Here is a 121,896-nt window from a genome sequence, read left to right as displayed (position 1 = left end):
AGAGAGAGAGAGATAAGACCGTACAAAATTAACGAAAATTATATACACCTCCGTTAAATGAAGGTACAAAATCGCACTCGCTCGTTACGGCATTTGATGGTAGTACCGTGTCGTATCTGACAGACTAACTAATCATAAATATTCACTCAAATTCAGAGAGTCGCAAGTCAAAGGTCCTTTCTGCCAACAGACATTTTTTGAGGGCCATCAACTAAGTCTCCTACCACGTGCTTACTATTTCATACAGTAATATTAGATGATACTTAATTTTGACACTCGTAAAATTAATAACGCTTTTTCAAGAGATTAGTAACACTTCTTCACTAATATATAAATACTTTTGATTATAAATTTTTCATTTTTAAAAATTACCAATGCTTTTACATAATAGAAAAGTGTGTATTTTTTAAAAATTATAAACACTTTTTAACACATCAAAAAATATTTATAACTTTTAAAAATAATTATTAGTAATTCAAGAAAAAATATTGTTAATTCTGTAAACGTCGAAATTGAATGATACCCTAACATTACTGTTACATCATATTGTATCTCAATCATTATATTCTACTAAAGCCTAGAACGCATGCCTTGTGTTTTCTAGTGCATTTTTTCATTGCTAATGTTTTTAATCTTAAGGGGTAAGCATTAGTAGCAATGATAAAAGACTTCTCTCCAATGTGATTGGAAGCTCATGGGATCAAGTTACAGAAACCTTTTTTTTTTTTTGAAAAGTTAATGGAAAAGATACGTTCAAATATAACCATCCAGCCTTCAAAAAGCGGGGACTCATGCATGGGATGCTCAAGAGTTTTTAGAGAAGAGAAAATTGTAATAACTACCTTTAAAGTTTGACATAATTGCAAAATTCACCTATCATATTTCAAAAATAACAATAACAGTCACTATCGTTCAATAAATGAACAAAATAACTAGTTTACTCTTCATTCTCTCTCATTTGTCTTTCTCTTTCTCTCTTGTATTTTACAAAAAATAAAAATCATAAAAGAAACAACTAGTAATCATCAATAACCATAGAGTACTTAGGTTCAACAGAGAACCTAAATAGTGTCCAATCCATATTTTATGGGTTCACCGTCGAATCCAAGTGGATCTCGAACTCATATCTAGGCTCAAGATGAATAATAAACCTAGAGAGAAAAGATGAATGAAAATTAAATCGGGTTTATTGCAAAGACGAACACAATTTAGTCCACATTCATTATGTGAAAAAGAGAGAGTGCGAGAATGAAAAATGAGAAACGAGGAGAAAATATTTAAATATAAAGATTTTTTTCATTCTTAACATTCAACTGGGATTAACTAATAATAGAGAAAAATTGTAACAGGACATTAACTTCAAGAGTATCTACTATATTTTTTTCAAATATCAGAGCTAATTCTTGCACTTATCATAAAACTCAGGGCCACCACGTGTAATTTTCCTCAGTTTTTAATCTCAGCTACTGAAAAGGAAAAATCAGAAGGCAAAAGCGATGTACACAAGTTATGAGAGTGACATAGGTGAAAACTGGTCACAAATAGGATGTGCCTACTCACCAACCAAAAGCATGCAAACCAAGCTAATTGGTAAACACAAAGTTAACAGCCAAATGTATAAAGTTTGTTGTTCTCACCTACCATGTGCTTTCTGATGTACGCTTTGAATCCTAAGAGAAAAGTGGTAGTTTCTGCTCGCCCGAAGCATAAGAGATGATGTTTCTTTTCAGCGGCGATATATACTGAGCCCCGTGAAATGCAGCAGCACGTAGTACATTAAGAGGTCCAAAATCAACAGAGTATGCCTTCTGAAAACCATCCAGGATTGCCATCATGGCAAGGTTTGCCGGTTTCCTATCTGTTTCATATTTCTTCAGCATAGTTACCTGTGCAGATGAGCAGCACAACTCGTCAAAGCAACGATTGCATGGTAAGTTACATGCAGCTTGATCATGCTTACAAATTATTTCAAACTCTTTCCAAAGATTTTATGGGAATTGGAACATTTAACATTGAGATTTCGACACTTGGGGCAAACAGAACAATTTGGTTAGGCACACTTGAGGCGAATTCCAAAACAATTCTACGTGGGAAAATTAGTTTGACCAGGAAACGGGACATATTCTCTCTCTCCAATCTTAAGATTGGCTGAATTTGCTACTTTGCTGCTTCTTGATTATCATGGGACTTGAAATCGATGCATTAATGACGTCGAATCACAGATCAAAACATGCATTTTATGTCAGTGTATCAATGACGTATTCCTTAGCAGATTTCAAAGACACTTAATGCACATCAACAACTATTAAGGCCAGAGATAGGCAGTAGATTTGGATAACAATAGAATATGGAATCAGACAATACGAGAATCACAGGAACAATCAGAAATTCTCCGTAGGTAGAAGTATGAACTATATTGGCACGGATTTAGGTAGTGTGTGCTTCAATGATGTGCAGGTTCAATGAATTGCCCAAATAAGGAAACGATAACTTTACCTCACCAATGTCAGACCCCACAGCAACACTCTCAGCAATGACCCGAGAAAGAGCAGATGCGTCCCCAAACCCCAAATTAACACCTTGACCAGCCAAGGGATGGACAGTGTGCGCAGCATCACCAATAAGAGCTACATGCTTCGACACATATTGATTAGCATGCATCAAAGATAATGGAAACGCCATTCTTTCTGAAGCCAGCTTGACGACTTTTGGGGGAACTTCAAAACGCTCACTAGCAGATGATGTAATGTCTGCTCTAAGCCAAGAAAAAATGGTTCCACCACCTAATAACTGTGACTGAGGATGAGGGCCATATCCATAATCCAAAGCATGATTTACAGCATTGACAAAATCATCCTCACTCATTGACTTGCGGTCTGATGCCTCTTTGGGGTCCATAGTCCAAACAATATTGCTGAACTTATCACCCATTGGCAAAAGTGCAATTGGACCAGCAGGTAGAAACCGTTGCCATGCACAATGGTTTTGAACCAGGTGTTCCACTGTACAGATGATGGCACTCTGTGAATACTTCCATCCAGTTGTTTTCAACCCTGCCAACTCCCTGACACGAGACTTAGACCCATCTGCTCCAACCTGACAGAAGCACCACCAAAATTCAAAATATTCATATTTGTATAGACATGATCCATAAGAGGCAATATATAGCATATATTATTCTTTTCCCTTGTAACAGACAAGTTAGCTTCATAGACGTCCAAGTTGAAATTACCACCAACTTTGCATAGAGGGTACTGCCATCACAAAGTTCCAGCTTTGCTAAATCTCCACGAGGGGACCTTGTTGTCCTTGAAGATGAGCCGTCAAGCGCTACAGATGACAAGCTTGGAGATAAGGTCATCGAAGTTAGCCTGGAAGGGTAGATTCTCTTCTGAAAATCTGCCTTCTCCTAAAGTTCAATAAACCAGTCTTAAAATAACATCCAGATTCCCATAATTAAATTCAAACAGCATTCTGAATATTATGGTATACTTCTTAATTCATCAGTATTAAAAGAAAGGAAAAGGCATTAAGAGAAACTGAATGCGAGAACAAAAGCAGTTGTATGGCATTGAAATGCAAATGAAAAATCTAGCCAAAACAACTTGGAGGTGGTAAATGTACAAGGAGAAGAACAAAAGAAAAAACATTTGTCAATAAGTTTCAAAATATATAGATATGTAAATGGCAACAGTAAGAACCTGTATGCATGATAAAAGAGATCTATGAAGTACTTTATTCTCAACCACACACCTGAAGCAAAAACACAAACCAGTGTCACCAGCCACTAATAATTGCATGGTTACCAAGATTATCCAGCTAAGATGTTCTTACCCTAGTACTTCCTTGTCTACATCTCTTGCGTTGTATCTTGTGTATCCTAGGCCAGTATAATCCCAAACCTACAAGGAATTATCCAGTTATAGGTTAATAACAACATTATCCATTGATGAAACATCAGTTTCTTGACAAACAAACCAACCATTTAGAGGCAGAGATTCCATAAACACTACCAGTTCTATATCAGTTCAAAGGAGGGCATGCTTTGAGAAAATGAAACCTGTAAGATTTTGGCATGCTATGAGAAAATGAAACCTGTAAGGTTTCGATGATCTTCCATATGGGAAAAACAAACTTTCTTGGTACCATATTTCTGGAAAAGGACCGGCTAAAAGGATTTATCTAAAAAATTGTTGAAGGCAATAAAAAAAGCACATGAACTAATTAACAGACAAACAAATAAAAAATATTACCTGCATCTTGTCAAAATAAGCATGTCGATGCTGTTGAAGATAATGCCAAGCTCCAACTTCTGTAAAGTAGGGTCACCATTAGATGAAAAAAGGAGGTACATACAACATTTATCCTCGTCTTCTCCAGTTCTATACTTCTATCATATATGATGGGCACAAAGGTCATCATGTATAGATACATAAAAAACTGCACCGAACAAAACCAAAAAATAAATTGTGTAAAGATATCTAAATGTCTATGCTTTGGAGGAGGTACTTACACCATAGTTGCTAACTTACTTCAAGTGGCTTCCAAGTTTTGGTCGACAGTATTTCCTTTCTTAAAGGAACAATAATTTGTGATTGTTTAAGAGGTTTCTCTACTGAGCCAAAAAAGACATCTCTCTGGTTCATTTAATCTATTTAATTAATGCACTTTTTGGAAATTCTATAGGTGAAGTGTGTAATGTAGAGTTTCATGAATATTTGTTGTTGGTTTGTTGCAAATATTATATCAATCTTATAAATAATATATTCTATTTTTTGTCTCTTCTCAGTTTGTCAATTGCAAAATCTTTTTTCTTGTCTAAGGTGATGATTAATTAATGAAAAAATCACTTCATTTTCTCTTCTAAAAGTTTCTATTTGAACATATTTACCCATTTAGAAAGTAATCTCGTGATTAGACTTTGTAAAACACATGCAAAGTAACATGACTAATTTAATTAAATACAAGGAACAAGAAAAAGGCATAGATCTGTACCTTTGAAAAAGGAAATTGATGCAGGGGTGACTGTACTGACCCTTGGATCTGGAGGATCATCTTTCTTGATGCAGTCATTCCTCCCCAAAGCAGGATTGCTGTCTATGATGGCAATGGACAACTGTTTTGTCAACGGTGTGCTCGCTGCAAGCATATGGCAATTAGATTACATCTGCATAAGTTCGCAGCAAATAATTACAATATGCTGTATGAAAACGGAAATTCTCCAAAATTCAAAATGTAAAACAGTATTGAAATGCTCTCATGCTGCTCCATGACAATCCATTCCATGGTCCATCACTGCAGAATCAGAGGTGAGGTCGGGATCCTCTCTTCAATAAATGAATACAGGAAACAAGCAGTAGGGCTAACAGAACCTTCCCTTGGAAAGTCTGGTAGGTTTACCGCCTATATAAGCAATTCACAGGAACATATCACATTGGCTAATGGCAACAGAGAATGGATCAAAAAAATTAGGCCAATAGAGAAAACATCCTTTTGGCTAACAAGTCTGCACCCCATGTTTGAATCTGGGTTCACAAACCAACCCACAAACAATGTAAATCTATATCTAGATACTAGGACAGACTTATTTTTTGTGGGAATACATTGTTGTATGTGAATAAGAATGAGAATGTGGTAATACCATATGTTTTAACAATAGTAGAAGAGGGCATCTAGTAGAATCCAAGATACTCCTTTTCTTTTGAACAAATATATATATATATATATATATACAACAACAACAACATATCCGGCCGTTATCCCACTATGTGGGGTTGGCTACATGAATTCTAGACTTCTATGTGGGTTACATCCCAACAGATAGTTTGTCTAGAATTCATATTTAGATCCGACTAGGTTTTACGCTGACTATCGGCTACCTAACGCAATCCTCCTCCTTTATCCGGGCTTGGGACCGGCAGTGGATAATATCCCCTGGCGGAGTAATGATGAAATGAAGTTTCAACACCATCTTCATATGGAGAAGTTTCATGAGATGATGGTGAATGAAGATAATTGATATAGTTGTGTTCCATATATATGACAAAATAATCTAATCTGGCCTATTGTTTCTTCAAATTAATGGTATAAAACAAGTTTTTTGAAATATGAAGATCAATTTTATTGTCTCCTGCCAAAGCTCTGCTATATATAATTTTTCATCATGAAATTTTTATCTTTTTTCCTTGCCAATAAAACATTTAGGAGAATAAATACCAAAAAGAAAAAGTGATAGCAAGGCTCTAACGTTAACCATTTTGGAACAAGTGTCCCACGTCTTGTAACATGCATACCACTTCATAATTTGATAAAGTACTGGCATTTTCTCATTACATTGGCAAACATAACAAGGCAAAGGTATCTTAATTCTCAAGAAACACCTAGAACAACAAATGTAACAAACACAAATATAAATATAATACAGATATTGTCTCATTCCTTATCAATTGAATTAAACTAAATTTTCAGTATCACAAGCCAAAATTTAACTATAATATACTAGAAATATTTTGAAATTGTAAACTCAGAGTACAATATGCTACAACAAATACAAATTATTTTCAGCTACCTAGGGAACAAGCTAGAGCAACTCCAACCATTCCCCCTCCAACAATAGCAATGTCATACTGGGGAATGTTATCTGTCAACCCATGCCTGCTCTCTAGCTCCTGTAAAGTTATAGAACATGAATTACTTGAACAGGTGACCTGAAGAAGTAATAACTTGGAACATAACAGAGTAACTAATAGGAAATGGAACTACACACATTAGTGACTGTTATTTGATAACTAATCAATATATCTCTTGAAATGATAAACCATGGGATTGGACGAAAAATGTCAGATACAAGCAGAATATATTAATCCCTGCCTAGTAGGGTTGAGGCTTGTGACTAGGGTGGGGGGCATTAGTCAAGTTCAACATGGTATAGCACATGAGAGAAGAAGTTTCCTAGTCATTCCCTTTCACAATGCTAATCAAGCAATTAAAAGAAGTATTGACAATCACCACCCAGTACATCTAAGAGATGAATCTTCAAGTGGGAAGAAGAGCTAATTGTACCAAAAGGAAATGGAAAAGTTATCCTAATATTCAAGGTGATGACTATTTGTTTAACATAATTGATTTTTAATCCTTCTGTCCAACATAGAAGATAAACTTGGTATGGCCCTCATAACTTTGACAATTTTAATTCCCCTAATGTCATGCTTTAGCAACATAAACATGTGGGACTACGAAAAGGCAAGTTATACATCAATCTTGTGACAAAGAAGACTTGCAATCTCACAGTCGAAGTTGGAGATTCTGAAGAACGCATAGCGGCATAAAAGAATAAAATTACCTGTTAATTCTCACTAAAAAGGAAAACATTAAATAAGATAACAAATAACAAAACTATACTTATATGAATTGAAGAGAAAGGGCATCGAACATAGAGTGAATAATGTGGTGGTATAAAGAATTTACATTGCTTATTTGGGAGCCAGATAGTTCGCCAGCTGCATCATTACAAAAAGTCTTCCTTGCAACTCTGGAACTACAGGCATTTGAAGTAATTCTTCTTGCAATCACTCTGTTTCCAGCACATACAGCAATGCACAACAACATGATATTTATCAATATCTTCATAATGTGAAAAAAGAAAAGTACTATGAACAAAAAAATTCATATCAGTGTACATTGAAAAAATAAAAGATTCATCTATGATTAAAAGAAACAATTATCACTTTTAATGACCTTTACCCCTGTACTTGGGACAAAAAACACATAAACCAGTGAATTTATAATCTATCATACTTTGACTAAATTGAAACATGCCAAACCTGTTAATCTTACCCGCATATGTATTTTACATGTTACCCACTTCACATTCTTTTCATAGTTTTACCAAATATGTTCGGGACGATGAAGTGTGTGTGGAATTCTAAAATTCTATGATTGTGTATTCTTCATCCAAAGTAACTATACCAAATAAGAATGGAGGTTCAATGAGCTACTTAATCCAATCCCTACTTTACAGTCATCACTCCGAAAATTTGCGTTAATTTTCACAATTAACTAGTCTCCACATAAAACCTCTTACAAGCTGGGCATAGATAAATAACTTAATTCAACTAACCTCAACGAGCACTTACCCAAAAAAAAAAAACTAAACTCAACAAGTCTAGCACAATTTGACACTGACAAGCTGAAAAAATCCGAAAATTCTCTAACCTAAGCAGAAATGTCGGAATCCAAAGAACAAGTACAGAAAAGTAATTAGGGAAACAAATAGCACGGGATCTCATGATAATGAATGCTCGCTTCGGATTGATTTCGGAGAAAACACAAAATGTAAACATTTGTAAGATTAACAAGTGATGTCTATGAAATTGAACCTGTTCATCTTCGACACTGAATGTGGAGTGCGAGGGAGAGAGAGAGCAGAGCCGCATGAGAGATCCGATCCTTTTTATAGGCCCAGTTCTCTTGGGCATCATCTGATCCTTTTTGTAGGCCCAGTTCTCTTGAGCAGCCCAAAGTGACGATTTCTTAATTTCTGGAAATTATATTTTAGCCCTTATAATTTATTAAATTATAAATAAAAATAGTATAAAATGTATAAAAAAATAATTAGACCAATTCAATATGTAAAAATTATTATTTTTATGACAATTATAAAAATCATTTATTTTAATGAATTTATTATAAACACATAATTTTCATGTTATTTTTATTATATGTAAGAAAGATAATTAGTTAGTTAGGGTAGACTAGATGGGTTCGGGTCATGCTTGGCCCAATCAAACTCACGATATTTAGTATAGCCTATTTATGAGTGACCCACCAACAGACAGCCCGTTTAATACATCTAATAAATCTATTATTATTAATCATTGAAACTAAAACATTAATAGGTGGGATTAGTTAATTAATTATATCGATCCACAAATAAGTATGAAGTTTTTCTAGTGTTTATAAAAGCATAAATTAACCCCCAAAAAAAACAATATTTCCTTTCCTTTTAATCTCGTTACTTCATTCCTCAAATAAATAAATTAGTTGAGGTTAATGATAAAAGCTCAATTGTTAAAGGAAATGCTTGAAATCTCTTTTTTCGTATCCAAAAAATGTCCTTTTCCACACCCTCAACTTAGAACACAAACTGTATTCTCATATTTATTTACTTAAAAGCAATGTTATATAAAAGTACTTTATCTTGACTTAAGAGTTAAATTAATCATTATATTTAAATAGTATCAAATAAGTAATTGATTTTTATAATTAAGAGTTAAATTAGTCATTATATTTTAAAATGGTCGAATAATTCATTATATTTACACAATAGAGATCACATTAGCCATTATAAAAATTGTCATTTTAATGCTTTCCAATGACATATTAAGAACGTTAACTTCATTTCATTCAAAAGAATCACACATGATTGCGAATACCTCAAACTGAACCCTAAATCTAAATTTAAATAATCCCACAATTGTGATTATAATTTAATCATTTTTAAAATAAAGTACACAATTTGGTTCGAGTATAAAAGTTGATAGTTTAATTGCCTTTCTTTAAAATAAAGTGACCAATTTACCCCTCAAGCAATACAAATACAAATCAAATGAATCCAACAACTTAGAGAAAAATGGTAAGAAACTCCTGCAAGAGTAGAACTTGGAGACATAAGTGTTCTGAAGCTTAGAGTTCATTAATAGTCACTTTGAGTTCATTTAAGCTTAAGGAGCTTAAAGTTGCTTTATGGAGTGTATTATCACTGGAGAACCAGCACCTTTGCCTCCTGAATAGACGTGCAACATCAAGAACTCCATTTCAAAATAACTGGCTCTTAATAAACCTTGGCAACAAACCAATTTCTCACCATATCCAGTATGAACAGAAAGAAACCTAGCAGTGCAAGAAGAATTTATGGGAAGAAGCAGAATATAGAATGATCTAATTAACTGCTGCTTGCATCCACCAGCAGCCAAACAACTGTTCCATATTGGTTACAAGCATTTGGAAGAATCATACTTTCAACATTTAATAGAACTTCCAATAATCGAATCGATATAGTTCTATTGGCTCTACCTAGAATTTTCGATTTCTATTTTTCCTGTCCCAAACTTTTGCAGATTTGGCCACCTAATGGGAGAACTATCTTTGCTTGGTGTGTGTCCTGTACCTCTAATCGATAAATGATGTTCATAGAGACTCATCCAGTGCTTAGTTATTCCGACTTGTTCCTTTCTTCGATTTGTTCTTCTCCTGCACCCTCTTCTTCTTTGCTTCAGCTGTAATCCATGTGTAACCTGGAGGAATTTTGAATGTATCTTGAACGTTTTCTACCCTCGAGCTTGAACCGCCAGTGGAGGAATTTGGCCTTTGGTAGGGAGATTTTATCCACCGAAACCATGAAGAACTTGACCATTGCATCACTGATGAGCTCTCCTGGCCTGCAGCAGTTGGGCTGGAAGGAGGGGTCAAGAACTCATCCAGTGGCTGCAACTCTTCAAACTTTGTAAATGTAACCAACACTCTAATGGTGGGAACCACCGGGATAGCAACCTGAAGAACAATTAAGACTTACTCAGCAAAGGAAGAAAAGTTATAAGGCATTTGAAGCTCATGAGAAGCATCTTCTGGAAAAAGAAAATCAAAGCGAAGGGTAATAACACTTGAAGAAAGAACATAATCCCAAGCATCTACAAGAACCATAAGTCGATAGTAATAAGAATTTCCTAAATAACAGTTGATGAATTTATACTTGGAAAGATTAAAAAAGAAGCTAGAGAAACATTTGTAGTTTGTCCAATACAAAAAGTTGAAAATAGAACTTGCTAGCATTTTAAAGTTAAAATTAAAATTACTATGCCAATGACCATACACAATAATCATGGATTGGCTTAACAGCAGAACTAATCGGGTTGATTTTAAAGGTCAACCTTGAATTTGACTTTCCACAACAAACTGAGTCATTGACAGGGTAACAAATTGATCTCACTAATTTTACTTAGGGTACATTCATGAATCTAAAATACTTATAAGTGACAGTAATTTACTAGTAGAACTTGATTAAAAACAACTGTAAGGTGAAAAAAATGGGTACATTATACTGTCCAAATAAATTCCAATATGAGAAAGCAACTGTTTTGAGTTGGCTCTTAAAATATAATCAGTGATATAATACACCAAACAAGAAGGTTGCTACTGAAATTGATCTATTGCACAATAAATCAGGAGATGATGCTCTTATGAGGACAACTAATCCTTTTTTACTATAGCAGGCAACTAATCCTAATTGCCAAATCTTAGAAGTTATAAGCATCCCCCCTTTGGCAACTACTAAGAAGCTTGACACAATGGCAGGAGACTTGCAGATTAAGCACTTAGTAACAGTAACACATGACTCTCTTTTATGCTCATCATTACCTCTCTCTTGCTCTCGCTCTTTCTCTCTCTCATATTTATTGGGACAGAAACATCACGATGCATGCTGGCCAAAGAGTGAACCTACCATTATGCTTATACAGTAACCAATCAAAAATCCTACAAGTGACTCTAGCTTAGCATTTGTCTAAATTAGACTTCTTTAGTCACCGACTATATGTATGTAATATGTCGCATATATAAATATATATGTAATTCATTACATAAGCAAAATACTACCAAGTCAATTGTGCATTTGTGCAGTTTGAACTTTTCAATGTCAATATGATGCTTAAGCTAGTATTTCACTCTTCCAATATCAAACGAGGATGAACATCAGAACAAACTTTCTTTCAGTTATACTTTACTTTTTCTTTTTGTCTCTAGAGGAGCTGAGGGCCAAATAAGCAAGAGATGGACAATAATGCATCCCTTAAAAACTATAGTCAGTTGAAGGTATTTTTACAAATTACTGTTTCTAGTGGTAGAAAGTGACTTAATAGTTGAAATGTTAACTTTTAAATACCTACGCATCTTTTACTTACAGTACAGACGGGATCCAAGTAAAGCAGTATTTCAAATTTTAATCCAACTAATACCTCAGAATTTCCTCTAAAAAGTGGGTTTTTGAATAACATGTTAGACTATATGTGTAAACAATATACTCAACGTCCATCAAAATTAGAAATCTTTTAAACATGCACACACTTATCAGTCAGTGCCTCCCAATCAGAAATCTAGCTTGATGTTGACTCAGATGCTTGGGGCAACTACCAGTGATGTCTAGCAAATGAACTTTTGGACTACCATTTAACATCCTCTTTCTGAAAGCCCTGTGAAGTGATAAGAGCTTCTGAGGCCAATTAGGGCCACTGCAAACACGTTGTTGAAGAAGTTGAACACCTTTAAGCTATCCCTCGATAGATGAAAACCTTGGCAGAGTTAATATCCAACTGTTGTTACTAATTAACTGCCATAGTTCAATCCATGGCCCTTGTGTGTCCACATGAAGCACAATGACCATTCATTTTCACCATCATAATTTTCTCAAGAGATCTAATGGTTCCTTGTGCAAAAACAGAAAAAAAGATTTATTATGTCTTTATTTTCAGTTTTTGTAGTTTTATTTTTGAAGGGCATCCCTTTATGATTTTTCTTTCCCAGTTATTTAAGCTGTCTGTGATTGTGAAAGACAAAGAATTAGTCTGCCATAATATATATGAATTATGAACTAGGAAACTATACTCTCTCTTTTTGGAATATTAACTGGATTGTCACACTTGCCACTCCTCAAAAGAGGCCATAGCCCTCACAAGACCTTCCACGAGAAATATTCAGTCACCGTAAAGAAAGCATGATCACACGCACAAATTATAGTAGCATATGGATTCTGCAGTAGAAAAGGATGAATCTATCTAGAGGGGAAAAAAAATTAAGCCAACCAAGCATAGGAATGAAGCATGCATAAGAGAAAGCCAAAGAGATACAGAGTTTCAACTAAAATGATTGGAATGCAAGATACCTTAACAGGAAAGGTCCCCGTTGGAAGCTTAGTCGTTAGTAATTCCCGCAGGCGACGAATGGCCTTAACTTTGTTTGCTAGGATGTCAAGCAATGGAAGGAGTTCTTCAGTTCTAAGTGGGAAATTTGGAGAAAGCCAAAGGACAGGCCTCAAACCTTTCTTATATTCATTTTCGCGGCTTCCATCCCTGCGCCGGCTTCCATTCTCATAATTTGAGGATGAAGATGGTTTAGGATCCCTTCCTTTAGGGTGTTCACTGGCCCTCGCGGCAATCTCCACTGAATGCCTTCCCTGTTTGTTCTGACTTTGTGATGGAGACTCCCCAAGGAGATCACTAACTTTCTCCTCTACACAGAGTGAACTTCTTGGTGGCACCACCCTCTTTGGCCCTTCATGCTTACCATCCCGCTTTCTCCAGCTCCCAAACCAACCTTTATTTTCCTGCCCGGTGTCTCCATTTTGACAAGTATCCATATCCTCAATGGGAATCTCCCTTGGCTCATAACAGCTATGGCGATGTTCAATTATCCCCTCACTGTTCTCATTGTTTAAATCTGAAGAATCCAATTTGAGTGCGACTTCAAGTTGCCTTTTTTCTTCGTCTGTTAGAATATCATCAAGCTCTTCACTTTCGGTTTCATTTTCATTGCAGGCTGAGAATAACTCATCATCTGTCATAGCCCCTGGAACCTTCCTGGATTTGATGCTCACAACCACATTGTGCATGTCATATACTTTAGCCTTCCAAGGCCCCACCATTTCTGTTTTTTCTTGCCTTCTCCATGTCAGCTGTGGTAAAAGAACAGCTTCAGTTACATCAATCCCGGGTCTGAATATATTTGTCTTAGACATTGCTGTGACTTCTTGCTGCACCTCTGCCTCACTTGCTGGAGCACCGGCACCATCCAAAGCATTAATTACCTCCTTATCTTTGTGTGAGATCATGCACAGTGATCCAGGAGGAATCTTCCCATCCTCGGACCCATCGCCAAGAAAAAGAATACTCTGATCAGATCGTTGTATTCTGAAACCATCAAAACCAGCCAAAGTCATATCAGCCCTCAAATTTGCACCTCTTTTCCAAATCTTGTAAGTATCAGAAGGTGCAATCCTTGATATAAAAGGAATAACAGAACTCTCAAAATGGAACGTTATTTCCATGTAAAAATCCCGCATCCTCCTCATTGTTTGAATCAACCGCGGCAGCCTTCTACACCATTTTGCCCAAGCAAGTGGCTGGTAATGCCTAACAATGATTTGGGCAATCCCTTCTTCCTTATTACATATTGCTTCCTGGAGTGCACTCCACCCCTGATCGTTTTGCAAGCTCCAGTCTGCACCCGTGGTCATAAGCATCTGGGTTGCAGTCTCATCACGGAGCTTGACAGCCAAATGAAGAGGGGTGTCACGGTTTGGGACATCCCGTCTATCAATCACCGCAGAGATGGCATCAGCCTTTTGCTCTTCGGCCAGTGAAGCAGATTCAGTTTGAACTTCAGTTGGCTCACAAAGCCGGGGGAGCCCTGCTAGTATCTTCCTGAGACCGGCATAGTCCTTTATAGCTATAGCTCTGTGCACGGGACTATGGGCATACTTCGACAGATCGACACCTGCCATCCCAGAGAGATATGCAGGGTCGTATACACAATCAAAATTGAGGCCAAACAATCAGCACAGGGAGACTTCTTCTGAATCAACCAGTTACCACTGCCACCAATTCACATCCCAAAACGACCAATTAATTCATGAACATCACTGAATTCAACATATAAACATGCCAAGATCATAATTTCACACCAATTGAAAATAAAAGGATTTCAATCTTTGCCAGAACCGAATCATACCCACTAGCCCAGTTCTATCTACGGCCAACCAACACAAGAAAACAACACAGAGCAGACAGTTTCAACTATTAAATCAAAAGCAGGGAATTTTTCAGGACCCCCAAAAGCAAAAATAAGGGGAAAGGGTTTTAACAAATCTCACCTTCTTCTTCCTCCTGCTGCTTCTGCGACCCCTCAAATAGACCAAGATAGCTGCCAAAAAGAACTCATTCAGTGAACCCCACCACCTCCATGCCTCTCAGCTCTGCGAATTCAGGGGAAAAAAAGAACAAAATAAATCCCTGTGATCCAATCCAGATCAGACAAACCGAAGAACATGCATGTGGGGAAGCCAAAAACCCCACCACCCACGCCAACAGCAAAAGTGTCTATTTGAAAAGGGAATAACCCAAAAATAAGCAGAATCGCAGAAAGAAACGCAGAATAGTTTTCATACTTCTAGAGAGAGCAAGAAAAGAATTCTACTAGACAAAGACAGATAGAGAGAGATTCGGATTACCCATGAAATGAATAAAAAGGGTACCTTTGGGGGGAGGCTGAAAGTTGAGGAGGAAGAGCAAAGTTTCCATTTTTTTTTTTACTTTTCCTTTTTTAACAGACTGTGAGAACTGAGAACATGGAGAGAGAGAGAGAGAGAGAGAGGGGTGCACCGAGCCAAAAAAAGGAGAGATGGCCGGATTACTTTAATTGGTCAAAATGGTACATTTTATATAGTTTTTTGAAAGACAATTAGCAAACCATGTGATCTCAAGAGTAGTTAATTAGCCAGGCAAGCATAGATTAGGCCAATAGCTTGTCAGACAGACCTGTTCATTGGTTACATCTGACCCGACCCTTTGACCCGACTTCACAGACTTTAATCTTTTAGGGTTTCTCATCCAAATAATAAGTTATCTTCGCGTACCGGTTGTTAGAATAAATAAAATAAAATTATATTAAAATAAATTTAAAATATTTTCCTTATCAATATATGAAACAGTCAAAATAAAATTAAAAAATATTTTAAATTTTTTATTAATTTTTTTTAATACACTGACAATTTCACTTTTTTTATATGGAAACGTATAAGTTATTTTTTTTTATTTATAAAATTTTAAATAAATTTATCTTTTTTATTTAAATAAATTTATTTATAAAATTTAAACTAAGAAGTCATGTAATTTTTTTAATAAATTATTAAATAAATTTAATAAATACAGTAAAAATCATTTTATTTTTAATATTTTTAAATTTTATTTTTTCTACACACACCTTCCTTAACAAATATTATCTTAATAAATAATCAGATATTATATTTTAACATACCCATTATCTCTTTAGTATAATTCTCATTTGACTTTTAATGGAAATAAATCTTCTTTTCTACAATCTAGATGATATATATATTATATGTGACCTTGTCTTCGGCATGCCAAAGGTGACTTCTACTTTATTCCATTTTCCACCAAATTTATTTATTAATTTCATTACCATCTCAACCCTTTGATTGGACTTTGAATTTACACCTCTTTCAAACCTTATTTTAGGGTTTCTCTAGCTTTGTCACCAATATTTATTTTTATTTTTGTTAAAAATAGAAACACAACATTACTAATGACAATATATATTTATAAAATTTTAAGATAAAAACTCGAAACGATGTTTTATGAAAAAAATATATAATTATTATATAGTTAAATAAGTATAAAAAATTATTTATGTTAACAAAATATCCATGTCTCGTAAAAAAAAATGATAGGTTAAAAAATGATCCAAATGTCATTTTCATTTTTTTTTAAACAGAGTAAAGGTAATAATAAAAAACTAAATACCTAAAAATAGTATTTGCGTAACTTGACACTTGAAACGACACTCGTATATTCATGCATTTTATTATTTATCATATCGATACAAATATACAGCACGTTAATGCATATTGTCACTCAAATATTAAAGTTTAGTACCAAAAAATATTTTTGATTTATAATTTACGTTATTTTTTCTAAAAATGATAAATGAATAAACCAAGACAAAAATTATATTAACTAATATCAAAGTTAAGTATCCAAAAAATATTTTGATTATTTTGGTTCTATTCGGTCTCTATATTGAAAAAAAAACTTAAATAACTAAACTAATCAAAGTGTCAAAAATAACATTATTTTTTTTTTAAGTCTTGAATTTTTTTTATTTTTTTCTTGGTCGATTTGATTTTTTGGGTTTTTTATTTTGTTAGATTTGGGCATTTATTCAATCGATTCATTTTGATTTTTGACACATATTTGATCTATTAAGTTACTTTAATCCTCCAAATATTTCAATTAAAGGAAGAAAATCACAATATTCTCTCTTGTTTGGTATGGTTAGGTAACAATAAATATATTTTTATTTTTAGTTAAAATATATTTATTATATCTTATTCTAAATAATTATATTAATTAATTAACGGGCAGTTTAAAAAATTAAATGGTATTTTAATATGTTGTTGTAGTTACAAAATTTAATTAATCTCCTATTTAATTTTATGCCTTAAAATTAAATCCGATTTTATTGCCATAAATATTGAGCATGAGTATGAATAATAAATATGGATATCTTCTTCTTTCCTAATAATCTTTACATATCTACTGGTTAATGATCATTTTTAATACCTTTTGTATGCCTATTTTATAACCGTCCCAGCCCATTTAATAATTTTACATAAGCATATTCTCTGAGGGTGTGTTTGGTAATATTTAATTAAGAAATAAAATATTTTTTAAACTAATATGAAAAACAAAAATCACCTTCCATTAGATAGAATTTTTCATAAAAAATAGACTAAAACATGCTTTAATGGTTGTACCACTTAATTCAATTTCATGAAAAATATAATATATTAAAGAATAAAAATATAATTTAATTCTTTAAATATGACATTTTTCATGAAATTTTTATATTATCAAACACATCCTAAAATCTTTTCTATTTGGTGGGGGCGTGAGATGGTCAATTTGGAGAGTTTGTTAAATTTTTTCCGAATCAAATCTTAAATGATGGTTTGTTTGTTTCTCAAATTCTAATTAAATTATCTATTTCAAATCACTTAAATCATAATTTAGTGATTTGAGCATTTGAAAAATATAAAAAAAACGTAAACATGGTGTTTAAGGATGAGTACACATCCAATAAAATTAAAGCGGTCTCATGAGATATCAAAAAGTATAAGAAAAAAAAACATAAGTTTTAAAAAATACAATCATATGGTAATGCATCCAAACTGTCACAACTACTTAAACTCTTGGTCGTAGGAATTTTTTAAACTTCAATTAAAGAGTGATTGGTAAGGTTATAAATGAGTCAAGCCGTTTAAGCTCGGATAGATTATTGATTTAATAAAAAGTCGTTCAAGTTCGTTTATTAAGATAAATAAGTCGAGATTGAGCTTAATTTTGAATATCAATTTGTAAATAAATCGAACTTGAACTCAGTAAATATTAACTCGTTAACTAGCAAGTTGACTCAATTAAAGACTCATAAATAAACCCGATTAGAAATTTGTGATTAACTTGTAAAAACATACTCGTTTGTAAATAATTTATAAATATATTATTTAATATAATTATATATACATATAATTATTATTATTATACCTATGTATAATATATATGATATGTATTTGCTCGGCCAGGTGATTGATTTAGTGGGCAAGGTTTCAAAAAAAACTCTCTTCTTTTTCTCTCCTTATTTCCACTAATCTCTTATTTCCTTAGCTTATTCCTCATCTTATTCTTCTTTCCCCAACAAGTGTAGCATAGCAGCAGACAACATTCTTCTTCTTCTTCCAACCTAGGGACCACCGACGACTTTTCCTCTTCCTCGCTGGTTGTGACGACCAATAGTATAACGCCCTATTTTTCGAGCGTGTTATAGTTTAAAACAATTATGGAATAATAAATTTTTTTCTTAAAAACTATTGCTAAACCATATCATTTCTCATATTTATCTCAAAATTTTCATACATCTATCTCGAAAGAGAATTATCATAAATATCAAATGCGAAAACTATAATCAAATCTCAACATACCTCAATCAATAATAACATTACATGATCATCTCAACATAATTAATAATACAAGATTATGCATCATCGTAACAAAAGTCTTTCCAACATAACTTGCAACATGATATAAGTTTTTCAGCATGACTAGTACATAATAGGATCCTCATACAAAAACTAAATGCAGAAAAATATTTTATTTGCACCCGCAGTGCCCTAGGTAAATCACTTCTCATTCCACTTCTATACCTTCGTTACAAACTTGATCTGGAACGTTTGAATGTTTCAAGAGCAAGGCCCATATTAGATGATGAATTATTTAAGTAATAGTACATCATATAATGCATATGAATGAATGCAGTGCACATAACATTATAACTTTCATATTTGGGTCGACTGCACCTTAAGATTACTCGCCATTTTTACAGTTCCTCTGTTAGACTGTGGTGTATGGGTGCACCATTGGCAAAGCAACGGCGTCAGTACCTAATTCCAAAACCCATGCAATATATGACCATGAATCTCATTGTACTCATATGCATATATCATCATCAGAAAATATAAATGCAACCTACGTTCATTATGTATAGCATACCATGACATGTCAACATGATAACTAAAGCTTTTATGAACTGGGTTTTGTATTGAAAAATGTTTCAAAGTCGTTTTCATAAATTAAGTCAAATTGAGTAGTACCACTTATCTTGCAACAAGACAAATTTGCCCATAGCATAATTTTACCTCAAAATTCGCGTTGGACTTCCAATCATACTCAATTATGAATCTTGACGTACTATGGGCATCATAATTACTTAAGAAAATCAGATTTATAATTTTTTCTAATTTTCCTAATTTCTCTCATTTCCTAATATTATTTTCTTAAGATTATGAAATAAATAATTTCTCATAAAATTTTTTCAATTTCTCTTTACAATAATTCCTAAAATAATATTCTTAAATTCTAAAAATTCTCTCATAATTTACAGAATCCATGTTCTATTTATTTCTCATTTTCTCTTTGATTTTCAAGTATCTATTGTCTTAGAAATCCATAATAAATACCAATCATGTATTTCTCTTCTAATTTCATCATAAAAAATTCTAAAATATCATTCTCATATTTTTAAAATTTTTGAAGAAATTTTCAAAAATAACTCACATTTTAGTGGAGCGATTCGATATTCTTCTATACTGTGACGAAGTATCGGTTTGCATGTTCAACAATGTCTTTTGCCACAAATTTTCACACAAACTACTAAACCAGTCTATAAGATTTTTTTAAGAATTTTTTGATATTTTTCTCTATATTTTTTTCCTATTTCTTTATTTATCTTTTTCAAATCTCCCTCTCACTCTCAAATTTTTCTTTCTTACAACCTTTCTCTTTCTAATTTAAATCATACAACCTTTCAAGTTTTCTCCATTTATAGAAGATTAAATTAAGTTTAACGTAATTATAGTTACTCACTATTTTTAATTATTTTGTCATATCTATTAATTATTTTTCACTAAATCTCATCCATAATCTTTAATTATTTGTCCATACCCTATTTTATCTCTCATATTTCTCAATTATTTCACCCATTATCTTTGATTATTTGTCCACACCTTACTTTATCTCCCAAATTTCTCAATTATTTCACCAATTATCTTTAATTATTTTGTCACATTTCTTAATTATTTTTCACTAAATCTCACCCATAATGTTTAATTATTTATCTACATCCTACTTTGTCTTCCACATTTCTCAATTATTTCACCCACTATCTTTAATCATTTTGTTACCTTAATTATTTTTCACTAAATATTATTTTGAATAGATTATTTTTTCATTTAGTCCATTAATTTTAAGCTCACTTTCTTAACCCACTAACTCTAAGCCTATTTACTTAGTTTTTATTTTTTTTCAACTTATCCAACTAACTCTAAACCTATTTACTTAGTCTTTCATTTATCAACTTAGCCCATTAACTCTAAATCCATTTACTTAACATTTTATTTTTCAACTTAGCCCATTAATTTTAAGTCGATTAATTTTCTCAATTATAATCTCTAATGGATGTTAACAAACATTTTAAATACACAAAAATTAATTATTATTATTCTCAAAATACTAAGATATTACAAATAGGCCATTGTCCATCTTTTTTGACCAAATGACGTGCAACCTCCTAGCGATTCACCATCTTCTTTGGCCGCCGAATGCCTGCAACATTGACCCATTCGCTGCCTATAACTCCGAGCCTTTGCTGAGTTTATTGATAAGCCAAGCCCAACTCGAGCTCTAGCTAGACTTTAAGACTCGAGCCAAGATTGAGCCCATATAGTTACTCATCGAGTCAAGACTGAGCTCACCAAAGCTCGACTCGATTGCAGCTCTAATAGTTGATTTTATATATCGGTTCACTAAACTATGAAATTAAAATTGATTATCATAATCAATTTTTCCAATCATCCAAACTACTATCAATCACCTAAATAAAAAAAAAATCATTATTTGTGGGTTTGAGTGACTTCGATGTGGACTTGTTCGATGAATGATCCCTGGCATGTTGCCAAACAGCACAACCATAAAAAAATACAAAGGAATATGCCAATTCTTTACTAAATTAGGTGCCTGACACCCAAAATTCCTTTCGTTTGCCATACTTTTATTACAAAACATTATTTCAAACGCGAATAATAAAGTGGAGCATACAAACCCAATCCGACACAGAAGCATATAAAATTGAAGAAAAGCCCATATAAATTAGCCTATGGGATATGGGCCAAGCGAGCTCGATTAAGCACCCACGCTATGGAGAACCACGGTCTCGACGGTGAGCCCAGGCCCAAACCCGAAGAGCACACCCCACTCTAGCCCCTCGCCAGTGGTCTTGAGCCCCTCCTCAGTAGACTTCCTCCTCATCTCGTCGAGTATGAACAACACGCATGCACTTGACATGTTTCCGTATTCACTTAACACGTGCCTGGTGGCCCGTAGCTTCTCGGGCTTTAGGGCCAACTTCTCTTCGACTTGGTCCAGAATAGCAGGGCCACCGGGGTGGGCTATCCAGAAAATGGAGTTCCAGTCTGAGATGCCTATGGGCTTGAATGCCTCAACTAAGCTCTTTTCTATGTTCTTGGAGATGAGGCCTGGAACATCCTTGAGCAAGTGGAATGTAAGGCCCACTTCACGAAGGTGGCCATCGATGGCCCCGTCACTATCTGGGAGAATGGTTTGGGCAGCGGAGACTAGCTCGAACAAGGGCTTCTCGACCCCCGGCACCGGGTCTGACCCAACAATTATGGCCGCAGCCCCATCGCCAAACAGTGCCTGACCGACAAGACTGTCTAAGTGGGTGTCACTAGGCCCACGAAAAGTGACGGCGGTGATCTCCGAGCAGACGACGAGCACCCTGGCACCCTTGTTGTTCTCAGCCAGGTCCTTGGCCAAGCGGAGCACCGTGCCGCCGGCGAAGCAACCCTGTTGGTACATCATGAGCCGCTTCACCGAAGGACGGAGCCCCAGGAGCTTGGTAAGCTGGTAGTCGGCGCCGGGCATGTCGACACCGCTGGTGGTGCAGAAGACCAGATGGGTGATCTTGGATTTGGGCTGGCCCCATTCTTTGATGGCCTTGGTAGCAGCCTCTTTGCCTAACTTGGGCACCTCAACCACAACCATATCTTGCCTGGCGTCCAGGGAAGTTGCCATGTAGGCACACAAATTCGGGTTTTCTTTCAAAATTTCCTCTGTCAAGTGCATGTAACGCTTCTTAATCATGGATTTGTCACCTGAATTAAGAAAAGGACATTGATCAAATGCACACCAACTAGAAAATTCTCTCACAATAAATTATTGACACATATCTATGGCCTTCTAATTATAGATTGGCCTGCTTGATGTGATAGTGACGACGACAAATAGTAATAAATAATGGACTTCATGATTTAGAATTGCTTTTTCAATTGGCTTCCTAAAAATTTAACTAATTGTACTTGAAGAGAAAACAAACAAGGCATATAATCAAGAGCACATTGGACTCTAGACGAGTAGAAATAGAAATGGACACTGTTTCAAGTAATCTGATCTTCTATTCCAAGAGGACGAATCTCCAAAGAAACCAAGTCTTAATATCATGTGGATTCTTAGAATTTTGGCCTATTTTGGACCGAAAGATTCGTAAAGCAAAGCATGTTAACACAGCTAAGAAAATATACTTGTTCTGTGTCGGTGATACTATTTCTCTTTTACATCTTATCCTTCTACGTTCCATAACCGATCTTTCTTTACATCTATTCAAATGTTTAGACACTGGTTCTAATTCATTTGTTTAATTCTACTTTTGAATTATGTGGTTTCTAATCTCCGATTCAATCTACAAAACAATCTCTTCGACAATTTAAACTTCCAGATAAAACAGGATTAATTAGAAGATTAGGATTCTGACAGAGCATGCAGTACGTACAGAAGCTCATTTTTCATCAACACCACCACAAATCCATCCATAACTTTCTAAAACCCTTTTGATGTTCCTACTTGATGCATTACGATAAAATTTCGCCAATTCCTCCCACTAGACATCAACTACACGACGCACCAGAATTTCCGATCATAGGAATGTAAATACGAGCGCAAAAGGAGAAACGAAAACGGGAACGAATGAAAACAAAACTTGAAAAAACCGAATTCTTACACATGCGCTGGAACTTCTCCTTGAGCTCCGTCTTGTGCTCGCTGTTGGTGATCCGGAAGTAGTAATCCGGATAGGTACTCTGATCGACGCAGTTCGGCGGAGTCGCCGTGCCGATGGCCATCACCGTGGCCGGACCTTCGGCCCGCTGCCCCTTGCGGACGTCCTCGACCGTCACCATCGTCGTCGTCGTAGTCGTCGCCGGTGAAGGTTGCGCTAGCTGCTAGAAGTAGGAGCACTGGTGGGTAGCTAGCGCGTTCGAGGTAGGCAGTTGCAGAGAGATGGGAAGGGACGGGAGGGTATAAATATGGGGCGAGAGGGTAATGTGGTAGCTGAGGGTCACGTGGGTGAGCAAACGGGAGGACTCGTTGGCATGTGAATTAGACCCATCTATCTACGACGCTCGCTCTTGGCTATGGTTCCTCCACATGGTCTGCCCCTGCCGTTGGCGCCACCTACTTCGCTTTGGCATCGACCGGCGGTTCTGAATTCTGTTAGGTAAAACCAACGGTCCTGATGGCTTCGCTTCCCGTGATCCATGCGTCCGCACTAGCGTAGCCTGGCCTTGTAGCTTCCTGCGGCAAATATACCATCACGTGGAAAACTGGCTTACTTATTTGGCATGAGAAAATATTTAATTTAATTATTATTCTATTAAAGCAGTATAACTTAATAGGAAAATGCTAACCCAAATGTGGTTGAGCCAAAAGTAACAAATACTTCCCTTTCATGACCAGGGCCGGTCCTGATTCTTTTAGGGCATGGGGGAAAAGTAAAAATTAAGCCCTCATATATATATATATATATATTTAAACATAATAATAAACTCGTATTTATTTTTCAATCAAGATCTAATATGTCCAAATTAATTAAAAATTTAACATTCAAGCCAAATAAATTGTATCGATTCAAACTTCAATATATTCAAATTTAGAATAAAAGGCTACAATATATAAACAAGATAAATACTTATAACAATTCAATAAGTTCTTTTTCATCCAGCAAAATAAATTCTCTTTCATCTAGCAAAAAAAAAAAAAATCTCTACATGTTGAATAACTAAAGCAAAACAACATCAATACATTTGAAATCTCTTTGCATCTTTAGCGTTAGCAACTAGCAAAACAAAAATATCTTTATATCTTCAATAGCCAAAACAAACTGCAGCAGCTTACTTGAATCTCTTTGAATCCTCAGCAATCAGCAAAATATCATCACCACTTGCAAAATAAGGTGAAAAACAACAAAATCACAACTAAAAAAGTATTATTTAAATGATTTTCTTCTTGCATTTTGAGAAGCAAAATCCTCAATAATGCTTTCAAATTCAAGTTTTTCTAACATCTCTTTTTCAATGGATAATATTGCTAGCCCATTTAGCCTTTCTTGTGACATGGTAGACCTCAAGTAAGATTTCAATAATTTTAATTTAGAAAAACTTCTTTCTGCAGATGTTACAGTCACAGGTACAGTCAATAATATTCTATAGGCAATCAAAACATTTGGAAAATAGTCCATATCTTTTACAAACTCTACAATTTCAAGTGTTGTGTTTACTGCTGATGGTAAAAGATATTGAAGTACTTGTAACTTTGAAAATAAATCACTTGCATCAACATCAGAAGACTCACAATTTCTTAAAATAGTTTCAAGCTTCACACAACAATTTTTCAATTCCTCATCACCCAATGAAGTTAACTTCTTTGAATTAAACAAGAACCCAAAAATAGCATCATATGTTTGCATTTGTTCAAATCTACTCCTTAATGAAGAAAGAGCCATATCCACTATACAGATAAAATAATTGACTTTAAATGATTCTTCAACTGATTGTACTATCTCATCATTGGCATTCTCATCAAATTGTTTCTTTCTATGACTTTGACGCTTTTTAGGAAATTCAGGTTCAATCCCCATATCACAAGCAATAGTTTTAGCTTCAATCATAGCAAATGCAAATCTATTTTCTCTATAATTCTCAAAAAAAGAAATGAGCCCTTTCAAATTTTTTAAAGCAACATCAATACACATATCTTTAGATTGTAACTTTTTGCTGACTAAGTTAATTTTCAATAAAATATCAATGCCAAATAACCATGCCTAATAAAAACTCAAAATTTTCCAGTTTATGTGTTGCTAAACTTTCAGCTTCACTTTTTGTTTTGGCATCTTCACTAGTTTCTACTACTTTAAATAAAGCTTCTTTTATTTGAGCAGCTTGGGTTCTTATTGCTTTAACACTTTCTACACGACTTTCCCAACTTGTAGTTGACAATGTTTTGAGAGTTAAACCATCTACATGATCTTGTAAAATCTTCCAACGCTTTGTAAAATTAGCAAAAACACAATAAATGCGTTGAACCACCCCAAAAAAGGATTTCGCTTTCACACAACAATTTGCCATATCACATAGTGTTAAATTAAGAGAATGACAACCACATGGCATGAACAAAGCTCTAGGATTTATTTCAAGTAATCTTCTTTATACACCTTGATGTTTTCCTTTCATATTGGAGCCATTATCATAACCCTGACCTCTAACATTATCAATTTTAAGACCAAGGGACTCTAGGACAGATTGCAATTCATTAAAAAGTCCTAATCCTGATGTATCTTTCACAATTAAAAACTCTAAAAAGTATTCTTCTATTTTTACTGGACTGCTTGATACATCCACACATCGTATTATCAAAGTCATTTGTTTATTGTGACTTGAATCAGGAGTGCAATCAAGTATTACTGAAAAATATTTTGCTTGTTTGATTTTCTCAATGATTGCACTTCTGACTTTTGAAGCCAATAAAGCTATTAGTTCATTTTGAATCTTATGGCTAAGATAGTGATAGTGAATCTCATCATTTTGAATTCGTCGAAAATGTTCTCGCATTATTGGATCAAATTCTGCAACCATTTCCAATATACCTAAAAAATTACCATTATTTTCTTCATAAATTCTCTCTTTTGTTCCGCGAAATGCAATATTATTTTTAGCAAGACATTTAACAACAGAAATTATTCTTACCAAAACATGTTTCTAGTGTTCCTTTTCTCTCCTAATTTGTTCTTGTAAGCCTTTACCAATTGTTTCATTTTTTTTCAATCTGTTATGTAATTCAATCCAAGAACTCATGTTAGTTATGTGTTCAATGCTGTTTTCATGTTGTTTAAGTCTCTCACTAAGATGTTTCCAATCTCTAAGTCCTTTGTTTGCTAATTGGCTTCTACAACACATTGTCTTAAACAACTTACAACAAAAACAAAATACCTTATCCAATTCATTTGAGTATACTAGCCATTTTCTATCATGAGTCTCTCCATTTGATAACTTTCTCATGTAATAAGTCAAGGAAAAATGTCTAAAGTTTTCATCCATAGGAAATTTGATATTATTATCTCTTGTAGGACCTTTTTCCACAAGTAAAGCTCTTATTTTTTCATCTAGATTATCCCAAATTCTTGGATTAAAAATGTCTAAAAGAAAACTTGGTTCTATACCCTCAAGTTCAATGTCTTCATTATTACAAAGATGATCAAAATCTTCATTTTCAACATGTTCATCTTCACCTAAATCACCTACATGTGCATTAAAATCATTCTCAGTTCCTACCAATTCTTCCACATGATTTTGTTGTTCAGATTCATTGACTAAATCATTATCAATTCCTACAAATTCTTCAACATGATTTTGCTGCTCAAATTCATTAACTAAATCTTCAGTTGAGTTATCAAGTGAACTATTTGTTTTGTTTTGAAAAAATTTATCTAGAGCTCCTTTTTGAGATTGATTTAATTTTTCTTTGTCTTTTTCTTTTTTGACTTCCAGATGAGTGTTTCTTACTAAGCATTGTTACTTGAAAATAGAAACAATACAAGAAAATCCAATACAATTTTAATACTTTAAAAAATAAATAAAGAACAATATAACCTGGAATTTGAGAAACTTCCCCGCACGCCCAGCACTTTTCGAACTTTAAAAGCAGAATTAAAATCACATATCACAAAAGCAAACTTCAAAAGTGCACTTAAAATCACAAATCAGTGCACCGAAGACTCTTCAAACTTTAAACCAAAAGTGGATGACTGAAAAAGTGGAAGCGGACTTCTTCAATTTCAAAAGCGGACGTGAAGTTGCTGAAAAAAGTGTGGAAGCGGACTTCTTTCAATTTCAAAAGCGGACGTGAAGTTGCTGAAAAAAGTATAGAAGTGAACTTTTTCAATTTCAGAAGCGGACGTGAAAAGCTGAAGTGGGCGGACTTCAAGTCCGCTGATTCACTGAAGTGGACTTGAAGTCTGCTGAAAAAAGCGGACTTCAAATCCGCTTGAAGTCCGCTGAAGCGGACTTGAAGTTCAAGTCCGCTGAAAAATCCAAGTCTGCTTCAGCGGACTTCAAATCCGCTTGAGCTAAAGCGGACTTGAAGTTCAAGTCCGCTGAAGCGGACTTCAAGTCCGTCTTCTTAGGATTTGAAGTCCAGCACGCGGACTTCAAATCCTTCGGCCTTGAATTATGGGCCCCCCTTGAATAATGGGCCCGGGGCAATTGCACTGATTGCCCCCCTTCAGGGCCGGGCCTGTTCATGATCGTCTCATCTTTTCTCTCTTTTCCCTTTTCATGCCCGCCTTGCAATCTTTGCCTTGCTGCTTGTCTCTCACCGACTGCTGCTACATCGCACTGCCGCCTTGCCTTGCTTCGACCACCATTGAATGGTCTTGTCGTCTCCCTATTACCACGTGACTATTGCATCCTCACTATTGTTGCCTCGTGATGAAGCCCGATCATTTCCTCTAGGATAAAATTTGATCCGGCTTCACAGGTTTCATCGTGGACGAAGCCTAACTGAATGAAGTCCTATCAGTCACCTTATGCGTCATTCATGTTTGAGCAATGTAACAAAGTCCTAACTTAAATTACAAAAAAACATAATATTTTGTGATATTATATAAATTTAAAAGTTAAAATAGAATTTAAAAATACCAATTTCTATGCAAAACTTACTATTTAAATGTAAATAATGAACTCAAACTCATATTTTTTGAGTTAATTTAATAAATATATTTTGATGTGAACAGAGTATAATATATTTTATTATTTTTTTTACATATAAAAATATAAAGGTTAAATTGACTTAAAAATACAAATTCAAAGGTATAATCGAAATAACGAAAAATTCGGATTGTCACATAAAAAAAAAGTTAAAGTATAGAAATTAAACTGATTCAAAAATCAAATTTAAGATATATTTGAAATAACGAAAAATTTGAGTAATTATGTAAAAAAAATAAAAATATAATGATAAAAATATGAATTTGGCTAAAATATTTTGAGGGATTGAAAACATAATTTTATTAAAAATTTAAAATAAAAATTGTTACTCTTTCCTAATGACATGGCCATCTAAAAAAAATCTAAAAATAATATTATAATAATAGAATAAGCAATGTTGACAATTCTATGATGCCAGGTAGTTCTACCTTCTAGTCAATACAACTCACAAAGGTCTAAGGTTTTTGTCTGACGAAACAGTGACCCGTTTGACCACTAAATTAAAAAGAGAATGAAAAAAGAGAATAATGCCTCCAATATTCTCTAAAGTTGCTTTTTAAGTGGTGATGGAAGATAAATAAATTTATCAAAAGTTAAACACACGATAAAGGTGATCAGGGCTTTAGGTGATACATGTTTTTTTTAATAAAATTGTTATATGAAATAAATTTAAATAAATTATCACGTGACGCTATCTCTTTTTAAGTTATGAAAATATAAGTTCTAGAGTGGCTCGAAAAGTATAAGTCAAAAATTAACCAAGACTATACTCTTTAGTCATGTTACGAAAAATAATTTAATATAAATCACGCTCGAGTTATTCCAAATTAAATTATATGAGTTTAAAATTTTAAAGGTGAGATATAGCGTGCTAAAATATTAACCCACACTTATGACTATCTTCTCTCACTAATTCTTTAAAATTAGAATATTAATTTGATCATTAAAATTTATTTTAGAGGACAAGAATCCCATGCTTGTAGCAAATAACGAGCGGTGACTTGAGTCTCAATTTCGAGCAACATCAAGTAGGGGTGGCAATCAGGCCCGAACCCATAATACAATTCAAGAGCCCATTGTCTCAGGGTCCACAAATTATGTTAATTTAAGAGAGCCCATAAAATGGAGATAAAATGACTATTTTATCCTTGTGTCTAAATGATAATTTTGCCCCTGTATAAATTACTCTCCCCAATCCAAAATCTACATAATGAACTCTCTCTCTTCTCTGTGTCTAAATGAATATTTGTTTATTTTTTGCCCTTGTATCTATTTGAATATTTGTAAATCACTATTTTGCCTATGTCTAAATGAATATTTATTTATTTTTTTATAAAAAAATAAAATTTAAATGTGATTCAGAGGCCCATTTTTACATTTTGACTCAGGACCCCAAAATCTCAGGTACGACACTGGTGGCAATATTAGCAGGTCGTAATCGTGTCGTGTTGAGATACACGTATAATACATATCAAGTTAACCCGAACACGACCCGTTTAATAATCGCGTCAAATTTCTTAAACCCGAATACGACACATTTATTAAACATGTAACACGATACAACCCGTTTAACTAAACGTGTCGTGTCATCTGTTAACCTGTTTAATTTAAACGGGTCATGCTGTGTCACATATTAAACGTGTTATTTTGTGTATAATCGTGTTAACGTATTCAGATCAACTCACTAACCCTTTTAATTAAACGTGTCATTTCATATATAATCGTGTTAATGTGTTCGAGTCAACCTGTTAACACGTTTAATTAAACGTGTCATTTCGTGTCTAAACGGGTTAGACTGGTTAACCCGCTTAAGATACGAAAATAATTGTGTTATAAACCCGTATATAACCCGAACCCGATTAATCCCAACTAACTTGTTTAACTCCATGCTGTGTCATGTCATGTAATCGGGTCATGTCCAAAATTGCAAGCCCTAACATCAAGTGACAATGAGCTTGTACATGAAATATCTCACTTACAACCAATTTAGTGACATATTCCACCAGCTTAAAGATTCAAAACTACACCACCAGCTTAATAGACTCTAAATGGTGAAGTTGGGTCGATTTGTCGATAAAATTTCGTCTCTGAGTTTTGTAAGAGCACCTTTCTTTTGATTTATGTTGATCGGTGGTGTCTTAGCTATAGAAATTTAAAAGGGATGGGAGTAAATTATAAAACAACTGAGAAAGTCTTAAAAGAGAACTTTTTCCAAAAGTAATAGGTGGTCAGATATTCCATGTTTGGTTTGAATTTTTATGTGGACAAATATATAAACACGTTCTGTTAGCACCCAATACAACTATCTTCTCAAATAACAACTTTCTTGTGACCAATACAAAAAATAAATAAATAAATTAATTAAATAATATAAATGATCGCTAAACTTTACAATAAGATACAAAAAGGTCATTCAATTTCAATTTATAGGCAAAATGTCACTGAACTTGAATTTACTAAACAATTTCATAACTATCGTTAATTGTTGTTAAAAAAACCTAATGAAATACTAATATTTTTATATTTTAGTGCAAAATTTTGTAATCATTTTGTACTTTAACATAAAATTTAGTATTTTTTTTGTACTTTTGTGTAAAATTCAGTGATCATTTATATTATTTAGCGGTTTACATTGTTAATCACGTCAATATTTTACAGCTCATTTTATTAATAATTGACGATAATTATATAATTATATATTAAATTAAAATTTAGTCACCTTTTATACAAATTAAAATTCACTTCTTGTTTATGCTATTTAGCTGGATAAATTAAAGGGTCCAAAACTACAAATAAAGGAAGGGAATCTCAAATAAAGGATGCAATTAGCTTATGGTACAAGGAACTTCTTGAAAGGGGGTGGTTCTTCCGCTGGCTAACAGGCCTTAGCATTGATCTTTACTACCAGCTATTGATCATGAAGATGAGGCTGTCATGTGATCATCACATCACATGGTGGTTACCTGCTGAAATGAATTCTTAGGTAACCACATTAAAGAAGCACATCAACTAACAATTTTAATTAATGCTTTCCCCAAGATAAAGTGCGACATCATATATATTTCCCATAATTATGTTCTTCTCCTCCTTCTTGTGGTAAGTCATGGAATATATATATGTATGTATGTATATATAATATATATATTTGAACTTGTGATTCGACTAATTGTCTAGTCATATGAGTCACGCAAGGCAGCTCTATGTTTAGTTGGCGAAGGCTTGCAGTAGCTACAAGGGACAAATACTAACTGCACAAATCTTATACGGATGTCTTTGATAGCTACAAGGGACAAATACTGACTTCACAAATCTTATAGGGATGTCTTTGATAGTATTTAGTTAAAAAAAAATATATATTTTTTAATTTATATGAAAAATAAACATTCTCTCTCATTTAGATAAAATTTTTCGTGAAAAATAGGTTAAATGATGCTTTAATAGTTGTACCATAGAATTTAATTTCATAAAAAATATAGTGTGTGTTATTTCATGTAGTTATTCGAACTTTTGTTATTTCAATTACATTTTTAAACATGATTTTTGAGTTAATTTAAGTGTTGTTGCTCGATTATAGTAATTATTTTATATGATGAAAAACTGTTAATAGATGACTCGCGTGTGGTTTATTTGAGCGATAAATGACTCATTCGAGCAGTGGATAACCTCCTTAGTAAGAAAATTGGTTAGAAGTGCGAATAAGAATTTATGCGCAGACCCCTTGATATTTAAATTAGATTCCTATATAAGTGAAATGCTTGAAGGTAAGAAGTAAGTATGAATGTGAGAGTTTGCGTACCGTATGAGAAAAAAACCCCTATTTATAACAATAGAAGAGGTTGCTAGGTGTCTAGCGAGCCAATCTTCTCGACAAGAACCTCAAATAAGGTTTTGACTGGGACTCACAGGGTTTGTTTTGACTAATTCTCTCGGAGGCATTGACGTGGGGGTGCAGATATGTGAGCATCCGGGCGCAATTGTGGCACCTTGGGAGACCCTCACTCATGGGTATTAGTGGCATTGGCATGAGTGAGCGCGGGCAAACAAGGGCGCGTGTTAAGGTGCGACACCCCCAAGTTGCCCTCATTCTAGGGTGCCTTATCCCCAAGTGACCCTTACTCAACGGTGCAGTTTGGTCTTGTGTGGAGGGGGGGGAGTGGCCCCCCACCATGCTGCTGCTTGGCGAGGCCAAGCTTGGAGGGCTATACCTAGCCCACAAGTGTCGAGTAGCACTAGGGGGGGCGCCATTCTGCCATTCCTGAGTAACCCCTACTCGATGATGGCCATCACCATAGGTGACCCCCACTCGAGTCACCCATGGCTATTTTGGCCTGCCATGTGGCTCATCCTTGGGCTACTACTTGGTGTTTTTTTTTTCCTTTTGACTATATATATATATATTTTGGTTTATGTTGCTTTGATATTTTGTCAAGCATAACATTAACCATTGTGTATTGACCTTTTTTTAGTGTGACAATTTAAATTTTTTTGTTGTTTTGATTATACCTTGTATTTATATTTTTAAATCAATTTAATATCTGTAATTTTATGTGCAAAATAAAATAAAATAAAATAAAAATAAGATAACAAATTACATATCACACTTTGTTCACATCAAAGTGCATGGGTTAAATTGATTCAAAAGTACAGGTTTAAAAGTCTAATCAAAATAATAAAAAGTTTGACTCGTCACATGAAAAAAAAATCAAAATATAAGAATTAAATTAAGCTAAAGATGTTAGTTGAACGATATAATAAAAAAAATGAATATATAAAAAAACAAAAAATATATAAATAAAAATATACATCGCCATACTTTATATGATATAATTTTTTGATCATTGCTATTGACTATCATATAAACTAAGAATGTATCATATAAATTTTTATTTATATGATATGAATTTACATGTATTATCTGAATTATTTATTAGTACAACACTTCCCAAATAGATACACAAAAGACCAACTTCAAAGTTAAGGAAATCTCAACAAATAGAAGTGTTATTATTGAAATATAACAATAAATTTATTTAACTTATTTGATCGTCAAAGTCTACAAGTAAAAAAAATAATAATCAGAAGACTTGAGCATTTTGATATTTAATTCAGACATTAAAAATATAAAAAATTATAGAGCAAAACTTCCATAAGTACTATATTTTTTGAAATGGATTCCTATATATTTATAAAGAAACATGAAATAATTTGAAATAGTGTAGGATAAAAATTCTTACAATAACATTTATCTTGACTTTTTTTAATTTTGCTAGAATTATAATTCTTATAAATGACATTTATCTGGTCATTTTGGCATTAAAATTCATTTTAAATCATTGTTTATTTTTTTAAATATTCAAAACAAATTTTAAATGTTAAAATTATTTTATTTTGAGCGTTGCATGAGACCCCTCGTATTCGAGGAAATGTTCTGGTTTCGGCGCCGCCTCTAGGGCCACGCCCAGCTCCATAGAGGTCATGGCCGCGATGGGTGCACTGCGTGGCCAGCTGAGGCCGCGGGGGTGCCCATATTGCCCATACGGCCACAATGTCCCAATTAATTTATGTATCATGTTTTATTTCTTTGTAATTTTATTTTTAATTGAGAACTCTTTTAGTATCATATTTTGTAAAAAAATAAATAAATTTATATATCCAAAAAAGAAAATGACCACAGTATCCCAATTAATTTTAAATGATTACAAACAATTATATTACCAATCAATTAAAAATAAAAATATCAAAATTGTATTTAGGTGGAGGAAAGCCACATTAATAAATGATTTGAGAGGAAAATAATAAAGAAAAATTAAAAAAAAATATAACTTATAAGCCCAAAAAAGTAAGAAAATCTCAACTTTTGAAATTAGAATAATAAATATAGTATTTGAATATTCAATTAAAAACTAAATTTATAGGAAAAAAATAAAAATTTAGAGAATTACGTGCTTAAAAATTTACTAATAATTATATTTACTGACAGAAAATAATTATTTAAGATTAGTTAGGACATTATGGTCATTTTCTTTTTTGGTATGCAAATATAATTTTTTTGATTGAAAAATGATATCAAAGGGTTTTTTTTTTGTCAAAAATAAAACTAAAAAAATAAATTAAATACTTGAAATAATAAACTTTGATAGAATTTAATGAATTTTAACATTTAGTTAAGTACTAAAAAGCCCTCCTAAGACATTAATTAGGCTCAATGGCAAAGCACACCAATTAACGTCACAAAAAATCTTATCATATGATATAACAAATACTATTTATTCATAAATTAAATTTATAATGAAGTGTTTATTGTCATATTCTTTATATTTGTATATTTAAAAAAAAATATTAAAAGTAAATTACAAAAAAGTAAATATTATTAATACAGCCACATAACCAAAACAGTAGGGTAGTATGGTAATTAACTGCTACTGGGGAGCATAAAGATTTCCCGTGCGACCGCAGTCTCACCGGCTACCGCAAAATCTCCCTCACTGCGAGCAAGACAAGGGAGAAGCAAGCCGCCATGTCTTCCAACAATCCCTCTCAGCTCCTCCCGTCCGGTACTTTACTGTCTCTACATCTCTCTAAAACCCTCTTTTTCCGTTTGTTTCCCGAGAAAATGTATTGAAAGCAAGAGCAACCAAAGTCCTGTTACTTTGGTTTTCCCCTAGAATGGTTATTTTGATTTGTTGAGTTCTCAATTCCGTGATGGCGTTTTTATGTGGGTTTGATAGATTTGGGGCAGTTATGCTTTGCATCAAAATGGGTTTGAATTTGATGTTTGATTGTGGGTTTGCAGAGCTGATTGATCGTTGCATTGGGTCGAAGATATGGGTGATAATGAAAGGCGATAAGGAGCTCGTTGGGACGCTTAGAGGTTTTGATGTCTATGTCAACATGGTTCTCGAAGATGTCACTGAATAGTAATTCCTATTCTCATTACATACACGTATATTTACACACACACACACGCACGCACACACACCTCTAGTTGTGTATTTCAGTGTGTGATCTGTTGTGTAACAGTATTTCCTATTCTCGTTTCACTCTCTGTGTACATAAATTCATGTATATATAATTGTGTATTTGTCATTGTGTGTTGTGGTGTATCTGGAGGGAGACAGGGAGATAAATATAGGGCTTTTGGAAGTGGTGAGGCATTGGCTCATTTTATTAGAGGGACCATTATCTGCTTTTATCTAGGACTCTTTTGTGCAGTTTTAGATGGTTTTCTTTCTTGTGCAGGCTTCTTGTTTTCACCTTTGGAACAGGGTTTGCAATTTTCCAGTGTTTATTCAATCCATACTGTTACTAAAATGTAATCATGTGTACAATAATTGAGTGTATTTATACAGACACAGAAAGACAAACAACTTCATTCACAGGTGTTTTGAGACAGTAATTGGAATTAGGTTTTGTGTGTTTTGTTTCATTATTTGGTATGCCAAGTTGTATAAATTGTTGGTACCACAAAAAACAACCTTTCTTTGTATGAATTGACACGAAAGAGTAGCTTAACATGGTAGTGGAAGATGTGCGATAATTTGGATGCAGAATCAAAACCAAAATTTTGCCGAGAGTTGGTATTTTTCTTTTATTGTTGGGTTTTTATGGATCTATCCATGTAAGTGAGCATATACATAGTGGATGAAGACATCAATTGGAAGAGCACATCTATAGGATTGTATCCCTATCCCAATGCAAATAGTTGTGCTTTGAATCTCCTATGTCCATTGGCCATGCTAAAAAAAAAAAAGAGGTATCCTTGTACCCTTCTCTAACCCAGAGTTATATAGTCTCTTGTTAATCCCCTTCAGTTTAGAGATCCTTCTTGATTTCTCCTTTCTTTCTGTCGTTGACTGCTGCTCCTCTTTATGTCATCCAGAACACAAATGTTCTCCATTTCATTAGATTTTTGTGCAAGCATCTCAATGCATCTCTATTCCACTTTTTCATATCTGTCAGATCCCTGATTTGATTGGTGGGTTCTTCTGTAATTGAAGAAGACTCGAAGTAGGCGGGAAAGTCAAATAAGGAAAAGAGAGGGAAGGAAGAGAGAGAGAGAGAGAGGAGGGAAAAGATTAGCGGTAATTTCTTCACATGATCCCCATCCTCGGTGGTGCTCTCCTATTTATAGGAGAGGCAATTATTTACATCTTCTAGAGGAGCCAAGTGGCCATGTGCACTTGGTTCTAATCCCCTGCATACAACCTCTATACAATCGAGTAACTACCCAACTAACCATGTGACCCAATTACAAGATTACCCTTTTAGGCGGTGACAACTCTCCCTTCCTTGAAGTATTTCTTGTCCTCAAGAAATCAGAAAAGTTGGCCACTCTAGGGTACTTTTGGAGAAGATTTGGAAGGTACTCCCAAGAGGTGTTGTCGGGGTGTAGGTGTGTCCACTGCACCAAGACTTGTGTTATTGGCAGTGAGTCCTGGTAAATCACACTCATTTCTAGGACTGCTTTTGGCTCCACTTCTACTATGGAGTCTTCATTTATTTTTGGTACCTCTTGGCTGATCTCCTCTTTTGTGCCCATGGCCTTCTTCAAAAGGGAGACATGGAACACTGGATATAGCCCTACTTCTTCGAGAAGCAGTAGCCTATAAGCCACGGGACCCACCTTCTCAGTAATCTTGAAAGGCCCATAGTACTTGGGACTAATTTTAGATATAGGGCCCTTAGTGAAAAGATGTTGAAACCTTTCACTTTCAAGAAGACCTCCTCACCTACCTCAAAATTCCGATTTGTGCGGTGCTTATTTGCCATATGTTTCATCCTTTGTTGAGCTAGGGTAAGTTCTCTCTTGATCACCTGTAAGGCCTCTTGTTTGGCTTGCAAATACTGATATGTTGTAGTCTCAGCTAGGCTATAGTGCATGATAGCAGGGATGATAGGAGGTGGGTATTCGAACAAGGCTTCAAAGGGAGTCCTCTTATGGGCCGTGTGATGGTTGGTGTTGTACCACCACTGTGCCAAGGCCATCCATTTGTTCTAACTTCTTGGTTTGGTAAAACATAAGCACCTTAGGTATGTCTCTAAGCATTGATTCACCCGTTCAGCTTGGCCATTAGTTTCCGGGTGGTAAGCTGATGACAAACGCAGTCCTATTCCCAGCCTTTGGAATAAGGTTTTCTAAAATTGACTGGTAAATATCTTGTCTCTATCTAAAATCATGGCTCGTGGCAACCCGTGTAGCTTGAATACATGGTCCATTAGTCTCCTGGCCACCTCTGTAGCAGTGAAGGGGTGTGCCAATGCAATGAAATGGCCGAACTTGGATACCCAATCTACCATCACCAGAATAGTGTCAAAACCTTCCGACTTAGGTAGCCCTTCAATGAAGTCCATAGTCACCTGCTCCCATGCTTGGGATGGTATCTCTAAGGGTTGGAGGAGTCTCGGGTAAGGCACCTGCTCATGCTTACATCTTTGGTAGGTGCTGCACCTTAGAATATACTTTGTCACGTCCTTCTTGAGCTCTGGCCAGTAGAATAGTTGTCTAATTCGGTGGTAGGTTACATTCAATCTTGAGTGCCCTCCAATGGGGGAATCATGTAGAGACGGTAAGATTTGCTTCTTTAGTTGCTCATCCTCCCCAATCACCACCCTACCATTGTATCTGAGCAGTCCTCCCTTTAGTGTATACCTTGGGTCATCTTGGGGTTGCACAGATAATCGAGCTAGTACCTCTTGGATCCAATTAGTCTTTTCGTAGCTGTTTGTTATGTCTTGCACCCAATCTGGTATCAAAGCTAAAATTGCATGATAAGTCCCCTCCGTTTCCCTTCTAGACAAGGCATCTACCACCAAATTCTCTTGCCCTTTTCTATATTGGATCACATAATCAAACCTCATGAGCATAGAGATCCTCTTCCTTTGTAGTTGATTGTGAGCCCTTTGTTGTGATAGAAATTTCAGACTCTCACGGTTTGTTCTGATGGTGAAAGGCTGGTCCTCCAAGTAATACCTCCACTTCTCTACCGCCATGAGGACGACTAGTAGCTCTTTGTCGTAAATACTTAGGCCAATATGCCTTGGGGCAAGAGCCTGACTTAGATAAGCTATTGGTTTGCCTTCTTGAATTAAGACTGCCCCTACTCCTGTGTCACAGGCATTCGTCTCCAAGATGAATTCCTTAGAGAAGTTCGGTAATGCTAGAATTGGGGCTTGGGTCATGGCCTTCTTAAGGGACGCAAAAGCACTCCCAGCCTCTACTCCCTATTGGAAGTTGTTCTTTTTAAGCAGGCTGGTGAGGAGCTTACTAATCAAACCATACCCTTTTATAAACCTCCGATAGTAGCCCGTGAGTCCTAGGAACCTCTTCAACTCCTTTAGGGTCTAAAGTTAGGTTTGGGCCATTGTGTCATAGTTACAATCTTTTGGGGGTCAGTACATACCTCCTTGTCGGATATGATATGGCCAAGGTATTCCACTCTAGTATCTGCGAAAGTACACTTGGACCTTTTCACATAGAGTTGATTAGTGTTATTAAAGGCGTGCCTCAGCGCAAGGTGGACCTTTTCACATAGAGTTGATCAGTGTTATTAAAGGTGCGCCTAGGCGCAAGGCACACCAAGGAGCACCCTGGGCGCCTGAAAGCATTCTAGGTGGGCGCAAACCAAAAGGCGAGCCTAAGGCGCCCCTCAGCCCAAGGTGCCTTAGGCTAAGGCGCGCCTTGGGCTTTTTAGTTGTTTTTTAAGGTTTTTATTTCACTATTTGTTACTTTATTTAATTTTTTACTGTTTAGGGTTTAAATTTATTGGTTCAACTACAAATTTGACAATAAGTAAAAATGTTACAACTTCAAATGCTCCAATTGAATTTGAACCAGATGAAGATGGATAGGGAGAATTGAACAAATTCAAGGCATGCAATAACAAAATGCAAGATTAAGTCACCAAAACAACACCCCCATACTTGCAACCATCTTTCTTAGGCTTCTATATATCACCTATGATCTCCAGATGCAAGAAGTGGACAAAAAGGGAAAAAAAAAATTATACTTTCATAGGCCCAAGTTAAATTAGTGGCTTTTCCTTAGTTTTTCATCTTCCTTGATTGTGTTTCATTTACTTCAATAATGTTTTGTTAAAGCTATTCAAGTCTCGATTTTCTTAAGATTATATTATTCTAGTAATAAAAAGTCAAGCTACACTCAATATCCAATAATCAACATTCTATTGGCGTGATCAATATTTATAGACACCACAGAGGTTGGATTTTCATTATACAAAGAAAGATGCAAATTTAAGTCTAGTATATTACCTATAAAAAAAATGTATGAAACTATCATCACGCTTCTAAACCATAGAAATCATCCAACAAGAAGAGTAGATGACGTGGAAGAAGATATTAGAAAATATAGAAATGTTTGATCTTGATGATGAGGATGATTTTTAGATTATTTAAAATGCATAATTAGTTAATCTTGATTAACATTTAAGACCTATAAATTTTTTTAAGATTTAATTTAAGTTGACTTAAAGACTTTTAGATTACATTTTTTGGCATTTTTTATTGTTCTTTTCATTAGTATATGTTGAATTTTTTAATTTCCTTGATAACATACTTGTAAATATGTCATTAGGAGTTATGACTTATTTTATACCTTATTTTTCAAGTAGGATATATATATATATATATTTTTTTTTAGTAAGCATGCGCCTATGTTGCTATTTAGGATTGTTAACCGAAGCCAACCAAAGAGAATTCCCTCTCGAATTCTTAGAAACTTGTAGAAACAAAAACCGAATTAAAGAATCAAGCAAAATAGAAATGAAATAGAAATATAGAAAGATAAAACAAACAACAAGAGCCAAGATTTATTCTGGTTCGGAATGCCTTTGGCAAACCCCTACATCCAGCAGTCAACACCCATACCAAGCAACCTTTATTAAGATGAAAACTGATCAGTACAACAAGCTTCTAAACCCTATCTATATCCCCGAGTACAAGCACACATTCTCCCAAGAATACACAAGACTCAAACTCGCATTTCTCTTCTCAAGAACGGAAACTCCTCACTCGATCATAGACACTATCAAAAGCTCTCTCCTATGGATTATCGACTACCTACCTCGCCCTCTTATTTATAGAAAGGGCGAGTATCCCAAGGTAACTAACTACTATGGGAATATTATAATTAGGCCCCCAAATTACAAAGTAATTACACTTATATTTAAAGCCCTAATTGATCTAAACTTCCAGCCGATAGACTTCAACATAATATTGATCTTCTACCGCACCAAACTCTAGGCAAACTCAACAACCTAGTTCTATCAGGCGTGCGCCTCAGGCTCCAACACCTTTTTGTGCCTTAGTACGCCTTGAGCCTTTAATAACACTGGAGTTGATGGTGTTTGAGGATTTCAAAGGCCTTCCTCACATGGATTAGGTGCTGGTCTAGGTTAGGACTGTTGATTAAAATGTCATGAAAGAAGACCAACACAAATTTTCCGAGGTAGGGAGCAAAGATATGGTTCACGAGTGCTTGGAAGGTTGCATGTGCGTTTGTGAGGCCAAAGGGCATGACCAAGAACTCATAGTGTCCTTGGTGGGTGCGAAAAGCAGTTTTAGGGTAATCTTTAGGGTTCATTCTAATTTGGTGGCACCCTGAAGTGAGGTCCATTTTGGAAAAGACAGAGGCCTTGGACAATTCGTCTAGGAGATCCTCAATGATGGGAATGGAAAACTTATTTTTGATGGTTATGGAGTTGAGCTGCCGGTAATCCACGCAGAACCTCCATGACCCATCTTTTTTCTTTACTAATAGGACCGGGGATGCAAATGGGCTTTTGCTTGGTTGGATCAAGGATTTAGACAACATTTCCTTGATTAGTTTCTTTATTTCGGCCTTTTGGACAGGGGAGTATCGATAGGCCCTGAGGTTGATGGGTTCACTGTTTGGTTTGAGATGGATGAAATGGTCAAGGAATCTAGGAGGGAGAAGTGTGGAAGGGGTGGTAAATAAATCCTCAAACTCCATTAACAATGTGTGAATTGGGCCATTAGGGTGTACCTGAGTAGTTGTTGATGGTAAGGACTTGGCCATGTTCTATCCACCACTTCTTTGTCTTCCTGTTGCATTTTCCTCCTCTCCCTCCATCTCCATTTCTCAAGCATATAGGGAGTGTAGCTGCCCTATTGATGTGCCTCTCTGCTCCAATAATCTTTGTAATCTTTTTCCTGTTACCGCCTTGCATTCCCCTATTCCTTGGCACTCCACCAAGGTCATCTTTGGGCCTTCTCTATCAAAGGTGACTTCTAAGTTATTGAAGTCAAATACTAGGGGACTTACAGTTCGTATCCAATCGACCCCTAGTACAATGTGGCATCCCCCCTGTCATGACCCTAAGATTTAGCTAGGGTCTTAGAAGGAATTGGAAGGAATTTGGGGAAGAACAAAGAAGAAATGAAGGGAGAGATTGAACAAAATTAGGGAGAAAGTTAAGAGAAATGAGAGGGAGAATGGAGAGAAATTTAGAGAGGAAAATGAGAGTTTCATTCATCAATTCATGCATAATCATCTCCTCTTACAATGGGCCTTTTTATAGGCATAGGTAGCTCCTTAACTAATTTCTAACAGCACCCATGTGCTTCTAACAAACAACCAAATATCTCCTAACAAACTAATATATAAGCCAATTACAATATTACCCCTTTATTATATGCTTATCACAATATTACCCTTCTAATCCTCCTAGGGACATGACACCCCCAATCTTAAAATTCGCAGATCAGCAGAAAACTCGTGCCCATTTATCATCCATTTGAACCCAACACAGTTAAATTGACTCACCATCCGGCTCCCGTTAGTTATCAAGACCGATAGGGGGGTGGTCTCCTGTAAGTGGCATTGTAGAACAGTGGTTGTTTCCTCATCAAGGAAACTATAAGTGCTGCCACTGTCAATGAGGACTACCAATGTTCTCTTTCCTACTATTCCTTTCACCTTGAGCACCTTGCCTAATGCCTGGCCTTGCAATGTGTGCATGGATAATTCACCACCCTCTTCACCCTCTATAGGCTCCCCTTGTTCTTCCTCATCGGCTTCTTCCTTTTCTCCTTCTCTCGTGCCCTCCATTGTCAATAACAACCTCTTACATTGATGCCCCAAGCCATACTTCTCTCCGCACTTGAAGCAAAGCCCCAATTGCCTCTTTTTCTCTATAGGCAAAGCCTTGGTTGGGGTTGGGCTTGGGCTTGGTGGATTTCTTTCGGTTAGCCCGCTCCTTGGCTAGGGTTGGTTACTTCCTCTGTTCATCCCACTATAGGAAGTCTCCTCTCTATCACCCTTGGCTGTTAGTCGGTGCCTCTTAGCGAAGGTTTCCAATGATAGTTTGTGGAGGCGAGCTTGCTCTGTTGCTTGTTCAGCTGATGTCGGATAGAACATCTTTATGGTAGGTCGAATTAGGTCATTTAGCCCACTGATGAAGCTGGACACAAAATAGCTTTCATCCAATGAAGTCCTTTGTTTCAATTTATTGAATTCCTCAATGACATCAGTCCTGGTCTTCTCTCCGAACCTACTGTAGAGGCCTTTAACGAACTCTGACCGGCTCCATTCTGTCCTCCCTTGGCTTTTAATTTTGGAACCAGGCATCCGCTGCATCATCCAAGTAAGTGGCCGTTGTGTTAACCTTTTCCCTTTCAGCCACCCGATACTAGTAAAAGACTCTTTCACACCTCCGGATCTACCATCGGGATCTGTCCTTCTCAAACAGAGGAATGTCAATCCGTGGCCCCGGTACGGTGAAGTGATTCCCCCCGGCTCCTCTGTTCGAATTGTCTTGCTCTGTCTCCTATTTCTCCTTGATCGTTGGGTCTTCGCCCCTCCCTTAGCGTCATCAGAATTGGCGCCGATGAAGATCTGAGGGGAAAATCCTTGGGGAGGCTGGCATGAGGCTGTCGAGCAAAGATGCTCAAAGCAACACTCAACTATTGGTTGAATTGCTAGCTTAGCCCAACAACCTCCTTTCGAAGCCCATTTACTGCTCGATCCAAATTGGCTGCATACTCCGATCGGCTCCAGTTAATCTCTTCCTGCGTGTTCTTGATGCCCAATTCCAATACATCCAAATGATCCTCTGCTTGCTCTTGATACTGTCGCATCCCACCTTCCATGGCATCCAACTTGGATTCCGTTTGCTTCGCCCTTGTTCCTTCTCCATCTCCACAGTCCTCAGGTCTTCGGCTCTGATACCAATTGTTGGATTCCCAATCTGACTGGTGGGTTCTTCCGTAATTGAAGAAGAATCGAAGTAGGCGGGAAAGTCGAATAAGGAAAGGAGAGAGAGAGAGAGAGAGAGGAGGGAAAAGATAAGTGGTAATTTCCTCACATGATCCCCATTCTTGGTGGTGTTCTCTTATTTATAGGAGAGGCTGTTATTTACATCTTCTAGAGCAGCCAAGTGGCCATGTGCACTTGGTTCTAATCCCTTGCATACAACCTCTATACAATTGAGTAACTACCCAACTAATCATGTGACCCAATTACAACATTACCCTTTCGGGCGGTGACAATATCCTCCTTAAGTGTCATAACATTTTGGCCAAATTAGAATTTGATTGGTGCTGACCTCATATTTCCTTTACCAGCTGCTGACTTAATCCTAAAATTTTAGCACCTAAAGCTACTTATTTATTATTGAATTTTGAAAGAGATTTCCTCCTAATACAACAACTATCCAGCAACTATCCAGCAAGATCAGCAAGTGATCTGATACAAGTCTAGAAAGCAAGACCTATAGAGCACATCCGAGAAATGCTCCTTCCAATCCAGAGAGACCAAAGAGCAATTGATTGTTGAAATGTAGGGCCTCTAATGTTCATTACACCAAGTAAAGGAATACTGGGCCATAGTTGATTTTATTAAAGCCCTACGAAGCATGGACATTTCTAAAAGTACTTTCATCATGTTGGCGCCTGCGGTTGTTTGGACACTTTAAAATGCGTACGGACACTGGTCCAAACATGTCTTATTTTATAAACTTTATATGTATAGTAGTGGCTGCTTCAAGGGTAAGCATGTGTATAAAAATGGCCCTCTCTTGACCCATTGCAGAATAAACAGAATCTTGCTTGTCAATAATTACTTAAACAAACTAGAACTGCAGCACAAATTCGAAAGTTAAAAATCAATTGTAATATCAAAACAATGTAATTATATTTAATTCTAAAACTTTTTGCAAGTAGAGTTTTTCTAAAATATAAATATTAAGTAGTAGTTTCAATCACAATTTTTCCCCCAATTATGTAAATGGAAATTGTTTTCATGTATGTATAGGAGTAGACAACATCTATGCATTAGGCTACCTGCTTTGTGAGGGTTGTTTTTTAATATATCCCTACTCTTGCTTGCAAAGAGGGTATTTATAACTAAAACCCATGAACTATGACCTTCTATTTACAAGGGAGCAATCTTACAATTGCTTCCTAGGCTCGCCTTCCATGTATGCATACAAATACATAATTTATTGTTTGGCATGTTCCTCCATTTCAGGTGAATTTTTTTTTTTCTCTGAAAATTTTCATTTCAGCATGTTCTCGTGTTTGTGTCTATGCCCTATATCTTTATCTTTGTTTTTCAAATCAAGCCAAATAATGAATAAATCTAGCTAATTTTTGGATGTGGCTTGATGGGAGGGAACAACACAACCCTTTGAATATACGGTGTTAAAATCTCCTCTCTGGAGCCTCCCAGCTGAATGCCTGCAGAAAAATGCTCCTAGCAGAGTTCTTGTAACGAGTCATCATCTGATCAACATAATGTTGTGAAACACAAAGAAAAGGATCCATTCTCAGTCTTCCTTTCCAAATCCATCCCCCCCCCCCTCTCCCTCCTGGCGCGGCGGCGGCAGGGGGATCGATTCTCAGTCTTCCTTCCCAAATCCATCCCCTCCCCCTGCGGCGGCAGCAGCAGCCACTGCTCCCCGCTCCCAAATATGCTGTCAACCATCAAGCTAATTACCCCAAATGCTCCTAACCTCTTCCACCTCTATGTACTCCCTCTTATTCTCTTCAAAGAATATCACATCCTTCCCCCAATGCTTGTCACCTAGTGCCAATGCTTGTCCAAGCGTTTCTTATTGTTTATTGTTTTATAATCAGACATTTATTAGATACTTTAAGAATACTTGTTCTTGAAATAAGAATATGTTTGTCTTAACACCACCGCCACCAAGCCTGCATGGATTCTGACTTCATGTGTATACATCACTAAAACAAATTAGAGCGAAGACTGTACTACTGGAGGAGGGCAGGAGATTGGAGACTTATCGGTGGTTAGGATAGAGATAGAGAAGCAGTGGTAGTAGAGGCACAATAACTTAATGGTGAACAACACTGTCTCTTCTACGGGCTACTGAAGTATCCATTTGTGGGTGAACTGTGAGCATGAGCTAAATCATGAGGCTTCTATGGCTTGTCACTTGGATATGTTTGAGAAATGATCTTTGATGTTCCTATGGAGTAATGATGGTGGTGAAACCATCCCTTGTAGGGGGTTTCCAGTAGTCATTATATTAGGAAAGTGATCCTTGACATCATAGACAATAGTAATGATGTGACAGTTTCATGCTGGAGTGGTTTCTTGCTAGTGACTCTCTCTCTCCCTCTCTCTCCTGACTGGTTGGGGAAGATGCCCTCATCTGGGAAGGAGGGCATGAGCTTCCAGGGGTACCTGAGTCTCAGCTTTCCAATCCACAAGCTTCTTGCCATTGGCAAGCACCCGTGATCCTGCCTCAGCCTAGATGTAAATATTCTTGAGGAAAGCTTTTTTGCTCTGGACAGAATCAATGCTTAGACATGGTTTTACTGGTGAGCCTTATTGTGCTTCACTTGAGCTAAGTTACTGCATGTGTTGCCTCATTAGGCTGGCACACAAACACAAGCTTTGCATGTATTGCTAAAAAGAGGTAATGACATGCAGCAAGCTCTTGGGGTTAGATATCCTAAATTTTTGAGAAAAAGTGAAATGGAATTTCAGTTAAAGGACGGGTAGTCACAAATTCTTGTTATATAATCTCTCTCTTCAGACAACTTCCATGCTTCTGGTCTGCACAGTATTTGATGATGTACGCACCATTTGCACCTTCTATCTGGTTAGTTATGAGCAATCATGATTCTCGTTCCGTGTAGCAGAGTGTTGCCAGATTTTCTTGCTTTCTGATATTGACATTGGCTAGTGTAAAATGATTATGCCTGAGGAATATTTCTGTTTGGAGGTTTGAGTGCTCCAGTTTGCTGAAAATGTATCATATAAATGATAATTTACTTCCACAAAACACGCTCAAAATTACAAAAAAATTGCAACTTCCATTTCTGTACATGGATGACACCCCTTTATGAGTTTTTAATATATGCTTATTTGAAGTAAAAATGATGGCAAAACCATTCCTCCCCCCATATAAAACTTCTTCGAGCTGAGCTATTTCCAAGACTAGTAATTGGCAGTTTTGGTGTCAGGCTTTCTGTAGTGCTATCTTTCACTTGATATATCTGTTGATCTTGCTAGTGCTGCATTCTTCTTTCCCTTTTGAGTATATGATGTGATTAAACTTTTTTTGGTCCAGTGAAATCACTTCTGAAGGGCGACGGATCACAAAGCTTGATCAGATCCTGCTCAATGGCAACAACATTGCCATTGTAAGTACAACAATATGCGATTGAGTTTCCTTTCTATTTTCCTTTTTCATTTTACAAAAGTACCAACTGAGCTATCTTGTTCTCCATTGCAGTTGGTACCAGGTGGCTCTCCTGATCCAGAATGAGGCATATAACCATCTTTTCTTTGTTTCAGTATGTTCCTGGAAGACAATATTATCGTGTAGAATAGGCTTTTATAGAAATTCCAACAACCAAAACCATCCCTTTTATTAACATCCTGTAACTTGCACAAGTGATGACGAAACTTTGCAGAAAGGATGAATAGTTTCCATCTATTTCATGACTAAGAATGAGCTTATGGTATGCAATTCTATCCTCTGTTTACCATAGTCCTTTCAATGATCTTGGAAGAAGCTTATTTGGGATTATTACCATTTTATCATGAGTAAGAATGCTGGTTGAAAGGTGAAACTTCCAAATGACAAACTCTGTTTTCAATTTATAGGAAGCGAAAACTGAAAAATGCCCCTTTAATCATAAAATAGCCATTGAATAATAGGGAAAATATGCCATGAATAATTGTTTATAATGGAACAAAGGAACAAATATGGTGGGATTTCAGTATACCTTGATGCTATAAATATTTACTCTAGCAAAGCTCCTTTGAATGGAGTCTATTCTCTTTACACATTCAACTCACCAAAGGATGGAAAACTGGCCGATTTTCTTTAATTTTTCTTAGCCTCTCATCTCATCTGGTTCCCTGATTATGCCGCTTTGTCTGGAGCGCCATAGACATGTCACGAAGCCTGTTTGTTATCTCTGTGAATGATGGCCTGGCTGCTGGGTCAGGCGACCAACATTCTTCCATCAGCTTTCTCCACTCTGGATTGCAGCTTTCTGACACTGGGGGCCGCAGCGCATTACTCACAATTCCACCTTCACAGCAAACAGAAACCCGAGAAGAGAAGGTAAATATAAAACGGTATTTTTAATACACGAGGCAGCAAACCCAGCTTCTTGGTTTGCAAGGGTTGGGGGGGACAAAAAATCTTACCAATGATAGCACCACAATGCATGTCTTCATAGGGTTCCTCCCCAGTCAAGATCTCCCACATTGTGATGCCAAAAGAGAACACATCAACCTGTAGTTTCAATCCATGAAAATGAAACAAAGAGAACAAGAATTGCAGTCTTTATCATATTCATGATGAAGTAATAGGATTTTTCGATTCTTGCCTTCTCAGAAACCCGAATGCTACTTCCATTAAGTAGCTCTGGTGCCATCCATGGAAGTGTTCCTCGTACACCACCGGACACAAGCGTATTGCGTTTGATTCTTGATAAGCCGAAATCTCCAACCTGTGATGGTGGTCGCCAGCAACACGTTTACTAAAGGCAAATTGAAGATGACAGACATAATCAATTTGGGAAGTGAATGGATGCAGGTGATTTGCTCTCTCGAAAAGCTTCCATGAACTTGGAATTCCAGAGAGCAAAGCTTTTCTGTTAAGACGTATTACTAATATAAATTTTGTCGATCGCTTGGTGGTGACAAGCGTCCTTTCTTCTGTGATTACCTTGCATATCGGTCGCTGTGAATCTCCCAGATTGACAAGCAAATTGTCACATTTCAGGTCAAAATGAATGATGTTTTTCAGATGCAAGTACTCCATGCCAAAAGATGCATCCATTGCAACTATAAGCTTTTTACGCCAATCTAGCGCTTTGCTGGAACAATTACAAGACTCCATTAAACGTTTCTTAGTAAGAGTTGCGAAGGGAAGATGTAAATATGAACCAACTCACCGTTTCTTTTTCACTAGGACGTGTCGTAGCGATCCATTGGCCATGAATTCAGTAACAGTTGCCAATGTTCCTCCTGGCCCATCTGGAACTACCCCATAAAATGCCACTACATTTGGATGATGAAGATTTGATAGGATTTGAGCCTCCCTCCAAAAGTCTTTCGTCTGTTGAAGAAGCGAAATTATACATTACTGTTTAAGCAAATCAGTTGTACATGTACAATGCGTCTATGGATCAAAACGGATTATTGAATTACGCATGAAGTACAGAAATCATAATTAGTGTAGGTGCCGTAAAGGAATTTCAGTGTTTTCTGTCGTTAGGTTGGGGGAGCGCACCAACTGTTCTTGCTCTGATGATCTTCCAGCAAAACAGCTCTTTTTTATTCTCTTGATTGCAACATCGGTTCCCCTCCACTTTCCATGATAAACTGTTCCATATGTACCAGATCCCAACTCCAATAGCTCTTCAAGATCAGCATTCTTTATGATCTGGACATCAATGGATGAGGTATTCAGTTAAAAGTGCAAGCAAACTTTCTTTACTTCTTTTCTGTTCATACTCTTCTTTTTTGCCCTTCTTTTCTGAAGAAAAGAAGAGCAAGTAATAGATAAATGAATAGGAGATAACCAATTACAAATCCTCAGGTAATGTCTAAGCCATCTTAATCTCAAATGTGGTCTGTCATCCATGGAAGCATTATACAGCAACCGTAATCAAGAAATTTCTGCCACTGATACAGCAATCTAGTCCATGAATGTGATCTATGGTAGTGTTTAATAATCTTCAGCAAAGAATTAAAAAAGTTATGTTTAGTACAGTATGCCTTTGTCCATTTGCATTTTAAGAGAGTGTTGTTGATGGCTCTTGTATGGCAGTCAGTTGAAAGGGATTCAATGAAACCTATTAGGTAGAGAATTCAACTCTGGTAGAAATCAAAGGAACAAGAGACAGTGGTTATGCTTTTATTATTGATTCGAGTGTCCTTTCCTAGAGTTCAAAGAAACAAGAAACCATGGCTCAGTCTACTGCTGAAGCAGAATACTTGGAAGCAAGAGCAGCTGTGAATCAAACCATTTGAGTGAGAAAAATTCTGACAGATTTGGGATTTTGGCAGCAGGAAGGTACTGAAGTTTTTTGTGATAATAGGTCAGCAGGTGAAATAGCTAAGAATCCAGTAGTTAATCACGGCAGAACAAAGTACATCCATACCACATATCGTGTGGTCAAAGAAGCAGAAAATGGAAAGGATGTTTGTTTGACCCACCGTAGTTCAGAAGCTCAGCTTGCAGACAATTTTTACCAAAGGCTAGATTTGAGTTCCAAAGATTTCAGTCGGGTATAACCAGCAAAAGTGTCAATGAGGAGTGCTGAATGGTAATACTTTTTCTGAAACAATGAATTGTGCACCTAGGATTGTGTAATTAAATGTTTAAAAGTTTGTGTTTTTTATTAGATTTAGAGTGTATGAAAAGATTTTGAAGAGTCATGTTTACTGGAATTAAACCATTCCAGTTGAGTGAAAAAGTGTGAGGAAAATAATAATTTTTTTTTTGGTTAGAAAGTTTCTCATCCCAAAATTCAACAATCACAATCCAAAATCTTTCTAGAAGAACAAATACATAAAAAAAATGAAAATAACAAAAATGGAAAGTTTTGATCTCAGACCGGATTTTATTCTCTGAAGTCAAAGGAAGTTTGGAAAATACAATATCTGAAATTGGACTCTTTTAGGACAAAAGAAAGTTTCCTATTTTGATACCCTAAATGGTGTAATTTTCTTGAAATCAAGCATTCTCATTACTGGAGGAGTCAGCATAGTTTGTTGGGCTAATACTAGATTGACTTAAAGAATTTTAGCCCATTTTGGAGAATATAATCCAAATTACCATTTTACCCATACGCTCATTTTTTACACTGATTGGCCTTGTTCCAATCCTCCTGGCTGAAAACTCATCTTCCATGTGTCCTACATCACAAACTGTGGCACATCAGTAGTCAATGAAGCAAAAAACAGTTCATGATATCTAGGGATGGTTATGAAGTGGACCATCAGGACTCCTTTCTGGGCTCACAATACCTTGCAAGCTCTCTCTCTCTCTACACCCCCCCCCAAAAAAAAAAAAAAAAAAAAAAAATCTACATCTCATTCATAGGCTTGTTACAAAATTAAAATTCCCCAGAACCAAAAAAGAACCCATGTTAAATGTTTCTAGCATTGTGATAAGAGTTCTAATCTTCTCTATAAGTTCAACTCAAATTATTGATCTCCATGTTCAACAAACATTTCCAATTTTCCCTCTTTAAAAACCAGTTCTCTTTGAATTTTACTATTAATGCAGTGTAATGAAGAGGCTTTTCCTTCCTAAACATCCAGCAATGTCCTTAACAACTGAATCGCTTCTATTTTTGACCTCTCAGGCATGAATTCAAGTAAATTTTATGGGTGATGAGAGGGAGAAAAAAGACATACTCTTCTACCTCAATAGGAAAAATTTGTAAAACAAACATCAGTGGAGGAAGCCCAAGTGCAACATAAAATCAGGATTCAACACATTCACGTATAGGAACTAGTGCATATCTTGTCATCAACGTATTGTACGTGCCATCTTTGTGGAATTTTCTACTTTCAATGAACAATAGGTTGTTATTTTCATAAGGGCTGAGAGTAAAAATAATAATGCAAAGAGATAAAGTTACCCTTCCCTCTTTTAGCCTAAGCTTTTAGACAAGTTAGTAGTCAACAATTTAACTTGGAACTCGAGTAGGCAATCTCATTGCCTACCCGATATTTAAATAATCGGCCATGTTTGGTCTAGATACGTAGTAAAGTCTGGCAATACCAGAGGGGATGTTTTAAGAGTAAAAATAATAATGTAAAAAGATAAATTACCCTTCTCACTAAATAGCTTAAGCTTTCAGATGAGTTGGTGATAAAAAATTTAGCAGTAAGAAAACATTTTAGCATGCATCGTCACTTTATGTGATAGAGATGGATTTCATGGCACTCTAAACCTGTATACGTGTGTGTGTGTATATATATATATATATATATAAAGAGAGAGAGAGAGAGAGAGAGAGAGAGAGATTGCAATACAAAAAGGGTTTCATCATGCATAGATGGATTAGAATTTAGTTTTTGAACCTGCAAACCGTAGATGCCTGCTTCCATTTCAGCGATTGTTGCATCACTTATAGATTCCCCCTTTGCAGCATCACTCACAGATTCATTCTTTTCTTCACCTTCATCTTTAACATTCTACAAAACATAGGTAGTGATTCAAAATTCCCAATAAGACATGAACCATGATATCAAAACCCAAAACAATAAATGATGGGAAAAGATAGAAATTTTGCGAAATCCACAATCACAGGGTGGACCATCCAATTCCAATCTAAAAGGGATGCTATAGTCATGCCATAATGGATGTTGCTTGACATTTATCAAAAGGTAAATGTTGCTTGACATTTACCTTGAAATCAGATTCTGGGGCAGAACTCTCAATTTCTTTTTCCCTATGAGATGAAATTTTATCACTGGTTTCCTCTTTTACATGTGGAACTGCCGAGGATGATGGGATATCACTAGGCATATTGTTAGTTACATCTTCAATAATAGCTGCTGATTTTGATGCACTATTCTGAAGGTGGTTATCTGAGATCTTTGATTGGATAAAGGTGGCATCTCCAAATTTTAATTCTGCATAAGAGTGTCCCTCAGGGCCTAGTGTTGGAACACTACTATCCTGATGTTTCAGTGTCTCCTCCTCAAGGAGATGAATTGCTCTACCTAAACTAGCAACCGTTCCTGAATTCCAAAGGAAAAGGTCGACAGGAGGGTCATTCTCATGTAAGTTTACACTTGAACCAGATGAATCTTGTGCAATCTCAGGTATAAATGTAGGGCTTCCAAGAATGACTTCTTTTCCATTCATGCCCTGAAATGGAACAGTTTGTATTCCAGGAAATCCATCAGAACATCTTCCACTAGTTATCATCCACGTCAAAAAATCCTGCTGATCCTCTGTAGTTTTCTGGCTGGTGTTCTCAGAGACTAATAACTCTTGCTGTGGTGTGGAATTTTGATAGCAGTTAATGATGTGTTGTTCAGCCACATTAGCATGCCACTGGGGATTCCCATTTTCATCAAAATGATTACTGTCAAAACCCAAAAAAGCGTCTTGCTTGTCCATCCTTTCCAACTTATATTGATCCTGCTCCTTATTCTCATTTTTAGCAGATTGGCATTCTTGAGATGTACTGGACATAGCAAAGGAAGGTGATTTTTCCATTTTGAAATTCAATGGGTATCCTGGGATGTTCCCACGTTCCAAGTGGGAAATGGACTTCTCTTCACGCTGCAATTGTGAGTCAGAGAAGGCATGAGACAGTGGCTTCTGAGGTCCAGGATACAGATCTGTTGGATAATCAGCAGTGATGAACTTAAACTGCAAGCCCATATTCTTATGGCCCATATCACCTTGACCACAGAGTGGAGGAGGGGTAAAATCTTTACCGGGTTTGTGACTATGAAAATGTACTTCACGAGTCTGGTTGGTTTCAATCAAATGTTTATTAGGCTGATCATAGTTCACTGCCTTCAAAGGTTCAAGAGTTTGATTATGAAAATGGTCAGTTGCATCAAGACAATAGGAATTTCCATATGATGTCTGGTCCATAACATAAGGACCTTTTCTTTCATGGGCTTCAGGGAATGCACCATCATCATATAGCTGCAAGTGGGTATTTGTAGGATCTCTATGCTGACCTGGCAGAGGAGATAAAGGAGGAGATTGATTGCATGATATGTTTGCTGTGGGGAGTGTACTACGGAACTGAGTGGAAGGGCTTGAGAGAGTCAATGAAAAAGTTGGCGAGATGCCTCTATTACCCTCCAATGGATGAAAGAAAGTGGGGGGATCAATGAGGAAAGTTGGACTGCAATCTAAGGTATTTCCCCACTGGCTTGCTTGACTTGACGGACTCTGCCCACTAGAGCTCCTCCGGTGACCTGGGTCCAGCATTCCATTAACTGCTACAACATATTGGTAATCAGCATCTCTCTGTTGCACAGTAGCCTCAAAAGAGCATTGGCTTTCAGCATCAGCCAAAGATACAAGAAATAACCGTAATCTTTGAGAACCTCTCCCTAAATCATGATACTCCTCTATCATATGACCAAGATCTTCATCAGAAGAAACAGATATAAGTGCATCAAGATCTTCACCGGGAAGCTGGTACTTGATGGTGTGAGGTTGAGTGCAAATTGCAGAAGTTTTCTTCAATAGTTCATTAAAAGTCAGATTTTTCCTGATTGATATAATCCGTGTCTCCCCTCCAACATATCTGAGTTTCCCATCACCTGGCCTAGGTAATATTCTTCCTCCGAAGCTGCATAGAAATTTCACCTTGGCAGCAAAATGGCCGTTTGATGATCCTGACCTATGGCCAGATGGCTGATGTAACTGAGGAGAGCCTGACCCATGAAGGGGTAGGCCAGTTGGAGCAGCACCTGCTTGATTATAATTCATTTCATCCAAAATCTTGGCTGGCTGTTGGCCACTGGCACTGTAATCCCTGTGATAATTGCTCATGATATCTGAATAAGCCTTCTGCTCTAGTTCAGATGCATATAATTTCCCAGGAACAAAATCTAAAAGATCTGTCTGACTCTCTGGATCTTGCCTTCTTATCCCAATAGGACTAGTAAGATCCTCATACAGCAGTTGATTATTCTGAAAAAAGTTAGATCCAACTCTTGGAAGCTGTTGCTGATCCACATCAGGATATGGTTCCAATCTTGGCGAAACACGATCCCTTAGGAACTCCAACGAAAATTCCTCACCAGTCTGTATGGAAACATTATGTACACCTTTATCGACAAAAAATTCATCAATTGGCACCACCTTGCCTGTATGATTTTTGAACTGTTGGCCTGAAGTACCAGGAACTTCACTTGCCATGGTGTCACTTTAAAGCCAACAATCACTTTAACTGTGCGCATAAGCATTTCTCTTTTCGTGATCTCCAGTGAAATGAAATCTAACACGGACTAAGTTTGCCTCAGCATTATCTAGCCTTCTGATCCTTATAAATTCCCCATCAAAATGAATGCTTGGTTTGCAAATCACTGTTGGAAGAGCAACAAAAAGCGAAACACAAAAGTCCAACATATCTACAAATTCAATGCAAACTACTGTCTAGTTGAATTCCTCAATTGTCGATATTCAAATGGCCACCTTCACAGGCAGCTCAAAAATGTGCCAAGAATCAAAAAGTTTCAGACGATGTACAATATCTACTTGGAACCCGTCTCAGTTTACCCCCAACTTATAGGTAGTGATCAATCATACTCAACGAGGAATGCCTTTTTCCAATCCACAAAAATATTCAAATTTACAAACGACCTTAATCCCTAATCAAATCATGTATTCACTCCCAATTTGCTCCTCGGATTGATTTCCAGTGGAATTCCATAGACAAACGTGCAAATTCAACTGACGCAGAAATTGAGGATTATCATCAACCTATGAGTTAAAGCACAAACTAAGAAATGAACGTTCAAAGACGAATCAAGAGAACGGTGCGAAGACAAAAAAAAAAAAAAAGCACGACAAAATTAGGTAATCAAAATTACATAGGTTTGAGATGAAAAACGTACACAGATGGATGAAACTGAGGCGCATAACATTGGAGAAGGAATTGCTGAAAGGTTACCTATTTGTTCACTTTGAAATTGCGTTTTCTTCATGTGTTTTGAGCTTCGGATTTTCTAGATTCATTCAGGCAATCCTGGAAGAGACAATTGATGTCTGAAATTGGATTTTTGTTTTGAGGTACTGGCTGATGGAGAGAGAGAGAGAGAGACCGTTGCATAGAGGCCGGAGTTTCAATGAGGAAAGAGTTCCATCTGTAACTAATTTATGAATTCTCCTCTCCTCGTACAAACAAAGACAAAGACGAAATTATATGAAAATTATATCGTGATTTATTTGAATTTTGGGGGTTGAGGCGAGACTGACCTTTTTGAGAACTAATCAGGCAAAGATCAGGATACCTCAAGTTAAAAGAAAATAAAAAAAAAAGACAGAAAAATGCTGACTTGGGCCAAAGCCAAATTAGAAGTTGCCAGTTGGAGATCCTTTTATACCAAATGTTTTGGATAGAAAAATATACAAAAATATTATTCAGATTTGGTACTTTTAAGACGAGTGTTATTAATTTTTTTAAAAAATAATTATAATTCTGTGAATACCAAAATATTATTTTTAAATAATATTATTAAAAAATATATGAGATGATAAGATAAATGAGATACAATAAAAATAGTTTACTTATACAAAAATAAAAATAAATTTTTTTTTAAAGTAGTCGAGGTGGTGATCAACCCTTCGTAATTATTATGAGATTGTAAGTTTAAATCTTTTTATACATGTTAGTATGAACGTTTATCATTTTTTTTGTGTATTGAAACAAATATTAGAAAAGACTTAATAATAATCAATGAAAACTTGTTATCAAATATCCATAAATATTTTGAGTAGTCACTGTAATTTTTTTATATAAGGAATAATATTTTGTTTTTTATCCCAAATCTAAAGGGCTCTGAATGTATTTTACCAAAAATTATAGTACAATAATGGGTCCAGCCCAACCCGACTCATTACTATAATGGGTTGGGCTCGACTAGACTCACTAATTATATAAGGTTGGGTGGGCTTAGCATCTTTGGGCTTGTGGCGCAACCTGTTCAAGGGCTCAGCTCAACTTGAACTCGTGGGCTCATATGCTCGGCCTATTGGATCCAATCAAAATTTAATTATGTAAAAAATAAAATAATGAATAATTTAATTTTAAATTTGAATTATTGATATTTAATTTAATAACCCTAATATTTTAAAAATTATATAAATAATGTGACAAATTCATAATGAGAATCAATAAATTCCTAATAATTTATATCTCATACACAAAATGATATAATTATTTTAAAATATTCTAAATACATAAATAAATATATATCTCATACACAATTGTTGGAGTTCGAATTCAAAATATTAAAATAATTCAACAGTATTTTAAAAGTGAAATTATAAACTATTAAAATTTTTAATTTTCAAACTTCTAACTTCTACATTTAAAATTTTTATTTTACAAGTAGGAATTTTCATTTTAAAAATATTTTTACATTTAAGTTATTAATTAAATAAATATATTTTTAAAATTATTTTAAAAATGAGTTGGTCTTGTAGACTTTTGTTGGGCTTGGCCCATTAAGACTTTCAAGCCAGGGCCTGGCTTGGCTTACTCTAGGTGGGCTCATGGGTCGAGTAGGGCCCTATTTTGTGCTAATGGACTAAGCCTAGGCTCAGCCTGTCTTATTAGGGCTAGGGGCTGGCCCAACCCTACTAAGTTGTTTGACGCCATTAACTCCACGAAAACTGTAAAACACGCGTGGCACTCAAGTGTATCTGATATCTTGATATTTAAATACATCAAGGAGCGAGGATCATAGGGACTCAATATTTAGACATAGTAAATTCAAAGAAAATATGTTTAAAAATATGTGAGTCTTTCACTTTGAACACCCAAAACTTTTAGTTATTGATTCTTATATTTGAAAAATTGTTTCCAATCATCACTACTCTCTTTCTCCCCTTCTCCACAACTGAAAGAAGAAGAAGAGATATTTGCGTGTGTGTGTAGTGTCTGTGTTTGGGTGCTAGCTAGCTTAATTATAGCCTAAATTTATTCTAGAAAGAGCTCTACTTTCGTAGTGACTATTTCACAATGCTTTCTCTTTCTCTCCCCCCATACAATGGTGTATTTATAGGTATAAACATGACTCTAGGTTAATTACATCAATAATAACTCAATTTTGCATTATGTTACTGTTTGATAATTGAACTTTGAAATATTACCTGTTCTAATATTTTAAAAATATTACTGCTTAATCACTGAATTTTAAAATGTCACCTATTAATCATTAATATTTCAAAATAGTTTCTTACCTGTTACTCGCTAGTCATTAAACTTTAAGTTCACGAGTGACGGATGAGAAACGATTTTGAAATATTAGTGTCTAGTAGGTAATATTTTAAAGTTCAATAATTAAGTAGTAACAGTTTTGAAATATTAATGACTAACAGGTAACATTTCAAAATTCAGTCACCAAACAATAACAGAATATAAAATTGAGTGATTATTGGTGTAATTAACCTATCTTAAAATCTAAGTACATAAATTCATTCATGAATTACATTAATTACATGAACCATAATAATTAATAGACAAACAATAATTAATAAACTAACATTGAAGTTGCACACACATAAACCAAGACACATGCTTTTAGAAAATTCAAATTAATTTTCAACAAACAACACACTCACACAAGATTTATTATATAAGAAATTCAAATTAATTTTCAACAAACAACACACACACACACAAGATTTATTATATAAGAAATTCAAATTAATTTTCAACAAACAACACACACACACACACACAAGATTTATTATATAAGAAACAGTTGAAGGTATGTGCATTTAATTTAATTACTAGTTTTGGCTAGCCATCTTTGTCAAAGATGGATCTAATGATGGATCTGGGAGAGGACTAGTCTCCAAATCCAAAAATCATTTCAGCTTTCAATGGTACAAATCCCATGACAGATTTGGGTTAGGGCTGGAGTGGGCATGGGCTGTAGCCCGCGCCTACCCCCCGCGACGCGATCCGCCCTGATCTTTGTAGTATGAGGCAACAGAAAATACAGTTTGCACAATAGTGAGAACAAGTAACAGGGAAGCAGCATAGAAGGAGATAATTGTCGACGGGCTGCTGAAGTAATCCCTCTTCAATATCGCCATCCAATAGTTTTGTCGACGTTTGCAATGCGAATTCAGATCCTTGCAAACTTGGATGTAGTTGAAGTTAGCAGGAGAGATCATCAGAGACGCGTATAAATCTTTCAAAAACTTGTGAATGGCGGCATCATCAGGTAGCTCCGATAGGTTGTCAATGATCTTTTCATGGCAAAGTAATTGAACATCACTAGGGGATTTCACCAAGCTGTTCATGAACCATAGGTAGTCGCTAAGCCACTTTTGCTCATCCAAATTATTAATATTGTAGAAAAAATTATTCTCCACCTGGAGTAGCATGTTGATGGAATATGCTGTGCCATATCGGATGAGTATGCGTGGGATTTCCAATACTCCCTCTTTCGTAAACTTTATGTCGATGAAATTTTCTGTATCCACCATTTTGAACTCAACTCCAAACTCATGAAGCTCAGTTGCGGATTTCACCAAGTCCCATTTATCATCCCTATCTTCCTCATCATGGTCATTGTTGGAATTAGAATTATTATTAGCTTCGAGTCTCAACCAACTCAAACCCTCATATACTACGCTTTGGAGATCGGTAGGGGTATCGCTGACAAGTGTTTTGTCTAGTTTTTTGGTTGGAAGAATACGCTTTAGAAACTTGAAGGCCAATTCGATGAGGTCGGGGTGGTAGCCATCATGTTGACCCAATTTCTCCATAAGCCCACTTTTTTCGAACAAGATTTGGAGGACCAGGAAGGGTAGTTGGTTGTCCAATAAAAGCAAGTCTCGACATAAGGCCATCAGAAGCAATTTTGACGAAAAAAGTACATCAGAGTGTTTTTTCTTTGAGTCATTGTTTTTCAAAAACAACTCGATGATGAAGCAACCATCAAGAATGAGCATTTCCATCAACACATCATCATCAAGGTTACTCCGATTGTTGGTTAACTTAGACTCCATTATTGAAACAATGATAGCGGAGAAATTGGCCCTTAGGAATTGCTCCAAATTAATATCTGTACGCTCAAAAAAATTATACGTGTATCGGAGTTTATGGGACTCCATTACGTCTGCCTCGGCTGTGTCCCACTTATTTAGACCAATTCTGACCACCATTGGTTCATAATTACCCATAGACATATCATTGACATGTAGTCTCCTCAAAAGTATCCGAAAGGAATCATCATCATAGTATTTTTTCGCCTTTTCCAGAATACGGAGCAACACCTTATTCACGATGTCCTAAAATTAAGTTTTGACAACATTAATAAAACTCTATACTTTATGAATTCTAAACCTTCTGAAATCCTTTTGAACATGACAACAATGCATGAATATATAATAAATGGATTCATTACCCAAAAAAGAAAAAAAAAATCATGAATAATTAAAATAAATAAATATACATAATTCAATTTAAAAATATACGTTTTAATTTACATCAAATCAGAGTTTTAACCATTAAAATCCAAACAAAATATGAATAATATATACTTACAGTGCTATTATCATCGATTTTGTTTTTAGTTGTGATCCATTCTGGAATTGTTTTCTGCAACATTAAATAATTAGTATTAGTATCCTATATACTATTTCATAAAAATTAACTAAAATTCATCATGCTTGTTAAAATTGATCTATAATTTATGAATTCTAAACCTTCTGAAATCCTTTTGAATATGGCAACAATGCATGAATATATATATTAATGGTTTTATTACCAAAAAGAAATTCATGAATAATTAAAATAAATAAATATATATACATAATTCAATTTTAAAATACACGTTTCAATTTACGTCATGTAAGATCAAAATTTTAACTATGAAAATCCAATCAAAATATGAATAATAAATACTTATAGTGTTAGTATCCTATATACTATTTCATAAAAGTTAACTAAAATTCATCTTGCTTGTTATCATTTTAAGATGGGTGGATCTATCCTAATGTTTCTCTTCTAATTAAAAATTTAGGGTTTAATATATTTAAATTAATTAAGTAATGTTTAAACCATATTTGAAAATTAAAAATCAAAAATTGAAAAGATAATAACCAAAACTAAACCAAATAACCTAACCAAATTAGTTGAAATTTTTGGTTTGATTTGGAAGTGCAAATATTTCTAAGTAATGCTCACCCATAAGACCTATATACAAGGTTGTTAAAATCGAGATTTTAAGTGGGATCGAAAAAGTGTCCATAAAATCGGATCGTAAAATCGAATCGTAAAATCGTAAGATTTTGTAGAAAATGAATTAATATTTTTTAATAACCTGATTATTCCTTATTATAGTTCAAAAGATGATACTTCCAAAATATAACTCAAAAACTAACAGGTTGGTATAGGCAATTTAGAGACAAAATATAGGTAATTTAAAGGTAAAATATAGCTTAAAATTCTTTAGAGGATTCTTTCAACGTCTTCCATTAGATTTATGTTGCATTTTTTTCTTGATTTAACATTAATTAAATCAAGTAAAATCCCGATTTAGGATTTGGTGATCCATTAATTAATTACTTGTTTGTCTTGATTTATTTATGCAATCAATGTTAAATCAAGTAAAAATTATAATTTAAATAAAGTAAATTGGAACTTAGGCAATTAAGGTTAGATGCTATGTGACATTGGAACTTATGCAATCAATGTTAAATCACGTTTCAATTTAGAGGCAAAATATAACAATTTATTGCATAAGTTCCAATGTCAGATGCTATGTGACATTGAGACGTTGGAAGCATCCTCTAAATTGCAACTTAAATCAATGAAAGTTTTTGAATCGTAAAATCATTTAGGGATATCTAAAGTGTAAAATCGTAAATGTAAAATCGAGATTTTATAGGATTTTATCAAAAATTGGATTTTACATAGGATTTGAATCGTTTAAGGGTCTTCGAATCGTAAAATCGTAAAATCATACGCATAAAATCGAGATTTTAACAACAATGCCTATATATGTCTTTAGGAAAAGTTTTCTAATAATGACTTTACAAACCTTTTCCTTTATGTTGGTGATATGCTAATTGTCAAGTTTCAATTTATAATTTTAACATAAATTTGAGCAAATTTTTTGTTACGAAGGATTTGAGACTAATAAAAAAAAAAAAACCTTTGACATGAGAATCATTTTGCCAATAAGAACATAAGACTTTAGCTATCCAAGGAATCTTTTTCATCTACATCATTGTTCTTTGCTTTTGTACTCTATTTGTAGGAATATTTTATTTATTATTAATCTGTGTGTAATTTATTTATTACTACAGATTTCTCAATAATATGATATGAAGATATTAGAGTTTTATCTCATGATAAAAGTTTTAAACTTCTCTAAGAGTTGAGGTTATATAAAATTTTAAGTGTTTATCTAGTACAAATACTTATCAATTTTCTCAAATTAAGAACTCACCTCATCATTTGTTTGCTCCTCCACAGAACTCTTCTGAATTGTTTGTTTATTCTCTTTCGTAGTCTTGTCCATTGTCCTTTGTGACAACTAGAATTAAAAATGGTCAAATGGCTGCTGACCCATGAAAGCACAAGCAATCACAAGATCGATTTTTTTAAAATCAAATCGAGACATAAATTAAATTTTTAAATACTTAGTGTGTGCTGATGCACTTTGGTGTTACATGAAACCCAATAAGTTTTCAATGGCCTTTACATGAATGCATCTAGAAATGAAACCATCATATGTAAGGAGAGTTCTTCCTTTCGAAGAGGGAAATCGCTTGTGATACTTATGAAGGAAATGGCATGCTCAATTTTTTTGATGACATGCTCAGTCATCACTCATCAACAAATTTTTACTCATCAACAAATTTTTACTCGTAAGAATGTAAATTTATTGTTATTTTCTCAAAAAACTAGAATCAAATTCGCTCAATTTCAAGCAAACAAACGCTATAGATCCAGTGGTTTCCATTTGGAATCTAAGGCTACATTTTCTTTACATTTTTAATTTTTAATGTTGAGTTTTAAATTTATTTTCAATTTTCTATTTAAATAGTTTTTTTTTAAAAATTAAAAAATATTTTTTTATCATTTTAAAAAATTATTTTTTAAAATAAAAAATTAGAAGATGAGTTTATTTTATAATTTTAAAAAGAATTATTTTATAATATTTTATTCAATAAGTTTGATTATTAAATGATAAAATTAACTTTTTTATAAAATTTTACTACTAAAATAAAATAATAAATTTAATTCATAAATTGCTAACATCTAGTGATAATTTATATTAAATATTATATATAATAGACTTAATAATATATTATTATTCTATATTTTTAATTATAATATAATATACTATATTTTTAAATTTTAAATAAATATAAAATTTTATTTCTAAATTTAAGAATAAATTTTTTTCTTTTTCTTTTTTTTTTTAAAAACTAAAATATGAAAAATGAATTGTGTTTTTCATGTTTTAAACTTAGAGATTGTTTTAATTGAAAACAACCAAAACAACATTTTATTATTTTGGATTTTCTTTATAAATTTTTTTCTTATTTTTAAAAATAACAAAATAAATACATTTTCATTATTTAAAAAAATTAAAAACTAAAAATGAAATAAAAACAATAAAAATAACACAACATAACTTTTGATATTCATCTGTTTGTGTATATATAGAGATCAAAAAAAGGGCAAACAAAGGTAGCTATTTCTATAAATAACGCAAAATCTATTAATGGAAATAATAGATTTTTCCATTAGAGCTTTGCAGCAACTAGAGCTTTGATGCGTACCGACGCACTTAGCTATTACATGAAAACCCAATAAATTTATCTAATAAACAGATCAAGACAAAATTAAGCGCTGACGAGGAACTTACTTGCTCCTCCCCTCTCTTCCCCATGTTCTCCTTTCCTTCTGTCAAGAGGGTATCGAATTCTGGAGTTTAAAGGCAGTTTCCAGGGCTATGGAGGATGCAATGACTGAGGAGTGAGCTTGAGATTGAATCAAAGGAGTTATTTATAATAAAAGGAGCAGTGGGCCCTCCCCCATGCAGCAGAATTTGGTGACTGAGGCTGGGCACGTGAAATCATACGGATTGGGTGGGTGATGGCTGATGTGAGAGGGATAGCTGCCACTGTGTTATATGAAAGACTTCATAGGTGTTATATGAAAGATTTCATAGGGTCGTTTTATTATTTTAAAAATATTTATGAAATATTTTCTATTCCTATTTTAAAATTTATTTATATTTATTTTTTTAAAAAAATATCTATTTCTATATTTTCATTTCCTATAAAAAATGTTTGTCATTTCCGTGCAATATAAAATTGTCATATTAATTAATTAATTGATTGGTAAAGTTAATCATTTTTTTAACTAATGATTAATTTTTAATAAATATGTTTTTTTTAAATAAGGTGTATTATTTTTAATATTAATTAATAAAATATATTATTAAATTTTAATTATTATCTTACAATAATAATTAATATTGTTAATAATTAATTAATTAATTTCACAATAAGAACTATTTGGCGTTTATGCTTTTATCATTCAATTGCCAGTCTCGGTGTGGTTTTTTTTTATCAAAGATAAATATGTATAAATCAAAATATATAAGATATCGCTGGACATATAAAAAAAAAAAAAAAGAAGCCAATAATGAATACAATCACAGAAGTCAATAGCCTGCAAATCAAAATGTTTAGAACTAAAAATACATAAAAGCCTATATAAATATAAGAAACCTAAATTATATCAATGCTCCATTAGGCTTGAAGAACCTCCTGGAAGTGCCATAAATTAATGAGCCCCCACGTCACATCTGAAAAAGCCAAACAGTGGCAGCCATGACAGGCTGCCGCATCCCTCGGTCAAAATTCAAATAACTGCTAAGGCGGGATCCGTGAAAATTCAAATTTTGAATTTTCAAACACGGCAAATCAGCTGCGAACAAGACAAGGGAGCAACTGGGCCCCACCAATCAGAATCCCACCACCAATTAGCATGGCGCATTTTCTGTTGTACGTCGGTGGGAGGATTCAGTGAAGGAGTAGTGAGCTCAGCTAAAGGAGCGGTTCATAATAAAAGGAGCAGTGGGCCCTCCCCCGTGCGGTAGAATTTGGTCACTGAGGCTGGCTGGGCCGCTGGGCACGTGAAATCATACAGGGGATGCCCCCATCATTGTTCGCCGTTTATGCTTTTATCGTCCTTGCATGGCACGTTTTCCATGCCATAAATTTAATATTAATTTTAAGTCTCTTTAGCAAAAGACGAGCTCTTTCGTTCTTTTGTGTCCTTTTCACTAATTTGGCGCACGAAAAATAATGCTGCTTGTACGGTATTTTTTTTGAATATGAGCGAGATAAATTCATAGATAAGTTTATATGAGGGTTTAAAAATTAAAATATTTTTATTCATATATATTTTTTAATATAATATATATTTAAATATTTTTATATTTTATTAAAAAATTAAAATATCCTCACTTATATTGTAATACTTTTTTTTCATTACAATGTAGATGAGGGCATTTTAATCTTTTAATTCCCATTCTATAAGTTTGTCTATCAACTTGTCTGACTCTGTAAAAAAAACTTACAACACCATATGCACAAGGTACCAAAATTAAGTTTTAGGACATTAAAATTCTATATTTTATGAATTCTAAATTTTTTAAAATCTTTTTGAATATGGCAACAAGGCATGAATATATATAAATTGCTTTATTGTAAAAAAAAATTCATAAATAATTAAAATAAATAAATATACATACATGGTTGTTAAACTCCCGATTTTACGGGTACGATTTTATGATTTTTTGTGTATCAAAAACCCTTATGATTTTACGATTTTGAAATTGAATCGCACTTGATTTTACGATCTTACATGTCGAAAACCCTCTTACGATTTTACGATTTTAACAACCTCGTATATATATTTGAATTTAAAAATACACGTTTAAATTTAAGTTATAAAAGATCAAAAATTTAACTTTTAAAATCACATCAAAGTATGAGTAATATATACTGACAGTATTTTTAAAATTAATTTTTTTTCATTGAGATTCACAGTACCCCATACACTATTTCATAAAAAATAATTAAAATTCATCTCGCTTGTTATTATTTTAAAATGGATCATTCTATCCTAACATTTATTTTTTAATTAATAATTTAGGGTTTTATATATTTTAATTAGTTAAGTAATGTTTAACCCATTTTTCGAAAAAAAACCAAAATTTGAAAAGATAATAACAAAAAACTGAACCAAACAAGCTAACCAAATTAGTTGAAATTTTTGGTTTGATTTGGAAGTGCAAATATTTCTATTTAATGCTCACCCATAAGACCTATATATGTCTTTAGGAATAAAAGTTTTCTAATAATGACTGTACAAGTCTTTTCTCTTTTATGCAGGTGATATGCTAATTACCAAGCATGATTTTAAAACGATAATTTTAACATAAATTTGAGCAAATTCTTTGTTACGAAGGATTTGGGATTAATAAAAAAAATAAATAAATCTTTGGCATGAAAATCATCTTTGACAATAAAAAATAAAACTTTGATATTTTGCATCTAGATCATTGTTCTTTGCTTTTATACTCTATTCGTAGGGTTATCTTATTTATTATTAATTAATCTGTGTGTAATTTATATATTACTAAAGATTTCCCAATAATATGATATGAAAATATTATAGTTTCACCTTATAATTAAAGTTTTAAACTTCTGTAAGAGTTGAGGTTATACAAATATTTACATGTTTATCTAGTACAAATATTTACCAACTTCCTCAAAGAACTCACCTCATCCATTTGCTCCTCTTCGACGGTTAGTTCATTCTTTATAGTAATCTCGTCCATTGTCCTTTGTGGCAACTAGAACCAAAAACGATCAAATGGTTGTTGACCCATTAAAGCGTTAGCAATCACAAGACCAGTTTTTCTAAAACCGAATAAATTTTTAAAATTCTTGCTTGGTGCATGCTGATGCACTTGGCTAGTTTTTCTAAAACGGATCAAGACAAAATTAGGTGCTGTTCAGAAACTTACTTGCCGCCTTCTTGCTCTTCTTTTCTTGTGTCAGTCAAGAGGGTGTCGAATTCTGGAGTTTAATGGCAGTTTGTACGGCTAATGGAGGATTCAACGATTGAGTAGTGAGCTTGAGAATGCATCTAATGAGTGGTTCATAATAAAGGGATATATATATTAATATTAGAAAAGTATCAAAAGGGGCCTCCCCATGTGGTAGAATGGAGCAAATGCTTTAATAAATTCCCACTTAGAATGCATTGGATTGTTTTTTTGAAAAATATGCCTCTAATATATATATAAATATATATATATATTTATGATGACTAAATAAACTTTAATATTATTTGTAAGATATATATATATTTTTTAAAAAAGTCTTGATAACTAATAAATTTTAATATTATTTATAAAACATATATATACCCTTGAAAAGTCTCGATTCGAAGTTCCTTTTGTGCATACAAGCAAAGTATAAAAACATTACAAAGTATTCTAATTAAGCGTGTTTTCTAAATTATTCTAAGTGAAATTTATTAATGCATTTGTTCAACTAATTTCTCAAGTCAATTCCACCACATGGAGGAGGCCCCTTTTAAAAATAAACTTTAATTATTATCTTAAAATAATGATTAATGTTATTGATAATTAATTAATTAATTTCACAATAATAACTGTTTGACGTTTATCCTTTATCATTGAGTTGCCAGCCATGCGTGGCGCGTTTTCTATGGCATAAATTTAATATTAATTTTAAGTCTCTTTAGCAACAGACGAGCTCTTCTGCTCTTTGGTGTCCTTTTCGCTAATTTGACGCCACAACATCCGGGGGATGGGCTCCATCATTGTCTGCCCGTTCACAAATTTAAATCTCTTTATCAAAAGAAGAGCTCTTTTGTTCTTTTGTGGCCTTTACAATAATTTGATGTTACAAACTGATATGCTGCCCAGCCCCCTCCTCACATATAATATTCCCCCACTCACATCCAGCCCCCTCCCCACATGCACGCCACCACCATCACCCCCAATTTTCCAATTAAACCCCCGCACCCGTGAGTGAACCAACCCTTGAACCACTCCCAAATTAATCAACCCCCCCCCCCCCCCCCCCCCCCAAATTAAATCAAATTAAATCACGTAAGTGAATTGTTTTTAAATTAGTATTTTTCTATTATTATAAATTAGTGTTTTCTTTATAAACTAGTGTTTTTCCATTATTATAAACTAGTATTTTTTTTTTTTGTTAACGTACTATCACGAGCACCTCCTGCTACTCGATCTCACGATTCCAGCAGTAAATATAAATCAGGGAATCCAACAACCAATTTTGACCCCTAGCCTTTCTCTGCTGACGTGATAATAACTTGACATTTTTTAATTTTCAGAATCGTTCATGACTGCTAAGCTTTCTCTTCTGGACAAGGATCAAATACGAAATCTAAGAACCCAAAAAAATAACACCCAATAATTCTTCCTTTGCTAGTTAATCTATGCATAGAGTAATCTATGCCACTTAAACTAGTGTTTTTTCATTAGCCATTGAGTTGATGTAAGACTAGTACTTTTTTAAAATTAATTTAGTTGTTATAGATATTAATGTTGTTGGCTATACATTTTGAGTATTGTGTGATTATTTTATTAATAAAAATTATTATCTCCTAATGTAATTATTATTGAGTTTCAATTTTAATTTATATAATTTATTTAATATTTTATCAAAAATAATTCACTTACCTGATTTTATTTGAGAGGTGGTTGGTTAATTTGGGGGGGGGGGGGATAACATAAGGGAAATTCTATCGCGAACCCGAAAAATTACTCTTCATAACCCACGTCTTATCAAAATTTCTAATAATTTTAAAATACCTATTTTATCCCCCCCACAGCCCACAGCCAACCTTCTTCTTCGATCACCTCTCATCACCGACCATCATCTCGCATCTCTCTTTCCCTCCTACATCATATACACACACAAACACATACATATATATATATATATATATACAGAGCATGGCCGCAGCCATAACAGTCGTGGCCATGCAACTAGCAAGCTCACACACACACCCATATATATATATACACACAGAGCAACTCAGCACACACACACACACATATATATATACACATACTCACACACACAAAAGCATGGCCGCGGCCATGGTAGCCGCGGCCATAAAAACCTCCGCACCTCGCGGTGCGGAGGTTTTCAGCAACCCCGCACCGTGAGGTGCGGGGATTTCAGCAATCTCCGCACCTCGCGGTGCGGGGATTTCAACAATTCCCGCACCTCGCGGTGCGGGAGTTTCAGCAACCCCCGCACCGCGAGATGCGGGGATTGTTGAAATCCCCGACTGCTAGCAGTTGGGAAAGTCAGGTTTCCCCGACTGCCAACAGTTGGGAAAGCTAGGTTTTCCCGACTGCCAGCAGTCGGGAAGACTTTTTATATTTTTTTATTTTTATTTTAATTAAAATTTTTATTATAATAAAATAAAATTAAAAAATAATACAAATAAATAATTTTTAAATTTCTACATTTTAAGTAATTATAATTTAACTAATTTTAAATTTTAAATCATAGTGTTGAATTTTTAATACTTAAAAGAATTTAAAATTAATTAATTTATCTTATTAAATTACTTGAAGATACACATATCTAAAAATTTTATCATCATTTAAAATATATTTTTTTTATAATTACATATATTTAAAAAGAATATATTTTAAATGATGATAGGATTTTTAAATTTATCTTATTGAATTAGGTAAAGATATATATATATTTAAATTTATCTTATTAAATTTTTTTAAGTATTAAAAATTCAACACTTAATTACAATGATTTAAAATTTAAAATTAGTTAATTTATAATTACTTAAAATACAGATATTTAGAATTTATTTATTTATATTATTTTTTATTTTATTTTATTATAATAAACAAATTTAATTTAAATAAAATAAATAAAATAAAATAAATTTAATTAAAATAAAACAAATTTAATCAAGCCTTCCCAGCAGTTGGGGAAGGCTTGATTCCCCGCATCGCGAGGTGAGGAGATTTTATAAATCCCCGCACCTCACGGTGCGGGAGTTGCTGAAACACCCGCACCGCGAGGTGCGGGGATTTCAAAAACTCCCGCATCTCGCGGTGCGGGGATTGCAGAAACCCCCGCACCGCGAGGTGCGAGGGTTTCCATGGTCGCAGCTGTCATGGCTGCGGCCATGGAACTTGTATATATATAAGTGTGTGTGAGTGTGTATATATATATTTGTATAGGTGTGTGAGTGTATATGTGTGTGTGCTGGGTTGCATGGTCGCGGCTGCCATGGCCGCGGCTATGCTGTGTGTATATATATATATATATATAAGTGTGTGTGAGTGTGTATTTATATATTTAGGTGATGGCTGGGGATGAGAGGTGATCGGAGAAGAGAGTTTGCTATGGGTTGTGGGGGTAAAAGAGGTATATTAAAATTATTGAAAATTTTGATGGGACGTGGGTTTTAAAGAGTAAATTTTCGAGTTCTGAATAGAATTTCCCATAACATAATTGTTACCCGATGCGGGTAACGTATCAATTCTGTTTGACATTATACTTATGTGAACTTTTTATTTTGTGCATATATTAATTAGTATTCTTGAATTATTTAGAAATATAATGTTTATTTTTCAATTAAAATTTTTACATATTTTCTATGGCATAAATTTAATATTAATTTTAAGTCTCTTTAGCAAAAAACGAGCTGTTTTGTTCTTTTGTGCCCTTTTTACTAATTTGGCGCCTCTGTCATCCAGGGGATGCCCCCAAAACCGTCACAGCATGACCTTGCACTGATGGAGTGTGTGAGTTTTTTAATTTTGTCACATCATGAGACTTAGGTCTTGTTTGGCTACGTGATTTGATCGCTTATAAATTATTCATTTAGCATATAAGCTGTCAAACTTATTTTATTACCTATTTGGTATCCCTGAAAGCTTAAAAACTAAACAGTTTAAACGCTGATTTAATAGCGTTTGTAGAAAGCCATCGGCCACCAACTTTCGCAAAAACGTTGCAGAGAGCTTCTTGAGTTGACCAACACATTTACAATTTTACTCTCCTACATTTCCAATATTTACACCTCCTATCCCTCTTCTCCCATCTTCCCAGTGCCTCCTCCATTATCACCGTGCTGGATCTCCTCCTCCATAAATGATCGCCGTTGCCGCCTAGTGCCATCGCCTTCGCCGCCCAACCCAACTTCGCAAGACACTTAGCACCGTTGCCGTCGCGGCCCAGCACCGCAAGCCGCCTTGCTGCCCATCGCCACAAGCTGCCCCCTGCTACCAGATCACCGCAAGCCTCCATCGTCGCGCTGCTAACAGATCTTCGCCATCGCTATCGCCAGTGCCCATCGCGTCGCCGGCCGTCATCGCCCTAGTCTCCTCCACGTTGCTGCCATGGCCGAACTATATATATATATATATATTGAAGATTTTTATGAATTAAATCTAAATTTATACATGAAGTATAAAAAATTATATATTTTTAAATATTTTTATAATTTATTAACATATAATTGTAAATATTTTAGTAATTTATTTTTTTAAATTTTATTTGCATTATTCAGTGTTATATCCATTTTAGTCTTTTTGCAAGTTTTAATAGCTTATCAGTTTTTACAAACCAAACACATAACTTTGTACTAATAGTTTAAAAGTACGTTTATTCAAATACGTTATCAGCTTAAACACTACTCAATTTAAACGCTATAACCAACTTAAACACTATCCAGTTTTAAAGCTTTAAAAAAAAACACATAACCAAACTAGCCCTTAACTGAAATGTAAAAAATAACGTTATTTTTTTTAATTTTTATCTATTTTTGGATCCGTTCAATTTTTTTATATTTATTTAATTTTTAATTTATTCAATTTTTATATTTATCTAATCAATTTAATTTAATTTTTTTTACATAAATTTAATTTATTTGATTTCAATATTTCACTCAATTCGATAACTTAATCTAACGAGCACTCATCCCTACAAGTTTCTATATTAATCTTTTTTTTTTATTTTTTATGTACAGCCAAGCATTGGTTTTTTTTTTTTTTTAAATAATTTTAAAAGCATATTAATCTTCATAGTGGATTTGGTGAATGAGGGGATGGGAACGTGAAATCATTCGGATTGGGTCATGGCTGATGCTGAGAGATAAGGTCTGGTTTGGTGAGTCAATCGTGGACGGCTGCCATATTAATTAATTAATTGATGGGTAAAGTTAATCATTGTTTAAAAAGTAATGATTGAATTTTATTAAATATATTTTATTTTTAAATCAGATGTATTATTTTTAATATTATTTAATAAATATATTATTAGAATTTAATTATTATTGTTATCTTAATAATTTTTACAAGGTAATAAAATTTTTAATAATTTTATTTAAAATTAATAATACTTAAATACTATAAACTATTATTAATTTTGAATAAAATTGATATGAATGTTGAATGAAATTTAAAAATCAACGAATTCCCAAACTTTATGTTTTTGACACGCCATTATGTTATTATGTTGACATTTCTTTAGAAAAAAATAAAGTGAAATAAGAAATTCTAGAATTTGTAGATAAATGAGGTTAGTGTGATCTTTGGATTGAGGAAAAGGAATTTGTATGTAGGCTTGTATTAATAAATGAATTTAATAAATAATTTTTATAAGTTAATAAAATTCTTAATAATTATTTTTAAAATTAATAATACTTGGTTATTATAAATTATAATTAATTTTAAATAAAATTATTATAAATTTTAATTATTAAAAAGTTATCGTATGTATTAAATCTTAATTTAACTATTTTTGATAGTTGTAAATAATTTTTATAAATTTAATATTAATTTAATATTTTTGGATGATGATCTAATCTGGTCTAGTCTGATGACTCAATTGCCAACCATGCATACCGCCTTGTATGTGGCTTAAATTTAATATTAATTTAAGTCTCCTTGGCAAAGGATAAATTGACTCCGCTCTTTTGTTCTTTTGTACCCTTTTTACTAAATTTGGAGACACGTCATTCAGGTGACGCCCCCATCGTTCTCACAGCATGACGTCACAAATTATAAATTATAACGCTTGATTATTATAAATTATAATTAATTTCAAATAAAATTATTATAAATTTTATGTGTTACTTTAGTTGGTAAAAGATGTTTGTCAACTTATACCATTTCTAGGTAAATATATATAAATAGGTAATATTAATTATTATCTTAACATGATGGTCAAAGGATAATAAAATAAGTGTATATTGTGTGCAGATAATATATATTTATTACATCTTATTTAAAATATTTTAATATGTTATATTAAATATATTAAAATATAATATATTTATCCGTTCCTATGTTGTTTGGTCAATGGCAATAATTATTTTTGTGTGTAACATTAAAAATTATAGTATGAAGGAAAATAAATAGTAAAAAGTAAATTATTTTTATATCATTTGAAATTATTCTTGTAAAAAAAATAATTCTCAAAACTAAAACACAATATCGATGTTTCTAAAACTGAATCGATACGTTAAGTTTTAGATACTTAGTGCCGGCTGATACACTTTTTCAAGTGTTATATGAAATTTGATAAATTTATTCAATGTATAGATAAAGACAAAATTAGGTATTAATTAATCAGGAAATTGTTGCTTCTCGTGACAAAATTAGGGATGTGATGGCAGGTTGTATTATTGTATGTCTGTGGGAGGATTCAATGATTTTGAGTAGGGAGCTAATAAAAGGAGCGGTTCATAATAAAAGGAGCAGTGGGCCCTCCCCCATGTCGTAGAATTTGGACTGAGGCTGGCTGGGCCCGTGAAATCATACGGATTGGGTCATGGCTGATGCCTTTATCATTCAGTCGCCAGCCTTGCATGGCGCGTTTTCCATGCCATAGATTTAATATTAATTTTTAGTCAAAAGACGAGCTCTTTTGTTCTTTTGTGCGAGTGCGATTTTGTTCACCCCCTTAACGGGGTGAACGTAACCCCCGTCAGGGAGTTAAAAAAATAAATTTTTTTAAAAAAATAATATTTTACTCTTATGATGGAAATTATAAAAACTAATCATGGTTTAAAAAATTTTTATTTTTAGTTATTTTTAAAAAAAATTACTTTCAGCCACTCAAATAAATTAATTATTAAAAATAGTCACTTTTCAATTTTGACTCAATTTTAACCTTTTCAATTATTTTTGTAATTTTATTATTTTTTTATAAGTTTTAATTCATTCAATTTTGATCTCACATTTTCAGTTAAGTTTTAAAAATAATTTTTTTTAAAAACATAATTAATTTTTACAATTTCCACCATAAAATTAAAATATTATTTTTTTTAAAAAAATTATTTTTTTAACACCTGACGGGTTACGTTCACCCCATTAAAGGGGTGAACAAAATCGCACTTCTTTTGTGCCCTTTCCACTAATTTAGCGTCACGTCATCCAGGGGATGCCCCCATCTTCGTCACAGCATGACGTTACACTGACGTAGCGGGTGAGTTTTTTAATTTTGTCACATCATGAGCTTAGTGTGATCTTTGGGTTGGGAAAAGGAATTTGTAAGTAAGTTTATATTCATAAATATTTTTTATAAGTTAATAAAATTTGTAATAATTTTTTAAAAATTAATAATACTCTATTGTTATAAATTATTATTAACTTTAAATAAAATTATTATAAATTTTATATATCACATCAATTTGTGAGAATTGTTTGTAAGTAAATAAATATAAATGAGGAATATTAATTATTATCTTAAAAGTAATGGTTAAACTGGTAATAAGCATATATTATTTATAGACAAAGTACATTTATTATTTTTTATTTTTAGTACTTCAAAATTTTTTAATATGTTATTTAAATATTTTAAAATATAAAACATTTATCATTAATCAATCAAATTAATTGAAGGAGCAACATATGATCGGGTTTGAGTTTTCTCTTACACTACAATAAAAATGATTTGTTAAATTATATTTTTTAAGGTACTTTTTAAAAAGTATCATTTAAAATATCTTTTTAAGGCACAATATAAAAAAATATTTCAATACAATAATTTTAATGAGGCACAATAATTAAGTATTCTATAAAATATTATTTTAAAACACAATTTAAAGAAATACCCCAATAAAACAATGATAAATTTTAATCGTGGTTGGTAGTTAGGGCACACGAAATTTGATACACATGACCACAAAATGAGAACATACTATACATACATCATTAAAAACATAACAACCAAGCTATAGAAAAGATAGAAGTGTGTGAATATGAAACCAGAAAGTCTAGGACTCTGAAGGCGGTGGCGGAGATGATGACGATGTAGGTGGTGCCAGACGGGAGAGGATCACCTCTAGTAGCTGATACACTTGGTGTTTTATATGAAATCCAATAAATTTATTCAGTCCGAAATTAAGTATTAATCAGGAAATTCTTGCTTCTCCTGCCTCTCAGTCTCCCCCTCGTCCTTATTTGCGTGTTTCAAGAGAGTGTCCCAAGCGGTAATCCCAAGAGAGTCTCCAATTCAGGGATGTAATGGCAGGTTGTATAATTGTATCTCTGTGGGGAAGATTCAATGAATCAGTAGTAAGTTAAGGGGGGTCGTTCATGATAAAAGGAGCAGTGGGCCCTCCCCCATGCGGTAGAATTTGGTGACTGAGGCTGACTGGGCACGTGAAATCATACGGATTGGGTCATGACTGATGCTGAGAGACAACGTCTGTCTCAGAGTCTCCCTTTCGTTCTTCTTTCCTCGTTTCAAGGGAGTGTCAAATTCAGGGATGTGATGGCTGGTTCTATAATTAATTGTACGTCTGTGGGAGGATTCAATTAGTGAGCTAAAGGAGTGGTTAGTAAAAGGAGCAGTGGGCCCTCGCCATGTGGTAGAGTTTGGTGACTGAGGCTGACTGGGCACGTGAAATCATACGGATTGGTCATGGCTGATGCCGAGAGAGATGGCTGCCATATTAATTAATATATTAAAAACACTAAATTTTAATAAAATTTGAAAACCAACGAATTCCCAAACTTTATGTTTTTGTCACGCCATCACGCTACTATATGTTGACATTTCTTTAGAAAAAAAATAAAATGAAGTAAGAAATTCTAGCATTTGTAGACAACTGAGCTTAGTGTGATCTTTAGGTTGAGGAAAAGGAATTTGTAAGTAAATTTATATGTACAAATAAATTTAATTAATAATTCTTTTAACTTAATAAAATTTGCAATAAATTTTTAAAGATTAATAATACTTGGTTGTTATAAATAAGTGGTAAAAAGTAAATTATTTTTAGATAGTTTGAAATTATTCTTGTGAAACATATTTTTAAAAAATGATTCTTATAATAACACAAAATGTATCGAAATATTATTTATTTCAAGTTTTCAATATAAAATAGGTCAAGTTTGAAAAATGAAATATAAAAATGAGAAAATAATATTTTTTTAAAAAAAATAAAAAATAGAAGTGCAAGAAAACATGTAAATAAAAAAATATAGAGACCCTTTTATAAATGTAATTTGTAATATAAAAATTATAAAAAATAATTATTCAATTTAAAAATAAACATAAATTTTATAATATAATCAAACAAATATAAATATAAGTTTTATTATTCGTAAACCATCACTTACTAATTAAAAATAAAAATAAATTTTAAAAAATAATCAAACATAATATAAAAAGTTCTTCCACTTTATCATAATAAAATTTTTAAACTTAAAAATTAAAAATTTTAAGTTAAAGATATTAGTGATGGATTTTTTTTTCCATCTCTAATCTCATCAGAACGCATTTCTAATATTATAAAATAGTTTCAAAACATTTTTAAAATTGTAAAAATAATCTAAAAACGTTTTCTTGATGTTTCTTAATGTTTTGGAATAAAAATTATTTCAGAAACACTAAAATGACACACTTGAAGTGTTTCCATATATCATGGAAGAGAAGCGTAAAGAATAAAAAAGAATAGAGAAACTTGATAAAACAATGTGGTTTTAGTTAAAATGGAGTCATTTTGATAAAAAGGAGAAGATTGCAAAATAATATCGTTTTGATAAGTCTGGATTACAACTCCTTTTATAATCTGATATGATTTAACTATCCCAAAAGAGAAATGAAGTCTTATTCTATTAGAATTTTTTCTGATATACGTACAAAAAGCCACCACAATATGTTCTCATGCCACAAAACGAAATATAGTAATAATAAATAATAATTAAATTAAACGGATCGTGACCCTGAATCCAGTGCTTTAAATTATTTATTTATTGTTCCAGCCCAGACCAACCCAACCCAACATGGATCATGGTAAGTCATGTAGTTGGACTTGGGGCGGGGAGCGCAGTTGTGAGCCGACCCGTTGGGAATGGTCGGCCCATTTGACGCCTCTTAAAAAGTCGGTGGAGTTCAAAGACAACTAGCAGTGAAGTGAAGAGTACGGGAAAGAATTAAAAATATAAAAAATTATAAATAAAATTAAATCAAAATTACCAAACAACCAATTAAGTTTTAATTATTTTAAGGACAAATTGAGAATAGATATTCTCTTTTGATTTAGTGATTTTTCATATAAATTGCCTACGATATGCTCTTATCTTGGCTTGTACCAAAACATTTAGGATGCGTTTGATTGCAAACATGAAATTTGAGTGGAAAGAAAATATTTTTTAGGAAATTGAATTACCTAGAATTAAATTTCAGGAAAAATGTTAATTGAAAGTGTTTGATTGGCTTCATTTTTTACCTAAAAATTGTTATATTTTTTCAACTCTTGGTGTTTAATTTTTATTATTTTTCATGAAAATAGTTATTTTTTCTAACTTTTGGCGTTTCATTATCATTATTTTCCCTAGAAAATAAACATTTTTCATGAAAAGAATACATTTTTTACCTTAAAATTTGTTCAAATATAATATGTTCAAAAATATGCAATCATCAATATATTTATCATTTCCACAAATTTTGCAATCATAAAAAAAATATGAAGACGACTACATGTATATGATGAAAATACATCAATATATCTATCACTTCAATCAAATCTGCAATCACGATGTAGCCAATAGCTCTTGAAATTAAACACATATTTGAGAGAAGCGCCTTCCTGATGAAGCCCAACTACTGCCCTTTCAATGGCGATTCTTGAAATTAAACACATATTTGTTTTCGTATTGAAAGAAACAAAAATAACCAAACCTATCGAAATGTCATTTTTTAATTTTTTTTGTTTATTCTTAGTTACGATAGTTGATTATTTTTGGTTTTTTCTATTTTTTCAATCAGTTTTTTTTTTTTTAGTTTGTTCGATTTTTGTATTTGTTCGACCAGTTCAATTTGATTTTTAAAACACATTTAGTTATTTTGATTTAAAATCTTGATTTGTTCGATAATCGAACCGACGGAGTGCTCACTTCTAAAACTCTCTATATTAACTTTTTTTTTTTTGTGTACAGGTACAGCATTGGGTTTTTTTTTTCAAAAATAATTTAGAAAGCATACTTAATTTGCGAAATTAAATGGTGATTAATCTTCAGGGTTCACGTGAAATCATACGAATTGGGTCATAGCTGACGCTGAGACAGAAGGTCGAGTGCGATTTTGTGCACCTACTTTAATGTAGGTGCACATCACCTCCGTTAAATTGGAGGGCAGTTTTGTAATTTTGCCCTCCAAAGGGTCTGGTTTGGATAGTTAATTAAGTACTTGATGGGGTAAAGTTAGTCATCTTTACGAAAGTAATGATTAGTTTTTAATAAATATATTTATTTTTAAATAAGGTGTATTATTTTTAATGTTAATTAATAAAATATATTATTGAATTTTAATTATTATCTTGAAATAATTATTAATATTATCAATAATTAATTAATTAATTAATTACTTTCACAATGATGGTTGTTTGGCATTTATGCTTTGCCATTCAATTGTGAACCATGCAAATAAAACTACACGAACTTGGTGATTTAGTAAAGTGTTGCAGTGGGGTTCTAGTATTGCCAACATCAATGTCTTATCTCTAAACCTTCTTACACGTTATGGTTTTATATTGACCTAATAAAACTGTAGATCTAGTGGTTTCTATTTGGAATCTAAACATTTGGCAACATGAATTTGCTCCTCTACGTGTAGATAACTATTATTTGTACATTCAAAAAGAGTTTGTCAAAAGCAATCGCCTAAACTAGGGTGCATTCGGAGGAAGACTAAGGAAAAAGGCAAACAAAGGCAGCTCTTTCTTGCGGCAATTGCGATTTGATAAGAAATAATAATAAATTTATTTTATTAAAAATATCAATTCTAAACCGTCTAAATCTGCATGAAAGAAAATAGTCTGAGGGCATGGGGAGATTCCTTGCAAACACTGTGATACTTAAGTTAGCTACTAAAAATGATAAGGCCATATTGAAATTAGTATCAAAAGAGTATTCATTTAAAAATGAGTGTCTGTTTATTTATACATGAAGAAGATGAAGATGCGTCTGTGGTCTAAAACTTGAAATCGAATATGGTCTTCTGCGGAGATTGTGACGAAAACGAAGTTAGAGCTGGTCTTTTGAGGAGATGGCAACGAAGCCCAAGTTGAAGATGGATGGCGGTGGATGGCAAGTCACAGGAAGTTGGAGATGGTCTTCTTCGGCCGTGGATGGCGATTCATAGGAAGTCAGAGATGGCGACGAAGCACAAGTAGGGGCTCGACTTCGATAGTGGATGGCAACGAAGATGAAGGGGACGAAGCCAGCTCGAATGAGAGAGGAAAACCCTAGAGAAATTGAGGTGGAGAGAAGCGGGAGGTGCTGTGCGCGGTGAGTGGATGGCGACGAAAAAGAAGGGGACATACGAAGCTGGCTCGAATGGGAGAGGAAAACCCTAGAGAAATTGAGGTGGAGAGAAGCAGGAGGTGCTATGCGCGGTGAGTGAATTCTCTGAAAATGTAAAACAACCCCCCCCCTCCCCCCAAGAAAACCATTTCTAGCAAAAAGCGAGAAAAGAGCCTTATGTAACCGAAAATAAGAACTTAATTTTTTTGAAAAATAAGTGCAATTAAACACTACAAAAGTTAAAATTTAGATAAAAAATAATCATTTTTTATGAAAAATAAATATAATCAAACAGGCCCTAGTATTGTATTTAAGAAAATAAGCCCAAGCTCGAGGAAGTCCAAAGAGGAAAGGCCGAGAGACATATAATTTCTGGAAGACTCTCGTGGAGGCAACTCTCGGGTACTCCCAAGAGACCTTCCCGGGGGCCTCTTCTCAGGTACCTCTTCCCGCAGGCAACTCTCACTTACAATCACTTGCTGTAAATTTGTACTGTTGATGCAACTTATAAATTACAAACAATTGACAAATGAGAGCACTTGCTGGAAGTTACAATCAGTCTACAAATGACAATCAATAATCATTCCAACGGCCACCTTGCCCCTCTTCCATCAATATTTAGAGTTTTCGAAGGTGAGGGAGAAGGAACATTTCAGCTGCTTCCCTTGAAATATCTACATTCTTCATAGCGTCATAGTTCAATAATAATCAGTTTGCACTCATAATTGCCCCTCTGACTGTAAATTCATATAATAATATTATATCGTTTATAAAAAATATAAGAGTGTTGGCTATGCATTATTCCTTTCCTAAAAGGACTTAAGTTATCGCCACCAATAACTAATTAATATCAGATCTCGAAGGTAATTAAGGTTGTTTATGGTGTGACTAGTATTTTTTTGTCTTGTCATTTAAAATTAATATAATTTTAATTAATATATATTTAAATAACTTATATGATAAAATCCAACAAATTAAAAAACCAGCAATAAAAACCAGAATTTAACTTTTGTATTATGAAACCAAAAGTAATACCCCATCCTAATGCAGACACAAAGGTAATAGCTAACAGTTGAAACCAAATTCAAGTTTCCATATTATGGAATTGAACAAACCACCGCATCCTAATGGAGTTGAAAAATTAAGAAGAACATTTCTATCATGTTTGAATTAGAGACATATTTTCATGCTGTTAAATGTGGAAATTTTATTTAAATCCACGTTTAATTTTAAAAAAATACTGTACTTACATTGAGAGATGACGATATTTAAGCCCTTTTGTATCAATGTGTGTGATTTGGATTTTCAGTAGGTTTTAATTCTCCGACGTCTTATCTTCTTCGAATCCAACGACGTCACAATTGAAATGAAAATCGAAACAGAGAGAGAGAGAGAGAGAGAGAGAATGGATTTGGAACACAAGCAATCAATTAACCATCTCCACAGCTTTCAATCACTTCCTAATTGTGTCTTTCACAAAACGCTTTCATTTTAAACGTAGCTTCAACACGGCAATTGTATTATAATTTTACCGAAAATTATAATACAATAATGGTAATGCAAATTGTACTTAACCAATAAAAATATCCACTAAACGAACTTTGAAGCAAAAAAATCTACTAAACAACTTTCCTTCCCCCCCCCCCCCAATAATTGAGTTTGGTATATAAAATGTGATTTATATTCTTAATAATTTAATGGGGGGGGGGGGGGGGGGGGGGGAAGCGATATATGTTGTTAATAAAAAAATACTTATCATAAATATATATATTATTTGGAAGTGATAACAATATAAATATATAACCAACAATAACAACACAAGAATATATGATGGTTCAGTGTTTCCAATACCTACTCAACTTTCTCAAGGTCAACCCGACACCCGAGGTTTCACTATAACCATACCTAAGTTTTCCAACAAGTTCACCTAGAAAACTTTTACACAACACTGAGATTTTCCCTTAACTCATCTCGGAAACTAATACAACACACTTAGATTACAACAGGCTCTAGAATGCCATTCACAATCCATAATTAATACAAATAAATCATATATCCAAACAACCTTAGACTAATATAGATATAAGTACAATAAAAAATATACAAGGCAAATGAACAAATATAATGATACAATTTTTACCACACTTGGAGAGAATATCTCCTTTATCTTAGGCTCCAAGGATTTGACTTTAAACTTGTGTTTGGATTGCTTTGAATGAGTTCTTGAGAGTTTGGGTGTGCTTTAGAATAATAGATCTTGATAGTGCATTAGCCTTCTCCAAAAAACTCTTCTTGATATATATATTTGAGCTTCCAATGGATCTGTAACGGTTAAAAAAATTTAACCGTTGGACCTGCGGAGTCGACTTCCATTTTAAGTGATAGTCGACTTTAGTTATACAAGAGTCGACTTCTCTACTGTTAGAGTCGACTCTTCAAAATACATCAATGTTTTCAGGTCGACTCTGCATAACATGCTCTCGATTGACTCGACTCTAACTTTACAAGAGTTGACTTTAGCTTAAGGGAATTCGACTCCATTGAACGGGTCAACTTATGAAGTCAATTTTACAAAAAATAAATTTTATATATATAACAATTACTTGAAAATATAATCCATAGCATATATACGTTATAACATATTTACATTTATTTAGTTTAAGTAAATGTCCAGTTTTTTATTAATTTATATTTTATCTTCTATTTACTTTAATACATAAATGTACATAAGAAAATACTTCTATTTTGATTCAATAAAAATATCTAAAAAAATCAAAAATCTACAACAAAAAGAAAAAAGAATTTTGGTTTTAATACAAACTCGTGATTTAGCGATTTTATCACCCTCAAAATACATACATTCTATTTCTTGAAAAAAATTATTAAAAATATTTTAACAACAATGAATATTAACTATCAAAATACCGAGATATACTTTTTCAAATGAAAATATTTTTTTATATGTCCCCTTATAATGGGCTAATTTTTCAGACTAAGAAAAATAGCATTTTTTGGTTTATTTTGAAACACAAAATATTGTAATACTTAAAAATATGTTTTCCAACATAAGACATATCAAAATTCCATTAGGGAATTTAAATATACCAAAAATAGTTTTACTAAAATTATATTTTTTTAAATATCAAAATACATAATAGGTTAATCAGAACAATTTGGTTGAGCAATGATGGTTGTGAAGCACCAAACAGCGTCGTTGGAATTAGCTGAATGGAGGGCCACGTATAGCAACCGCAGGCTGTCAAGTGCCGCCTGCTGGATGGAAACATGCGGCAACCATCCACTGCTCCTTGATGGCGTCTGATTGTTCGTCACCCGATTGCCTTCTCACCCTTTTGCATTCTCTGCCCAACTGCCATTTCTGTTAGAATAATCATCATGCTTGCACGATTTGATCCCAGCCATCCATCAATGCTTTATGAGTTGCAATCCCAGCCATCCATCATTGCTTTTAATCTCACTCATCGGGATGTGAACGGTCAAATAAAAGAGACAAAAAGAAAGGAAGAAAAAGTGAGATCGATGGTGTTTTTGCTGGCTTCGGGCTAGGGTTTTGCTAGTGGGTTTTTTTCTTCTCATTCTCTGTAAATGCTCTATATAGGTTCTTTTGTTCTATGATTCGATATGTCTTGCCTTTTATTTGTTTTAGTGATTATTGGGCATTTTTGTTAAGCGAACCATCATTTATACAGAGAGATTGTGAGGGCTTATGAGGGTGTAATCTCCAATTCTTTATTTAGTGGAGCGAGCTCTTCTTTACTTAGTTTTGACCATGCTCCAATATATTTACCTTAACAACAGCAGGATTGAAACCTTTTTTTTTTTTACCCTATGTTGTCTTCTTCAATTCAAAGTCTAACTATCAGTTTTTCAAGGTTCATTTCCTTTCGCTTATGCTTAGGTAGTTCTTGAGCTCTTTCCAACCAAAAGGCAACTTTTCAATGACAATGGCCACTTGGAAAGATTCACTTAGGATAATCCCGTTAGCATGGATTTCATGTAAAATTACCTGAAGTTCTTGCACTTGATTGATCACAGTTTGGGAATCCACCATTTTAAAATCAAGGAATCGCCCAACTATGAACTTTTTAGTTCCAGCATCATTAGATTTATATTTTCGATCTAGAGATTCCCATAGCTCCTTGGCAGTGTTCATTGTAAAGTAGGCATTATATAACGAATCATGCAGACCATTTAACACATAGTTTTTGCATAAGAAATTAGAATGGTTCCAAGCCTCAACTGCGTTGACGACTTGCATGTTTGTTTCATCCTCCTTTAATATAGGAGCCACCTCAGTCAAGAATCTCGCAAGATTCAAGGTAATAAGGTAAAACATCATCTTTTGCTGCCACCCTTTAAAATTCAATCCATTGAATTTTTCAAACTTTTCGCCATGACCCATAGGTACAATAATAGGCATATGGACCGTAGGGGCAGATCCTTGCACTTTGTTATTAGATGTTCCAGCAAAATTCATGGGAGTATCCATTGCGAGAGACGAATTTGTTTTAAGATTGTTAGAAACTCGATAATAAATTATTGCTGGATAAATATAAATGATAGTGCAATAATTAAATAATAAAATCAAAAACACCAAAATAACATAGAGGTAGCAAATCAAGGCTTGTGTTAGATACAGTGCCCTTCAAATAGATTCGCCGTCTCACCGAGGATACTTGAGGTTGGTTAGCATTTATTTCTTAGGGTACAATGGTTAACAACTAAAAAATTAGCACTAATTTCAAAGCCTTTTAGCGAACTAGAACAACAGTGAATACTATGTAAATTGGACAGGATCTGACAGTAGTATTTGAAGAATAGAAGTGAGAGCTTTCTATTTGTGTTGCTCGTATCCCTCTTAAAGGACGAAGAACTCAACTTATAGGAAGCTGCAGGCACAAGCTTCCTGAAATTGGGACCGAAGATTCGGAGTGACTTTGGCCACTGTACAACATGTGCGCCTGAAATTCAAAAAGAGATAGAGCCACACATTCTAAGGAAGAAATTCATTGGTAGTCGCAATAGCACACTTGCAGAAATCAGGAAGAAGAGAGACAAGAATGAAGAAGCCCATGCATTAAAGAAAAAGCTATCAGCCTTATCTTTAGTATTTAATATAATATATAAATACATTATATATATATATGCATCATCATGGCCGTAGCCTCTGGCCCCTCATTTCAATCTATCCATCCCATTCAAATTCCACTTCTCCCAAAAATCCAGGCCTTTTGCTCTCTACGTCAATATATTATAACGTGCAAAGGCACTAACCTCTTGCTCCCTCAATCAATCATCCACTCACGTAGTTTATCCACTTCTCTTAAAAAATTCATATCACATTTCATGGCTTTGGGAATATTTTAAGTATTAATTTTTTCATTCATTTATTTAATCTTTTTGATTATATGGATATATCAAAATTTTCAACATCCCTCTCTCTTTCCCTTGCTCTCTCTTCCTTGTGTCAAGAGGGGTGTTGAATTCTGGTGTTTAATGGCAGTTTGTATGTATATGGGAGGATTCAATGATTGAGTAGTGAGTTTGATGAGACTGCATCACAAGGATTGGTTCATAATAAAAGGAGCAGTGGGGAGAAGCTTGCAATTTATATATTAATATTAGAAAAAGTATCAAAAGTGCCCTCCATGTGGTAGACAAAGTCAAGGAATATTCAACGTTTTGTTTTGTTTTGTTTTTGTTTTATCTTATCGCGATTTATGATTATGTTGACTATTGATTTTCTCTGGTCAATTTATCTTGCTTCTCGTTGATTTCATCTGGCGATCTTACGATTTTGAACAGATTTGTATTTTTTTTCTGTTGTCTACTAAAATTTTATTTTTTTATGGCATCGATTTCATCAGAGAAAAAAAAATTGGTTCATGATCTCATTCAAAATTAAGAAACGAAACAAGAAGTCAGAATTACAAAAGAAAATTTCATAAGCAATTCCAAATTAAGAAAGAATGTTGAGTGCTATTATTGGTGTCACATGAAGAATTGGGTAAAGAAAGATTACTACTAGTGGAAAGTTTTTCAGAAGAAAAAGATGACGAGAATGCAGGAAACAGTGAAAAAGAGACGGTTGAATTAACTTTTGAAGGGGCTATTATTTTCAGTGACGGGAACTTGATATCCTTCACATCCATTAGTCAGATTATAAGATCATTGATAATTGTGCATCCATCCATCCATCCTTGTTACTACTTCAAAGATGAAATTCTTGTCATCTTACTGAGTGGGAGATTTTGGGGTTAGAATAGGAAATGATGGTGTTTTTAAAATTGTGACCTAAGAGATATTTGCTCCAATTTTATGTTAATATGTGTTTGATTGTATTATCTATAATTTAATTTTAGATAATTTTGACTAAAAAATAAAAATCGTCTCATCTTCTTAGAAAATAAATTTTAAATACTTATACCATATATATTTTTTTATAAAAAAATTAAGAGTATTTAATTACTTCTATAGAAAATATTGTAATAATTATATATTTTTTATGATAAATATATACAATCAAACACGCTCTTAGTGTTTAAAAATATTAGACCTATATACCAGATATTTTGCTAAATTTAATTTCTGCTGGGAAGTTTGATGATAAGGGTACAGCAATATATTTGGGGAAGGGAACAGTGAAAAGGTAAATGTTTTAGATTGGGATCAAATGACACAAAAAGTCAAAATGTCCAGATTTGCTAGTCAAGAATCATCTATTGCCAGGTACGAAAGGTGTTGCATTGAAGCATTGTGAACATGGTTTGGCAAGTAAGCAATGCATATTTATGGAATATTAGGAGGAATTTGATATTAGTTTTATTATATTTTGTTATAAAAAATAAAAAAAGGTAGCGTTTTTTGGGTTAATAATTTATAGATTTAGATGTTTGGGATTTGACACTTTTTAGATATTTATTAAATTATAAATATTTATTTAATAAATTAATGATATTTTTTAAATTATCAATTAATTTTTAAGAATTAGCATAAAAAGTTTTATGATTTTCAAAAATATAAAAAAATTATATAAAGTTTTTTAGCATAAAAAATTAATTTTGACAACTAGTTTTCATGATAAATATTTTATAATTTATGAAAATAATTGATAATTTTATGAAAATGTGTTGTTAATTCTTTACAAAAATTATAATTTTATGAGTGTCAAAATATTGTATACAAATAGGAATATATATAAATATTAGAGATTGACTATTTTCAGTTTGAACTATACTTATTTTTTACAATCTAGGCTATGAAATATTTTAAATATGTCTTTAAGAACTATTTGTTGTTATACAATTTATTAAGGGACATTTAAAATATTTTATAATCAGGACTACAAAAAATAAGTACAAAAAGTAATTTTAGTCTCAATATTATATATTCTATTAATTAAGTAAATAAGTCATTATAATGTTATGGAACATTGCTAATAAATTAAATTCTAAAATATTCTTTTCTATTTTACTTAAAAGTTAAAAACTTATCCCGATATGATTTGAAATATATCTTTTATCGGGTTGCGTCCACTTTCCCGGTCACCGTCATCTTCTCCGACGTCTTATCTTCTTCGGATCCATTGGCTTCACAATCGAAATGAAAATCAAAATAGAGAGAAAATGGATTTGGAACACAAGCAATCAATTAAGCACCTCCACAGCTTTCAATCCACTTCCTAATTGTGTCTCTCGCAACAAGCTTTAATTTCAAACAGAAGGGCAGCTGTTTCTTCCTTTTACTTTAATCGACCTCCTCCTTCGGACTTCATCCTCCAGCTCGTCGTTGCGCCACCACAGGGACGGCTGCCCTTCTGTAATGAATCGATCATGGCAACAAGAAGTAGTATTATATTCTACGAATTAGTGTTATTAATTTCTTGAAGAATTGATTATAATTTTGTGAATGTCAACACATTATGTTCAAATAATATTATAAGACAATATATGAGATCATAAGATAAATGGGATACAATATATAAGAATAGTTTACTTATATGGAAACTTAGTGTGAACATTTAGCATTATTTCCGTGTACCAAAATAAAATATTAGAAAAGACGTGGCGATGATCAATGAAAACTTGTTATCAATATCCATAAATATTTTGAATAGTTACTGTAATTCTTTATATATCAAATAATATTTTGTTTTTGTCTTTATATAATTTTTAAGTGATTATATATATATATATAATTCTTTTCAAAATTTCACTCAATTGAAGTGAACTTTGAGCAAAGCTAATAATGTGATTTTTTTATATTTTTTATGTTATTTTAAAATTTTTGGTATTATTAAAAGTCAATATATAATTACATTTTTTTAATTTTGTTATTACGTGGTTCTGTCACATACTTATTTAAATATAACATTTTAAATTATTAATATTTAATAAATATCTTTTATGCACACAATTTATATCACAAGTCAAAAGTTGGGGTGGGTAAAAAAAATCGCTGAATTGTGGAAATTGCTCGCACCAAACTGTACCACACCAAATTGTGCGGTTTTTTTGAAGACAGCGGTTCGGTCTGGTTTGAGAAATCCCCAAATTATGTGGTTTGCGGATTTCGTTTGGTTAAAACTGAACCGACCAAGTAATATGTTAATAAAAAAATTAAAAATATATAAAAACCAAATGCGAGCATTATTATTTTCTATTTCTTTCTTCCTTTATTCTTTTTGTGTTCATATCTTATTTACTGTTAGAAAATCAAACTTGAGCATTATTATTTTTAAAACAAGTGCATTCAATTTTTTTTTCTGATTTGTATTTTTGTTTTCACTTTCCCATAAACGAAGAACAGTCTTCACTTTTCTGGTTTTATTTTATAAAAATGAAAACAAGAACTAGAAACTAGAAACAAAAAGCATTAATTATTAAACATTCCCTTAGTTTATCAGTTAAGGTTCCAGTTCAATTATGCAATCAAGGTTCCAGTTCAGTGGTGCAGTGATAGGGACTAAATTGCAATCTCCCAAGATAATCACTGCTTGGTTGTGTATATCTAAAATTTGTTTTCATTTGTAGGTATAGTTTTAGATTTTGTTTGGTAATTAGTATTAGTTTTATTATTTTACTTAAAAATTCACAAGGCAATAGATGAAGCAGCAGAGGAAGCATCAAACCGTGAAAATCGCACCAGACCGCACGGTCTGATTTAATTGCCAAATCGCATGTGTGGTTTGGTGAATTATATGTCCCCTAAACCGTCCAAACCGCACCATGCTCACCCTTAGTCAAAAGAGTAATTTTTATTTTTTTTGAATATTTTTTCAAAAAGTATTTAAAATATTGAACATGTAATTTTAATTCATATTTTACCATATATATCAAACACATCAATGTTAAATTTTAAAAAATATAATTCTAAAAAAAACCATTTTCGAGATTATATTTTTAAAATTTTAATTAGTACAAAGACATCAATTGCGACCTATCTTTCTCCCTATCCTTCCAAACACATAATGGAAACGAAAAAGTTATACTCAAAATTAAATTTAATAAATAATCTTGAAAACACACATTTCCTTGTTGTAATTAAATTAATAGATTTCATTCATTTTACATTTTGTCTGTATTAATTTTATTCTGTTGTTGGAAGTAAAATTCGATTGCAGTGCTAGTCATTTTTTGTCTTTTGATTATCTGCTTTTCTGTTTCCCTTTTCTTTGGCTTGCTTGGGTTAATTATAATTTCAACTTAACAACATAAAAGCATTTGATTTGAGTTTTAGTCAGTCTATTAATGTTGTTGGCAAGTTGGGATCCAATGCAACACCCATCAATGTCTTGCACGGTCGGGAATTCTAAGTTTTAGAGTAAACTTGGAAGGTTAACTTAGTGAGTGGTAATGAGAGAATGAGTAATACTTGGATTAGGATATTACAATTGTCTTCCTTCCTATTGCAGCTGTTAATGAGTGGTAATGAGAGAAAGGTTGCAAGTGTTTATATATAGATGCATCCTATAGTCTTAAAGTTCTTGGGTTCCACAGATTGGAAATGGTAGTTACGGGTAGTTGGCTGGTTTCAGTCAATTGAATGTTGTTTGGTGAAGCTTGCAATGGATACTAGTCATTATGGATTAGTCAAGTTTAGCTGAGCCGAGTCCAAGGGCTCAGCTCAACTTGAACCCGCGGGCTTATATGCCAGGTGTAACGCCCCGTAAATAATAATTAATTTAATTTTAAAATTATTTAATTTAAAAAAAATATTAAAATAATTTATCATGATTAAATAAAATTAAATTATGTAATTTTAAGGAAATAAGAAATTAAGATAATTAATTTTGTTATTTTAGAAATTTCTGGAAAAAGGAAAAAATTAAAATAAGTTAATTTGTGTAATTTTTAGAAGTTTCGGACATTACAGTAATTGATATAGGGGGTGAGAGTGCAATTAATGAAAGTTTGGGGGTGCTGGCGCGAGTTGCGGAAAAGAACAAACTTCACTTTAAATATAACCTAAAGTAGATATAGGTTAAAGAGGCATGCGGGCGCGAGTGGTCGCGCGCGAGGCAGGTGTAAACGAGGTCGAGGGATTGAAACGCGGGGGCTGCGCACGAGGGAGGAATTTTTGGCTGAATTAATTCAGCCGCTGGACGTCGAAACGACGTCGTTTCGAAGGAGGCGGTGGCCTCCCCAATGACCGCTCCAGCGCTGCCACGTGGCGCCCCTCCCTTACTTCTTTTTAGTCGCATTTTAGCCCGATTTCGAGTGTGAATTTGAGCAGGCAAACAGTAAAAATTTTTCAGAAAAATCCAACGAGCTCGCGTCGTGAAATTGAGAATTTTGAGCTTCAAAATTCTAATTAAACTTCGTTTAATCCCAGATTTAATTATCTAGGTATGTAATTAAACTAGTAATTAATATTCTGTGCGGTTAAAATTTTATTTAGAGCCCAATATTATTAATTTTGTCAATAATTGGGATATTGCAGTTTGTATAACTTTGACCACGTTTGGTCAAATTGAACCTAAGACTATCTTCGGAAAGACAAGTTCATTATACCCTTATTGTCGATTCTTTCGATGTCAATTTATTTGACCTCCCTTCGTTGGTTTTGGCTGTTAATAAATTATGGAATTTAAAACGATTTGTTTTAAAATTTAATTTATTAAACCGATCTTGAGAGTTTTATTCGTTGGTTGCCTACGGGGGTTTGTGTCACCCCCAAGCCTATGAGAATGATGTCGTACTCACTCGGGGCTAGGTTTTTAGCTGTCGGGTATTATTATTGGATTTTTGGTTATTTATTGGCTAGAGCGGTTGTGCAGTGGGGGCAAGGATTAGCTGTTCGGTGACGGTGCGACTGTCGTATGGTCTATCTTAGGCCGTTAGGTGGTCTCTCCTAATCACGGATCGCTGACTGGTGTCAGGCACTCCTGACTAGCTCTGCCGTTATGTGATTATAGCATGCCTGATTATATTTTATTCTTGTTGCATGGTTTGATATGCACATGGTACGGGCTGTATGTTGGGATTATCATGATTTGGTTATGCTTGATCACGGACATCCTAGTTTGATCAGGTTGCATCCAGCACAGGCATATGCTTCGCGTGTGGTTTATTGTATAGGCGGAGCATGGCCTGATACCTGGATGTATGGGCGCCTTGTATCACGTTGATGCTCATTACGCCTTGCATTTTATATGCACTGCATGGTTACTGGTAGTTATTAGTTCTTGGACGGGAGTACCGTTCCGAGGGAGCCTATGGCTCGACTGTCAGGAGTACCAGCATGGATACAGGTGACGGGAGTATCGCCCCGAGACAGTGCGCATATGTTTGTTGGGGATCTATGTTGCCTTTCAGGGCAGCGGCAAGTTGGTTTGGGACTTGGGTGCCAGGTGTTTTCTTATGTGGGCCCCAAGGACCGTTATGTGTTTTATTATGGTGCACTATTGCGTTGTTGCGTTACATGGCTTGTGTGTACATATGGGTTTATATTTGGGGTGATCTCCTATTCTGTTTCGTTTACAGCTTTTCTTTTCATATAAACTTGCTGAGTCTTACGACTCACCTTACTTTATATCATTCCAGGTAAGGGTAAAGCAAAAGTCGAGGGCGAGGACCGCGCCACCTAGCAGTCAGCCGTGTTGGTAGGGTGTACAGTTATCTGCCCCCGTCTTCTCTGATGTTTTGTTAGGAGTTCTGACTCTTATTTTTGACTGTGCCCGATTGTTCCTCGTATCTTTTATTTGTTGGCACCGGTGTCTGTATATTTTTTATATACTCCTTCATTACTGTTCCAGCAGGGTGCTTGTGGGCGTGCATGTATATTGTTTTGTTTCCGTTGTTGTATTTCTTGTATGTATGCATGCTAGGGTATTTTTGTCTTATGTCTATTTTTCTTTTCTCTATGTAAGTGCTTCCGTTCGGATAGACCGGGTGGTTGGGATATCCGGGCGGGAGTGCTTACAATGTTGGTATCAGAGCGTCATTAAGTTAATTTGGGGGACAAGTAACTGTACACCAAGGCTGTTAGGTAGAGTTAGAGTGTTAGGTCGTGTCCTCAATTTTGAAATGCGTTCTAATTAATTTTGGTTACGTAGGACTCATGGATGCACGTCGTGGACGAGGTTATGGTAGACCAGCGATGCGAGGTAGAGGGCACCTTGTTCCTACTCCTGAGGTACAGGCGACAGATATAAGAGATGAGAGACAGCCAAGGCCTCCGGACATGCAGGAGACATTGGCAGGTCTTTTACGGGCCGTAGACGTACTGACAGCATCTCAGTTACGTCAGGAGCGCAGTCATGATGGTAGGACCGCTACGGCCCAAGCATCACATTTAGGTACTCCGAGAGCTGGGGATAGTTCTGATGCTGCATTGCTTAAAGATTTCATGGCCCTACGTCCACCAGAGTTTAGTGGAGGCGCCGACATGACAGAGGCCGAGGATTGGCTACTGGCTGTGGAGAAGCATTTGCGATCTATAGGTTGTGTAGAGGCCCATAGAGTTCGACTGGGGACCTTCCTGTTGCGAGGAGACGCCGAGCGATGGTGGGAGACCACCAGGCAGCGATATGGTGATGAGGACCCAACATGGGCACAGTTTGTCGCGGCGTTCAATGAGACTTATATACCGGCTTGGGTCAGAGAGCAGAAGGTGTTCGAGTTTGTTGACTTACAACAGGGAAGCAAGACAGTCACACGGTACGAGACTGAGTTTGTGGCGTTATCTCATTATGCCCCAAAATTAGTGACCCTTGAGTCTCGCAGAGTCAATAAGTTTCAAAGGGGGCTACGACTAGAGATTCGTCATGCCATGGCTGGTATCGAGGCACCCGACTTCCCTACAGCTGTTTAGCGGGCCCACGCAGTGGAGTGGGACCGATTGGAGGCACGATCAGATCAGTCAGTCATGAAGGGCGCAGGGAGTAGCAGTAAGAAGAGAAAATGGGATGCGGGCAGTAAGAGTTTTGGGCTTCCACAGTGCCGGCAGTGCGAGCAGAAGCACCAGGGGCAGTGCTGGGATGTACGTCGGGACATGTGTTATCGCTGTGGTCAGCCGGGACATCTGAAGAGAGACTGTCCATAGGGGCCCAGACCGACTACACTGGCCCCACCAGCTACACCGGCCATAGGGCAGGATGTCATTTGCTTTTGCTGTGGACAGAAGGGCCATCGAGCGAACGTATGTACCCAGTCAGGACAGATTGAAGGGATACAGACGGGAGGTGTGGGACCCAGACCAGCTCAGAGACAGTATACACATAGGGCACAGGGTCCAGGAGGACCACTACCCCTACCAGCAGCACAGCGCTCAGGGCCCACAAAGAGAGTACAGATGCAAGGGAAGGCATTTGCAGTGACAGCTGCCGAGGCAGCTGAGGGCAGTGACACGGTACAAGGTATACTTTCTCTCCATGGTCACGATGTACGTGCCTTATTTGATACAGGTTCTACCCACTCTTTCATAGCACCCCATTTGTTGCATAAGATCCCGATCCCGTGTACCCCCTTACCATATGATTTGTTTGTTTCGACACCAGGAAGGATGGTATTGTTGGGGAGTGAGATGGTCAGGGATTGCGAGATAGGGATTCGCGACCAGGTATTTTTAGGGGATCTTATTGTTTTGGCGATCCAGGATTTTGATTTACTGTTGGGTATGGATTGGCTCTCACGACACTATGCTCGAGTTGATTGTCGACGGAAGGTAATTTCATTTGAGCACCCGGGGAGACCAGTTGTTACATATCGAGGTGTGAAACCTGTGGTGACTACGCCGATGATATCGGTTATGCACGCCGAAAGGCTTATACGACGTGGGGGTGAAGCCTATTTTGCATTTGTGACCGTGATAGCTGGGGAGAAGAAGGAGTTGGCTGCCTATCCTGTGGTGCAGGACTTTCCAGATGTGTTCCCAGATGAGTTGCCGGGACTACTACCGCACCGGGAGATTGATTTTGCAGTTAATCTAATGCTAGGTACGCAGCCTATTTCCAAGATTCCTTACCGTATGGCTGCCAATGAGTTGAAGGAACTCAAGGTGCAGTTGCAAGATCTTTTGGAGAGAGGGTTTATTCGACCGAGCACATCGCCATGGGGGGCTCCAGTATTATTTGTGCGTAAGAAAGACAGGTCTATGCGATTGTGTATAGATTACCGACATCTTAATCAGGTAACAATTAAAAATAAGTACCCCCTACCCCGAGTGGATGATTTACTGGATCAGTTGCGTGGAGCATCAGTGTTTTCCAAGATAGATTTGCAGTCAGGTTATCATTAGGTGCGGGTCAGATATGAGGATATTGCAAAGACCGCATTTCGTACACGTTACGGCCATTACGAGTTTGTGGTCATGCCATTTGGGCTGACCAATGCACCTGCAGTATTTATGGATATGATGAATAGGGTGTTTAAGGAATATTTGGATTCTTTTGTCATAGTTTTCATTGACGACATCCTAATTTACTCACCGAGCCCTGAGACACACGAGGCGCATCTGAGCGTGGTTTTGTAGAAGCTCAGAGAGGAGCAGTTATATGCTAAGTTTTCTAAATGTGAGTTTTGGCAGACCCGAGTGATTTTCTTGGGACACGTGGTCTCAGGTAAGGGTATTTCAGTAGACCCAGAGAAGACTAGAGCCGTGATGGATTGGCCGAGACCGGTTACAGTGATGGAGATTCGTAGTTTTCTTGACCTTACCGGGTATTATCGACGATTCATAGAAGGCTTTACATGGCTTGCATCACCCATTTCAAAGTTGACGAGGAAAGGCGTCAGATTTATTTGGGACGAGTCTTGTGAGAGGTCTTTCCAGGAGTTGAAGCGGCGTTTGACTTCGGCGCTAGTACTGACGATACCCATGTGTGGTGAGTTATTTACTGTATATAGTGATGCCTCGTATGCAGGGTTGGGATGTGTTTTGATGCAGGATGGTCGAGTGAATGCTTATGCATCCAGACAGTTGAAGAGGCACGAAGAGAACTACCCTACACATGATCTGGAGTTGGCGGCCGTAGTGTTTGCCTTAAAGATTTGGAGGCATTATCTTTATGGTGAGAGAGTCCAGATTTACATCGATCACAAGAGCCTCAAGTATCTCTTTTTACATAGGGAACTCAATATGAGACAACGTCGTTTGTTAGAGCTGCTTAAAGATTATGATTGCGAGATCCTCTATCACCCAGGTAAAGCTAATGTAGTTGCAGATGCGTTGAGTCGTCGTGGAGCATCAGTTGCAGTTATGATGGTGCAGGAGTGGTTCTTACTGGAGCAGATGAGTGATCTTACCATTTCAGTGGCATCAGACAATCCTATACTCTATTGTGCTACCATGAGTATCCATTCGGATAAAGAGGGTTAGATTCATGATCGACAGCGACAGGATGTGGAGCTCGGCAAGATTATGGCTGATATGGAGAGATTTGGTCCATTGGGGTACAGCCAGAGGGACGATGGCTTACTATTGTTCCGTGGGCGGATTTGTGTGCCGAGTGACAGTGATATTAGGCAGAGAATCCTAGAGGAAGCTTATCGTTCTCCCTATACTATCCATCTTGGGGCGACGAAGATGTATCAGGGCTTACGACGTCAATATTGGTGGAGCGGCATGAAGAGGAGCGTGGCAGAGTTTGTATCGCGATGTTTGGTGTGTCAGCAAGTTAAGGCTGAGCACTAGAGGCCAGCGGGATTGTTACAACCTTTATCTGTGCCAAAGTGGAAATATGAGCGTATAGTTATGGATTTCGTCTCGGGATTGCTGCGATCTAGCCGGGAGTACGATTCAATATGGGTGATTATCGACCGGTTGACTAAATTAGCGCATTTCCTACCTGTCAAGAAAACCTATCCTATTCATCGATTGGCCACGTTATACATTGATGAGGTGGTGAGACTGCACGGAGTCCCAGCTAGCATTGTGTCAGACAGGGATCCTCGATTTACCTCACGATTTTGGGAGGCGTTGCAGAGTGCTATGGGGACCCAGTTGACTTTCAGTACAGCCTTCCACCCTCAGATTGACGGGCAGTCGGAGCGGACCATACGGACTTTGGAAGACATGCTCCGTGCCTGTGTACTAGATTTCTATGGGAGTTGGGATGATCATTTGTCCCTAGTGGAGTTTGCCTATAATAATAGCTTCCAGGCTAGTATTGGGATGACACCTTTTGAGGCGTTGTACGGACGACCGTGTAGATCACCGCTTTGTTGGACCGAGATTGGGGAGCGAGCATTGCTTGGACCAGAGTTGGTAGAGCAGACGTCAGAGAAGATCTAGTTGATTTGGGCTAGGATGAAGGCAGCTCAGGACAGTCAGAAAAGTTACGCAGACAAACGACGCCGGGATTTGGAGTTTGATGTTAGTGATCATGTTTTTCTTCGAGTCATGCCGATGAGGGGTGTTTGACGCTTTGGAGTATTTGGTAAGTTGAGTCCTCGCTATGTGGGATCTGGCTGCACTCTCACCCTGCAATTAAAACACAATAAAAACAAATCATAATAAAACTTTTATATTTTTTTTTATTTTAGTGAGAGGTTTATACTCGCCAGTGTACGAGTGCAGTTGTAGTCCAAATTTAAATTTATATTTTCTGGATGAATCCAGGTCGTCCACTGGGAGATTTATTTATGGCAAAAGAAAAAGAATGTCACACACACGCACACGCATTTGGACAAATTGACAACAAGATTTTTTATGGTTTTGTTTTTAGACAACAGATACTAGAAAATAAAGTAAGGCAAAAATTGAAATAAACATTAAACGTAAAAATATGAATTTGGATAGTGCTTGAGTTAAGACAATTTCAGTACCAACCCGTTGATTCCCAAATTTTAGCATATAAGATTAGCAACATTAATTTAATTTCAGATATGAAGGTTTGTTATTAAATGCAATTAGAGATGATGATAGTTCTAGGTTAAGCAATCCCCATACATGATATGCGGGATTCTAATTTAAGCAACTACCATAAATCCAATTACAATTAATATACAAAACAACTAAATTAATCATCCGGGTTTGGGTATGATAGCGTTTCCAGTTCTAGTAACTCTCATACATGGCATGAAAGCTCTAAGTTAGGCTTACGCTCCAATCCAAACCTAGTGATTTTTTAATAATTAATACACACTCATACTGAAATTTAAATTAATGTTACTTATTTAAAGCGCAGCTTTCTTTGGGAATCATTGGCATTGGACACTGAAATTGTCTTAACCCAAGATTAGATTTAACTACTCATTTTTATTTGAAAGTTAATTGACAGAAATTTAAATGACGTAATTTAAATAACAGAATTTAAATGACAAGAAATTTAAAAGCATAAACTAACCGGCCATTTAGGCGGTGGATAATTAAATGACAAGAATTAAAATTGCAGAAATTTAAAGGCATAAACTAACCGGCCATTTAGGCGGTGAATAATTAAATGACAAGAATTAAAATTACAGAAATTTAAAGGCACAAATTAACCGGCCATTTAGGCGGTGAATAATAAAGTAATAATAAATGACATAAGAATTTAAAAGAAGAAAGAAAAAAAAGTAAGATTATAAGAGAAAGTACTAAAGAAAATGAGAAAGAACAAGAACAATTCTCAAAGAGAGAATTATAAGGAAACAACTAAACTTTTATTCAAGAATAATAATCACACCTACAAATGCAATCAAGTGAGCTATTTATAGGCCACAAGATGCAATACAAACCACACAATTTCAATTATTCAATTAGATATAATTATATCTAATGGGCACTCACACACTTAAAGTTAAATGAATTTTAGCTATAATACACACCTAATATTAAATGGATTTTAGCTAAAATACATACCTAATAAAGCACTCATAAAGTTAAATGGATTTTAGCTATAATATCCACCTAATAGTTAAATGGATTTTAGCTAAAAAACACACCTAATAAAGCTCTCACATAAAAAATAAAAATAGATTTCTATAAATTGGTTTTTAATCTTCATTAGGATTAAAAATAATCCTTGGGCCTTCTCCAAATAATATTTTCCATGGGTTGCTCAAATTGGGCCTTAATTCTTCATGGGCTTGAATTCTTCATGGACTTTAATTTTTCATGGGTTTGATTTCTTCATGGACTTGATTTCTCCATGGCTTTGATTTCTTCATGGACTTGAATTCTTCATGGACTTTAAGTCTTCATGGGCTTGAATTCTTCATGCCTAAAAAAATAAAAATAATTTAATGTTATTAATAAATTATATATTATATATATGTATTACACATGGCACATATATATATTAGATTATATTATATATATATTACATGCATGCATATAATGATATATATGTATTATATATAATTTTATATATTATTATTATTTACTTTAGAACTTCATTTCATTCATCTTTCAATTTAAATTTACATATAACCATAAAATATATATTAATATCTAATTTAAACCATATTTAAGATCGAAAGAAGGGTATAATTATAACAAATTTTTTATAAAATTAACCACTAATCAGGATCGTTTGAGATATTTGAGCGAGTCGGACCGTTGGCTTACCGGTTAGCTTTACCCTCTTAGTTAGCCCACGTACATGATGTCTTTCATATTTCTATGCTTCGCAAGTACGTGGCAGATCCCGGGCATTTATCGATTATCATCCGCTCGTGGTGTAAGAGGATGCGTCATATACTGAGTTGCCTGCTAGCATTGTGGATCACAAAGAGAAAGTGCTCCATAACCGTACGATTCCCTATGTGAAGGTCCAGTGGTAGCGACATACCCCTGAGGAGACTACTTGGGAACTAGAGGAGGGCATGAGGCGACTTTACCCTCAGTTGTTTGCCTAGCCAGGTACGAATTTCGAGGACAAAATTCTTTTAAGGGGGGAGGATTTGTAACGCCCCGTAAATGGTAATTAATTTAATTTTGGGGTTATTTGATTTAAAAGAAATATTAAAATAATTTGTCGTGATTAAATAAAATTAAATTATGTGATTTTAAGGAAATAAGAAATTAAGATAATTAATTTTGTTATTTTAGGAATTTCTGGAAAAAGAAAAAAATTAAAATAAATTAATTTGTGTGATTTTTAGAAGTTTCGGCCATTACTGTAATTAATATAGGAGGGTGAGAGTGCAATTAATGGAAGTTTGGGGGTGCTGGCACGAGTTGCGGAAAAGGCCAAACTTCACTTTAAATATAACCTAAAGTATATATAGGTTAAAGAGGCATGCGGGCGCGAGCGGTCGCGCGTGAGGCAGGCGTAAGTGAGGTTGAGGGATCGAAATGCGGGGGCTGCGCGCGAGGGAGGAATTTTTGGCTGAATTAATTCAGCCACTGGACGTCGTTTCGAAGGAGGCGGTGGCCTCCCCAGCGGCCGCTCCAACGCTGCCACGTGGCGCCCCTTCCCTTGCTTCTTTTTAGTCGCATTTTAGCCCGATTTCGAGCGTGAATTTGAGCAGGCAAATAGTAAAAATTTTTCAGAAAAATCTAGCTAGCTCGCGTCTTGAAATTGAGAATTTTGAGCTTCAAAATTCAAATTAAACTTCGTTTAATCCTAGATTTAATTATCCAGGTATGTAATTAAACTAGTAATTAATATTCTGTGCGGTTGAAATTTTATTTAGAGCCCAATATTATTAATTTTGTCAATAATTGGGATATTGCAGTTTGTATAACTTTGACCGCGTTTGGTCAAATTGAACTTAAGGCTATCTTGGGAAAAGCAAGTTCTTTATACCCTCATTGTCGATTCTTTCGATGTCAATTTATTTGACCTCCCTTCGTTGGTTTTGGCTGTTAATAAATTATGAAATTTAAAACGGTTTGTTTTAAAATTTAATTTATTAAATTGGTCTCGAGGGTTTTATTCGTTGGTTGCCTACGGGGGTTTGTGCCACCCCCAAGCCTATGAGAATGATACCGTACTCACCCGGGGCTAGGTTTTTAGCTGTGGGGTATTATTATTGGATTTTTGGTTGTTTATTGGCTAGAGCGGTTGTGTAGTGGGGGCAAGGATTAGTTGTTCGGTGACGGTGCGACTGTTGTACGGTCTATCTTAAGCCGTTAGATGGTCTCTCCTAGTCACGGACCGCTGACCGTTGTCAGGCACTACTGACTAGCTCTGCCGTTATGTGATTATAGTATGCCTGATTATGTTTTATTCTTGTTGCATGGTTTGATATGCACATGGATACGGGCTGCATGTTGGGATTATCATGATTTGGTTATGCTTGATCACGGACATCCTAGTTTGGTCAGGTTGCATCCAGCACGGGCATATGCATCGCGTGTGGTTTACTGTATGAGCGGAGCATGGCTTGATGCCTGAATGTATGGGCGCCTTGTATCACGTTGATGCTCATTACGCCTTACATTTTATATGCACTGCATGGTTACTGGTAGTTATTAGTTCTCGGACGGGAGTACCGTTCCGAGGGAGCCTATGGCTCGGTTGTCAAGAGTACCGGTAGGGATACGGGTAACGGGAGTACCGCCCTGGGACAATGCGCATAGGTTTGTTGGGGATCTATGTTGCCTTTCAGGGCAGCGACAGGTTGGTTTGGGACTTGGGTGCCAGGTGTTTTTTTATGTGAGCCCCAAGGACCGTTATGTGTTTTATTATGGTGCACTGTTGCGTCACATGGCTTGTGTGTACATGTGGGTTTATATTTGAGGTGATCTTCTCTTTTGTTTCGTTTACAACTTTCCTTTTCATATAAACTTGCTGAGTCTTGCTACTCACCTTACTTTCCATCATTCTAGGTAAGGGTAAAGCAAAAGTCGAGGACGAGGACCGCGCCACCTAGTAGTCAGCCGTGTTCGTAGGGTGTACAGTTAGCTGCCCCCGTCTTTTCTGATGTTTTGTTAGGAGTTCTGGCTCTCATTTTTGACTGTGCCCAGTTGTTCCTCATATCTTTTATTTGTTGGCACAGGTGTCTGTATATTTTTTATATACTCCTTGACTGCTGTTCCAGCAGGGTGCTTGTGGGCGTGCATGTATATTGTTTTGTTTTCACTGTTGTATTTCTCGTATGTATGCATGCCAGGGTATTTTTGTCTTATGTCTATTTCTCTTTCCTCTATGTAAGCGCTTCCGTTTGTATAGATCGGGTGGTTGGGATATCCAGGCGGGGGTTCTTCCACCAGGCCTCTTGTGCCAAACCAATTTTTAATTTTATAAAAAATAAAATTATGACTAATTTTATTTTAAAATTGAATCGTTGATATTTTACTTTAACAACTCTAATACTTTAAAAATTATATAAATAATATCACAATTCATAATGACAATCAACAAATTCTAAATAATTTATATCTCATACACAAAAAGGGATAATCATTTTAAAAAAAATTCTAAATATATAAATATTTTATATATGTCATACACAAATGTTGGAGTTCAAATTCAAATATAATTAAAGTAGTTTTTATAATCTTTAAATATTTATAAAATTTAATAATATTTGAAATTTCACGCAGACCTCTGAAATTCAAAGTACTTTAGTTTTAGATAATTGAAATCCAAGACAAAAACAACACAAAACCATTTGGGTTATTGACTTAATTTAATCATTTGATTGAAGTTATCTGCCCCAGCCTTCTTAATCCACGTACCAAGACTACATTTCATGATTCTCTAGCTGCTGCTATGTTGCGCAAACATAGAGCAAGAATACACACGCACACTTTTTGGAATCACTGAAAGCCTTTAGGCCAAATAACAGAGACAAAATCGAAAAAACAAAACATAACCAGCAAACACAAGCAAAAATGATTAGAAAGAAAATAGCACGAAAAATTTACCATAGTTCACTCGAAAGGGTTATGTCCACGTTGAGTTCTAGTGAAAATAACTCAATGCACTATATGAAAAATAGAGATTACACCCTCAGAGAAAACTCACACAAAAACACTCTGTACAACATTGATTTGATAATCAAAATCGCCCAAGAATCACTAATACAGATTAGGGCATAAACTTACAAATCAAAAAAATACTTACAAAATCATATACAGAACTTACAGATCATAAATGAGGGAAGCCACAAGATTATCTCAAGAGAAGACTCCCGAACCACTAGCATTTCCTTCCCCTTTTCTTCTCTGAACCTCAACCTTACCTCTTCTTCGTCGTTGGTAGATGTATTCGTCTTGTCGCTACAAATCCTGATGGCATAATTAATAGCAGATTTGGACAGCTGAGATAGGGCTTTAGAAAGGTGAGATGGAGGGCTGGGATTGAATTGTGCAGCACGATATTTCTCAGTGCGGAAGAGGATAATCAGGCGCCATCTAGAATGTACGGATGGTTGCCACGTGGCCTTTCATCGGGAGCCATAGGCAACCCATATTACAAGAAAAATCAGTTTTAGTGACGGGTTTTGTGACAGGGATGCTCCCGTCACTAATTTGTGACGGATTTAGTGATGGAAAGCCATCACTAAAGTGGTTTAGTGACGGTTTGAAATTACCGTCACAAAATTGCGACGGGATGGTGTATCCCGTCGCAAATCAGCGACGAGATACATTGTCCCGTCGTAAAATAGCGACGGGACCGAGCAGTCCCGTCGCAGTTCTACGACGAGATTGACAGCCCCGTCGCAGATTTTCCTTTAAAATCAACCCCCTCTCTTCCCCACTCCGAACGAACCCTCTCCCATTTTACCCCCTCACTTTCTCAGTTTTCTCTCTTTGTGGTGCTCATAAGTGAAGAGGTAAGTAATTTTTTTGTATTTTTTAGTTTGTTTTAGTTTTAATTATTTTATATTAATTTAGTTGTAGTTATTTGTGTTAGCTTAGTTTAATAGTATAATTTATTTGTGTTAGTTTAGTTGTAGTTATTTTATTTTTGTGTTAGTTTAGTTGTAGTTATTTTATTTTTGTGTTAGTTTAGTAGTTTATTTTATATTAGTTGTTAAATTTAATGATTATTTTATATTAATTAGTTTAGTTTTAGTTTAATTATTTATATTATTTGTAATGCTTAGAAATTAAAATGTAAAATTTATTAATTATTTATAAATTAATTCTTTAATTATTTTGATATGTAATAATTGGACTAGGAACCGTGCAACTCTAAACATACACATATAAATAATGTTTATTTTTTTATTTTTTATTTTAAATATATTTTTAATGAAAAATACTATAATTTTAAATAAAATATGTAAAAAAATTATATACTAAAAATAGACTTACTATTTAAGAAAGCATATATTTTATGACAATAAAAAAATATTTAAGTTTATACATTAAAAAATTAAAAAAATTCTATTTAAAATATAAAAATAATAAATAATAAATAATAAATAATAAATAAAATTTTAATTAAAAATTTTAAAATTAACATATAAAATAAATTAAATAATTATTTTAAAAATTAAAAACGTATAGATTAAGATTATTATTGAAAATAAAACACTAGCTAAAAATTAAAATTAACATGACAAATTAATTAGATAAATATTTAAATTAAAATATATAAGGAATGCAATATTAAAAATAAAATATAATATAAAAGTAAACACTAAAAATACACTAACGAATTTTAATATTTTTATTTAAAATTAAACACTAAAAATACAAAATAAAATTTACCGTGAAAAATATTTTAGTTTTTATAACAATAAATAACCATAATAATTTTAATAACTCAATGAAAATAAAATAAAAAATGTAACAAATCAAAATTTGAATATTTGTTTAAGTAGTAAAGGAAATAAAAGTTTAAATTGCGTTAGTTTAGTTTAATGATTATTTTATTTTAATTAGTTTAGGTGCATTTTAATTGTTTAAATTATTTGTAATGTTTAGAAATTAAAATGTGAACTTTATTAATTGTTTATAAATTATTTCTTTAGTTATTTTGTTTTGTAATTGTATTAATAACATTTATTTTTTTGTTTTTAATTGAAAACAGATTTTTAATTTAAAATACTGTAATTTTAAATAAAATACTAAAAGTAAATACAATATTTATGAAAACATATATTTTGTTGCCATAAGATTAAATATAGACATTAAAAATTAAAAAATTCCTATTTAAAACATTAAAAATAGTAAATTTGTAAAATTAGAATATTTAAAATAATGTACGAAATAAATTAGATAATTATTTTAAAAATTAAAATAGAATTTAAAAAGGTATAAATTTTAATTTTTTATTTAAAATAAAACGCTAAAAATTAAAAATTACATGAGAAATAAATTAGATAAATATTTAAATTCAAATATATAAGAAATACAATATTAAAAATAAAATACTATTAATGAGTAATATAATTTATTGTTATAAAATAAAATAAGTACACTAATGGATTTTAATATTTTTATTTAAAATTTCAACGTGAGACATTTATAACTAACTTAGAAAATATATTAGATACACTATTTTAACCATATTATTCTTAATTACTCAATCAAGATAAAATAAAAAATGTAACAAATAAAAATTTTAATAATTGTTTAAGTATTAAAGGAAATACAAATTTAAATAAGTATTTAGGAAAAATTCAATTCAAACATGTAGAGTTAAGTAAAGATATTAAAATTTATCTTAATTATTTATTATCTCAATTTACTAAAAACATACAGAATTTATCTTAATAAATTATTTATTATTATATTTATTTTTTGTTCATATTTATCAGTTACTTATGACAGTCTGGAATGATGAAATATAATTTGGTTAGTTTTCAGGATAAAATATCTATTAGGAACTAGCGCGTGCTTCTTATACAATTTTGAATTGAAAATGGAAGCTCCGTTGCATCGTCGATGGATTGATAATAGGTCTATGCCAAGAAGGGGTGGGATCACTCCTGAATTTTATGCTGGTGTTGATGAGTTTATTCAACTTACATGTTCTCAAGAAAGTTTCATAAGACTAGGAGTGTTGAAATATCCTTGTATGAAATGTGAGTGTTTGAAGTTTAAATCAGTTAATGAGGTGAAAATGGATCTTTGTAAGCATGAGTTCATGAAAGGGTATTATTATTGGACGAACCATGGAGAAGAAATGCCAATAATGCCTCCAAATGTTATTATAAATGAATATTATAGAGAAGATAATTTTAGAGATCAGTTTAATCCGTATGAGCAAATGGTAATGGATGCAACAGGACCGTCACATGGGCCTGCTACAATGCAAGGAGCGTTTAGCGAAAGTGGTCATCAGTCGTACAATATTGAGGAACCACCTAATGAAAATGCAAAAGCATTTTATGAGATGTTATCTGCTGCACAATCCTCATTATACTCGGGTTGTGATGCAGAGAGTGAACTTTCAGCTGCAGTTAGGATGTTGAGCATTAAATCTGATTACAACATGCCTGAAGGTTGTTATAATGAAATCATGCAGTTTATGCAACATACAATGCCAACTGGTAACCGTGTGCCCGATAACTTTTATCATACTAAAAAGTTAGTTTCTAAGCTTGGACTTGGTTGTCAGAAGATCGATTGTTATCCAAATAATTGTATGTTATATTATAAGGATGATCAATTTGAGACGAGTTGTAAGTTTTGCAGTCATCCTTGTTTTAAGTCTGCAAGAAGTGGCACAGGAAAATTTAAAGAAATTCCTTTTAAGAGAATGTGGTATTTGCCCCTCATACCAAGATTGCAAAGAATCTATGCTTCAACCATTACTGCTTCGAATATGAGATGGCACTATGAAAATCGGAGAGAGTTTGGGGTATTGTCTCACCTGTCTGACGGTGAAGCATGAAAATATTTTGATCGGACACATCCTGACTTCTCTGCTGATCCTAGAAATGTAAGGATTGGTTTGTGTGTAGATGGGTTCACTCCATATGGTCAATCGGGTCGTCCGTACTCTTGTTGGCCAGTAATTGTGACCCTATATAATTTACCTCCTGGATTATGTTTGAAAAGAGAGTTTATGTTTTTAACGGTTATTATTCCGGGTCCTTCAAATCCCAAGAGTAAGATAGACGTATTTTTACAACCTTTAATTGATGAATTGAAATTGCTTTGGCACGAAGGAGTGTTGACTTATGACATATCCACAAAGCAAAATTTTATGATGAAAGCAGCTCTGTTGTGGACTGTCAATGATTTTCCTGCATATGGAATGTTATCTGGTTGGATGACATTAGGTAGATTAGCATACCCTTATTGTATGGAAAACACAAAAGCTTTTAATCTCAAGTACAGTGGGAAAACATCATTTTTTGATTGTCATCGACAATTTTTGCCAATGGATCACCCTTTTCGAAGGAATACAACTGCATTTCGAAAAAATAAAGTTGATAATTCTTGTCCACCTCCTCGTTTAAGTGGAGAAAACATATTTGGTAGAGTATGTAATGTCCCGTCTATTTTAGAACAACAAAATTGTGTTATGATCGGATATGGTGTGTAACACAATTGGACAAAAAGAAGTATTTTTTTGGGATATGCCATATTGGAAAGATAATCTTGTTCGACACAACTTAGATGTCATGCACATCGAGAAGAATATTTTTGATAATCTTTTCAATACAATCATGGATGTGAAAGGTAAAACTAAAGATAATAGTAAAACTAGAATGGACCTGAAAGAATATTGCAGGCGGAAGGAGTTGGAATTAGTAGAACGTGGTGGGGGTAAATATTGGAAACCTAAAACTCAATATACTTTCATGAGAGAACAAAAGTTAAGTATTTTGAAATGGATAAAAGAACTTAAACTCCCTGACGGGTATGCATCTAGATTAGGCAGATGTGTTGATATGAAGAATGGAAAATTGTTTGGCTTGAAGAGTCATGATTATCATGTTCTCATGGAGCGGTTACTTCTAACGGCATTTTTAGGATTACCAGATCGAATTTGGAGTCCAATAACTGAGTTATGCCAGTTTTTCAAAGAAATATGCTCAACAACGTTAAGAACTGAACATTTGCAAGTTATGGAACAGAACATCCCAATCATTCTATGCAAAATAGAGCGTGTATTTCCGCCTGGATGGTTTAACTCAATGGAACATCTCCCAGTACACTTGGTTTACGAAGCAAAGGTCGGAGGGCCAATCCAATACAGATGGATGTATCCATTTGAACGGTAATAATAATTTTATATTCATATAATTTATTGATTTTGTCGTATAGTTTATTATGTTCTTTTTCATAAATTAAGACAACTTTAAAATGATTTAGATTTCTCAATACTTTAAAAAAGAAAGTCCGGAATAAGGCTCGCCTAGAAGGATTTATCTGTGAGGCATATTTAATTGAGGAGACGACCACATTTGGTTCATATTATTTTGAATCAAATATTCAATCAAGGAGGACGAGAGCCCCTCGAAATGATGATGGGGGAGAATTTTCGTATCTACAAATTTCTATCTTCAATTATCCGGGTCATGCGGCTGGTCCAATGAAAAAAAGATGGTTGGATGTGAATGGGTTCCAAACAGCAAAGTTGTATGTCTTGCTAAATACGCCAGAGGTCGAAACTTATATTAAGTAAGAACCCAAACTTAATTATATTAATATATTTATGAGTTCATATTAATAATTTTTTTATATTATGTTGATATATATATTTTAATGTTTCAGCATCTATACAAACATGTTACGTGAATTATCGTCAGTAATCAGTGACGAAGAATTAGATAAACAAATCGAGGAGTATTTTTGTGTTTGGTTCCATAATCATGTAAGTTTGTAAAGTTTAAGATATTTCTTAATTTAATATTAATTATGTATACATAAAGTACTAATAGAAATATTTGGTTAGGTGAATTTGAGTGGCGAAGTTATTGCAGACCCACTAATTCAGAGCATAGGGTGGGGGCCAACTCCCAACGTGAAATATTGGCCAATGTATTTCGTCAATAGATACAAATTTCATACTATTGAATGGAGTCAGAGTAAGTCGACAGAAAACTATGGTGTTTGCGTGTCTGCGTCAGGAGGTGGTACTTCACATATGAATTATTATGGAAAACTTATAGACATACTTGAGTTAGAATATGCAGGCTTACCAATAAAAAGAGTAATTTTGTTCAAATGTGAATGGTATGATCCAAGTCCACGAGGAACTAAAATTCATGATAAATATGGAATTGTAGACATTCGATCATTAAGAAAATATAAGAAATATGATCCATTCATATTTACCCAACAAGCTGAACAAGTGTATTACGCGCCTTACCCTGATTATTGTCGTGAAAAAAATGGTTGGATGGTTGTAATTAAAACAAAGGCACAAGGTACAATAAATGCTCCTGAAGCTAACATGGAAGAGCCTTTTCAAGAGGATGAAATATTGCAACGGCCTGTAATTGATGTAAATATTGACCTCGGAGGCACTTTACAAGATGATAATGGGCTAGTAGAAGAAGTTGATGTCTCCAATATCGTTGAAGAAGAAAAAAATGATATGGATGAAGAATCTATTTCAGAAGAAGACGAGGAAGATATATTATCTGATGACAGAGATAGTGACCAGGAAGACATTGATGAATATATAGAAGAAGATGACTGATAGTTTTTTTTTTTGTGCATGCTAATTAATTACCTTTGAAATTTTAAAATAGGAATATTGATAATTTGTGTACTTGTACTTTTAGTATGATGACTTTGATGTTAATGTAATTTATATATATATATATAGAATTGTCGAAATAGATATTAGGACATTCAACACCTCCGGGTAGGGGAAGAGGTAGAAATAGAACATCTTATAGGACCACACCTTTTCCAGATGCCAATTCTGGTTCGCAATATTCTTCTCCTGACTCCACACTTGTTGTCCAATCCACACAATTCAATCTCCAGTCACCACCCCCACCACCACCCTCACAACCTTTTGCTCCCATGCCTCCTTAGTTTCCATATCCTGGAACCACGATGCCATGGGGTTATTATGGTGTTCCACCCACTTTCTACCCACCAGATGTTGTACCACCGAGTGGCCAATATGTTGGGGGAAGTTCTCATATGCCAGACAGACCTTCCCCATACACATTCGTGCCGACACCGCAAGGACTCAATTCATCATCTGCTTCTGCACAACATTCTGAACCCATTCCAACTGACCTGGTTGGCATAAGCCGAGGAGATGGTCGAAAACACTTATCTTGCGATGAACAGTGTAATTAGTGAGTATCGTATTTATTATTTTAAATTTATTATTTGCAATTATATTATACATTTAAATAAATATATATATATTTTGTGTTTGACAGTTTTATCCCTAAGAGTGGCCCACCAAGCAAACTGGGAAAGATTTAGAGGGCACGATACACTGAACCGTGGATTCATTGGGATGAAGTGCTAGAAATAATACGAAGGATGTGGCTTGAAGAATTTAACGTAAGTTAATTTATAATTCTTTTTTAATATAAGTTTGTATTTAAATTCTTATATATATATATGTTTCTTAACTTAATGTAGAAGACGTATTTCTGGCAACCCGAGGAGAATGATCGCATATGATTCACATGGAATAAGTCTGGTAGACAAAGTTTTAGGAGCCATATGCATCGAATTAGAAACGGGGAAGACGGAGCAATGTGGATGGATCTCGACGTGCGTAAGGCACTTGATGCAAAGTGGGTAGAAGAAAGCAACAAAAAAATTGCCACACAAAATAAAAAAAATCGTGCTTCCGAGACCGGTGGGTTGCTCCACACTGGCGGGTCCATTCCATTCTCCTTGATTCAAAGAAGGCTGGTAATTACTTATACTAACTTATATATTTTTTTAATTTATTTAAATTATAAGTTTAGTTTGATCAAATTTACTATATTATTTATTAATTTCTTATACAAGCAATTGAATTGAATCGTGAGCCTAATGAGTTTGAATTCTTCAAGAGAACCCACACCAGGAAAGATAATCAAGGAGAAGAAGTGTGGGTCGATGACAGATCTAGGGCTGTCGTTGTATGTGTGTTTTATAAATTAAATTAAAATTTTTATTTTAAAATAATTTTTTAATTCATTTACATGAATGTTTTAATTTTATAGGAAAAATATGAAAGATTGAGTGCAGAGGCATCTTCATCATTCGCAAGTACCAGAGAGTCCTCTTCGCCTACAGTTAATGAACACGACACCTTCTATCAAGCTGTTAGTGGTTGGAATAGAAAGGGTCGAATATACGGGCTGGGCTCTCAAGCTAATTTGTTATATCCATCTACCGCCAATCGTTCTAGCCAATCATCTTCAAATATGTCACCAGAGTTTGAACAAATGAAACTTAAAGTCATCCAATTAAACGATGAGTTGCTTGAATCCCGGACTGAGAATCGGCAATTACGACAGTGGCAAGAACAGGTGACGGCGTGGCAGTTAGAAATGAATATAGTAATAAGTAGATTGACAAAACAATCTACTGAAGATACTAGACCGTCGACTATTCTAGATGGATCTGACCCGGTAGTTGATCAAGACGAGGGTGATAATGATAAAGATGAAAATGATAATAATAGTGACGATTGATTGTAGTTGAATTAATGTTGTAAATATTGATGATGTGAACGTGGGTAATATTAATATTAATTTTCTTTTTAATGTTAAATTTGTTTTATTTTTAATGTGAGTGTGGGTAATATTAATTTTTTTAATATTTTATTTAAAATTTTAAAAAAATTCTTGTTATTTTAAATTTTTTTATTCTTATAAAAGAAAATTTTAATTTTAATTTTAATAAATATTAATTTTTTAAAAATATTTTAATATAAATTTTAATTTTATAAATTTAAAAATTAAAAATATATTTTTTGAGATTAAAAATATATTAATTTTGTAAAAACATATTGATTTAAAATATTAATATATTAATTTTGTTTTAATATTTTTTTTAAAATTATTTTTTTATTTAAAAATATCTACGACGGGCTGTCCCAGCCCGTCACAGATTGGCCGTATTAATTTTATTTTTTTAAATAAAATTATTTATTTTATATTTTTTTTATTTAAAAATATTTGTGATGGGGTACTGCCCGTCACAAAGCCCGTCGCAGATTGTTAGTGTAAGTTTCAATTTTTTTAAATTTTAAGAATATTTGTGACGGGGTGTTGGCCGTCTCAGATCCGTGACAGGAATTTACCCCGTCACAGATCTGTGACGGGTGTCCCATCACAGATCTGTGACGGAATTGCTCTCCCGTCACAGATCTGTGACGGCTTACCCACACCCCGTCACTAAAATTTTGTCACGCCCCCTTTTGTGACGGTTCATTACCCCGTCACAAAAAATTTTGTGACGGATTTTATGTTTTTAGTGACGGATTTTCCCGTCACTAAAACTGATTTTTCTTGTAGTGCCAAGGTTGCATATCGTGGCCCTCCAAGTCCTTTGCATAAAACGACATTGTTTGATGCTTCACTTATAACAATCTCCACCTTGAAGCATCAAACTGATGGGTGAACTCACATTCTCATATTCGTGCAACATGCTCACATTCTCACCTTCATTGCTTGTGTTGGTCAATCAACCAACTCCGACATGCAGCAAGCCCAAGCAGTGGTTGAACTTAGTTGTAATCACTACCTTTGTTCCAATGTCAACTGGATTATTCTCAATAGGCACTTTAAGGATTACAACAGTTCCATCACTTACCTGATTTCTTATAAAGTGATACTTTACATCAATATGTTTAGTTCTTTCATGGTAAACATGATTTTTACATAAATGAATAACACTCTGGTTATCAAAAAATACCTTGACCTTATCTTGTAGTAGATTGATTTCTCGCAAGAGACCTTGAAGCCAAATGGATTCCTTGAAAGCATTTGTAACAGCCACATACTTTGCCTTAGTAGAAGACAGAGCAACCAAAGGCTGCAGCTGTGATTTCCAGCTAAAGCAATTGCCATCTAAGGTGAAAAAATATGCTGTGGTGGACTTATGAAAGTCTCTATCCTCCTGCAAAGTTTGAGTTTGCATATCCCACCAGGTCAAGAGTATCACCTATTTTCTCAAACTTTAGACCAACATTTAATGAACCATTGATATATTTTAGCACATATTTTAAGGCTTCCCAATGAACTTTTCCAGGGTTAGACATAAACCTATTAAGTAGGGATATTGAATACGTTAGATCTGGCCTAGTGCTTATCATTGAATACATTATGGTTCCAATCACATTGGCATATGGTATGTTTTCCATTTTAAGAGTTTCTGATTCAGATGATGGACACTGAGTTTTAGACAAGATAAAATGTCCAGCTAAGGGAACATTAATAGATTTACACTTAGTCATGCCAAATTTTTGAACAATTTTAAGTAAGTAATCATGTTGGTGTATTTTTAGTTTGTTTTTACTTCTATTTCTTTCTACTATCATCCCCAAGATTTTCTTAGTAGGTTCAAAGTCTTTTATATCAAAATTAGTATTTAACAAAGACTTTAATTCACATATTTTTATTTTTGTCTTAGACTTGCTTATTATCAAAATATCATCAACACACAACAGGAGATAAACAGGGATATTAGATAGTATATAGTAAAAACAACTATCATATTTACTTTGATTAAAACCAAACTCAGTAGCAAAATTATCAAATTTTTTGTACTATTGTCTAGGAGATTGTTTTAATCCATACAATAATTTTTTAAGCAAATAGACATGATCAGGATGATTAGTGTCAATGTATCTAGCAGGTTGTTCCATGTAAATGATTTCATCAATGTCACCATGTAAAAATGTAGTTTTGACATCCAATTGTTTAAGTTCTAGGTCAAAATGGACTACAACAGCAAGTATCATACGTATGATTTTAAATTTAACTATTAGTGAAAATTTTTTAGTGTAGTCTATTTCTTCTTTTTGTGAAAAACTTTTAGCTACGAGTCTTGCTTTAAATCTTAGAGGATCAGATGGGGACATTCCTTCTTTAATCTTGAACAACCACTTACATTTTATTAGCTTTTGCTTATTTGGCCTTGGAACTAATTTCCAAGTCTCATTGACCCTTAAAGAGGCCATTTCAACATCCATTACCTGTTTCCATTTAGTGCTGTTATAGGAGCTAACAACTTCCTCGTAACAGGTAGGCTCACTACTCCTTATCTCCATTCCAACAATTAAGGCACAAAACACTAGGTCTGAGTATGCATATCTAACAGGAAGCCTAATAGATCTCTTGACTCGGTCTCGGGCCAGTTGATAATTGCTAAGGCCTTGTTGAGGAGTGTCATACTCCTCAACCTCAGGGTCATCAGGTTGGGCCTCATGATGATCACTATCCTGATAAGAGGTTTCATCTTGAGTTAGGAGCTCATCATAAGTGTTGGGGATTTGATCAGAGGTTGAAGCAGTAAGAGGATCCTGTTGCTCTACCTCAATTTGAGTATTGCCCTCTATTACAAAGTCATTAGGGCTACTGGGTCTTGGGTGATCTCCAGTATTGCTAATCTTGCATGGAAAGATTGATTCATTAAATATTATATCTCTGTTTATAATAATTTTAACTCCACCTGAAGTTCTGTCCTATAGCCTATAACCCTTAGTTCCATCTTGATATCTGACAAATACATATTTAATGGCCATGTGATCTAGTTTTCCTTCTGATTGGTGAGCATAAGCCTCACACCCAAAAACTTTCAGATAGTTTAAGTTTATTTTTCTCCTAGTCCATTTCTCTTCATAACACTTAAAATTAATTACTACTGAAGGGCTCCTATTTACTAGTTGAGCTGCAGTAGATAAGGTTTCTCTCCAAAATGTTTTAGGCATTCTAGTAGTAAACAAAAGACATCTAACCTTTTCTAATAGGGTTCTGTTCATCCTCTCAGCAACTCCATTTTGTTAAGGTGTGTTCATTACTATTCTATACCTAAGTATCCCATAGGTTTTACATAGCTTATCAAAATCCTTATTACAGAACTCCAATCCATTATCAGTCCTTAGAATTTTAATCTTCCTATTTGTTTGATTTTCAACTAAGGTTTTCCATGATCTAAATTTAGAGTTTGATCATTAGTTTTCATTAGAAGTATCCAAGCCTTTCTAGTGAAATCATAAACAATAGACAAAAAATACCTATTACCACCTTGTGAGGGGACCTGAGAAGGACCCCAAAGGTTTACATGCAAATACTCAAGGCATGCCTTCGCTAGGTGAGTTCCTTTTGGAAAGCTTAGTCTGTGTTGCTTGTCTAGAGTACATGGTTCACAGAAGCCTAAGGAATCTGCAGACACTGGACCTAGGTACCCTTGGTTGGACAGTGCCTGTAGCCCTTTCTGGCTTATATGGCCATGTCTCAAGTGCCAAAGATTTATTCTATCAGATTTAGCTATGCATGTAGATGAAATATGACAATAACCATTCAATACATATAAACAATGTTTATTTGTACTAGAAAGAATAAGGTCATCATTTTTTAACACATGCAGAAAACTATTTTCAGCTTTACAGGAGAACCCTAATTCATTTAAGGTGCCAAGAGAAATCAAATTTTGTTTTAAGCCAGGTACATATCTCACATCAGTCAACATTCTAATCCTATTATCATGTAATTTTAGAGAAATGTCACCTATACCTTTAATACTACATGAATGATTATTTCCGATAAAAATAGTACCAATCTTTTTAGTGCTAAAGTTTTAAAACCAGTCTATATTTAGACATATGTGAAAAGAGCATCTTGAATCCATAATCCATTCATTAGCAGTTGAGGTACAAAAGACATTTAAAACTTCAGCTAAAGTGTTTGAGTTATTGGCAGCTACTGTCACATTCCTTCCCTGTTTCTATTTTTTAATAAAATCGTAACAGTATTTTTTAATGTGACCCTATTTTCCACAATGATAGCATTTCCATTTGAATTGCTTTTATTTTCCCTTATTTCCATTTTGTTTACCCTTAGGTCCTGAACCCCCATTTTGATTATTGTTAAAACTATTTTGCCCATTTTTAAACTTTCCCTTAACAAATAGATTGTTACCAGGTCTTTTAGAAGTGTGAAGTTCTAATTTCCTAGCCTTAATTCCAGAGATTACAAGTTCTAAAGTAGGCACAATACCAGTGTACTGTAAGGCATGTTTAACTATATTATAATCATCAAGTAATGAATTTAATAATATCATTGCTTCACTAGTATCACCTAAGGCTTGGTCAGTCTTCCTTAACATCAATGTAAGTTTAGTAAATTCATCTATATTATCATCCATAGATTTTGATGCATTCATTTTAAAATTGAATAGCATACCTTTCAAATAAACTAAGTTAGGAGCAGAAACTACAACATACAAAGATTCAAGTCTATTCCATAAATCAAGGGGGTTAGTCGTACCATCTACCTTCCTGATCACTGTATCCCCCAAATGGAGAAATATCAATTTGAATGCCTCCTCCCTTATCTCATTGGTTATAGTTGTTTGCTCATCGGACCATTTTCTATCATCTTGTTCTAGTGCAATAACCACTTTGTGATGAGAGAATAACATTCTCAACTTCTTTTTCCAATTACCAAAATCTCCATTTCCATCAAATGTTCCGATTTCAAATCGGGTTATTGTCATCTTCGCCTTGCACGAAGGTATCCTAAGAAAACCCTAGACACTAACAGAGACACACAGAAAACACCAATTGACCATGACTCTTCAGAAAACCCTAGAGGTTCAAATAGAACCAAAAGTGTGAAGAATAAACCTAGATTTGATCACACAGACTTTGAGAGGACTAAAGGACCTAAACTGTGCATATCAAAGGACTAGATTTGATACCACTTCTTACGCAAATAGAGAGTAAGAATACACACGCACACTTTGGAATCACTAAAAGCCTTTAGACCAAACAACAGAGACAAAATCGGAAAAGCAAAACACAACTAGCAAACACAAGCAAAAATGATGGAAAGAAAATAACACGAGAGATTTATCGTGTTTCACCCGAAAGGGCTACGTCCACGTTGAGTTTTGATGAGAAGAGATCACTGCACTATACGAGAAATAGAGATTACACCCTTAGAGAAAGCTCACACAAAAACACTCTGTACAACACTGATTTAATAACCAAAATCGCCCAAGAATCACTAATACATATTATGGCATAAACTATCAAACCAGAAAAATACATACAAAATCATGTACAGAGCTTACAGATCATAAACGAGGGAAGCTACAAGACTACCTCAAGAGAAGACTCCCAAACCACTCACCTTTCCTCCCCATTTTCTTCTCTGAACCTCAACCTTACCTCTTCTTCGTTATTGGCGGATGTATTCGTCTTATCGCTCCAAATCCTGATGGCATAATTAATAGCAAATTTGAACGACTGAGATAGGACTTCAGAAAGGTGAGATGGAGGGCTAGGATTGAATCGTGTAGCATGATATTTCTCAATACGGAAGAGGATAATCAGGCACCATCTGGAATGCACGGATGGTTGCCACATGGCCTTCCATCGGGCGCTATAGGCAACCTGAGGTTTCCGATCGTGGCCCTCCAAGTCCTTTGCATAAAACATCATTTGATGCTTTACTTATAACATGCTACCTAGAGCATTGCATCAAGACTACTATATATTTAGTTCCAGAACTGCTGGCAAGCCTTGCATTGCCTCTATCTGCCAAGATTAAAGCCAAACAATAGCAGCTACAGCTAGCCAGCTACCTAGCTTGCTTACAATCTCAATTCATTCTAGAAAGAGCTCTACTCTTGCAGCAACTATATATCTCGTGACGGGAGTGCTCTCTCTCTCTCTCTCTCTCTCTCTCACATACACACATGTTAAAGAGGAGAGGGATCTTTAGGAGGAGGAGACTTTTTTTTAAGAGAGATGACTCATGACTATTTAGGTACAAACATGACTCTTAAAATCTAAGTACATGAATCCATTCATGAACCGCATTGATGATATGAACCAAAATAATCAATACATGAACTATAAATAATAAACTAACATTGAACTTAGCACACACATAAACCAAGACACATGCATCTACAAATTTCAAATTAACCTTCAACACCACACACACACACACACACAAGATTTATTGTATAAGAAACAATAGTAAGTTGAAGATACGTGCACTTGACTTAATTAGTAGTTTTAGCTAGCCTTATTGTAGTAAGAGGTAATAGAAAATATAGTTTGCGCAACAGTGAGAATAAGTAGCAGGGAAGCAGCAAAGAAAGAGATAACTGCCCATGGACTGTTGAAGTAATCCCTCTTCAATTTTGCCATCCATGTATTTCGTCGATGACTGCAATGCAAATTCAGATGCATGCAAAGGTGGACGTAGCTGAAGTTATTGCGAGAGATCATCAGATACCCGTAGAAATCTTTCAGAAACATGTGAATGGCAGCATCATCAGGTAACTCTGATAGGTTGTCGATGATCCCTTTTTGGCGAAGTAGCTGAACATCATTGGGGGATTTCACTAGGCTGTTCATGAACCATAGGTAGTCGTTAAGGTATCTTCGCTGGTCGGGATGATTAGGGACATTAGTTTGCTCATACGCGAGTAGCATCTTGACAGAATATGGTGTGCCATATGAAATGCGTATGCGTGGGATTTTCAGTACCCCCTTTTTCGTAAACTTTATATCGAACAAATCGTTTGTCTCGATCATTTTGAACTCAACTCCAAACTCTTCAAGCTCAGTTGCGGATTTCACCATATCCCATTTATCGTCCCCTTCTTTCTTTCTTTCTTTTTTTTCCTGTAAATCATCCCCATCCTTCTTATCCTTGTCAGTATTGAAATTATAATTATTATTAGCTTTTTCGGTTAATGACCAGTTCAAACCATGATATACTATGCCTAGGAGATCCTGATTCACATTGCCAGTGTTGACATGATTGTGGTTTAGTTTCTGGTTTGGAGTAATACGCTTTATAAACTCTAAGGCCAACTTGGTGATGGGCTTGAGGTGGTCGCCATCATCTTGATCTGATTCCTTAGAAAGCCTCCAATGTTCCCACAACTCATTGAGGACCCAAAAGGGCAGTTGGTTGTCGAGTAGAATTAGGTCTCGACTCAAGGCACATAGAATCCATTCTGAATTAAAAAGAATGTCGTTGGCTTTTCCCGGATTATTGTCGTTTTTCAGAAACAACTCGATGATAAAGCAACCATCAAGAATGTACGTTTCTATCAACTCATCATTAACATCTTCCAAACCTTTGGATTCCCATTTATTGAACCGATCATCTATGAAAGATTTGAATGCTAGAAACCTGAAAGATGAAAGATTGGTCCTCACAAGTTGCTCCACATTACTCTTTGTACGTTTAGCAAAATCTTTCAAGTACTTGAGTTTATGCACCTCCATTACGTCTGGCTTGATTGTGTCTCGATAATTTGGACCAATACTGACCACTATTGGTTTATGGTCACCCGAATACGCATTATTGACATATATTTGCCTCTCACATTCCCGAAGGTTATAAGAGTATTTGTCAAGCCTTTGCTGAATCTTGCGCAACACTTGATATATAGTGTCCTAAAATTAAATTTTGGCTGCGTTACTTTTAAGAACTCTTTACTTTATGAATTCTAAATCTTCTGAAATTCTTTTGAATATGGCAGCAATGCATGAATATATATAAATGTCTTCAGTTTCAAAAAGAAATTCATGAATAATTAAAATAAATAAATATACACATTTCAACTTAAAAAACACCTTTCAATTTAAGTCATGAAAGATCAAAGTTTTAACCATTAAAATCCCATCAAAGTACAAATAATATATACTCACAGCGCTTTTAGTATGGACTTTGCTTTTAGGTGAGACCCACAATGGAACACCTTCATCCTCCTAGAAACATTAAATAATTAGTATTAGTATCTATATACTATTTCATAAAAATTAACTAAAATTCATCTCGCTTGTTATTATTTTAAGATGGGTCATTCTACCCTAACATTTCTCTTCTAATTAATAATTTGGGGTTTAATATGTTTAAATTAATTAAAATGTTTAAGCCATCTTCAAAAAACAAAAAACTGAAAATTGAAAAGATAATAACCAAAACAAACCAAACAAGTTGAAAATTTTGGTTTGATTCAGAAGTGCAAATATTTCTGAATAATACTCACCCATAAGACCTATGTCTTTAGGAGAAGTCTTCTAATAATGATTTTTCAAGCCTTTTTATTTTATGTAGGTGATATGCTAATTGTGAGGTATAACTTTAAAACGATAATTTTAACATAAATTTGAGTAAATCCTTCATCATGAAGGATTTAAGACTAAAAAAAAAAACAAAACAAAACAAAAAAAAACATATTTTTGGCATGAGAATCATCTTTGACAAGAAGAACAGAAATCTTTGGCCATCTGAGGTATCATTTTCACCCAAACCATTGTCCTTTGCTTTTGTACTCTATTCATAAGGATATTTTATTTATTGTTAATCTAGGTGTATTTATATATTACTAAAGATTTCTCAATAATATAAGATTTATAGTTTTACCTCGTGATTAAAGTTTTAAACTTCTCTAAGAGCTGAGTTTACACAAATTTTTATGTGTTTATCTAATAGAAATACTTACCTCCTCCGAATCCTCCTCCTTTGAATCCTCCGAAGAACTCTCCTCGTGCATTTGTTCGTTCTCTTTCATAATCTCGGGCAAAGAACTCTCCTCATGCATTTGTTCGTTCTCTTTCATAATCTTGGGCAAAGAATTCTCCTCATGCATTTGTTCATTCTCTGTCCTAATCTCGGTCATTTGTTCTCCACCTTCTCCTCTTCAATCTCTTCTTGTATTTCTTTTAAGCCAAGTGTTTTCTAACCCCTTTATATGAATGCTTCTAGAAATCAAACCATCATATGCAAGAAGAGTTCCTCCTTTTGAAGAGGCCTTCACTTGCAATGCTTATGAAGGAAATGACATGCTCAATTGTCTTATATATGGATATACATATATATATATATATGAACATATATATACAAGTGGTGGGAATATTTGTGTGACAAAAAGTTAAAAGAACAATATCTTGTGGTACCAAATAATTCCTACCTAAATAAGTAATTAAAGAATAAAAGTAAAAGGCATGCAATTAAACTCAACAAGTTAAGAATAAAAGAAAACAACTTTTTATTTACTAACATAGCAAAAGAGCTAAAGAACAAAAAAAACAAAGGCATTTTTCTTTGGCTTATTACATACGACTCCCCTTCAACAATAAAAAATATGGCGTTTAGTTCCTGATGTGTAAAACATCGAGATTTGATATTTTAATTATTAAAAATTATTATTTTAAGTCATTACCGTAACAAAATGTTAGCGCGTGTATGAATGCATTCGTTTCCGTAAATAACATGCCACTTGAATGACAAGTCTACAGTATTCAAATAAGTTGACTAGTTTGTTGTACTCCTTCAACAATTAAAAAATATGGTGTTTGATTCCTATAATTCAACAATGTCAAGATTGCATATCTCAACTATAAAAAAATGTTGATTTAAGTCATTACCTTGTGACACAAAAAAGAATATAAATAAGAGAGTGAGAGAGTGATAGAACTAAGTTTAACAAAGAGAATGGATGGAGATTAGTTCTGTTATATTTTGTGAATGAGAATAGAAGAAGATAATATTTTTTGGGTTAGTGATTTATAGATATAGATGTTTGGGATTTAGAGTTTTTTAGTATTTGTAAAATCACAAATGCTTATTTAATAAATTAATGATATTTTTTCTTAAAATTATCAATTAATTTTTAAGAATTAGCATATTTTTTTAATTTTCAAAAATATAAAAAAATTATAAAAAATGTAGCATAAAAATTAATTTTGACAACTAGTTTTCATAAAAATATTTTATAATTTTTGAAAAATAATTGATAACTTTATGAAAATGTGTTGTTAATTATTTTAAAAAATAATTATATTTTATGAGTATCAAAATATTGTATACAAATAGGTATAAATATTAGAGATTGACTATTTTTCAGTTCAGATTGTACTTATTTTTTATAATTCTGGGTATGAAATACTTTAAAAATGCCTTTAAGAACTCTTTGTTCTTATACACTTTATTAAGGGACATTTAAAACAATTTATAACCCAGATTGCAAAAAACATGTGTAGTCTGATTTGAAAGTAATTTTATTTTAAATATTATATATTTTATTAATTAAGTGAATAAGTCATTTCGATGTTATCGAACATTCTAATATGGAGAATTCTAAAATATTCTTTTCTATTTTACTTAAAAAACAAAAAATTATGCCAATATGATTTGAAATATATATTTTTTATTTGCACATATAAGGAATATATCCCTAAGATGAAATTATTTGAATATGTGTATTTTATATCTTTTAGCAAAAAAGGATTGGGTTCAAGCACCACAATTAAGATCGGTAATAGTTCGATTTGATTTCAGTTTTTGTCAAAACCAAAATCAAAGTAAACTTAAACTACTAAAAACAAAATCAAACCATTATCCATTGATTTTAAAAATTAAAAATCATAACCAAACTATTCAATTTCAGTTTGGTTTCGATTTTAACTATGGTTTTTATAATTTGATCCATACCAATAAGTAAAGACAAATTTTTGTAAATATCACTCATAAAAATTTTTAATCATTCCACAACAAATAAAGACAAAATCTAATAAAGTTACATTCTTCTTGCATAAAGTTACAAATTAACTTCAAACTTCTTGGATATAATTATTTGATTGATAAAAATAAAATAATTTAAGATTAAGTTTTATTTTTATTTATTGATTATTTTATAAATGTTAAATATTTTATATATTTATAATGCATTAGTTAAAATACTTATAAAAAATGTATTAGTCAATATATATATTATGTATATATATAATATGTTAAATAAATAAATATATTATATATATATGTATTTAGTTCGATTTGATTCGATTACCTACACATTCGATTCGGTT

General features: G+C 34.2%; 6 protein-coding genes and 1 long non-coding RNA gene across 19 annotated transcripts; 1 reads left to right on the top strand and 6 right to left on the bottom strand.

The window, feature by feature from the left end:
• Window positions 1-857: 857 nt before the first annotated feature.
• Window positions 858-8,446, bottom strand: LOC127812191 (uncharacterized). 6 transcript variants are annotated; one of them, XM_052352550.1, is made up of 11 exons: window positions 8,379-8,446; window positions 7,468-7,573; window positions 6,569-6,668; window positions 4,996-5,139; window positions 4,254-4,312; window positions 3,835-3,902; window positions 3,702-3,753; window positions 3,233-3,409; window positions 2,497-3,096; window positions 1,638-1,886; window positions 858-1,151 (listed from the first exon to the last, which is right to left on the bottom strand). In XM_052352550.1, the coding sequence occupies exons 1-10, from the start codon at window positions 8,384-8,386 to the stop codon at window positions 1,671-1,673; spliced, it is 1,530 nt and encodes a 509-aa protein (XP_052208510.1). In that variant the 5' UTR covers window positions 8,387-8,446; the 3' UTR covers window positions 858-1,151; window positions 1,638-1,670. The 6 variants fall into 6 exon arrangements, with proteins under 6 accessions (XP_052208510.1, XP_052208506.1, XP_052208507.1 ...); XM_052352546.1 differs by lacking the exon at window positions 8,379-8,446 and adding an exon at window positions 8,215-8,331; XM_052352547.1 differs by lacking the exon at window positions 8,379-8,446 and adding an exon at window positions 8,215-8,331 and having other exon boundaries at window positions 1,642-1,886.
• Window positions 8,447-9,909: 1,463 nt separating this feature from the next.
• Window positions 9,910-15,447, bottom strand: LOC127812168 (uncharacterized). 2 transcript variants are annotated; one of them, XM_052352515.1, is made up of 4 exons: window positions 15,302-15,447; window positions 14,921-15,022; window positions 12,935-14,641; window positions 9,910-10,551 (listed from the first exon to the last, which is right to left on the bottom strand). In XM_052352515.1, the coding sequence occupies exons 3-4, from the start codon at window positions 14,549-14,551 to the stop codon at window positions 10,210-10,212; spliced, it is 1,959 nt and encodes a 652-aa protein (XP_052208475.1). In that variant the 5' UTR covers window positions 14,552-14,641; window positions 14,921-15,022; window positions 15,302-15,447; the 3' UTR covers window positions 9,910-10,209. The 2 variants fall into 2 exon arrangements, with proteins under 2 accessions (XP_052208475.1, XP_052208474.1); XM_052352514.1 differs by lacking the exon at window positions 15,302-15,447 and adding an exon at window positions 15,215-15,267.
• A 5,928-nt stretch (window positions 15,448-21,375) lies between these two features.
• LOC127811624 (chalcone synthase 2) lies at window positions 21,376-23,757 on the bottom strand. Its single transcript, XM_052351646.1, has 2 exons — window positions 23,473-23,757; window positions 21,376-22,570 (listed from the first exon to the last, which is right to left on the bottom strand). The coding sequence occupies exons 1-2, from the start codon at window positions 23,648-23,650 to the stop codon at window positions 21,579-21,581; spliced, it is 1,170 nt and encodes a 389-aa protein (XP_052207606.1). The 5' UTR covers window positions 23,651-23,757; the 3' UTR covers window positions 21,376-21,578.
• Window positions 23,758-34,926: 11,169 nt separating this feature from the next.
• Window positions 34,927-47,454, top strand: LOC127811352 (sm-like protein LSM5). Its single transcript, XM_052351123.1, has 4 exons — window positions 34,927-35,064; window positions 35,304-35,427; window positions 47,086-47,158; window positions 47,251-47,454. Exons 1-4 carry the CDS (start codon window positions 35,028-35,030, stop codon window positions 47,281-47,283), a joined length of 267 nt encoding a protein of 88 aa, XP_052207083.1. The 5' UTR covers window positions 34,927-35,027; the 3' UTR covers window positions 47,284-47,454.
• A 194-nt stretch (window positions 47,455-47,648) lies between these two features.
• LOC127811349 (uncharacterized) lies at window positions 47,649-55,924 on the bottom strand. 5 transcript variants are annotated; one of them, XM_052351111.1, is made up of 9 exons: window positions 55,590-55,922; window positions 52,402-55,455; window positions 52,074-52,187; window positions 49,267-49,419; window positions 48,929-49,092; window positions 48,700-48,850; window positions 48,359-48,481; window positions 48,177-48,264; window positions 47,649-48,058 (listed from the first exon to the last, which is right to left on the bottom strand). In XM_052351111.1, the coding sequence occupies exons 2-9, from the start codon at window positions 54,889-54,891 to the stop codon at window positions 47,871-47,873; spliced, it is 3,471 nt and encodes a 1,156-aa protein (XP_052207071.1). In that variant the 5' UTR covers window positions 54,892-55,455; window positions 55,590-55,922; the 3' UTR covers window positions 47,649-47,870. The 5 variants fall into 5 exon arrangements, with proteins under 5 accessions (XP_052207071.1, XP_052207075.1, XP_052207072.1 ...); XM_052351115.1 differs by having other exon boundaries at window positions 52,402-55,425; XM_052351112.1 differs by having other exon boundaries at window positions 55,646-55,922.
• A 2,395-nt stretch (window positions 55,925-58,319) lies between these two features.
• Window positions 58,320-63,786, bottom strand: LOC127811350 (UPF0481 protein At3g47200-like). 3 transcript variants are annotated; one of them, XM_052351120.1, is made up of 4 exons: window positions 63,597-63,786; window positions 62,169-62,282; window positions 60,260-60,313; window positions 58,320-60,003 (listed from the first exon to the last, which is right to left on the bottom strand). In XM_052351120.1, the coding sequence occupies exons 2-4, from the start codon at window positions 62,238-62,240 to the stop codon at window positions 58,648-58,650; spliced, it is 1,482 nt and encodes a 493-aa protein (XP_052207080.1). In that variant the 5' UTR covers window positions 62,241-62,282; window positions 63,597-63,786; the 3' UTR covers window positions 58,320-58,647. The 3 variants fall into 3 exon arrangements, with proteins under 3 accessions (XP_052207080.1, XP_052207079.1, XP_052207078.1); XM_052351119.1 differs by having other exon boundaries at window positions 62,169-62,279; window positions 63,597-63,784; XM_052351118.1 differs by having other exon boundaries at window positions 62,169-62,255; window positions 63,597-63,784.
• Window positions 63,787-64,404: 618 nt separating this feature from the next.
• Window positions 64,405-66,994, bottom strand: LOC127811354 (uncharacterized). Its single transcript, XR_008025653.1, has 2 exons — window positions 66,777-66,994; window positions 64,405-66,602 (listed from the first exon to the last, which is right to left on the bottom strand). It is a non-coding gene; the product is annotated as an uncharacterized LOC127811354 (long non-coding RNA).
• Window positions 66,995-121,896: the final 54,902 nt, after the last annotated feature.

The sequence above is a fragment of the Diospyros lotus genome, chromosome 10, assembly GCF_014633365.1.
Source record: "Diospyros lotus cultivar Yz01 chromosome 10, ASM1463336v1, whole genome shotgun sequence".
NCBI lineage: Eukaryota > Viridiplantae > Streptophyta > Magnoliopsida > Ericales > Ebenaceae > Diospyros > Diospyros lotus.
This window is presented reverse-complemented; position numbering and strand designations above follow the sequence as displayed.

Bases quoted from the DNA above. Each gene is read 5' to 3' on its own strand.
- LOC127812168 (XM_052352515.1), bottom strand. From the start codon at position 14,551: ATGGCAGGTGTCGATCTGTCGAAGTATGCCCATAGTCCCGTGCACAGA. The intron at 10,552-12,934 runs GTATCTTGCATT...ATTGTTCTTCAG, and splicing joins CGGGGACCTTTCCTGTTAAG to GTTGCTATCCCGGTGGTTCC.
- LOC127811350 (XM_052351118.1), bottom strand. From the start codon at position 63,620: ATGGGGAAGAGAGGGGAGGAGCAA. The intron at 62,256-63,596 runs GTAAGTTCCTCG...TTTTAATTCTAG, and splicing joins GGAAGAGAGGGGAGGAGCAA to TTGTCACAAAGGACAATGGA. The intron at 60,004-60,259 runs GTAAGTATATAT...ACTTAATTTTAG, and splicing joins AAATCGATGATAATAGCACT to GACATCGTGAATAAGGTGTT.
- LOC127811352 (XM_052351123.1), top strand. From the start codon at position 35,028: ATGTCTTCCAACAATCCCTCTCAGCTCCTCCCGTCCG. The intron at 35,428-47,085 runs GTAATTCCTATT...TTTTTGGTCCAG, and splicing joins CTCGAAGATGTCACTGAATA to TGAAATCACTTCTGAAGGGC. The intron at 47,159-47,250 runs GTAAGTACAACA...TCTCCATTGCAG, and splicing joins ATGGCAACAACATTGCCATT to TTGGTACCAGGTGGCTCTCC.
- LOC127812191 (XM_052352549.1), bottom strand. From the start codon at position 8,288: ATGAGATCCCGTGCTATTTGTTTCCCTAATTACTTTTCTGTACTTGTT. The intron at 6,669-7,467 runs GTAAATTCTTTA...ATAACTTTACAG, and splicing joins CTGGCTCCCAAATAAGCAAT to GAGCTAGAGAGCAGGCATGG. The intron at 3,903-4,253 runs GTAATATTTTTT...AATTCCTTGTAG, and splicing joins CTTATTTTGACAAGATGCAG to GTTTGGGATTATACTGGCCT.
- LOC127811349 (XM_052351111.1), bottom strand. From the start codon at position 54,891: ATGGCAAGTGAAGTTCCTGGTACTTCAGGCCAACAGTTCAAAAATCAT. The intron at 49,420-52,073 runs GTTCAAAAACTA...ATTGATGTCCAG, and splicing joins CAGGCATCTACGGTTTGCAG to ATCATAAAGAATGCTGATCT. The intron at 49,093-49,266 runs GTGCGCTCCCCC...CTTCTTCAACAG, and splicing joins CATCAGAGCAAGAACAGTTG to ACGAAAGACTTTTGGAGGGA.
- LOC127811624 (XM_052351646.1), bottom strand. From the start codon at position 23,650: ATGGTGACGGTCGAGGACGTCCGCAAGGGGCAGCGGGCCGAAGGTCCG. The intron at 22,571-23,472 runs GTAAGAATTCGG...TTCTTAATTCAG, and splicing joins GGAGAAGTTCCAGCGCATGT to GTGACAAATCCATGATTAAG.